This window comes from Pleurodeles waltl, chromosome 10 (assembly GCF_031143425.1).
Source record: "Pleurodeles waltl isolate 20211129_DDA chromosome 10, aPleWal1.hap1.20221129, whole genome shotgun sequence".
Classification (NCBI taxonomy): domain Eukaryota; kingdom Metazoa; phylum Chordata; class Amphibia; order Caudata; family Salamandridae; genus Pleurodeles; species Pleurodeles waltl.
This window is the reverse complement of record NC_090449.1, coordinates 57,457,185-57,601,363: the sequence shown is the minus strand read 5'-3', so window position 1 is coordinate 57,601,363 and position 144,179 is coordinate 57,457,185. Positions and strand designations below refer to the sequence as shown.

The window sequence follows — 144,179 nt, the reverse complement described above, 5'->3', positions numbered from 1 at the left end:
TTGCATATTCTCGTATTTGGGTGTTAATTTGGTACTGAGGTGCAACAAATACCCAGAGAGTATTAACGAGCGTAAAAAAAGAAAAATAATGAAGTGATACAGTCACAACTGTCCCACATCCTTTGCATTTTCTTGCCTCGTTATTTACTCAACCCTACCGCATAATTTGGCCCTCCCCTGCCGCATAATTTCAGTGGCCTTGTTCAAGATAAACGTTCTCTTTCACCTTCGCCTTGAAGGGGGCCAGGCCTCTTCCCTCGCACCTCACTTGCACCGACGCCTCTGACACCGGCCCCCCTCGCCGCCTGTTTTTTAACCGGTTCGAGAGATATGTGTGGTTAACCAGCGGGGGCGGTTCGTGTGACTCGAAAGCACCCGCTGCGCCCGGTTAACGCGCTGCAGAGAACAGGCCGCGGCCGCCGGCGTGTGTTCGTTCCCGGGTTATAATTAGCCATCGCCGCCTGGTCTAGAGAGCGAGGGGAGGAGGGGAAGAGCGCACTGAGGGCCGAGAGAATGGATGAAGGGAGAGAAGAACAGGGACATGGATATTCACAAGTCCAAAGTGCCCCTTCTCCCATTGCACCTCTCCCGCACTCACAGGGTGTTGCAGGCAGGGCCTGTTTCAAGACGCCTTCAAGCACATCTATGACTTGTGATTTTATTTCACTTGGCGGATTAAACACCATTTTACCACATTTTTCGAGTCGGAGCCTGTCCAACAGAACAATATGTGGCATCAGTCTGCAGTCACAAGTAAGGACGCACGAACTTGTAACTAGTTCATCAGAAGTAGGATTTTTTAGATTTAGGGGGATGTTAAAGGTTCTTGCCATCCCCTGTAGCTGATAAACTTCAGATCCTCACGTCACCTACATTCCCTTCTGCCGGACGTCCCGCCCAACAAGGATGTAGAACCGACATGCACCGCAGGGAATATCTTTGTCAATGTTTCTTATTCATGTTGTACAGCAGTGTGGCTGGTGCACTGCATGGCAGAAAGTTAAAATAAGGAATGGCAAAGCCAACACATCTCGCCTGTGCAAGATCTCTTGGCTTTGCCAATGTGTTTTAGCCATGTTGTACACCAGCGTGGCTGCTGTTCAGCATGGCTAAAAGTTAGGGGTGTAGAGCAGAGTGGTGTGGAGTGGCGAAGAGTGGAGTAGCGTAGAGTGAAGTGCTATGGAGTGTCGTCGAGGGGGGTGGATTAGAGTGGAATGCATAATGTGGAGGGGCGTAGTGTTGTGTAGAGGGGCAAAGAGTAGAGGGTGTAGATTATAGGGCCACAGTGTGGAGTAGAGTGTCATGGAGAAGAGTGTCACAGAGTGGGATGGCATAGACTGTAAGAGTGGGTTGGCATAGAGTGGTGTAGAGTGGAGTAGTAAAGTTGAGTGGAGTAGTGTGGAGAAGAGGTGAGTGGAATGCATTGAGTGGAGTGGCACAAAGTGAAATAACATGTCGGAGTGTACGGGGGAGTAGAGTGGGGTAGAGTGTCATAGCGTGGAGTGGCACAGAGTGGAGTACAGAGTCGTAGAGTGGTGTGGCAAGAGTGGAGTATAGTGTCAGCGTTGAGTTGCGTAGAGTTGAGTCTTGGGTCATGGAGTAGACTGGTATAGAGTGGCGTAGATTGGAGTAAAGTGTCATAGAGTGGAGTGGTGTAGAGTGGCGTAGAGTGGAGTGGAATGGTGTGGAGTAGAGAAGGGTAGCGTACAGTGGCATGGAGTAGAATATTGTGCTGTAGAATGGAGTGGTGTAGAATGAAGTAGAGTAGCATAGAGTAGAATAGAGTGGAATGGAGGGGCGTGGAGTGTTTTGGTGCAGAGTGGAGTAGAGTGTCATGGAGTGCAGTGTCGTAGAGTGGGATAGATTGGAGTGTCATAGAGTGGAGTATCATTGATAGGCCCAAAGTGAAGTGGCATAGAGTGGAGTAGAGTGAAGTAAAGTGTCGTAGAGTGGAGGGGCGTAGAGTTGAGTGTCACAGAGTGGAGTATCGTACAGTAGAGTGGAGTGGTCTAGAGTGGAGAGGAGTACAGTGGTGTAGAGTGGATTAGAGTGGCATGGCGTAGAGTGGAGAGGCATAGAGTTGTGTAGAGAGGCAGAGAGTGGAGGGGTGTAGAGTGTAGTGGCATAGAGTAGAGGAGAGTGTCATGGAGGAGAGTGTCGCAGAGTGGGGTTGCATAGACTGTCAGAGTGGCGTGGCATAGAATGGTAAAGAGTGGAGTAGTGAAGTAAAGTGAAGGAGTATGTTGTACAATGGAGCGAAGTGGCGCAGAGTGGAAAAGCGCAGAGTACAGTAGAGTGTCTTAGAGTGGAGTAGCACAGAGTGAAATAACATGTCAGATTGTAGGAGGTGTAGAGTGTCATAGCGTGGAGTGGCGTAGAGTGGAGTACAGTGTCAGGGTGGAGCGGCAAGAGTGGAGTAAAGTGTCAGGGTGGAGTGGCGTAGAGTGGAGTACAGTGTCAGGGTGGAGCGGCAAGAGTGGAGTAAAGTGTCAGAGTGGAGTGGCGTAGAGTGCAGTAGAGGTGTGGAGTCGAGTAGTGTGGCGTACAGTGGCATGTAGTAGAGTGCTGTAGAATGGAGTGCCATAGTGTGATGTAGAGTGAAGCAGAGTGGAATGTCAGACAGTGGAATGTTGTAGATTGCAGGGGTGTAGAGTGTCTTGTGCAGAGTAAAGTGTAATGGAGTGGAGTAGAGTGGAGTAGAATGTCATAGAGTAGACTAAAGCCGAGTGTAATAGAATGCAGCGTTGTAGAGTGGGATACAGTGGAATATCATACAGTGTCATACAGTGGAGTGTCGTTGAGTGGCCCAAAGTGAAGTAGGATAGAGTGGAGTAAAGTGAAGTAAAGTGTCATGGACTGGAGTGTTGTAAAGTGGAGTGTCATAGAGTGGAGGGTGTAGGGTGTCATAGAGCTGAGTGTCATAGAGTGTCAGAGTGGAGGGGCTTCGACTGGAGGGGCTTAGAGTGTCATAGATTGGAGGAGCGTAGAGTGGAGGGGCATAGAGCAGAAGGGTGAAGAGCAGAGGGGCATAGAGCAGAATGGTTAGAGTGGAGGAAAGTGTTGTAGAGTGGAGTGGTGTAGCGTAGAGTGGATTAAAGTTTCACAGAGTGAAGTAAAGTGGAGTGTCAGAGTAGAGTGGAGTAATAGAGTGGAGTAGAGTGGCCTAGATTTAAGTGACATAGAGTGGTGTAGAGTGGCTTAGAGTGTCCTAGAATCATAGAGCGGAGTGGCAAAGAGTGAAGTGGCGTAGAATAGAGTAAGGTGGCCTAATGTTAAGTGGTGTAGAGTGCCATGGAGTGGCATAGAGAGAAGTAGAGTCGAGTGAAGCAGAGTGTCATATAGTGGAGCAACCTAGAGTGGAGGAGCGTAGAGTGGAGTGTCGTAGATTGGCATAGCTTAGAGTACAATAAAGTGTCACAGTGGAGTAAAGTATTGTAGAGTGGAGTGGAGTGGAGTGTTGTAGAGTAGAATAAAGTGTTGTGGAGTGGCATAGAGGGTCGTGGAGTGGCATAGAGGTTTGTAGAGTGGAGCATCTTAGCTTGGAGTAGAGTGTCATAGAGTGTCATGCAGTGTCACTGAATGGCATAGGGTGCAGTGAGTAGAGTGTTCTATAGTGACATAGAGTAGAGTGTTAGAGTGGAGTGGCGTAGAGTTTCTTAGAGTGGACTAGAGTGTCGTAGAGTGGCAATGAGTGGAGAATGCGTGGTGTGGTAGCGTCCTGCCATTACAAATAACACATTTCCAATTGAAATGGCCATTATATTTGCAGACATACAATTTTACTGATAAGACAATATAATGGGGTCTCTATTTGGCAGAGGTATACACCATTGTCCAAGTAGGGACTACAATCCTAGTCAGGGTAAGTCACACACAATCCAAATTATCCTGTGCCCACCCTCTGGTAGCTTGACACTGAGCAGTCAGGTTTAACTTAGAAGGCAATGTGTAAAGTATTTGTGCAATAAATCATTCAGTAACACAGTGGAAACACCACAAAAATACACCACACAGTTTTAGAAAAATATGAGATATCATCAAAATTACACGCATGGGGACCGCAGAGGAGGAGATGCGTGGATAAAGGAAAGGTGTGTGTCGGATTTCCGTTGATTCTTTTCAGCGCTACAAGGACTTTGCATCGAAATTCCGGCACGCAGGCTTGAATTCTCTTTGCAATGGGGGGGGTCTTTTGACGCTCAGGGACGATGCATGGAAATCCTAGGCGTGCAGGACGAAGTCACAGGTGCTGCATCGATCCAGTGGACGACACGTCAGAGTTTCTGTTGCACGGCAGGTGCTGCATCGATTCCTCCTGCAGGAAGTCGGGCTGCGTCGTTCTGGCTTGGCGATGCATCGATCCAGTGGGCTGTGCGTCAAAGTTCAGTTCGCAATGCTGGCACTGCGTCGATCTCCTCTCGGGGAGCCAGGCTGCGTCGTTCCAGGTCGGCGATGCAGTGATTCTTCACGCTAGGCAGGCTGTGTGTCGATTTTTGCTGCACAAGGAGTTTCTTTGAAGAGGTGAAGGCTTTTTGGCCCTGAGACTTCAGGAAACAGGCGGCAAGCTCAATCCAAGCCCTTGGAGAGCACTTTCAGCAGAGCCAGAGGCTAGCAAGGCAGCTGGGCAACAGCAAGGCAGCAATCCTTCACAGCAGAGTAGTTCAGGTGAGTCCTTTGGTCAGCCAGGCAGCTTCTTGGCAGGTTACAGGATCTGGTTCAGAGTGTCTGTCCCAGGAAGTGTCCAAGTTGGTAGGGTCAGGGACCCTGTTATATACCCAGAAGTGCCTTTGAAGTGGGGGAGACTTCAAAGAGTGGTTTTGAAGTGCACATGGTCCCCTTTTAACAACTCCGTTAGGGTCCCAGTAAGTGGTTTGGCAGTCCATTGTGTGAGGGCAGGCCACTGTCCTTTGAAATGTAAGTGTCAGGCCCTTCACCCTTCCAGCCCAGGCAGACCCATTCAGTATGCAGATGTGTGCAGGTGTGACTGAGCATCCTGTGTTTGTGATTGTCTGGGTGAAAATGCACAAGGGAGCTGTCAACCAGCCCAGCCCAGACGTGGATTGGAGACAGGCTGTAAGGCAGAGAAGGATTTTAAGTGCAGAGAAAGGCTCACTTTCTAAAAGTGGCATTTCTAAAATAGTAATATAAAATCCAACCTCACCAGTCAGCAGGATTTTGTATTACCATTCTGGCCATACTAAGGCCCGTATTTATACTTTTTGACGCTAAACTGCGCTAACGCAGTTTAGCGTCAAAATTTTTTGCGCCGGCTAACACCATTCTGAAGCGCCATGCGGGCGCCGTATTTATTGAATGGCGTTAGCCGGCGCAAGCAGACCGTCGCTGCCTGGTGTGCGTGGAAAAAAAACACGTACACCAGGCAGCGCCGGCGTAGGGAAAAATGGCGTTAGGGCGTCTTAAAAATGGTGCAAGTCAGGTTGACGCAAAAAAATCGCCTCCACCCGATTTGCGCCATTTTTAACGACGCCCAGACGCCATTTACATGACTCCTGTCTTAGTAAAGACAGGAGTCATGCCCCCTTGCCCAATGGCCATGCCCAGGGGACTTCTGTCCCCTGGGCATGGTCAATGGGCATTGTGGCATGTAGGGGGGCACAAATCAGGCCCCCCTATGCAAAAAAAATATATAAAAAAAAAAAATTATACTTACCTGAACTTACCTGAATGTCCCTGGGGTGGGTCCCTCCATCCTTGGGTGTCCTCCTGGGGTGGGCAAGGGTGGCAGGGGGGGTCCCTGGGGGCATGGGAGGGCAGCTGTGGGCTCATTTTGAGCCCACAGGTCCCTTAACGCCTGCCCTGACCCAGGCGTTAAAAAGCGGCGCAAATGCGGGGTTTTTTGACCCGCCCACTCCCGGGCGTGATTTTTGCCCGGGAGTATAAATACGACGCATTTGCGTCGCAGTCATTTTTTGGACGGGAACGCCTACCTTGCATCTCATTAACGCAAGGAAGGCGTTCACGCAAAAAAATGACGCTCTTTCCTCATACTTTGGCGCTAGACGCGTCTAACGCCAAAGTATAAATATGGCGTTAGTTTTGCGTCGAAAAAAACGACGCAAATTCGGCGCAAACGGAGTATAAATATGCCCCTAAATATGACCGGTCTACCTCTTTCTGATCAGAACCCACCACTCAAACAGTATATGAAGGTAGTCCTAATGTTAGCCTATGAAAGGAGCAGGCCTCACAGCAGTGGAAAACACATTTACGAGTTTTTCACCACCAGGATATACAACACACAGGTATATGTCCTGACTTTTACCTACATACCACCCTGCCCTGTAGGTTATCCAGGGCCTACTTTAGGGGTGACATGTGTTGAAAAAGGGGAGTTTCAGGCTTGGCAAGTACTTTTAAATGCCAAGTCGAAGTGGCAGTGAAACTGCACACACTGGCCTCTGTATGGCAGGCCTGAGACATGGTTAACGGGCTACTTATGTGGGTGGCACAACCAGTGTTACAGGACCACTAGTAGCATTTAATTTACAGGCCCTGGGCACATTCAGTGCACTTTACTAGGGACTTACAAGTAAATTAAATATGCCAATTGGGTATGAACCAAAGTCACCATGTTTTAAGGGAGAGAGCATATGCACTTTACCACTGGTTAGCAGTGGTAAAGTGTGCAGAGTCCTAAATCCAGCAAAAACAGTGTCAGAAAGTGGAGGGAGGCAGGCAAAAAGTTGGGGGTGACCACCCTAAGGCTGTCAGGTCTAACATGTGTCCCCCCAGCTGAAAGTGGGGAGAGCTACTCAATCCCCTGGGAGCTCTCATTTCTAATGAGGAAGTATCTGGAGAGACCATCAGCATTGCGGTGGTCAGTCCCCGGGCGATGCTTCACCGTAAAGTCCATCCCCTTTAGGGAAATGGACCACTTCAAGAGTTTAGGATTTTCACCTCTCAAAACCATGACCCATCTGAGAGGCCTGTGGTCTGTCTGAACCCGGAAGTGAGTCTCAAACAGGTGTGGTCTCAACTTCTTCAGTGCCCAGACCACAGCAAATGCTTCTCATTCAATAGCACTCCACCTCTATTCCTGTGGTAATAGTCTTCTGCTAATAAAGACTACTGGTTGCTCTAGGCTGTCCTCATTCAGCTGTGCTAAGACCGCCCCTATGCCATGCTCTGAAGCGTCTGTCTGCCTGATGAATTCTTAGGAGTAGTCAGGTGCCTTGAGCATGGGGGCCGTGCACATGGCTTCCTTCAGGGAGTCAAAGGCTTTCTGACAAGCCTCTGTCCGATTCACCAACCTAGGTTGCTTTTTGGATGTGAGTTCTGTTAAGGGGGCCACTATGGTGCCTTAACCCTTAACAAACCCCGGGTAATATCAGGTGAGATCTAAGAAGGCTCTCACCTCTGTCTTGGTTCTAGGTGGTTGCTAGGCCTTGATTGTTTCAGTCTTGGCCTGGAGGGGCTGCACCTTGCAACCACCTACTAGGTGTCCCAAGTACACCCTGGAACCCTGCCCAATCTGGCACTTACTGGCCTTGATGGTCAGGTCTGCCTGTTGCAGGGCCTGATGCACATCCTGGAGGTGGAGCAGGTGTTCCTACCAGCTGGAACTATAGACAGCGATTTTGTCTAGATAGGCTGCGCAGAAGGCATACTTGCCAGCTAGGACCCCGTTAACCAACCTTTGGAAGGTAACGGGTGCATTTTTCAGTCCAAAGGGCATGACCCAGAATGGGTAATGACCCTAAGGAGTACAAAAAGTGGATCTCTCTTTTGCCCCTTCAGTCAAGGCGATCTGCCAGTACCCTGACGTGAGGTCAAAGGTACTAAGGAACTTGGCAGCACCTAGCCTGTCCACGAGCTCAACAGCTCAGGGGATGGGGTGGGCATCTGTCTTTCTGACAGAGTTGAGACCACGGTTGTCCACGCAGAACCTAAGCTCTGGCTTGGCACCAGAAGCAGCAGCCTTGGGTACCAACACCACTGGGCTGGACTAGGGACTGCTGGACTTCTCTATCACCCCAAGAGCCAGCATCCTGGCAACTTCCTTCTTGATGCTGGACCTCACCTCATCTGACACTCTGTAAATGTTATTCTTTAAGGGTAGACTGTCTCTTGTATCAATATCATGGACACACAAGTGAGTGAGTCCAGGGGTGAGGGAGAACAGGGAAGAGAACTGCTTCAATAACTTGTAGCAGTCTCCTCTGATCTAGGGTCAGGGAGTCAGAGAGATTGACACCATCCACTGACCCATCACCTTCTTTAGCAGAGAGGAGGTCGGGGAGAGGCTCACTCTCCTCTTCCATACCCTCATCTGTCACCAGAAGCATGCTGACTTCAAACCTCTCAAAATGAGGCTTCAGTCTGTTTTGATGGAGCACCCTTAGGGGCTTTCTAGGGGACTTGAGGTCCACCAAGTAAGTGACCTTCCCCTTCCATTCCTTGATCTCAAATGGGCCAGTCCAGCGGTCCTGGAGAGCTCTAGGCTCTACTGGCTCCATTACCCATACTTTGTCTCTATGTGAGCCTTCTGGCCATACCATTGCTTCATCATCTCTTGACTGGCCTCAAGGTTGCTTTTGGCCTGTTTCCAGAAACGTTGCACCTGGTTGCGGAGGGCCAGCATGTAACTGACCACATCCTGGGGGGGTTCGTGAGAGCTTTGTCCCACCCCTCTTTTACTATGCTTTGGGGGTCCCCTGACAGGGTATCCATAGAGAAGTTCAGAGGGGCTGAACCCCACCCCTTTCTGGGGCATCTCTCTATAAGCAAAGAGAAGGCATGGCAATAGGACGTCCCACTTACGCCTTATGGCCTCAGGTAGGCCTGGATCATGCCTTTTATGCTCTTGTTGAACCTTTCCGCAAGCCCATTGGATTGAGGATGGTAAGGGGTGGTAAACCAGTAGGTCACCCCACACGCATCCCACATGGACTTCATGTACGCAGACATGAAGTTTGTGCCTCTGTCAGACACAACTTCTTTTGGGAATCCCTCATGGGTAAATATCCCCATTAAAGCTCTGGTCACCACCGGTGGTCAGTATCCTTAGAGGGATCGTTTCTGGATATCAGGTGGCATGGTCCACCAAAACCAGGAGAAATCTGTTCCCTGTGGCAGTTTTGGGGTCCAAGGGACAAATGACATTGATGCCTACCCTTTCAAAGGGGGTGCCAATGACGGGGAGTGTTATCAGAGGGGCTTTTAGCCTTTTCCCTGTCTTCCCACTAGCCTGGCAGGTTGGGTAGAACCTACAGAAAGCATCTGAGGCTACCCGCATTCGGGGCTAATAAAAGTGGGTGACAAGTCTGTCAAAGGACTTGTCTTGCCCCAAATGTCCTGCCAGGTGTGTGTCGTGAGCCAGACCCTGTAGGAAGGCCCAGTAGCACAGGGCACCACAAGCACTCGTGCTGGCCAAGCTTCCAGTACCTTGGGCTCACTGTAAAGGAGATCATTCTCCCAATAGATATGGTGATCGCCAGAGGCTTTACCTGCTCCCTGGGCCGCGGCCTATCGCCTCAGACCCTCAAGAGTAGGGCACTCTTTCTGCGCTTTGCAGAACTCCTCCCGGTTGGCCCACCCTCAACTTGCCAGCCAGCAATCTCAGGCAGGTTACACAGGGCGGCGATGTCCTCCCCAGTTGGCTCATAGGCCTCCTCCTCTGGGACCCCGTCAACCACTGTGGGAATGTCTGGGACCAGTTTCCCACTCTCCTTTGCCTTCCTCTTTGCAGCTGTCTGGGTCATTGATCCAGGCTCCAGATGCCCTTGACTCCCTTTCAAGCAGCCATGGACCTTGTGGTCATGCAGACCCATTCAGGCAAACCTAACATCTCCAGGTGAGACCTGAGTTCTACCTCTTTCCAGGCAGTATGCTCAAGGTCTTTGTCTAACAGAAAATCTACAGGCATGGCAGGACTCAGACTTTTAGAATACCAGAGACCCTCCTTCCCCACTCAAAGAGAACGGAGCCACTGACTCTCACGATTTTCAGTGATTATGACCTGGTGGAATGTATTGGGGATGACCTGCTCTGCTGACACCAGCTGACCCCCTGACAGTATTCATACTGGCTCCTGTGTCACGCAGAGCCTCCATCCTTTGCCCATTAACAGTGACCCGCTGCCTATACTTGGAAGTATTTGCAGACATGTAGGCTTTAGGCACCATCTCCTTATCTCCCAGGGACACTAGGATTACCTCTATCTGTTCCCCAAAACTACCTGGGACTACATCCTCACCGAGCGTTACACCAGCCAACCCAGGTGCCTGCCCTACAGTTGGGGGCTGTGCCTGCATGTGACACTTGGAGTTGCCCTTGTAGTGACCAAACTTGGTGCAGTCTAAGCATTTGGGTACAAACTTCCCTTTCTTTTTATCAAAGGACCCTGGCCTCTTTTCAGAATCAGGTTGGGACTGGTTACCACCCCCCCACTGGGAATTGTTTTAGAGGCCTTTTGAGAACTCCTTATTTTTAAGTCCCCCCTTTCTTTTGGTGGGAACCGTGACCACCTTAGTGTGTGTGTCCCCCCAGATACCTTTTTGAACACTCTGGTGCTAACCCAGAGGTCCGCCTCCTCAGCAAGCTTCCTTGGATCAGGCAGATTACTGTCAACTAGGTGCTGGCACAACTCTGTAAAGCAAACACTGAGCATATGCTCTCTCAGGATCAAGTTATACAACCCCACATAATCATTTACTTTGCTGCCCCGCACCCATCCATTCAGTGCCTTACTGGAAAAATCTAAGAAATCTACCCATGTCTGTGTGGAGAGTTTGGTGCTGTCCCTGAACCTCTGATGGCACTTCTCATGTGTCAGCCCAAACTTGGCAATTAAAATGGCCTTCATGAGTGGGTATGTGTTGCGGTCCTGTGAGGAGTGTGTCCCTCCCAATGATGGAAACATGTTTCCACAGACTTGCTCCCCACTGGTCTTCGGAAACCCCATGGGCCCTTAGTGCAAATTCATATGCATCAAACCATTTATCAATGTCATCTCCCACCACATAACTTGCCATCACATCTTTGGGCATACAAACCTTCCTTTCCCCAGCAGGTCCTGCACTTATTCTGCCACCATCACTGCTGGACTCAGACTGCCTAGACTTGAGGTCCAGCTCTTTGACACTCAGGGGGTGATTCTAATTCTGGCGGGCGGTGGAGGCCGCCCGCCAGAATTCCGCCCCCATAATACCGCTCCGCGGTCAGAAGACCGCGGAGGGTATTATGAGTTTTTCCCTGGGCTGGCGGGCGGTCTCCAAAAGACCGCCCGCCAGCCCAGGGAAAAACTCCCTTCCCACGAGGATGCCGGCTCGTAATCGAGCCGGCGGAGTGGGAAGGTGCGACGGGTGCAGTAGCACCCGTCGCGTATTTCAGTGTCTGCAAGGCAGACACTGAAATACCTTGCGGGGCCCTCTTATGGGGGCCCCTGCCGTGCCCATGCCATTGGCATGGGCACGGCAGGGGCCCCCAGGGGCCCCGCGACCCCCCCTACCGCCATCCTGTTCATGGCGGCTTTCCCACCATGAACAGGATGGCGGTAGGGGGGGTCAGAATCCCCCATGGCGGCGCAGCAAGCTGCGCCGCCATGGGGGATTCTGAGGGCAGCGGTAAACCGGCGGGAGACCGCCAGTTTACCCTTTCTGACCGCGGCCAAAGCGCCGCGGTCAGAATGCCCTGCGGGGCACCGCCGGCCTGTCGGCGGTGCTCCCGCCGACCGCCGGGGTTAGAATCAGGGCCTCAGTTCATGAGCCAGAAGAAGAGTCTTCTCAGCCGAGGCCCTTTCAGCCTCAGCTTGCTTGGCTGCTCTCTCAGCTTCAGCCTGTTTAGCTTTCATTTCGGCTGCAGCCTGTTTGGCTTCTCTCTCAGCCTTCATGTTTAACCTTGCCATTTGCAGTTGAAACTCTCTCTCTTCTCTCCTTTCCTACGCGGTCAGGCCATGGCTAGAGACTCTGCTCCCTGGTTTAGCAGGGGGCACAGTTCCAGGGGTAACATCCCCCACTGCTGATGGCAAATCCTCTGAGGGGCCGTCCTCTGGCCCCTCCACCTCAACAGTCTCTCCTCGAAGGGACTAAAGTGCCTAAAGAGGCGCTACACTGGTGATGGTGAGGTCTGTAGTAGGTATGCGAAGCGGTGTTACATATCTCGGCAACTAGGTGGCAAAACCCAGCTTGATGTACTGGGATAAGGGCTTGTGTCTGATGAATTGAGAACATTTCTAAATAATTAAATGCAATTGAAGGAGTATGGACAGAAGGATTCTTTGTCATGATTTTTTTAAATGTCAAACATTTTTGTGACCACCACAGGCACGGTTTTCAAAGCTGCAGGTATTTATATAAGCACCTGGACGGTAGGAGAACAAATCTCTTGACTTTCTGATCAGGTTCCGTGTCTTGATTCCAAAAGTATCTCATAGTGGGACACATATAGAATATGGAATATACAGTTCTGTAGAAGTGTTGTTAAAGGAAATAGTTGCCACATAATTCGCCTTTCCTTGCCAAATAACTTAGTCGACGCAGTTACATATTTTGGTCTACACTGGCACAAAATCCCAGCGGCCCTAACAATTTCCTTTTGAAATTATTACTACCTTATTAAAAAAGTGTTCCGGCTACTCCGGTCAAAATGTAAGTGTAAATAAATGTAGTCTGTGTACATCCTAAAATATCTTAAAAGTTGTTATTGCCACATTAAAAATAGTAGATAGTACTTTTAAATTCCATGGCGTTTTACAATGCCAAGTTTAAAAACTCCACAAAGTGTCCCCTCTAGGCCTAAATGCAAGGCCAGTCACCATCAAGTTTCAGACCGCATTTAAGAGAAAGTTCAATGTGTCAGTGAGCCTTGTTCCACCGAATAAGTGACATACCATTGTTTTCTATTGTAGCTCCCTCTGCTATTTCCTCGTGCGCCACTCGGTGGCGCTGTTGCATTCTCTTTAGTCCCGAGGACGTGCTGTGACCTGAAAGGTCAATAAGGCTAGCACATAGCACATAAGAGTAGGCTTGGCATAATATTATCATTATGCTGATGTAATTGATGCAATTTAGATTATTGTGCGTAACAAACTTTACACTTAGGCCCGTATTTATACTCCGTTTGCGCCGAATTTGCGTCGTTTTTTTCGACGCAAATTCGGCGCAAAACTAACGCCATATTTATACTTTGGCGTTAGACGCGTCTAGCGCCAAAGTATGAAGAAAGAGCGTCATTTTTTAGCGTGAACGCCTTCCTTGCGTTAATGAGATGCAAGGAAGGCGTTCCCGTCTAAAAAAATGACGGCGACGCAAATGCGTCGTATTTATACTCCCGGGCAAAAATCACGCCCGGGAGGTGGCGGGTCAAAAAAACCCGCATTTGCACCTGAATTTAACGCCTGGGTCAGGGTAGGCGTTAAGGGACCTGTGGGCTCAGAATGAGCCCACAGGTGCCCTCCCCTGCCCCCAGGGACCCCCCCTGCCACCCCTGCCCACCCCAGGAGGACACCCAAGGATGGAGGGACCCATCCCAGTGAAATACAGGTAAGTTCAGGTAAGTATAATTTTTTTTTTTTTTGTATTTTTTTTGTGGCATAGGGGGGCCTTATTTGTGCCCCCCTACATGCCACTATGCCCAATGACCATGCCCAGGGGACACAAGTCCCCTGGGCATGGCCATTGGGCAAGGGGGCATGACTCCTGTCTTTACTAAGACAGGAGTCATGAAATGGCGTCTGGGTGTCGAAAAAATGGCGCAAATCGGGTTAAGACGATTTTTTAGCGTCAACCTGACTTGCGCCATTTTAAGACGCCCTAACGTCATTTTTTCCCCACGCCGGCGCTGCCTGGTCTACGTGGTTTTTTTCCACGCACACCAGGCAGCGCCGGTCTGATTGCGCCGTCTAACGCCATTCCATAAATACGGCGCCCGCATGGCGCTTCAGAATGGCGTTAGACGGCGCAAAATTTTTTTACGCTAAACTGCGTTAGCGCAGTTTAGCGTCAAAAAGTATAAATATGGGCCTTAATGCCCAAAATTATGCCATTACGCCACACGCTTAATGAGAATTTCGTCTGGGGAAAAATTCTAACGCGAGAAGCATAGAAACAACGCGAGCGGCCCGGGACTGGACCTTTTACGGCTCAATGTCGCCAAATTGGGGGCAGCTTCTTCTGTGATGTCACTGCAGTGAAGGGCGCTCCCATTGTGATGTCACCGCAATGAACACAGCTCCCACTATAGTGCCATTGAAGTGAAGGCAGCTCACTATGATGTCACAACACGTGGACATCTTCCTTTGTGATGGTACCTCCCGTTGGGAATTCACAGCAATGACCACAGCTCAACTGTAATGTCATTGAAGTGAGGACAGCTCACTGAGTGATGTTACAGAACTGTGGGCAGTTACCACTGTGATGTCACAGCAATGACACAGCTCCCACGACAGTGCCATTGAAGTGAGGACAGCTCACTGTGTGATGTTACAGCACTGTGGGCAGTTACCACTGTGATGTCACAGCAATGACACAGCTCCAACTGTAATGTCATTGATGTGAGGACAGCTCACTGTGTGATGCTACAGCTCCCACTGTGATGTCACTACATTGAGGGGACCTCTCATTGTGATGTCACAGCATAGAACGCCGCTCCCAGTATCGTGTCATTGAAGTGAGTACAGCTCACGCTGTTATGTCACAGTAATGAACACGGCAACCACGACAGTGCCACTAAAGCAAAGACGGCTCACTGTGTGATGTTACAGCACTGTGGGCAGTTACCACTGTGACGTGGGCAGCTCCCACTGTGATGTCACAGCAATGACACAGCTCCCACGACAGTGCCACTAAAGTGAAGACAGCTCACTGTGTGATGTTACAGCACTGTGGGCAGTTACCACTGTGATGTGGGCAGCTCCCACTGTGATGTCACAGCAATGACACAGCTCCCACGACAGTGCCACTGAAGTGAAGACAGCTCACTGTGTGATGTTACAGCACTGTGGGCAGCTCCCACTGTGATGTCACAGCAATGACACAGCTCCCACGACAGTGTCACTAAAGTGAAGACAGCTCACTGTGTGATGTTACAACACTGTGGGCAGTTACCACTGTGATGTCACTCCATTTGAGGGGACCTCACATTGGGAATTCACAGCAATGAACACAGCTCAACTGTAATGTCATTGAAGTGAGGACAGCTCACTGTGTGATGTTACAGCACTGTGGGCAGCTCCCACGGTGATGTCACAGCAGTGACACAGCGCCCACGACAATGCCATTAAAGTGAAGACAGCTCACTGTGTGATGTCACAGCAATGACACAGCTCCCACGACAGTGCCATTAAAGTGAAGACAGCTCACTGTGTGATGCCACAACTCTATGGGGAGCCTGCACTGCGACGTCACTCCTTCCTAGGCATCTCACCGGAGCTGCTGTGTGCCTATAATTTCTCCGCTCTTCGAACTGAGCCAGCAGATGAATGAACCCTGCTTTATAAGCTCAGCTGCTGTGCCAGGTGCCACTGCACTCCAGTGCCAGTCGGCACATGCATGGCTCTGTGCCACTCTGATACTGAGGGCGTTTCCCTGAGCGTCCCTTGTAAAAGTCGATGCACTGTTTGTCATCGCTACACCATATGCAGTGCCCTGTAAGCAGCATTTTAGTCAGTGCTTAATTTGTAAATGAAAACGTGCCGGTGCTCAGAGCCCTCCTTTTAAACACGCGGCTGCTATAATTAAATGAGGGAATACGGAATACTGAGGCAGCGTAATCCTGAAGCCATCTCGGGCCTCTTCAATCTATTTACAGCCGCTCCCTACCCGTTCAGATCACTCTTGCAGCTTTCTGCTTTCTCCCTTTGCGACGCTTTTCCGGTTTTCTCTTCCTTCGTCTTTCCCATGTCTCTTTTGCTCGCAGCAAATGCTTAAGGCAGAAGAATAAGCCCCGGCTCCCAAAAATAAGTGCCGGTGCTCAGCAACGGAAACAACAAGCACAAATTAAGCACTGTTTTTAGTGCTGTTTCATGTCCGTTAATGTACTGTGCACATCATTTGTGATCTTGAGCAATGCGCGGTGTAGTTGCCACCATTTTGGAACCTGAGATGTAAATTGGAAATGAAATGGTTGTTGGAGGTCGGTGAGCATGGGTGTGCAGTTGTGCAAGGATTTCTGTCGCCCTAGGCAAGATGTCCTTTTGACACACTTTGCCAGGAGAAATTGGAGCCACATGTGACGATTCTGGGCAGATCCTCCCTTCGGCATAGATGATCTGGGCCCACGCAGAGGGCACGACATTCAGAGAGGCACATGGAGCCGGCTGCATTAGGTTCACGTAGCGGTCTCCCTCCAGCTCGGGCCCAGCTTTTCATCCCGTGGTTCCCAACCTGTGGTCCGGGGACTCCTGGGGGTCCGTGAAGCCTCCTCAGGTCGTCCGCCCCTGGTTAGAAAATAAAATCATATTAACAAATTAGGTCCCTAGTATTCAGCAATAACTCAGTGGAGGGCCCCCCAGATTCCAATAAAGATTCTTTGGGGGTCCCCAGGTTCAGGTAATCATAAAGTGGGGGTCCACAGAAGTCAAAAGGTTGGGAAGCACTACTAGTCTAAACCACTTCAAATTGATTTCTCCTACAGGCCGCATGCAGCACCTGTGTTCAAGCCTCAAGCCTGTTCTTTCCAGCGGCTCCCCATCTCTTTACCACCCCTCACCCCATCATCCTGTTTCACTTATAGTAGCCAAGCTGAGGGTGATTTAGGTACCATGGGGGAGATGAAGGGATGTTTGTGTCCAGAGGCCAGTCACTGCTCTGATTTAATCCTGAGGGACCTGCTAGTGAACACGGAGAGAGCAGCAGTGATGGTGCCAAGGTTAGTTCTGCCCAGGTGATGGCTGAGCAAAGGCCTGCCCGTTTCTGGGGGCACTTTGGTGCCCACAGTTGATGTTTAATAGGTGGCTACCCAGTCCCTAGTCATAACCAAGAAGTGTTGGCCCTGTAAAGGCTGTGGGTGGTACAAGTAAATGTTTAGGTCTTGTCTACGGATTTAGCTGCAAAAGGCATAGGGGCATATTTTCAAGCCCCTTGTGTGGCATAAGCCCCGTCATAGCATCACATTTTTGCACACTAAGATGGTGCTAAGGTGACCTTTCCCCAGTGCCAGATTTACAAAGCCACTTTGCAACCCATTGTGCCACATTATGCCTTTGGCAGGCATAATGTATGCAGACGGGGGGGCGTTCCCACGCAGGGAGACACAAAAAAATAGTTCAGTGAAATTTATTAGATTTCACTGCACCATTTTTTCTGTCATTTTTAATGCCTGCTCAGATCAGGCGTTATAATGACGGGACAATTAAAGTCAATAGGCCTCCCTGTGCTTTGCTGCACAAGCATCAGCATTTTATTGACGCTAGTGCAGCAAAGCACCATAACATCGTCAAAAATTCTGATGCTGGGGGCGGAGCCATGGACGGACACGCCCTGAGAGAGCTCCGTCCCGGCCTCTGAAAATAAATCCTGATGGGAGATCCGCTGTCTCCCAGCTCGCCCCCATGTGATGCTGGAGGTGCGGCAGCGCCCCTGATGGGGCAGTAGCAGCCAGGGCGGCGGTGTAGCGGCCGCCTGATGAGGTCTGCGCCGTGGTGAGGGCAGGCCCGGACCGGAGGCACCAAGCGTTGCCCGGGAGTCGTTTTGCAGTTCTCCTGGGCAGCGGGGGTTCTGATCACCCCCTGCCTTTCTCCCCATCTACCCTGATGTCCGCGGGGCCCCCAAGGAGAGGCGGATGTATGGTGGTGCACCCGCTGGGACAGTAGCAGCAGGGGGCGGATCTGAAAAGGCCCCCCAGAGCCATCTTGCCAGCAGCCAGCTGGTGAGGCCTGATCTTCCCTGAGGGCAGAGCTGGTCTGGGGCGCCTCAGTCGGCCCGGGAGACGCCGGGTGGGCCCCCCGGACGGGGGGCTCTGATTGTCCCTCGGCTATTGTCCTCGTCTGCTCTGGCCCCCCTAGCCTGGAAAGAAGGAGGAGAGATCGACTGGGGCAGCAGGGCCTGCAGTCGCCAATGATTCGGTGAGTGCCGGGGCACGGCCCAGAGCTTCGCTGGCGAGGTCGCACAAGAAAAGGCAGAGGGGGGGGAAACAGAGGGGCCCCGGGTGACCTCCCCCCCCTCCAACCCCCACCATACAGGAGGAAGCACTGTGAGGGGGGCAGGAAGTCTGCAGTGAGGCACGGGGGAGCGAAGGTGATACTGTGCGCTGAGGTGGGGAGTGGTGGTCCCCCACCTTCCTCCTCTTCCTCCACCCCATGCCCTCAGGCCCCTGTGGTCGAGGGGCTGGAACGGTGAGGCACAGACTGGCGCCAACAGAGCGAGGCACCTTAATGGACCTGGCCCTCAGGACCCGTGATTGGATCGTGGGGGAGTGACAGACCCGAGGAGGCAACGAGAAACCAGTGACAGGTTCCAGGAGTGGAAGTGTTTTGGTGGAGGATTATGAAGTCTGCCCCCCGTCTGTTGTCTGGAAGGACTGACCTGTTGGAGGAGAGGCCTGCCTGGCAGGAAACGCTCCCCCGGTGTTTCACTGGGGGGAGCATGCCATGAAGGAACGGGCCGAGGTCCTGGCTGTCCGTGGCAGACCATCAGAGTAGGAGGTCCGAGGCTGGCGAGAGATAAGGAACCCAAGCCACCCAGATAGGGGTGTATGGACCAATATACGAAGGTGGTGACCCCTTCCCACCCCCTAGTTGCGGACCCCCCGCTGTACCTGATAACACCGCCATTCTGTCGGCTATTCAATCCTCGAGGGAGGCGCTGGAGGGATGAGTGGGAGACGTATGCTCGGAGGTGTCCCTCCTGCGTCAAGATCTCCAGAACATGGCAGAAAGGGTCACCTCGGCAGAAACGTGGATATCGGATTTGGAAGACATGTCCTGATTCTCAGTAAGGAAATTACTGAGACTAGAGTCCTCAACAAAGATATCAGGTGGCGGCTGGAGGATGCTGAAAACTGGGCCCGCAGGAACAATCTGAGATTCGTGGGTTTCCCGGAAGGAACGGAAGGGAAAAATGCGGGCTGGTTCCTGGAAACATTGCTGAAAAGTGTCTTGCAGACGAGATATTTTCGTACTGCTTCATGATTGAACGTGCCCACCAGGCGCTAAGGGCCACCCCGTCCCCCAGGGCGCCGCCAAGGCCTATGATCGCCCACTTCCTAAATTACCAGGACAGAGATATGATCCTCACGGAGGTCCTTAAAATGGGTGAGGTGCTGCACGAAAACTCTGAAATCCTCATCTTTCCCGATTACACCAGGGAGGTTCAGAGGCAGCAGCACACTTTTGACTTTGTGAAGGCTAAACTCTGCAGCCTCCAACTACAATACCTGCGCCTCTTCCCAGCGAAACTAAAAGTCATCTTCCAAGGGAAAACGCTTTTCTTTCACTCCCCAGAAGATGCATGGGAGTGGCTAGAGGAACGCCCTCAACTTTCTGAGAAAGGTGGTAATGAGTGTGATGCTATTAATTGTGTTTGACCAATGACTTTGTGTTTCACCACTGCGCATATTAGTTGCTTAATGTTCACCAGTAGCACATTATGGGGGCCAGGGTTGGCGGGAGCACCGCCAACAGGCTGGCGGTGCCCAGCAGGGCATTCTGACCGCGGCGGTTTGGCCGCGGTCAGAAGAGGAAAACCGGCGGTCTCCTGCCGGTTTTCCACTGCCCAAAAGAATCCTCCATGGCGGCGCAGCTCGCTGCGCCGCCATGGGGATTCTGACACCCCATACCGCCATCCTGTTCCTGGCGGCTCTGCCGCCAGGAACAGGATGGCGGTATGGGGTGTCGTGGGGCCCCTGGGGGCCCCTGCAGTGCCCATGCCAATGGCATGGGCACTGCAGGGGCCCCCGTAAGAGGGCCCCACAAAGAATTTCAGTGTCTGCTCAGCAGACACTGAAATTCGCGACGGGTGCAACTGCACCCGTCGCACCTTCCCACTCCGCTGGCTCCATTCGGAGCCGGCGTCCTCGTGGGAAGGTTGTTTTCCACTGGGCTGGCGGGCGGCCTTTTGGCGGTCGCCCGCCAGCCCAGTGGAAAACCCAGAATCACTGCAGCGGTCTTACGACCGCGGTGCGGTGTTCTGGCGGGGGTACTTTGGCGGGCGGCCTCCGCCGCCCGCCAAAGTAAGAATCACCCCCTATATGTTTTGTTCAGTTTAGCCGCCTATTGGCTTTGACATGGCATTAGCCATTACATTTTGTACTCTGCCTATTGGCTTTGACATGCTGTATTCAGTTTAGCTGCCTATTGGCTTTGACATGATATTAGACATTACATTCTGTATTCAGTTCAGCCGCCTATTGGCTTTGACATGGCATTAGCCATTACATTTTGTACTCTGCCTATTGGCTTTGACATGCTGTATTCAGTTTAGCTGCCTATTGGCTTTGACATGATATTAGACATTACATTCTGTATTCAGTTCAGCTGCCTATTGGCTTTGACATGATATTAGACATTACATTTTGTATTCAGCTCAGCTGCCTATTGGCTTTGACATGACATTTGATATTTAGGTTAGCTGCCTATTGCTTTTAACGTGGAGTTAGACATTGCAGTTGAGAATCCAAGCTGTATTTTTCCAAGCTATGTTTTTCCACAAGATGAACCAAGCTGTTTTCTTCACACCAGACTAGACCTGATAAGAGAGAGTACTTTTGGTGTTTTCCTTTCTGCTCAGGCTTGGGAAGAGGAGAAGTCTAGGAGATCTGGCCAGTCTCCAAAGGCTTACGTAGTTTTCCCGAGTCTGAGAGGAGGGGCCACGCTTTTGTAAGGATGACTCGGGGCTACAGTGAGTTAGATTTGAATCTGCTTGACTGCAGGCTGGAACTAGGCGCCAGTTGCCAGTCTCCCGTTTGGGTAGATAATCTCTTTCTCGCACTTGACCGGAGTCATCAACTTGCAGACCCCAGAAAGATGAAGCTGAGTTAGGCCCTGCCGCCTTGCTCAAACGGTGATGCATTTTGATTTATATGCTTTGCATTGAATATATAATCTGCTGTGTACATTGCAACTGAGAAGTACTGTGATATATTTTGTTTTCATTGCTGCAACTACTTTTACTCATTTGAACGTGTGCTTGAAGTCTATTAATTCGTCTCTCAAGAACTTGTGGGTGGGGAAGAATTAGCAACAATAAAGGTCTTCTTTGAACTCAGAAGTGCATTCCAGAGAGGTTCTGTAAGCTCTGATACGAGATAAGTAGGAAGGCAGAACAATGAGTCGAACGGTTGACCCGGGCCCTCCGGACCCACAGCGTGGCGAGATCGGTCGCGACCCAGGAGAAGGGGAAGGAGTTGGCAGAGGGGAGATAGAGACATGTTGTGGTGAGTAAGTCTATTGCCAAAGAGCGAGTGGCATCATTCGAATCGGAGGACATCAGGGCCCCGGTGATCCGGAGGAGAGGCGGAGGGGTGGACTCAGTGCAGGACATGGGAGAGATGGCCCCGAGTGAAACCGCCGGGTGGTGGTGGCCATCACCTGACTAGAAACTGAGGAGGTGGTTCTCATGGTGGAAGGGGCGGCCCGAAAGTGGAGACAATGCAGTAATGTGGGGCTGAAGGAGTAGGAGCTGAACGGGATAGCACCATCCCATGCAAGGACGAGGTGGAGCAGTAGGTAGTCTTCCTGTGTGGAGGCAACTCGTGAGTTGTAGTTTCGTGTTGAAGGGGAGGGTGGGGGGACACAGACCTCTCTACTCCTGGTGAGTGATAGCATGGAGTTTCTTACTCAAGGGGGCCCATGGGAGGTGGGGGGGGGAGGGAGGAAGCAGGTCTTGTTGGGGGTTATGTTTTGCCTATTTTTGTTGACGTCAGATACACCACAGACATGTGGGCATACTAGATACCGCCTTCGGCAGAGCTGGCAATTAGTTGTCCCGCCCACACGCTTGGAAGTAGGGGACAGGGGCCTCCCCCCCAACCCACTGAGATACCTCCTAAAGTATAATGGCTACTGAGTCAATCTGCGGGTCTTTTCTGTGCTATCATGGAATGTAAATGAACTTGGGGACTGCGTTAAATGAGGTCTGGTGTCTCAGTACATAAAGAGAATACACTTAGACGTTGTGCTTCTACAGGAGACACATCTCAAGGGCACCTGGTGTAAATTTCTTGGTAGAGAACCCTATGTTACATTGGCACATGCAGGTTACACATCTAGCTCTAGGGGGGTGGCAATTTTAATCCGTAAATCCCCGCCCTTTCATATCTCAAGACAGTGTGTGGACCCAGCTGCAAGGTACGTGGGGCAGACAGAAAGTACTGTTTCTAAGTGTATATGCCCTGCCTAGACTTCAGGCTCATGTTCTGGATAAGCTTGCAGAGATTTCATTGGCAGCAGACACCTCAACCCACTTGGTGGGAGGTGACTTCAATGACGTAATGGATATAGAGCTAGATCACTCAGGGGTGTCTGTGGGAATGGGCTCCCATACTCCATTGTACCACTTTGCGGCAACGTTGGGCCTGTAGGATCTTTGGAGACCCGTCCACCCCACGGACAGGAAATACTCCTACTTTTCGGGGGCGCATAAAGTATTTTCTAGGCTGGATTACATTTTTGCCACCGCCGGGGATGTGGAGGTGGTCCACCAGGTGGATTATCTGGCCTGGGGGTTTGTCGGACCAGTCCCCCATTGATGCTACGGATTGGGAAGTCAGAAGGGAGATCCCTAAAATGGAAGCTCGGGGCTTGGGACCTGCAAGACCCCGAGGTGGTGCATTGGATCTGTGCAGACACAGACCTATACTTCCAGGAAAATCAGGGGTCAGTTGAGTCCTCGGTGATACTCTGGGAGGCGTATAAGACAGTGATAAGGGACAGTGCGCAGAACTTGGTGGCACTGAAGAGGAAAAAGGCATCAGAAAAGCTGTAAAAATATGAGCAGCAACTTCTAGAGAAGGAAGGGACCCTGGCACAGGCTCCGGCTTCTCCCGCCCTTCACCGCCTGGAGCTAACTAGAGCAGAATATAGAGCAGTGGCAGAGTCAGAAAGCAGAGCTCGACTACACAATGCCCAGTATAGGATCTATGAAACGGGTGACAAGGCAGGGAAACTCCTGGCCTGGATGGGTAAGAAAGAAATGGAAGCCAGGTGGGTGGACGAGGTGGAGACCCGGTGGGGGGGGGGAACGCGTCTCCACGAATATAGAAATTGCGGGGGCCTTTGCTGACTACTATCAGTCTTTGTACCGGGCCCGCCAGCTGCAAGAGCCACATTACATAAGGGAATGCCTACAGAGCATTGTGGTCCCCACCTTGGACTCCGAGGACCGGGAGGCCTTAGAAGGGGATATTACCCTAGAAGAGGTCAAAAAGGCTATGGCAGGGCTGCACGCAGGGAAAGCTCTGGGCCCTAATGGGTTCCCAGCAGAGCATTTTAAAAAGCTGAATGATCTAGTAGCCACTCATGTCCTGGCGAAGTTCTTGGAAGCAAGAAGCCCGTGCACACTACCCCCAGATTTAAGGGCTGCGGGACGGTCCACGAGATGTAACCAGAGGCGTACACATAACTGGAAACATACCATCTTGCGCCGCTTGGACCACCACATATTTTTGACCCTTGATGCTGAAAAAGCATTTGATGCGATTCGCTGGCCCTTCCTGGAAGGTACGTTGGAGAGGTTTGGGGTGGGTCTCAGATACCGGGAATGGGTGCAGCTGCGCTATGGTAACCCGGTGGTGGCGGTCAGGGTGAATGGGACTCTCTCATCTGAATTTCCTATTGCACGAGGCACCAGACAAGGTTGTCCCTTGTCCCCCTTGCTACTCGCACTCACTATAGAATCCCTAGCATGCAAGATCCGTACCCACCCCCAGATATATAGGTTCAAGGCTGACAGAAGAGGGAAGGGAGGAAGAACGTATCTCCTTTTACGCAGATGATATCCTCCTTTATGTAGCAAAGCCCCTAGATTCTCTGCCACGCTCCTTCCAGATTTTCGCGGAGTACGGGAGCTATTCTGGGTACCAGATTAACTGGGATAAGTAAGTGTTATACGCACCACATGAGGACACTGTTCTCCACTCCCTTCCGGGTCAACTCAAATATTCCAGTGAGGGTTTCAAATACCTTGGCATCTTTATGACACACATGGTGGACCTATGTCATGCCCAGAATCTAGGGAGGGTGACTGAAATGTGCAAGGCTGATATGGAGCTTTGGGGGGGACCTCCCACTCACCCTGATGGGTAGAGTGGCCCTGTTTAAAATGATCCCCCTACCAAAGTTATTATATGTCCTCCAAAACATGTATTACCGGACCCCGCAAGGGTTTTTCCCTGCCCTAGAGCGGACTATGCAGGCCTTTTTATGGGAAAAGAAACACCTGCACCTTGCGCTCAAAACCCTGCAATGTAATCATTACAGAGGGGGTCTGTCCCTGCTGGACGTGGAAGCATATTATTGGGCTGCACACCTGATCAACATTAATGACTGGACGTTTGCCCCCGGTGACCACCTCACTTTTAAGCTGGAGGGATTGCAGTGGGAGAGGAGGACTTGTTTCCATTATTTATTTGGTGGTACAGGAGTGCGATGGCTACTGCCCACTCCGCAGGTGGCTCTTGGAGCCTGGGCTAGAGCAACCAAGGTGCTGGGTTTGATGCGCAGACACACCCAGATGACCCTCCTGTGGGAGGGTCGCCGGTTGTCAGAAATCGGAAAACTGAAAGGATTTGAGACGTGGGATCACATTGGAATTTCTAATTTAGGAGATGTGTTGGAAGGAGGGAATCTTATGCCCTTTGCTGCACTGAGGGATGCTTATGGGCTCAGCGAGATGCAGTTCCTCTACTACGCTCGACTGAGGCATGCTTGGAGGGCAGAGGGCCTCACTGGGATGGAAATACCAGAATATGCCCTGCTCGACGGTAGACTGTTGACTGAACAGTTAATGGTGAAAGCTGTCTCTGTTGTATAGGACAATTAATAATAAAATGCCAGACACCCTTAGTAAACTACGCCGCCGATGGGAGGCTGACTTAGGGGACATGAAAGATATTGACTTGGAAGCAGCACTGATGGTTCCCGGAGACGTTGCCTTCAGGTCAAGGTTGTGACTTGTTCAGTTTAAGATCCTTCATAGGCTCTATTATGATAGGCAGCGTCTATATACTACGGGCCGGGCGCAACACCCGAACTGTGTACGATGTCAGGGGCAGATAGGCACCTTTTTCCATACCATATGGGATTGCCCGGTACTGCAGGAATACTGGGGGAAGATTGTGGAGGAACTACAGGGGGTGGTTGCTGAGCAGCTACCGATTGACCCCCAAATATATCCTCCTGGGCATTCCCAATGATGTAGATGTGCCCAGGGCAAAACTCTTATTCTGCAATCTTGGGTTGGTGGTGGCCAAGGGCCATATGTACGAACACATTTTCCCATTGACACAGAATGGGAAAAACCCTTTGCTACATCCGGCCCTAAGAGAGTTGTGGACCGTTTGTGGAGCGCAGCGCCTGAACCCACTGTAGAGACGTGGAGGAGAGAGATGGATGGCTTCATGATGGCAGAGAAGGTAACTTATGCAAACAGAGGCTGTCTGAGAAAGTTTGAAAAGATATGGAGTTCTTGGTTGACGTATCATTCACTATCTCTGTAGGGAGGCAAAGTTGGGGGTTCCATGGGGCCTCATGGTGGTCCGTAATTTATGGCAGGAGGGGAGGGGGTGGGACTGGAAATCACGCGCAGGAGAATGGGACCTACATAAAGAAGTGTTTACGAATATGCCAGAATGTCTGTGGAGGTTTGAGGGGGAGGGAAGGATTCACGGTTGTTACGCCTTTGCTACTTTTGGTGCCAAAGTACAGTGCTGTTCTGTATGTAATTTTTTTAATCTGGTATGCACCAGTCGAACAAATGTAATAAAAAGAATAAAAAAAAACAATTCTGATGCTGTTGTGGTTATGACCGTCATGGTGAGGCCTATTGTAGCTACAGCACAACCATGGTGTTGTTAAGTGGGGAGCAAGAAAAGTGGTGCACCGGGACCAATGCACCAATTTCTCATAAATATGCCCCATACTGTCTCCAGTACAGTGAAATATATGCAACTAGGGGGTCTGTGACAGCCCATGCTTTTCAATGGATGGATCTTAAGATCCCACCTACAGACATCTTGTGTCTGTTGTCAAAGATCTATTGTATTAAAGCAGTGTTTCCCAACCTTTTGACTTCTGTGGACCCCCACTTTATCATTACTGGAAACCAGGGATCCCCACTGAATTTGTATTGGAATCCGGGGACCCCCCACTGAGTCATTACTGAAAGCTGGGGACCTAATCTGTTAATAACATTTAGTTTTCTGAGCAGTCGCGGACCCCCTGAGGAGGCTTCGCGGACCCCCAGGAGTCCCCGGACCACAGAATGGGAACCACTGCAGTAAAGTATATATTTATATTGGGCTTTGGGTCAGTCCCTTCCTTTTGATTAGACATATTTCTTGTCTGTCTCATTTCCATGCTTATTATTCAATGACGTTCCTCCCTGCTTTTTGTTTGCTCTTCCTCTTTACCATGTTTTGATAGGATGACTTGTGTCCTTCCACTGCTTACATTCAAGGAACTACTTTTTACTTTTACTGTTCCATTCGAGTACATATGTTTTCTTTCTCTTCCCCCATCCCCTGTTTGCTGTGTGCCCAGTCACATCCTAAACACCCTGCACTGTCCCCTCACCAGCTGACCCGTTGCTTCCTCCACCCAGTCCTGTCTGCAAATATCTCATTCATGCCATTGCTCCCATGCCTCCCTCTGCCTCCTGCCAGCAGCGTTGCTCCTCCTGCCACTGGGACATCCACTGCTCCACCACTCGTCCTGTGCTTTTTAAAAACTGTATAGGAGGGTCCAGCAGCTGCTGCCAGACCTCTCCTGTGACTTTTACACACCATTTGTGCACTTTTTTTATTTACCTCTTCAAGATCATCCATCATCTTAGAAAGGTAAATAAAAAATGGCTGCGATTTCATGACATGCATGTGAACGTGATGACGCAAGGGTGTGTATCAGTCATCTTGAGGTAGTTGCTGTCTTTCCATAATGCATGTGCGCATCCATGATCCATCATTGTTCTTTTCTGTACTTTTCAAATGTGCTGAGGCATTGCCAATAACTATTTTTAGGTCTTGCCTACACAGTGCATGTGCTGTGCAGTAAGACGTATTGCTTACAGTTCAGTGGGTTTACAACCCACTCACAGCATACTATTAGTTGTTTTTGTTGTCACTCATTTGCAGTCTTTCAATCGCTTAGCTCGCATCGGCTTCTCTTCTTTTCTTAGCTGCTCCCTGAAGCATGGACCAAGTACACGTGTTCGTCTCTGTTCTTCCTTGTATTTTTACAAAGCTCTTACTTTTTATTGTATAAGCCTTTCAGGTCTGTTCCTGGACAAGCAATGGGCTTTCCTACTTTTTAAAACAGGAATACGGCTTCTTATTTATGTTGCTTATGCTCTATCTGCCATCTCAATTGAGGCTTTTGTTACTTACACCCACAACTGTTCTGCTGTACGCCATTCCACTCTGGTTTATGCCACTCCACACTACTCCATTCCACACAATGCCACTGAACAGCAGTCTACACCACTCCACTGTATGCCACTCCACCTCATGCCATACCACTATGCCACACTACATGACTCTATGCAACTCTACTCTACTCCACACAATACCTCTCAATGCCTCTCTACTCTATGCCACTCCACTCTATGCCTTTCTGCATCACTCTATGCCACTCCATTCTACACTATGCCACTCTACTCTATGCCAACTGACACTATGCCACTGTACACCACTCTACTCCACCCAGTGCTACTCCAGCCTATTCTATGCCACTCCACTCTACACCACCCCAATCTATGCCACTTCACTGTACCCTACACCACTGTACTCTATGCCACTCTACTCTATACCGCTCTATGCCAATCCACATCACTCCTTCTGCTGCTCTCATTTATACACTCTACACCACGTTATGCCATTTTACTCTACTCCATTCTATACCAAGTTAAGCCACTCTATTCTATGCTACTCCTCTCCTCACAGTGCCACGGTGCAGTATTGTGCACCACTCAACTCTGTGCCACTCTATGTCACTCCATTCCACTCTATGCAACTCTATGCCACTCCACTTTACTGTAGTGCACTCTACTGTATGCCACTCTACTCAATGCCACTCCACTCTACCTCATTCTATTCCACTCTCCTCTGCGCCACGCTCCTAACTTTTAGCCACGCTGAACACCAGCCATGCCCACTAGCAGCAGCAACACTGCTCTAGACAGGACTAAAAGACATTGGCAAAGCCAATAGCTCTCATATAAGTGAGGCTTATTGGCCTTGCCAAAGCTAGTTTTTTAATCAGCCTGTAGGCCAAAAGGTGACCAATTACCTTCCCATTTCTTAAGGACTGTCCAGGCGTCCCAACACTTACCGGTTTTTGAGAGAGGACAGGATGACCGTGCACATTAATCACATAGTTGGGAAGGCTCCTGTTTCATCCAGCCCTCGTATCACACAAGAGATGCAACTTAACACCTACAGAGTCACCTGCTGTGCTCCTCCTCACCTCATATTCAAGCAGCACAGCAGGATTTGATGAGAGTTGAAGGATGTCTGCCAAGCCCCAAGCCAGGGCCAGGCTCATCAACAGTCAGGCACAGAAGCTTTGTCACAGGAATGGGTGGGCGTGTGCCGGGTGAGAGTTTCTTTAACTTTTTTTGTGTGTGTGTGTGTGTATATATTATATATATATAATACACACACACACACACACACACTCACACACTCACACACACACACATCTCGCTGAATGACTTGTCAACATTTAGACCTACTTCTATGTTTGTGTCTGTCACGGTTTTTGGTTGAGAAAATCTGGTGACTCCATATTGCAGTGATCATGGTCCGTGAGGGGTGCGATAAGGGTAGTGTGTGCATGAAACCTGGCAATAAATAGGGGAGTGTGTTTGTGTGTGTGCGTGTGCAGTGCATGCAGAATAATAAGGGGAATATATGGGCATAGGAGGAAGATACTCCTTGTCTTCAGGCAACTTCTCATCGCTTCATCTCTGTCCCCGATACTTACCTGTACCTCTCCCAATGCAGAGCTCCCTTGACGTGTTGCTCGGTTGGCGCTATATATAACAAACGGATATACTGCCTTCAGTGAGGAGAATGTGATTAACAGTGCAGAATTAGAAGAGTAGCATGTGACACCGAAGATGGAGTGGGGTACGCGACAGGGAGGAAGAGATGGTGTGCATGTGGCATGTGCATTACATAGTGGGAAATGTGTGCATGTGACTGCGTGAGTTTTGTGCATGTCGTTTTGAGAAGGAGGAATGTGTATGCGACTGAGAGGAGAGGTGTACACAAGTGACAGTGAAGTCTGTGTGTGTGACTGATGGGAGTTCTGTGCAAGTGAAAGTGGGAGAAGTGGTGTGTGCATGTGAGGGAGGTGTGTGCTTGCCACAATGACGCAGAGTGTGTGCAAGAGAAAGTATGGTGTGTGTATGTGACAGTGAAAGGAGAGGGATGTGTAATGTTGTGGGCCCTAGGCCTTCATGCAGAGGCAAGGTCAACACAGAGACATAGCTGGGGTACAAATAACTGGTACAGGAAATGTGCACCCGGCCCCTTTTTTTTGGCAGGTGCCACGTCACCCGTCATTCCTGTGTTGGACTGATGTAGGTTTTGTGTGATAGCCAGCCCTCTGGGAGTTGCTGGTAGAGACACTAGTATGTATCCAGCAGGACACTACAGGGTGTGCATATGGAAGCGAGGACTGTGCACGCAAGTGTGGAAGAAGGTATGTGCATATGTCAGTGAGAGGTGTGTGCACATGAGCGTGAGGTGTGTGCGTGTCACAATGCCGCTGTGGTGTATGATTGTGGTGATAAGCGGAAAGAGGTGGACAAGTGGCAGGGAGAGAAGTTTGTTCACGCATCAGAGAGGAAGAAGGTATAATGTGACAGGGAAAGGCCTGTTTGTGTAAAAATATAATAAAGTCTCTTGAAAATTTAAAAAGGTGTATTTCTTTGACCTGCGGAAACTTTTCTCCGTGGTACATCAGATTTTATTCTATACCTTGAAAGGCATTTATTAGTAATTATAGGCCATATTTACAGGGCCCTAGCGTCTCATTGCGGCACATTAGCGTCATTTTTTTTTACTTTAATGTGGCTCAACGAGGCAGAAATCGATGTGCCATATTTACAAAGTGTTGCAGTGCATGCATTGCGCCACTTTGCGACCCCTTGCGACACATTATGCATGCGTCAGGCATAATGTATGTAAGGGGGGCATTCTGGCATTAGGAAACCTGGAAAATGGCACAATGAAATCTAAAACATTTCATTGTGCCATTTTTGGCGTAGTTTTTAACACCTGGTCAAAGCAGGCGTTGAAAGGACGCACCCATTGAAATCAATGGGCCTCCTTGCACTTTGCTCAGCAAAATGTTGACACTATTTACCCTAACATGTACCATGGTGCGCTGTATTGTAAATATGGCACATCCATGGTGTCGTTAGGTGGGGGCTGGGGGGGAGGGGGCGGCGGCACAGGAAATTTGGTGAATCAGGGCCATAGCTTTTATACCTTAACTTAGAAACATTCATTCCCCGACTTCCTCCAAAAAGAGAAAGCCACTAGTTAAGTGAATTAAGAAGCAAGTCAGTTGCGTACCTCATATCTGGCTATATTCTCATTATACTTTGAGCAATCTTGTAGTCCATTAAATCATATGGAAGTTGTTTTTGTAGAGAGCACATCCTGAACTCACTTATGTGAAACTCACTTATGTGATAATGAAGAAAACAGAAGCTCAGTTAAATAAATATTTGCTTAGGATTAGACATTTTGGTTGTGTGTGGAAGCCGGGATTGAGCCCATTTTTTCTGGTTTACATTGTGCAGTTTTGCCACGAGATCAGGGTCTCTTTCGCTCTCAGCAAGGTGTGTGAGATCACGCCTAACACTTTTTGTGACTCTGGTTGGTTCTTCACATATTGTGAGACATGACAAGTTGTAAATAGAGTTCACTGGCATTGTGTAGTTCCCTATGAGTGAGCTCACCAAAAACGTTGTGATCTGTCTCCTTTCGTTTCCCTGGACCATCTGCAACATAAAGGAATTCAGGTCCATTTATGTGCATAGATATGCGTTGGACGTGCAATTATTTTGGTTCAGGTGAGCATGCCATGATACCAGATCCGGTGGACCTGCCTTGGACAACTCAGGAGTCTGGATCTGGTGGATGTAATCTGAATCTGGTGCAAATAGCATGATTCTGCATCCGAGAGGGATTTTGATGGTATGTCATCATTCTATAGCAGGAGAGCGTGTTGGGACACTTGGGGATACGCTATGATTGTGACATGGGGGAGGGAGGCAGCCCAGCGCCTGATCCTGGGGACAGACAATAGTTCCAAAAGTAGAGGGCGATGCTGTGACCCAGGAACTGAGGAGGACATAACATCATTTTGATGCTGGTGTAGACGTGCCATGGTGATGAAACTAGAGGACGTATATCTGCAGCTGAAGGGCGGTGGTGAGGGCATGCTGTGAAAGAGGATGAGTGAAGCGCCTTCTTTTTAAAGAATAAGGTGCATACTTACAAGAAAGTGGCTCGTTGGTCCTGATGCGCTGTTTTTCTTGCATCCCCCCTGCCCCACCTAACAACACCATGGTTGCGCCGTATCTACAATCCTCCTTAATGCCGCCTTAGAATCGAAAACAATTATGCTAGGGAACACAAGGTAGCGGTAGGGGATTTTAAATATGCTTGTAAGTTTCTGGGCTTAAAAAGGTGCTCATTAGCCCATGTCCGGCACTGAATACTAAGGCTGCATAGTCTTTCTTCCACCTCATTCCACTTAAAGCCACCCTTGGACACTCTCTGCTTCTTTACGTCTCTTGCAGGTACCATTTCATCCCTGCTTCCTCCGTTTCCACTGTTTTACCTTCTATCTCTTCCTCCTTCTTTCCCCCTTTAGTGTTTCTCGGCCTCTTGCTCTAGATCAGTGGTTCCCAACCTGTTGTCCGGAGACCACTGGGGGTCCATGAAGCTTTCTCCGGGGGGTCCGCGAGTGCTTTGAAAATTAAATATTATTAACAGATTAGGTCCCCAGCTTTCAGTAATAACTCACTGGGGGGTCCCTGGATTCCAATAATAATTCAGTGGGGATCCCCGGGTTCCAGCAATGATAAAGTGGGGGTCTACAGATGCCAAAAGGTTGGGAACCATTGCTCTAGGTCACATGCTGTTGGTGATAAATTTGTCCTGGTCCCCAAAAATGTCTGGTGAGCCCCACCTGCAACTACCAGTTCACTGTAAGCACTGGATTAGTGATTGGGAGGGAGTTTGTATTACATGATAGTGATTTAACATTCTTACACCAATGGTAGGAATTCTTGTTATATTGTTGGTTACGTGGTAGCGATTCATTATTTTATTAAGAAAAAATATAAACGCTAATTATAAAAAAAGGATACGTTTTAACCAAAAATATCAATCTGGTGAAATGGTTAAAGGGCTAACTCTCTAGTTTTGTTTGCTAGAACAATTTGAGTTGGATTTAGTGTGACTTTCTTGTGAGTCTTCGTTTATGTGAGATTTCGAATTAATGTCTCTACTTTCGAACAGGGTCTGACACATCGTGTAGTTTAACTTCACATTATAACACTTCCGGTGACGTCACGGGTTAAAATGTTATGAGAGGCCTCTTCTGCACTCCATGATTTTGGAGAATCAACTTCACTGGATGGCAAACCCTGTGTAAACATCTGGGACTAGGAACCAGGAAATTAAATGAACTGCACATTTTAAGTACAGCAAGATGAATGTGGTGTATTTTATGAAGATGACAGTTTGTGCATTTGTACCCAAGTGGTGCAGGCGTGAACATACCCGAGAACGGTTTACATGTACAAGTGGGTCGTGTGAGACATAATCATAGACGCCAACGCAGTTCTATATTTTCCAACTTGACATTTTTATTAAAACAACGCCAACAACGAACTCCGCTAGTCTGCCAGTTCACAGTACATCAGCCACACCGTGGCAACATGTCCAAAAATCCCTGTATAAACACACACGCATTCTATGCTACTAAATCCAGCTGTTGTGTGCACATAAAAGCAAGGCCTAAGTTGCAAGTTCCAAAGATGGCTTTTTTGGGTGAGGGCGTCACATTACAAATATTGCGGACAGCCATCTCTTCCGAACCTCCATTTTATACTCCTGGTCCCAAACAGTCTCTTCTAGGCACCTCGAAATGCCAAGTGAAGTCTTTGATTTTCTTTAGGAGCAAGGGCTACTGGAGAACATTTTACAAGTCTACTCACTAATGGACAGCCGCGTGCTGTCTAGTGAACCTAAGATGCTGCTGCCATCTCATCAGTTGTGACATAACTTCCCTATAGAAATGTGCATGCCCCACCACAGGAGCAGCCAACTGTGTTTTCAGCTTCTGATCAGCGTACCACTTTTTCTGGAAGAGCTTGGCACTGCTCAAAATGGCCGCCGCATGAGCGATTGACCTTAAACAAGATGGCCACCTGCTAGACAACGACTGGAAAGTCTTGTTCCTCACGCGCCTTCTGGGCTACAGTTAGAGAGACGTTTCTGTTTCTCTACAGGGAAGGGAGGACAAAAAGCATGTTTATGGTTGCCACACATATGTTTTGGAGGTGTCGATTTGCAGGTCTGCTGGCACGGTGGGGGGAGGTTGCTCCAGGGTGCTGTCCTTCTCCTTTTCGTTCTCATTCTCCCAGAGATTGATGAGTGGGGGGTACAACTCATTGAGTGGTATGGATGATGCCCGCTGCATATACTTCTTCAGTGAGTGATGGCAGCTCTTCTGCTTGAGCCGACGGCCAGTGTACAAGACGAGAAGAACCATGCTAAGGATAGCAAAGAGGGATCCCAACACAGCAGCCAAGGCCACATTGCCTGGCTGCCCAACCATCTCCACAGCGAAAGACGCATCCTTGGTTGTTACGTTCAGGCATGACCGCTGGGACTGGTGAGAGAGTGAGTCTACAGTTAGGCAAATCTCATATCTGGTCGCTGGCTGAAGGTGGGTGAGGTTGTACTCCTTGATATCCAGGGGTACCTTAGCTGTGTAGCTGATGTGCGGGTTGTGGATACGCATAGTTGCTGACGACCACTCAGGTATGACAATGGGGGCAGTGGCCTCTGGGATGGGGAAGACCTTCCATTCCACCACCACAAAATGTGACTGCACCTTCTTCGCCACCACGAGCAGAGCCACGCTTTTTGACCCTTGGGTGCCGTTGATGTGGAGGGTAGTTGTTCTTGTGTCCGACCCATCTGTATTCCACGCCACACAGGTATAAAGCCCTGAATCATCAGCATTCACACTATGGATTTCCAGGGTTCCTCCAGCCCGGACTTTAAATTTTTCTGAGTTTACCTCCGGGGATAGCTTCAGCCCTGTTGGACTCATCCAGTAGTATTCAGGTTCAGGATCACATGTGGCTCTGCAGTCTAGTGAGACCATATTACTGCTGGACACGTTGATATAGGAAGGCAGGGTGTGGGTGGAGATTATGGGCAAGCAGCCGCTCAGCATCCCTTGCTCAAGGATCTCCTTAAATTGGTGGCCATCCAGCTGGGTTGGTGAAGCACACAACGTGGACTGGGGCTCAATTAGTCGCATACTTTGGTTGTTGAGGATTCTCCAGTTGGCAGAGCAGTCGCATCGAAGCGGGTTCCCATATAGACTGATTTCGTTGAGGGCGGGCAGGGACTGGAAGATGCCCCTCTGCACAAGGCGCAGGTCATTGTTGCTGAGGAGCAGAGTCCTGAGAGAGGGAGCATCACGGAAGGCAGACCGGTCGATGAAGGAGAGCCTGGGATTGTTACAGAGCTCCAACTTGGCCAACTCTGGAAGAAGCCGGAAGGCATGGCGCTCTATGCTAACTAGTTCTTCCATGTTGTTGAGGCTTAACTCTTCCAGGTGGGGCATATCCCAGAAGTCACCTCCGGAAATTTTCTGGATCGGATTCTTGTTAAGATCCAGGAATTTTAAAAGAGGGAGGCTCTTCAGTGCCTCCTTGGGAACCTTTGAGAGACGATTGTCAAAGAAGGAGAGGCTTTCAAGATAGTCAAGTCCGACAAAGGCATCTTCCGGGATTTCTTTCAGTTCCATTCCTGCAAGGACAAGGCTATGCAGCTTCCCCAATGGCTGGAAATTCATGCTTTGTAGTTCCATAATTGGGTTTTCCCCGATCATTAGTATTTCCAGGTTGGGCAGAGACTGGAACCAGCGGCTGTCAATGGCCTGCAGTTTGTTGGCATTGAGGTGGAGCCTCAAGAGATTGGTTAAGCCGGAGAAGGCCATGGGACCGATATTGCTGATTTGGTTGTGGTTGATGTAAAGTTCCTCCAGGCTTCCGAGGTCCTTTAGGCTGTAGTCAGGCAACTCACTGACCTGGTTTTCCTCCAGGTAGAGGGTGATCAGCCGGGAGAGGTTTGACAGGCTTACGTCCCCTATGCTGGTGAAGTGGTTTTGGGACAGGTCCAACTCCGTCAGGTTGGATAGGCTCTGCAGCTCAGCAGATACCTGAGAGATTTTATTGCTCTGCAGCAGGAGTACCTGAGTGTCCATGGAAAGGTTCATAGGAATGCTGGTGAGGAGGAGATCGTTGCAATCCACAGTTTTGGCTTCATGGTAAATAGACTGGGGCGTGAACCATGGTCTTGTCTCGCATACGCACTGAGGGGGGCAGTAGCCAAAGACCCTTGAGAAGCCGGGGAGGGAGACCACCAGGATAGACAGCTGCATGAAGGACATGGCTACTTTTGTATGAGGAACACGTGCAACTAGTATCACAGGTCTTGTCTTCCGCCTGGACGGTGGGAAGTTTTCTTGATGTGAGATGGGGCGCTCGTAGGAGGTAAGATGTCACTTATTGCAAGTTTTCAGATGGTGGTGGTCTGTCAAGGAGGAAAGGCGAGGCTTCCTGTGACGGTTCAAAGGCAGGCAGACATGTCTAAATAAAAAGGAAAACAATGTGTCAGATAAATGGACTGCTTTTTTGGTACATTTCCATAAACATCTTACAAGCTCAACTTTAATATTAACAAATCACACAGTGCACACTTCAATCCAATATTGTGGGTAAATATGTAATAGTATTGTCACTCAATGTTAGTTATTTTATCGACTTCACAGCTATGGAAAGCTGAACTAATTATCATTATTTTTGAACGTGCAATTTACCAGATATAAACAAATATTAGAAGTAAGTTTTTAGTTGACTGATCCCCAGATTTACTTAGTTTCCCCACCATGCAAAACATCATTCACATTTTCTGTGCTGCATTTCATGAATGGGAAAAACAGCGCAGAGCCATTGCTACAAAAATTTAGATCATCATGTGCTGGTGTACATTCATGCTGCCTTGCACAATACACAACCTCACACCATGGCGCAGCGGCAAATGTGTGCTGTCCAGCATAGAGTTTGTTCAGGAGGCATACACTTTCAGTACACATTCCTATGGATAGACACCTGCAAAAGGGTCAGGCACATGGGATGTGTGGTGTGTTCTGCAGCACACATGCAATGCTGTTCATGGGGGGAATCAACACATTTCCCATTGTTTGTGCCGACAAGTAACACAAAGAAAAGGGAGGGCAGCAACACAAGAGATAGCAGAAGGAGTACGGGGTGGGCCAAGCAACACGAGGGGTGGGTGGGTGTCGGAGTGGGGACATGCACTACTCAAGAGCGCCTGTCCAAAAGTTAAAAAAAATAAAAATAAACACCTGCAGAAGATGAGAATATACGTTCAATGGGCCAAAATGTTACCAGGATTTTCATAGAATTTAAAATACCTTTGATGATGGACTGTAGGCAGGGGTGGGGGAGGTGGTGTGGGTGAGGGGAGGGATTTTTTGGAGCAGAAACAACATAATTCTGGTGTCAGTGACTTGGCAGCAACTTCATAGTATACCTTACTACTAAACTTCAGTTGTGTCTGGAGAGGGCGGCTGTGGTTAGAAGACCATGGGTCCTCTTTCTGGGCCCAATGTTATGATTCTCTTATGCTGGATGCAGTTTACTAAAGGTGCTCTGGACTCTGCAGTCCACTTCCACTCTTTGGAAGGCAGGGTCGCCACTGGCCTCCCACTCAGTGCTCTAAGTGAAGGACCAAAAACTGGTCCTCAAGTTAACAGAAAGATAGAGAAGCCTCAGTGCTCTAATCTGGCCAGGTGGCCTGTTTATTAGACGTCTTCAAACCCGTGTACTCGTTACAAAACCAGAAAATTACCAGAACTCTACCCACAAGCTCTTGCTTACATCACCCATGGACCCTGAATCTCATGATATGGGAAGAGGCTGTCAGTGACAACAATTTACACATTGGTGTAAACAAATCTACAAATGCAAACATTAGACGCCAATCGCCTTGACATGGCAGAATTACTTTAATATAGGGTGCACTGTGCGCTAAATGACTGTAACCACAGGGGGGGTCCCCTGATATGTGGTTCTGCATGTGCAGGGAATCTGTGCATCCCCGTAAGGTGCAAGTGAGTCTGTACAAAGGGAATCACCTGACACAAGTGAATTTGTAAAGCAGGGAACCCCTTGGTGTGAGTTTGTATCTGTAGTAATTCTCCAGGAGTAAGTGAGTTTGCAACCAGATAAAATCTCTTGGTTCATGTGAGTATGTAATCAGAGGGAACCGCTTCCTGCACGTTATTCTGTAACTGCAAGGAACCTCTTGTGCAAATTAGTGTGTAGCTCCCGTGAGAATGCTGGTGAAAGTGAGAATGCAACTACAGGGATTCTCCTGGTGGAAATAGGTCTGTAAATCCAGTTAATGCCATTGGTCTGCAACAACATGCACTCCCCGTAGTGTAAATAAGTCTGCAACTTCAGAAATGTCCTAGTGTGAGACTCTTATCTGTAGGGGGTCTCTTTGTGTAAATATGCCTGTAATTTCAGTTAATGCCCTGGTGTGAGAATCCCTTTCTGTAAATAGGTCTGAAACCTCAGTTAATGCCTTGGTGAGAGTCTGTAACTGTAGGAACCTCCTTCTGTAAATAAGTCTGAAACCTCAGTTAATGCCCCGGTGTGAGACTGTATCTGTAAGGGGGGCTGCATGTCTGTAATTTCAGTTAATGCCCTGGTGTGAGAATCCCTTTCTGTAAATAGGTCTGAAACCTCAGTTAATGCCCTGGTGCGGGTCTGTAACTGTAGGAATCCGTGCCGTGTGCAATTACTGTTTGTGAGCCTGACCTGCAGTGAAACAGCTGGTGCAAGTGAACCTCACCCTGTATTAAATGCCCTTGTGATAGCGGGCCTGTAACAGCATGCATATAACTGCAGGACACCTGATGATGTGAGCATGTGCCTGCAGAGAAGCATTGCTGAGTGAATCTGCAACCAGAATAAACCTTTAGGTAGAAGTCAGAGTTCAGTTGCACGGAATCCCCTAGGTCACGTGAGTCTGTCACTACAGAGAACCCCTCGTGCAAATGTGTCTGCAAATGCAGCCAATCACCTGGAAAAGGTGAGTCTGTCACTGGGGAACGCCAAGGTGTGAGTCTGCCACTCAAGCAATTACCCTGGAGGAAGTCAGTGGATCATGGCAGGGAACCCCCCCATTGTGTCTGTAAGTGAAGGCAACAGTGGTTGCAAGTAATTCTGCAACTCCAAGGAATTCCCTGCTGAGGCTGACTTGGTGTCTGTGTTGATGTACTGGTGTTAGTGACTCTAGCTGCAGGTTCTTTCCTGGTGTGAGTCTGAACCAACTGAGATCCCTGGTGTGAGTGAGCGAGTGTCTGCAAGGACGCTGGCCTGTAACTGCAGGCAAGTGTATCTGTAATTGCATGAAAGAGAATCTGAATTGCAGGAAAGTGAGTCTGTCAGTGCAAGAAATCCACTGATGAAGTGAGTCAGTGTCGACTGGGGATGTACTTGTGTGACAAATTTTGTTGTTGGATAAGTGGGGTGTGAGCCCTTCTCAAGTAACAGTCACAATCTTTGTTAGGGTGAACCACAAAAAGTCACTAAATGATCCTGTGCTTAACCCTGTGGTACTTGGCACACAAGCGGTCAGGCAATGTGTAAAGTATGTATGCAGCACTTAAACAGTAATGAAGTGAAAACACAAGATAAATCCCACACTAATTTAGAAACATAGAGTAAATGTTAATAATTTATTTGACACCAAACAAAACAAAAATCCAAACAGTAGAGACAGAGATATGAATTTTTAAAGTTGAAAGTGAAAAAAACGCCTAACAGATCAAAGTGCCAACTGCGGACATCTAGTTGTGCAAGACCAGTGCAAAGTTGAAAGTTTTAGCCTACTGCGATGGGTACACAAAGTGGATTGGGCCTGGTCTCCGCTCGACTTCAATCTTAAAAGAAAATCTTTCAAAAATGTCTGAGCATATAAAGTTCAGCGGGGCAAGACAGCCTGCAGTATCCAAGGCTGAGGCAGGGGAGCCGCTGGACGAAGTCTCAGTGAAGATTTCTAAGTTTGTTCGTAGGCCAAGATTGATCAAATATTCAGTGAACACAGCAAGACACTTTGCTGCGCTGTGTGAAGGATGAGGGCAAGGATGCACCATATTTAACATTATATGGCACATTCCAGTCCTCTCCAAGCACTGGCACACAACTTGCTGCCTTGCGACAACGCAGGCACCCGTACGCAGTTGTGCAGTAGTGCCTGTGTTGTAGGCAGGATTGTTTTTGTGCAAGAAGGCTCAGCTTCCTGCACAAAAACAATCCACTGATGTGTTTTCCTCCTTCTATGTGTGCTGCAGAATGCAGCACAAGTAGAAAGAAGAGAAATCAAGGAGAGATCAACTTATTTCTCCTTGTTACTTTACCCCTGTGAAGTGTTGCACTTTAACGCATTCCCAGGTCTACCACTTATGGTAAATCTAGGAATGTGCCAAAATCCATGGGCGGATGCGTGGGAACACCCACACTCCTTGGAAGGCTTCCCTGCAGCAGAGTAACTCAAGGGGACGACTTGCGCTGCCTTCCGTTACTCCAGATCTACCAAGCTCCGCTGGGCCATGCAAGGTGGCCTTGTGCTGCTTGTGAAATCTGACTTTAGTGTTGCGTTGCCCTTGTTTTTTAGCTTGCATGACTAAAGGGCAATGCAACACTATGATAAATCTGCCCCTAGGTCTCATTTTGGAAGTCTAAGATCTCCATGTGGACGCAGCTGCAAACCGTGGTCACCAGGGGTCCATGAGGCTGGACATGCTTCTGAACATGAGCCGCTGAATAGGATTTGCTGCTGTTGAGAAGATGGTAGTACCAGCTACTGCAAAGTAATCAGACATACGATGGACGTTGGGTGGATCGGTGACCAGGTAGATCCTGGTGTCCTCTCCGTTCCAAGAACATTTTCAGCCAAAAGGTGCCATAGGTACCAAGTTTGGGATTTGTGCTATCTGGGCACCTTTAGAAACACTTCCAAGGTTCCAGGCCTGAAGGAGCATCACTTGGAGAGTCAGGACTCACCCAGGATTAGTCCATGTGGCAGGTTCAAGATGGTTGGTGCCTTTTTTGACCCAGAGACTCTGATGAGGAGGTGGACCAAGCACCCCTTGGAGTCAATCTGGAACTCCTGGGTTCACGCAGATAAGCAGTCCTCTGAGAACACAAGGCAGGCTTCAGACAGCAGGGCAGCCCTGTGAAGTACACAGCCGGCCACATGCAGCACTGCAGTACTCAGCGTCCTTCTGCAGGTCCAAAATTGAACTCAAGAGTGGGTCTGCGGGTCCTAATTTTATACCTGCTGCCAGCTTCGAGGTGTAAGAATTCTTCTGCAAGTTTACCTCCAGAGACATGTCTGGAATTTCCGGTCTTCCTTCCCTCACAGGACGCCTGGAGTCACAGAAGGCTAGTATGAAGTTCTTTATGTGTGAGCTGAGGCCGAGTCTTTGAAGTGCAAGAGGGGCTGTACACAGCTCCACCTCTTGCCAGGGTGGCCCATCCTTTCAATACCCAGTCCCCCTATTCATTGGCCTTTGTGTATTCCTTTGTGTACTCCTCCCAAAGGCCAAATGCTGTCTTCAACTAGTCATGTGACCCAGAAACAGGCGCCAAATGGTAAAAACAAGAAAATGACATCCCTCTAAATGTGGCATTTCAAAATTGTCACTTAAAATCAGACTGTACCATTAAAGAGGATTTTAAATTGCAGTTCCTTAGGCACCAAACCTGACATTTTACCTGCTGTGAAACAAAAGGTATCACTTATTTAATGTAATAAGGTAACCAAATGCAATCCTCTGCAAGAGGGGGAGGCCTGAATGTAAAACTTAAATGTACATGTTCTGCTTTTTAAATACGTGTATCATGCCCTATGGGCTATTTAGGGCCTACCTTAGAGGTAACGTGTAAGTAATAAAAAGGGTTTTAGCGCTGGCAAGGTGTTATTGTGCGGAGTCGAATTGGCATTTTAAAACTGAATAAAGGCTGCAGTGACAAGGGTGAGACATGATTTAAGGGGCTACTTAAGTGGTGGCACAATCAGTGGTGCAGGCCCACTATTAGCATTTAATTTACCAGCCCTTAGTAAAGAATATACTACGTTACTACGGACTTTCTAAGTAGGTTAAATATGCCAATCAGGTGTAAGCTAATTTTAACATGTTTTAGGGACTGGGCACAAGCACTTTAGCAACGTTTAACAGTGACAAAGTGCACAGAGTCCTAAGGCCATTAAAAATCAAATTCAGCAAACCAGAAGGGAAGAAGGCAACAAGTTTGGGGGGAGACCACCCTAAGGCATGTCAAGTCTTATACCTTGTGAAAGTGAGTCTTTCATTGCATGGAATCCCCTGGGGTGAACTCACCTGTCACTGTAGGGAATCCACCGGTGGATGAGTCTATAAATGCATCCTCTCATGTGCATCTGTCATTGAAGGGAATCCCTAATTGTTAGTCCGTCACTCTAGGGAATTACCTGGTGTAAGTGGGTCTGCCATTGAAGGGAAACCCCAGTTGTGAGCCTGTCACTAGTATGGGATTCCCTGAACTGAGTCCGTCACTAAAGGGAATCCACTAGGGCAGTGGTCTTCAAACTTATTTAATTTTGTGGCCTTCCAAGCGAAAAAGTAGCCCTGGGGCCCGCCTCCAAATATTTCATAATTATTCTATTAAATTGACAATGTTTAAGTATGTCTAGGTGTATTTAAACATTGCATTTAAGTTCTGATTCTTTTTTAAAAATGCAATCAAATAATTTATGTCAAATATACTATTCTGGCCAGGTAATATTAGAAGTAAGGTTGAGGGTTTTGAAGAGTGTTTGGAGTCCCTTCTCAGATACATACTGCCCACTTGGATATAAATGACAAAACATGTTATTGATGGCCTATTTAATAGCGGTTTACTGCTGTTCGTTTTTTTCAGCTTAAAACAAAGCCCTGTTAGCAGCAAATACTTATTTTGCTAAGAGCCTAGTGCCACTCCTGGGATCACTCGAGCCCCCCCCCTAGTGGGGCCCGCTCCCCAGTTCGAAGACCCCTGCACATAAAATTGCTTGCTGAGGCCCTGGGGCCAGTGGTGTAAGGAAACTTGAGCCCCCACCCTCCTGCAAAATACATGAAGGAGTCCCCCATTCAACATCACTCAGGAGCTCCCAGGCCAGAGTACTGCTATGGGTGGAGCTCAAGGACTCCTCGCACCGCAGAGGCTGTGGGAACCTTTGTTACTCCAGTACCTGGGACCCGCCCCCTAGGACTTCTTACTAGAGGTAAACCCCTTCACGCTGTCCCGGCTCCGAGGCCACCTCCGACCGCCCCCACGCGCGGCCTCTGCGCCTCCTCAGCGCTAGCTTTTGGCCTGAGGGGGGCAGTGTGGAGCGTCCATCTCACGAACCGGGTTCAGCGCGCCTCGCGCCTGTAATCCATTTGCTCTGGTTTGATGGACGAGGCAGTTTTATAGCTCTGCGCGCCCTTCACGCTTCCTGTGGGCTTTGTGCGCTGAAAGCTACCGGCAGAGCCAGTCAAACCACGAAGCTTGGGAACAATAACGATAATGGCGTGTTTTATACAAATTGTATACAGCTGTATGCTGCTGAGACAACGTGTCACTATTACTCAGCTCTCTGCTACTCATGTTATGGCTCCCATGGGGATGAAATGCTGAACTGCCCTGCAAGAGTTCACCCCTGGCTGTGCCGTCCAGCCTACGTGTTCATTACACAGTGGCATAACAAGGGTGAGAGACACGAATGCAGCAAGATATATGCCTCTACCGCCCCCGAGGTGGGCAATAAAGAAACAGCCATAATTGGGGTGCATTGGCCCATCCACACGGTTGTGATGCATGTATGCATTATAACGCTGCTGGCACCCGCGTCGTTCAACAGGCACCTACACGTGTGATGACATATGAATGCACGTGTCGCCATATATGCGGACCTACAGAATGACGCATGGCCAGTTTACTTTTTTTTTTTATTTGCTGATCTAAGATGGCGATTGCCAAGTGGCCTGGTAAATATGAAACAGGTTTCCAGTTTCAGTAAAGCACCTTTCCCCAAATGTACAGGCTCAACATCTAATGGGAGCTGTGGACCCTGTCACAAAATGGAAAAAATTGAACTTTTTTTTTTTTTTTAAAGGACCGCAGGAGATGGGCGCGCAATGGAGGAGAACGTGGGGGAAGAACTGGGGAGTGGCCTGGATGGATTCATTCAAAATAAATCTTCTTGGAGGAGAAGGGATAACGAGGTAGAAAGCAGCACATGAGGGAGAAAGCAACACAGAATGCGGGAGGTATTTGGCGACGGGAGAAGCACAAGAAAAAGAGCAGCACACAAGGGAGAGAGCAACATGGAACACAGGGGACGAGTATTTGCAAGAGGGAAGGAGCACACGTGGGAGAAAGCTGGAAAACAAGTGCTCTCTCATGGAGTGCTTTACAAAAAAAATGTAGTTCCCTAAAAGTGAGCAGTGGAAGAATACAGGTCAACCAATAGAAAACATTGTAAAAAGGAGATGCACTGGGGAGGGGCACACCCAAAACAAGGAAATAAGAGGGGAAAAAGCCAACCAACGGCAGTAGTTGACGGGTTTCAAGTCCATAGTACGTTTTTAGGCTAGTCCACAAGAGGTCTTTCACAGCCAGGAAACTGAAGCCGTCTCTGCGGTAGGTGAAATCTAACAAGGAGGAGACTCAGTAAACAATTTCTGCGAGCTAACCTGATTATGGAGAAAGTCTCTGTCTCTGCAGCACATAAAGGGATTTTATACAGCTTATCAGGAAAGGACGGATTTGCCTACAATCAAAATCTGGTTCTCTCCGGGGTAGAAGTAGTTCAGGAATATTCCTAGACAGCGAGCAGGCAAAGGTCGCACATGTCCTAGAAATGTAAAAGGCAGTACCTGGTCCAGAGAAGCGAAGGATGGGACACTAGTATAATTTATGAGGCATCTTCTCCTGGAGCACACTTTCTCAGAGGGGTGCAGTGTCCCTCCTCACTTGCTATTGGGTGGGGTGCCTCTGGAGAATCTACAGGCAAGACTTCTGCTCTCCATGGCTGAGGCTATCCACTGTAACTTATGCTCAATGCAGCTGTGGGACTGATCCGTAACTAGTGTCGGACAGGCCTATAGGGCAATCAGGCAGTGCCTGATGGCCTGGTCTGACAGGTCAGTGTGGGGGCCGGATTTTTGGCTGTTTTTTTGGCCTGTTTTACGGCATGATGGGTCAGTTTTTATTTTTGATGTCCCTGATATTCCCACAGACACTGCCAGCAGCATGCTCAGATCCAGGCAGTTGCCCATATCCTGCAAACACTTATACAATGCGTCTTTACAACTTCAAAACGAACAATTTTCAAACACTAAGCACTTTTTTAGCTATCCAAATCACTAATGTGTGCCACTTTTATTTGGTGCCCGGTACTATTTTCTGACCCAGCCCAACCCGGTCAATGAACCAGAAATATGTGCTCACATTATGTCTCTACTGATCAACCTGAAATGGCTCCATCCCCAAGCTTGAGGCACACTCTGGTCAGCCTACGCCACGTTAGGGCACTGAAACTAAACACACTCTTCTACCTGAGGAAGAAACTTACACTATCAGCAAGTCAGTCAACAAGTAGCCATAATGATCTCTACCTTGAAATAAACAATATAGCTCCTACCTCATGATAAGGGATGATGTACTTGTCAAGATGAAGAAGGTCTCTTCTTTTGCCTCTTTTATGGCCCATCTGAAAAATCACCTGTTTCTGAGATAGTTTAATACAACCCAAATCGCATCTCCCTCTCGGCTTTTTGATTTCTGGGCTTTGTTTTCCTGAACCTCGTTGACTAATTATTTATCACAATAGTAGTTTATGATATGCTAACCATCTCTTGCACGACTACCAGAATGAATTCAGATCATGCTGAAGCACGGAGACTGCCTCCTTACATAGGGCTCCTCTGCTTCAAACATATTTCAAAAATCGCTTTCCCATAATCCAGAACTCGATGTTCAGTGTCTATCTGATGCTCAGCCCGGCCAGACAGAAATCTTGTTATTTGCCACGATCATCAAGCAAGAAATAGCACAAAATTGGTTAAATGACATGAGCATTCCCAGTTTTTTACCCCAACTTTGACTGAATGCCAAGTCGCTTGGATTCACCCTGGATACCAACCTCATTCTCAAGGAAGACATTGAGGAAAAAACAGAAAAGATCGCTAGGTAGAAGCTACCTTTTCTAAAGGAAGTGAAACCATTTCTCCCAGGAAGTGATTTCAATACTGCTGTTCAAGCCTTCATACTTTTGCATCTAGATGGTGGTACAACCCTGCTACGTGACCTCCCAGACTCCACACTGGCTCCCCTTAAGGGCATCCTAGATCCAAAGCATGTGTCATGCAGGGCCAGAAGAAATATGATCACATCACTCGTCTCCTGATGGAACTCCATTGGTTCCCCTTGCTGGTCTCCACCACCTTCACACCCAGCTGCACCATTTACAAAGCCATCATGACCATCACCCCCACTTGTCTTGCAGACAAACTCACCATCTCTGATAGGTCTCGGCACACCAGCATCCTGGACACCACCACACTGCACACTAACGGCCTCATTACTAGTTGAGGTGTTATTTATCACCCCGATAAAAAACGATACTACGGGGTGCGTTATTTATCGGGCACAATAAATAACACCAAATATGGCCTTATGGGGAATAAGATGCAGATTTTGGTGTTTAACGCACCAAAATCTGCATATGGTAAATACCATATGTTATCCCCTGTTAAATGTTGGCATGTTTTACCTGCCTAAGTTTAACTAAAGCTGGGTTATTTAAAGCATCCCCGAATTATCGAATGCGTTAAATAAAACCATACTTGTAATTCCATCCGTGCGTAAAAAGGAGGGTTGAACACAAGACAGATTTAACTGCCCAAATTGTAACCAGGCCCTAAGAAGTGAAAACATTGAATAACACGGAAGCAGGCCTTTTCCATCTATGAACCCATGATCTGGAACAACATCTCTGTTTCGGAAGTGTCCCAAGCCAGCTTTAATTTAGTAAAGAATTGAAGCCTCACCGTTTTAAAGAGCACTACATCACAATGCGGTTAACCAGCCACTAACCAGCAACCTCTCCTATCACTCCATGACTTTATGCTTGTCCTTGACTCCGCACTGCGCTCTGCTGCCTCTTGGCTAAATATGCACCAAAGAAATGCTATTTACCTACATACATACTATGAATGAACCTGTATTTGAATCCTGGTTGTCCTATTCTCTGACTAATACCTTCATCCCACCTATCCCCATTCATCTCCCCACTTGCCATACCAACTACTAAGCAAAATCTTTGTTCCTTTCCTCTCCATTAGAAATCTCTTTCACCAACATTTTTTGCAATACATAACCCCTCATTGTAATACTTATACATTGAGATCTAATTTCCCACCAAAGTCAATGTAAACAATGCACTTCATCAAAAGTGTGAAATGTCTATACTCGTAATGTTACCTATTTGAAAAAACATTTTTTATCTGCCCCATGGATGTCGATTCATCAAAATTGTAGCGGAAGTTACATCATATATCCTTGGAACTTAATGACTTCACGGAAAGTGGCCTCATATGATCTTTAACCTTAAGGATATCTCCAGGAAGTGATGCCACATGACCTTACCTGACTTGCATTTACTCATTTGCACTCATTCTCATTCACCCTTCCTCATTCTCACTCACTTGCATGCATTCATACCTCACTTGCTTTTGCACTCACTCTCACTCAGGCGCTTTCACTCATTCTTACTCTGGCTCATTCATACTTGCACTAACTCTTGCACCCTCACTCACCCTTATTCTCACGCATGATCACTCATTGTCACCCATTAACACTCATTCTCACTCACATTCATTCCAACTCTAACTCACTCGGGCACTCACTCTAATTCACTCATCCTCACTCACTGTTACATTGACTCACTTTACCTCAGTCATACTCATTTTTATTCATTCTCACTCACTCTTGCTCACTTCGTACGCTCACTATGTCTGACTCGCTAATATTCAATCTCACTCACTCACTCCCTGTCACTGACTCTCACTCACTTCCATGCTCACACATACAGACATGCTCACATTTACTCTCTCACACACAAACACACTCTTGCCCACAAGATTGCACACAACATGCATTTAAAACTTTATTTACTTACATCATCCACCACTGGAGGTCTTTTTCCCGCTCCAGGTTGTCCATCTTTTACTACACTAATAATGAATAATAAAATATTATTCACTAAGAGGGTAACTAAAATGGGAAGAAAACAAGCATGGATCACTGATGCCCATAAAAGCAAGCTTTCCATGTCTTCTTAGCACTAATTTTTGCTTCTCTGATGGCAGGGGTTGGAAAGGGAGTGCCATGGGTCGCAAAGGGCAAGCCACTGGTCACATTCTGTAAAGTGCGGGCACACCTCTTGTGCAAATATGTGTGCTCTATAAAAGAAAATCTAAATAAATACCGAGGTTATCATAATTACCCTCAAAGAATGTTCTATCTCTATGGAAGTGCGTCAGGGTGTCGGAATCCATGAGTACTGCTGTATGTTTTCCTTCTGTGTCAGGGTGTCTCTGTTCTCCTAGGACGGTCGGATTACATGGATCACTCCTTAAATAAAGTGCTCTCTCTCTGGCAGTGTGTCAGGATGTCTTAGTTCTCCTCCGAGTATTGGGATCCAAGAAAATTTTCAGCAGAATGACCTCTCTCTATGCCATTGTTTTGTGGTGGGCTAAGAATGGTGGTCTCATTCTCATAGGAGGGTTGGATTCTCTGACTCACTTCTAGAGAACATCCTTTCCCTATGGCAGTGCACCAGGAGGACACTGTTCTCCTGGGATCTTGGGAATCCCTCGATCACCACCTAGAGAGTGTCCTCTGCCTTTACTGTGGTGTGTCGGGGGCTCACTGTTCACCTGGGAAGGTCCGATTCCCAGTGGCGTAACGAAACATGAGGGCCTCCCCTACAAAGAACATGGAGGGCCCCCCTTTGGACTCACTCACAAGCTCTCAGGCCTGGGTGCCGTGCTAAGGGGGCCCTCTGGATCTTAAACCCCCCAACCCCCACTCCGTGGGGGCAGTGGGGCCTTCGTTTCACCATTGCTTATCCACTGGGTTACTTCCAAGAGAATGTCCTCTCTCTCTATGCCGGTGGGTCAAGGTTTGTTGTTCTCCTGGGATGGTGGGAGTCTCTGGACCTCTCCCTGTTGAATGTCCTCTCTCTCTATGCCGGTGGGTCAGGGTTTGTTGTTCTCCTGGGTTGGTGGGAGTCTCTGGACCTCTCCCTGTTGAATGTCCTCTCTCTCTATGCCGGTGGGTCAGGGTTTGTTGTTCTCCTGGGTTGGTGGGAGTCTCTGGACCTCTCCCTGCTGAATGTCCTCTCTCTCTATGCCGGTGGGTCAGGGTTTGTTGTTCACCTGGGATGGTGGGAGACTCTGGACCTCTCCCTGCTGAATGTCCTCTCTCTCTATGGCAGGGTGTCCAGAAGGGGTTGGATGTTTCTGTTTTCCTGGGAGGGTCAGATTCATGCGAGGGCTTCCTAGTTTCCTAGTAGAGGTCCTCCCTCTAGGGCAGTGTGGGGAACCACTCCTGTCCATAACCTGTAAAAACATAAGTACAAAAGCCAAAAAATTCCTGAATAACCTGAACCTGGTGCTGCCGAGTATCAAGGCCGCATAGTGTTGATTCTACATCATGTCTCTTTCTTCCAAAGCTCTACACTTTATATTTATAAGATTCTTGATGCTTTTTTCATCCCCGCTTTCTCCCTTTGTCATAGTTTCCTTTTTATTCTTTTCCTCGTTATTTCTCTCTTTTCTGCCTTTATCCGGCTCGCTCTGGTTCTGAGGATAAACAAGCTATGGCAAAACAATAGAACAGACCTTGTCAAGTGTGATTTTTTTAAAATTAATTTCTGCAAACATATGTGATCTGCAGAAAAACATGCTGTCAAAAATATAAAATATATAAAAGTAAAGGAGGCGCTAAGCAGCATAGGCAGACCAAGTATGGCCCGGAAGTCCCCTCCATTTCAGGCGGCCCTGCATATAAGATCAGGCGAAAAGCCATCACTCATGGTGCAAGACAGCCAATAGCTGAAGGGGGCTGACCCATTATCCCATGTTGCATGCTACGATGGGCGGAAGTAAAACGTGAATGTCAGGTGAAGAGACTCAAGGGTGAAGAGTATGCTTACCATGATTGTTTTTTTGGAAAACCTGAGGCTGGCAAGGTTGTTTTGGTCAGACCTGAAAATAAAGTCACGCATTGAAGAGGTTCAGAGGGAAACCGATGTGTACATCAGTTTGGGGCACACAAGCTTTCTGGAAATGTTCCTATTTATTGGAAAGACCAAATAGCCAGTGGTTGCCAGATGCTCTGGTACCGCCACGCTGCCTGTTGTGTTGGTGCACTAATCTACTGCCCATGACTTATTATGCATTTTTTTCCTTCTCACGCAACGATCTTGGGTACAAAACTACGAACTTGGAGCATTAGCATTAGGTCAATTCATGAGGGCTCTAACGCTCTCTTTGGCCAAACCTTGAAACGGCGTTGCTTGGGTTTTAACGGAGGAACGTCGTGACCTTGACGTCTGCCGCGCTGTTGTCTTGATCTAAGAGCGAACAGCAGCGTCTAATCAAGGGCAGGCGGCAGCAGGGCAGGCTGGGTGCCAAGTGCGAGGGCGGGGACCGCGCGTCCCCCCTCGGGCGGTGCGGCCCCCTCCGCGGCGCAATCAAGGGGGTCAGTGGAGTGTGACGAGCGAGGCTAAAGCTGAGAGGCCGGAGAAAACATGGCGGGAGAGAGGGGAGGACAGAAGGAGAAATAAAGAGCTATAGAGAGAGACCACAAGAGAGGGGGGACAGACAGACGAGAGAGTGACGGAACGAGTAGAAAGAGAGAGACAGCAAAAGGAGGAGAGGGGACGATCGAGAGAGGTCAAAGTGAGTGTGGAGGGTGAGAAGGAGACGGTGAGCGCGTGACAGACCAGGAGTGAGAAATATAGAAGGGAAATAGGGAGAGTGAGAGAAACAGGCAGAGAGAAAAGGAGGGGGAGATGGGGGAGGGGATGTAAACCAAGAGAACGGGAGAGAAAGAGGAGCGGAACGGAGAGGTACCGAGAGGGAGGCGATACAAGAAATAAAAATAGGAGGGTGAGGGAGGAAGGGAAGACATTGTGAAAGAAGAGAAAAAACGAAAGCTATAGATGGGGGTGTGAAAGAGTGAAAAAAGGGAGAGTGGAAGAGAGAAGGTGCGAGGGAGATGCAGAGAGATAGAGTTGCAGACACAGAGACTGTGTGCTGGAAAAGTGAATGGACCAGACACCTAATACTAATAAAATGAGGTTCGAGTAGCCTGTGCAGTAAAACCTCCCCTGTTAGGGTGACCACAAAAAACCGGGACAGTTCATAAAATAGAAAAAGGACTAAGATTTTACTTCAACCTAGCCCACAGAATGACAGCGCTTATCAGCACAGAATTAATCAGAGGCACTAAGAACATCATAAATAAAATGCAATTTTTAAAGCCAGTATCATACTTCCCATTTAATTTTCTTAGAACAGCTACTAACTATGAAACCAGGACATGAGCTAAATTTCCCGAGATCTGCCAGGACAGCTGGGAAAAAAAGAGCATGCTTCAACAGAGGAAAGCAAGAATGTTCCAGAGTGCAGAAGACAAAAACTGACTTAGTGCAAATACACCCGTGCAGTTTAATACAAATGCCAGACCACAGCATCCAGAAAAGGAAGTGACTGCATGTGTTGACTTTCATAGCTGTTTGTTGCAACCAGATAACATCCCTGCAGAGGTCAAACACATCCAATAGCCTCCGGTGGCACAGAGAGGAATATACTGTAAATGTTAGTGTGCCACCTTCAATGCAAATCATTCTCTTGGTTCTAAATACTGACTTGAACTATTCAATGGCTGCACACTCGCCTGCAACCTGGGAATCAAGCGAGTCAGGCCTAACTGTACCAGCCAAGCCCAACTGCAAGGAGCATGGAGGGAGGTTGTCCTGGTGTTGGGTGCACAACTCTGGAATTCACTGTACCAAGGCCTCAGAAACCTTCCTAGCCTTGAGGTGTTCAAGAAAACACTTCAACCAATGCTTAGATTTACTTTTGGGTTCTACAGGCGCCACAGACATAATTTAAGGGTGGCAGCTGTGACCCCTATTCTGCCCTTGGCTACCCCTGGCACTGCCTTTGCGACTCCCATGTCCTAAAGGTAATGAAACGCAAAAATTTAAAGAGGGCTCTCATGAGCAATGTTTACTTTTGGAAGCTTGCACTTACCACAGACTGTTTAACTAATAAATGCATTCAGGAGTAGAGAACACAAACTATAGTGAAACAAAATGTTGCCATCCTATACCTAAACAAAGCGAACATTTGTGCCCTTGGATTTCACATTTGAGATGTCCCTCAGCAAAAAGCGGTCTCCACATCTTTGGTAGGGGTGAATGGTGCATTCCGCCTTGCTGGCAGAGTTCGAGGAGTTTCCCCACTCTCTGCTCTGTTCTGCAAAAAATCAGTGGAGCAAAGTTTTTCCTCTCTTGTGACTTGCCAACGTTATGTTGGCAAACGCAAGTGAGAAAAATCGCAAGCTAGACCACCTCCCTGCGAGATTTCTCAAAGCGGGCGGTCGCGGCAGGTTGCTACCGCTCACGCTGAGAAACCTGCCGCTCGCACTCGAATAGAAAATATCCTTGAGCAGCAGAACGAAACAGCGCCCTCTGGTGCTGCGAGTTGTGCGGTTTGCACTGATTTTACAGTATGAGACAAACTCCTAGTGCTAAAAATCAGTGCGAGCAGCGGGGCTTACCGCACTCCGCCGCTCACGGAACTCTGCGGAATGCTGCAGAGTATTTTGGGACTCCGTGAACTCTGCCCAGGCCTAATTTTTTACTGTTTGTCAATATGTGAGGAGAAAAGTAAAATCAGTGCAGTAGAAACCAGAGAGAAGACAGAAGAGAATAATAGAGGAGAGGGAGAGAGTTAGTAGTGGAAGAGAAAAGACAGGAAGCAGGCAGAGTAGTGTGGGAGATCAGTGAGAGACAAAAACAGCTGTTTGTATTTTATGTATGGAGATGATAACGAGATAGTTAACAGAGGAGACTAATATAAGAGTGATAGAGTGCAACAGAAAGACTGTGATATGTGAGCGAAGTGAGAAACACACAGACTACTGCACCAGATGAGACATTGACAGTAAGAGTGACAGAATACGCTTTAGACAATTGTGAGAAAGAAGTGACAAGAAGACAGGTGGCCGAGACAGCTGAGAAACAGTGGATAAGCCAGAAAGAGAATTTGAGAGGGGGGCAGATGCGAGTGAGAGAGGTGAATAAGAGGCAGATTAGAGTGAGAGATAACTCAAAGTAAGAAGGGAGAGGCTGGTAAAAAAGAGGGGCTATAGAGAAACCAATGACAAACAGGGTAAGACAGGGGTAAGCTGTTATAAAGAGACAATAAAGTTAGAGACAGCAACAGCTGAGATATGTGGAGAGTTAAGGGAGGGTCATGTAGCCACAGGACCCCCAAAGATCCAAAAACTAGACTTGTTTAAGCCCATTACTGAGTAACTAGAAGGTTACAGCCTTGGATCCTCACAGGTGAGGAAGAGGAGGTCTGGACACGAGGTCTTCTACTTAAGAACTTTCCTTCTGTCCTTAACTGTGAGGTGGCACCCATAAAAAATCCACAGCTATGGAAGAATTTAAATAAAGAAATGGATATAAACAAATTCACACACAGATTTAGTTTTCTAAAACATCTGCAAAGTGGTAGTAGGAAGAAGGTGTTTGGTGTAATTAAAAAAGTGCTTGAAAACACAACGCGGCGCGAAAATAAGCAACAGGGGGACTGAATGCTAACAAGCATGTGCAAAAGAGATAGGGAGAGAAAAAGAGACAGGGAGGTGCTAACTGAGCTCAGTGCCAATTAACATGTATGCGATTTAGTGGCAAAAAAGAAGAAAGAGTGAAGGGTGAATGGATCAGTGTTTAATTTGAGCCGGTGGTGTCTGGTGCGGGGCACCGGCACTTAATTTTGAGGGCTGGCACTTATTTTATTGCATCAGGCATTTACTGCGAGCAAAAGTGGCATATGGGAAAGACAGAGGAAGAGAAAAACGAAAAAGTGTCACAAAGGGAGAAAGCAGAAAGCTGCAAGAGTGAGCTGAAGGGGAAGGGAGTGGCTGTAAATGGATTAAGGAGGCCAGAGATGGCTTTAGGATCACGCTGCCTCAGTATTCAGTGCTTGCACATTTAAATGCAGCAGCTGCGTGTTTCAAAGGAGAGCTTTGGGCACCAGCACGTTTTTATTTGCAAATTATGCACTGGGATGGATCTATGAAATGATGGAGGGATGAAAGAGTGACTGGATAGAATGATGAGCAAAATGTGGATGGATGAATGGATGGAACAGTCAAAGGATAGATGAGTGAATATATGCAATGAAAGGTGAAGAGAACTCTCCTTGGGAAGGTCTAGCTCACTTGCTTTGTTTGCTCAGTGCCATTAGAGATATTGTTCAGAGTGGACAGTATTTTAGTTTTAGGGCTACTCCCTTGGCTTGACTGAGCAGACAGCCAGTCTCCATTGAACAGTGTTCTTCAAAAATGTGTTATGCAGCACATCGCTTGATTAAATAAACAAGCATTAGCAAAACAATTAGGTCAGGTTTTGGCTGCCAGCATTTTGGAGCTTACAATGCCTGTTTTGTTTTGTCATGTTTTTTGCAAAACTTTATTGTTGGGGAAACTAAAAGCAAAAATGTGTTTTGGTTTCTAAAAGTAACAATTGCCATTGTAGTCCGTGACAGTGAAAGGAACTACATTGTGTGGAGATTTGCTCGTTGTGAAAGGGACAAAATGCTATGATGCACAGCAAAGTTGACCAGTGGCCGAAGTGGGCTCATCCACTGCCTGATTCTTTATATTGTAATGGGCAGAAGACAAATGTGAATGACACAATAATAGACCAATAGATGAAGAGGGCTTGCTAAAAGCCCATGTAGGTAAGTACATCATACTTATAATTTTAGCACAAACCTTTCGTAAAATCAAAAGGTCTTGGCTAACGGACAGGCCTAAAACATGTTCCAGACACTATGTTACCCTTGCCGTGTGAAGTAACCTGCTAAAATGTTTACTGAGGGACCCCGAATGGTATCGGCAGAGCTTCTTAAAAGCTTATTGGAGACCACAGAACAATCATGAGCAATGAAAAATGCCCTCACTTCGCCATCTAAACATCAAGTATCACAGCGCAAACAGCAGCATCACTAACACCTTCCATTACACACACGTTGCATGAGAACTAGTGGCGTAATGAAACTTGAGGGTCCCCCACCACTGCAAAGTACATGCAGGGGACCCCTCCCAAGCTCACTCAGGAGCTTTCAGGCAGGCAACGGTACTGTGCTGCGAGGGTTCCCTGGAGCTCAGGGGCCCTCCACACTGCGGGGACTGCTGGGGCTTTTGCTACGCCACTGATGAGAACCTCATGGGTAAGAGTGGTGCAAGCTTCCCTAACACACAAGGAATGGGTAGAGCTTGGGCAGTAGCTGTGCAAGAGTTCCCTCAAACACAAAACTGGTCCAGCAGAGAGAGCAGCAGAGACGTAGCAGTACAAGCTTTCCTTGCAGAGGAACCCAGTATAGCCTGGAAAGCAGAAAAGCAAGCCTCAGGGCGGGGCCTACTGTGGCATCCTCTAGACTCCCAACAGCACATATAGGAGAGTGTGTGGAGGCAGGACCCTGCTACAGGGCCCTTCTGTCCCTTAGCTGTGGCTGCTGCTAATCTTAAGGGGAGGCGCGGGCAGGGAGTGGGGGGCGGGGACGTGGGAAATAAAATAATAATAATAATAATTTAAAAAAAAACCTTACCTGTTCCTGCCGCCGGCGGCCGCCTCATTCCTCTCCCGATGGTGTCGGTGTCCCAGTAGTCCCTGGGACACCAACACAGGCTTCCCACGCAATTCTGGCACTGCTCTTATGCTATACTTAGCATGAGAACAGCATCAGGATTGGTCTGAGTGGCTTGGTCTGCCGCTCAGACAGTGCACTGTAGACTGTAATGTTTCTGCAACCCGGCAGTGCAACACAGCCGGGTTGGAGAAACCTAAGTGCGCATGTCAATTTGGCCAGCCTAAGACAGCTGTCCAAACTGACATGCACACTTATTGCACTCCTCTCCTCCCCCCCTCCCATGACCCAGCCCTGCCCCTCCCTGCACTCGCTGGCTGAGCCAGCAGCTGAAAATAAAACAATAGTAAAGTATTAATATTCTACCCTTGGCTGGCCATTGCTTTACATCAAACAGCTTTCATGGGGATTCCTGGAATAATTTACATATATTGCTGATGTATTGCCTATTATTGATCTAAAGAATATCTGCACTAACTTGCTCCTCTAGTATGACACATTTGGTCGAGCCTACCAATTGTGGACCAATTCTGGGCTTGCCATGAACTTACAGCGAGGTTTTAGCCGACCCATTGCTTGCCATTATCACCACTCTCTTTTGCTTGCTTTTTATTTGATGGCTTTCTTTGCCCATCTTGTGTCCCTCCCCTGGAGCACAGCCTCTTTACCATTCTCTTGATTGGATGACTTTTTTCCTCTACTTCTCACAGTTAGCGTTTTTATTTTGTTTTCAGCACTTCATGCAAGTGCATGTGTTTTCTAGCTCTCTCTCCCTTGTGTTGCCTTCCTCTTTGGATTCCTGTCCCTCCCATGATCTCTTTTGCTCTCTAACCTCTCTCCATCCTACTCAGCTTTTTTCTTTTTAACCTCCCCTTCCCTCTCATCAAATCCATCTCTGCTTACTGCTGGAGTACTGACTTGCTGCCCCCAACTCCCCTCTCTTCCTTCCAGGTGAGCCTGCAACATGCTTCGCTGGTCGGGACAGAACCACCATTAAGTAATTGCTCATGTGTACAACCAAACTGGCTCAGTGCTTTATTTGAGCTAGTGGTTTCTGGTGCTCAGCATCTGCACATAATTGTCAATCCTGACACTCTTGACAGTGTGCCGCATGGTTGCTGTTGGACCTGGCCCATGTGGTAGGTTCATTCCCTGACTTTTTGCCTCCTTCCTCCTATTTTTTTCTGACCTCTGGCTGTTCACTCTGGGACTCTGAGCACTTTACCACTGCTGATCAGTGATAAAGTGCAGGTGCTCTCCATTCTAAAGTTGGTATGATTGGAATATACCTAATTGGCATATTTATTTTACCTGTAAGTCCCTTGTAAAGTGGTATCTCTATACCCAGGGCCTGTAAATTAGATGCTTCTAGTGGGCCTGCAGCGCTGCTTGCGCCACACACTGAAGTAGCCTTTCAAACCTGTCTCAGGCCTGCTAGCGCAGGGCCTGTGTGCGCAGTTTTTTGCCACAGGGACCTGGCATCTAAATGTACTTGCCAGGCCCAGAACTCCCCTTTTACTACATGTAAGTCACCCCTAAGGTACGCCCTAGATAGCACTTTGGGCAGGGTGCTATGTATGTAGAAGGCAGGACATGTGCCAGTTTGCGTGGCCTGTCCTGGTAGTGACAAACAGCCTAACTTGGTGTCTCACTGCTGTGAGTGCTGCCTTCTCATAGGATTGCATTAGAAATGCCCTGCCTTATGTGTAGGGGTATTGTCTGATTTATGAGGGGGAGCGTAGGCATGTTTGGTATGGTTGTAATGACGATGAGAAATACTGCTTACTGGTGTAGGTGGATTTCTTATTACTATTACAGAAATGCCGCTTGTAGAAAGTGCGCATTTCTCTGTGCTTATGACTCTGGTGTTTTGCAGCTTGACTCCAATCCACATCTGGGCAGAGTGACAGCTGGGCTTTGTGCATACTTTCCAGACAGCCTGTACACAGGGAGGGTGGAGGTGTCACAGAGGTGCATCTGCATACTGAATAGTCTTCCTGGGCTGAGAGAAGGGAGAGGTGGGGCACACCTGCGTTTGTAAAGACTGTGCCCTGGCCTCACACAATAGGGTCATTTACCCCATCTGATGTTTGGAGCCTGTGCTGGAGGAGAGAGGAGATACTCCCGAACCAGTTGTAACCGGTTGGAACTTCCTCTCCCCCTTCTTTGTAAAACACACTGTAAAACTGAGTACAAGTACAGAGGAATTTTCCCCACAATTTGGAGACATTTTTTAACTTACCTGGAACTGGACACTGACTGCTGGAGGGACTCACAAGGAACCGCCATGGACTGCTGCTGCTGTGCTGACCTGTGACCTACTGGTCACTAGGAGAGACTGCCATCTGCCTGCATCCCCCTTGCGCTGGCCTTCTGGTGGGCCCTACCCTCTGTGCTCCGTCTTCTTGGACGCTTTGTCCCCAGGGGCAGGGAGCCGTGGCCTCTGACCCCTGCAACTGTACCCAGCACGAGGAGTGCTTCATCTCCTCCTAAAGCACCTGGAGAGCGCTTTGCCCTCTTGTCTGGAAATGCTTGGAACGCACTTCCCTTGTGGTGCCCAGTTGCGCTTGAGCGCGTATAGTGAGTGGTGGCCCCGGTGCTTTCAAGAGCGTCTTGCTGTGTTCAAATTCACCGCCGTGACCCACACTGGCCGGAATTCCGAGCGCGTTGGATACGCGATGTAACCTGTGCCCCCAGGGCACCATCAAATGTAACCAGAGGAGCGAGTGCGCTACTACCGTGCCCCCGGGACAAAGCACGCTGTGAGGAGCACCCCCCGGGGCGCAAGCCGGCACCTACTTTGGTGCCTGCACACTGCTGCGGCCCAGAAGCCGGCTCTACACTTGTGCACAAGGTTGGGTGCGGGCGAGTGGAATGCAGACGGCCCGGGCGGGAGAGGAGCCTCATCGGAGGCCCCTCTGGACACCCCCAGGGCTGCATGGTTAGCAGGACGTGGGAGAAAAGCGAGGGTGAGACCCCCCTCCCTCCTGGTCACTGCCTAAGGACCAGGAAGCTCTCTTCCTTCGGTCAGGGGGCCCCAGTTGTCGCTGGGCCCCCTTGTGGTTTGCTGGCAATGCCCCCCCACCTTTTGGAGAGCTGGTTGAGGCCTGGGGAAGGGCCCAGATAACACAGGCCCCAGGAGGGGCCCGATTTTAATACCCTTGTGAAGGGCAGGCGGGGTAGAAGCCTCATCAGAGGCTCCCTGTGCCGCCGGGCCCCCTATTGTTATTTTGGGGCATTGTTGTGGGCCCCCACTCGGAGGGACAGTGAAGGCCTGGGGGGGCCCAGAGATCACGGGTCCCAGGAGGGGCCTGTTATAAACCCAGAGGAGGTGTGTGTCGCCCCCTCCTCTCCCAATTACTGGAGGGCCCCCGTTTTTTTAACAGGGGAACGCCGGGAGCCCCTTGTCTTCTCCTCGTGGCACTGGAAGTGCTGTTCATCATAAACTCAGGTACTTTGTCAAAAGGTCTTATCATATTCAAATATCTCTAGTAAGGACATGATTATTGTATATGTTAACCTGAGTAGTTTTATGATGCTACATATATGTTTGCTAATGTTGCTCTTATGGGCATAACATGCTAATATGTTTTCTTGACTTGCCATGTGTGTTATAATGGTCTTGGTTCAGGCATTTATGATATTACTATGACAAATGCATTTGTGTATTAATGTGATTCCTGACTACTGCTTATGTTGCAGAATACTAAGTAACCTGTGTGTTATATGTGACTTCTGCTGGTTCTGCAGAGTAACTAATGTGTAACGTCCTGACAACTACTAAGGTAGCAGGATATTACTGATATGTGCTGTTTGGTCTAATAATTGCGTTGTTTACAATACAGTATATTTTCATATAACTTGGTGTTGTGTTTCCTATGTGGTGGGGATAGTGCATCACATGTGTTGTGCAAACGCTTTACACATTGCCTCTGGGATAGGCCTAACTGCCCGTACCAAGCTACCAAGGGGGTGAGCATGGGTTATCTTGGACGTATAACCCCCTTGCCCTGACTAGAGTGGTGGGTTCTGCCTGGCTTAGGTGCATACCCTAGCCAACCAGAAACCCCATTTCTAACAGTTGCACTGTTTGTCTAATTTAAAGATGAGCACAAAAACAGTTTTTTATTAAATCAATGTACATTAGAATGACTAATAGCTGCTGCCCAAGCTAATATTATAGCTTTTGTGGTGTGGGATACTCTGAATAGTTACACTTGTGGGAGTGTGATGGGTAGAAGTCATATTGATGCTGTGATTGGCAACCCTGACAGGGGATGCGTGGTGCACGCTGCAGTGGCCTCCTGACCAGGGTCCAGCACTTATTCTTTAACAAATTAAGCACTGCTCGTACCCAAGGCCCAGCCTGGGGAGATCCCTCACATCCACACTGACCTGCCTGCCTAGTATAACTTACTCCGAACTGTACGCAGATCTATGCATTAGGACACCTACGTGCCTAACCCACTGCTCCCTCCTTACAACTACCACACCATCTGCTTACCCTAGTGTTCAGTGTTTTTGGTAAATGGCATCATTTTCCTAGTTTCTCTCTGATCACAATTGTTTCTCTTCAGTGCACTCTGATGCGACAGCTCTGTAAAATTGACCCCAAATTTGACCTATCTTAATCTACGAATGATAACACGATCATAGAATTGCCTTTTATAAGACACTCCGACCACTACTAGTAAGGGATTTCATTGAGGATGCAGTGAGGTCGGTGGAAATTCATTCTCTGTTCAGATTTTACACCACAGCACGTGACAACAAGCAACACACAACTCGGATTACAGTGCTAGGTAGCTCTTCCGGGTGAAAGTGCACTTGGCTAATATAGATAATATGTTGCAGCCCACCACACCTATAAATTCCGCCTGTGACTAGACATGTTGTGTTGCTGGTGGATGTCTGTTGAGACAAGCTTCTTAGCAGAATTTTCCTGTAACATTTCTGCTTTGTCACCATCCCTTCTCCCTTCGCCTTTACCTTTAAGAAAGCGGACTCACTAATCCCTTATTTCTGAAACTTTAACTCCCCTATAAAGGAAGGATTCAGATATCTGTAGACAAGCAACTGTGCTTTACCTAAAAATGAACCTTACATGCACTTGCCCGAGGATTTACACCATGAAGGCTCTTCTTCATGACTCCCTGCATGTACACATCATATGGAGCAGGCTTTCCAGCTATTTCACGCCCCACCCAGGACATAGTTCATTAATAAATATGCGTTTTATCTTGCCGCGCTCTGGCATTTTCTGTACCCAAAAGAATTTAACATCAAACATAATTTTTCCTCTGTTCTTTCTGTCGCAGAAATGCTGCCATCAGTGCGTAGCTATGACAGCCAAGTCAGTTCTCTATTATTTGATATTGAAAAAAAATGTCACAGAATTCTGGACCCAACTTAGAAACAAGCGTCCACAAAGCCAATTGGCTTTACGGATGCTTTTTCTCACCAAATGGGCGCTCTGTATAGCAACCATCTTGGAATGCATTTCAAGATGGCCACCACTCATGCGCGTGGATAGGTAACCATCTTGGAATGGTTGAGAGACCATATAAACATTGGCTGCTGTGTTAGCAGCAGGCGATAGCAGACACTGAAGACAGAAGGCGAGGAGAGAAAATTGTCTCTCCTGCAACGCAAAGGTCTGATGTTGGCAGCGGAACGATACAAGTAGTCTAAGAACTACAAATAAAAACGCAAGCGAGTCCAAAATGCTCCTTTGATGGGACTGACACAAGAATAGGGCGCAAAGCCATCTAATTAGGAGAAGGTAATTGAGTTCGACAAGAAAGCCATTGAATTATGAACGACTCCTCTCTCTCTGGAAGACTACTGGTACTTAAAGGTGAGACCCCACATTCCCAGAAAAGGCACAAAGTCAGCAATAGACCACATGACTCTGGTATTTAAAGAAGTTACACCAGTAAATAAAACCTATTGGAAGTCCCAAACCAGATGCAAAGCAGATTGAAACGCCACATGCTGAAGTCACACCACCGCAAACACTCTTCTAGACAGAGTTAGCAAAACTTTATATGCACCAAACGCAGAACACATGCCTCAAAGAAGCATATTATTGTGCTATCAACATAATAGGACTATGATTTCACTCCATGCATAATACTCAACAGTATACAGTGGGCAGAATACCGCACACACCTCCAACACTGCAATGAAATGTCATGTAGTTGGATACCACCATGCCCACAACAGCATGTATCCCCAATCTCTCACCCACTACCCACTGGACAACAGGCCTCCAATAAACCTGCAAGAATTTTTTTTATTGAAAACAGTCCTTCGGTTTCACCCATCATACATCAAGAACATACAACCACAACTCATTAAAGCTGACGTTAGTAACAAAATAGAAGCACATACACAGTACTGAGAGCACATCTGCACAAGTCCAGTCATATGCTGGCCTGTGATGGAGACCTCAGAACACTTTGAACTGCACCACGGGATGACTGAATGTGCTGTGAAGCCACAACTATACAACACAGACAACTATTGGAAATATACAGTGTCAGTGGCCACTGGTGGGGGATTGTTTGAGCTCCAGCCAAACCTCTACTGCCCTGTTTCAGACACCAGACTCATCAGTAGTGGGAGCCTGGCAATGTGAACAAGCACTGGCAAAACCTATATGTCTCATTTACGTGAGACCAACTGATGTCAATTTCTTTTAGCCGTGTTTTACAGCAGCTCAGTTCCTGTGCAGCATGGCTAGTAGTTAGGGGGGGAAAGTATTATGACGCGGCCAGTGCTAACCGTAAGGGGCAGTGTTCTGTTTTCTTAGTATCAAATTATTCTTTGCCTTCACAAAAAAATAAAATTGATTATCTTATGTCCAAGCTGAAGTTTGCCATTTTGGCACTGCTTGAAGACAGCGCCAAAAAGGCCATGCACAGCACGGAGTGCAGTGCCGTTTGCATCTTTGTAGCATCTGGAAGCTTTTGGCATGACTTTGGGTGCTTTTCTGGCTTTCCCAAATGGGAAAGGATGGAGTCATTACATGCAAAGCAACCAAAACGAGGATGAGTCACAAACAAACACATCCTTAGTAAATGCTGCAACATTTCACCTTATTAAAATGTAATACATCGTTCTGTTGTGTTGTGATGCATCTTGAACAGGACTGGCTGGAGAAGTGTGATTAATGGAATGCGAAGTTTTGAAAAATCTGGAAAGAAAACGATGAGTGAGGACAGCTACAGGGCCAAAGTGAAAAAGCAAAAATGAAGGGGCATAAAAGCAACTAAAAACGAGATAGAATGGCATAGCAGAGTACAAAGGGAACATAGAAACAAACAAAACACACGTGCAAAAAGTAAGTAGCACAATCCAGTGCAAGCAGTGTGGAAGAACACTAATCAAGAAATCCATCCGTACTTGATCGTTATCGATGCTCCAGGCAAGAAAACAAAGATACACAGAAGAAGTGAAGCTGCCATGTGTAGACGTGCTCACCGACGAAAATGAAGATTGACAATGAATCCAATCAAAGGTAAATAAAATGCAGGCTAAAAGCCCTTTTTTAGAGTTTTTTATTTTTTTGAAACAATAAATCATTGCAAGCCACAGTGCATCCACGCTGCCTCTGTCGAGACCTAAAAATGAGGTCCTCAGACAGACTCAAGCCAGAGAAAACAAGGCCCTGATACAAGAGTGAACTATCCAGGCATCAAACGGGGTTATAAATACATCATCATCATTCTGCTCGGATGAAGGTGTAGCTGGATTAAGAAGTAACAGAACACATGCCAGCATAGGAGACCGGCAGACGCACATGGTCCGACTCAGAACCTTTCACAGGTAAGCAGGCCCATCAGAAGGGGAGGGTCATTATTTCCAAAGGTCTGCACTTCTTCTGGGCCCACCCTCCTGCTGCATTAAAGCAAGCCTGCTCCATTAATGGTAATGTCCGCCCCACCTACCTGAATAATAAATCTCCTTCCACCAGCCACCCAGACACCTCCACTCGGCAGGACTCCTACTCTCACATGTCCCACGCATACACAGAACCAGATCAGGAAGCCGGGCGTTCTCTTACTCTGCTCCGAAAGCATGGAATGGCCTCCCACTCAACATCAGAGGCTCCTCCTCTCTTCTTGAATTCTTCAAGAATCTGATCATCTGGCTTTTTAATTAGCAAGGCTACCATAGGCAGGGCTAAGCACAAACACCTGCTCGAGGCCCGGATACCAGTTGTGGGTGATAGTGTGTTTTACAAAAACAGACAACACAGCAAGGCATCTACCGCGGCTAGTAGCACACAAAGGCACCAGATGCTGCAAGGTTGCTGACTGGGGCTTCATCAGTGACGTAACAAAGCCCCCGCAGTCCCTGTGGTGCAGGGGGCCCAAGCTTCAGTAGACCCCCTCAGCATAGGACCTGAGCCTGAGAGATCATGATCTAAAGTCCAGAGGGGGCCCTCTCCATGTACTTTGCAGGCCCCCCCCTCCAGTTTTGTTACGCCACTGGGCCCCATAAACATTTTTTGACATGCCTGCACACAAGTGAAACAGTGCAAAAGTTGAGCCTGCTCCTGCAGATGATCAGGGGCTGAGATATATTTATATATATAGGGTGCACTACCCAGGTCTACGCTGTGACACACATTTAAGTGGGTGCGCTGGGAAAGATCTAGTCAGTGCATCCTATTCCAGATCGTGCTTTGCCCAGGGCACCTGTGAAAACGTGCCTGCCTGGAGAGCAGCGCATTAGTGAAAGGTAGACCGGCTGTTTGAGGCAGTGGATATGTCTTTCACAGTGTAGGAAGCAACGTGGTCTGCTTTCAAAAGGAAGGCCGAGAAACCCCCGCAGGCAGACAGAACACAGCTGGTCCAATGGGAGTTAGCGTTACAAACTTTCCAGAACACCCATCAAAGAGAACACTTCACATGTATCCAACACTGCATACCCTGTCAGACAACAATACACGTTTTGATGCCTTGCAACACGCAAGCCAAATGACCTAGTTAGCACATAGGCATCTCGGCTACAACACTAGCCTTGCCAAACAAACTTAGAATACATTTAACCATCAAGAAAGCATCGAATGCTTGGTTTTCGCCATACCTGACATACACCAAGAGGCAGGTGATGGAACCCGAGAAACTAGAGAAAAAAGTACTGAACCAAATAAGTGCTGGGAGGCCACATCAACAGCACAAAGCAAACAACAGAATTGTGAATCAAGTTTTGGGCTCAGTGACAAAGTCAGCACATTGGGGTCTACTCACAAAGGCATGTTGAAATATGTATAGGAGTATTCTTGTTGTAATACTCTGTTCAGTCTAAACCTCCATGGCTTTGAATTAGCCCAAAGCATCTAAAATTGGTATAAAATAGGGAAATCAATTGAATATTCACATATTATCAGCGGAAGTAGGAAGGACTGTGCCCTGTTTGCACTTTTACAAATAGGGAGTTTGACGTTTTGGGGGCAATTTACAAAGGCATGTTAGAGTGTGTAAATTAGTACTCTTGTAGTACTGGTTCCCATCCCATTGTGCATGGTCACTGGCATTTGCAATGTATTTCCAGCCCTAATAGCAAATGAAAACAAGCTCCTAAAAATATAGGTGACAATAGGGTAGTTACAGTGATGAAGAACACGGAAGTGAATTCTCGCATGTAAAGACATTTTTCACGTGAGTGAAATAAAAAGAACATGAATTAAAAAATCACTGGCACCAGAACACTAACAATATGTGAGATGATTTTTAGGTTTCACCTAGGCAGAGCATGTGCAGTCTTTTCGAGACATGCTGTGTTCAGTATAGGGGCTTAAGCCACGCCCACTTTTGCCATTCGTTCTTTGTTGTATTTTCTTAAATGCTTTACTTTTATTGGTGCATTGTGCTAAATGTCCCTCTTTTGTGCGCTAAGTTCCTGCACAGGGGCCATTGACTAACAGAACATTTTTGTTGGCCATCACACTACGTCACAATTCCTCCATCGTGTGATGGCCCCTCCTCCGGTTTTGGTTCAGTTTTCCCTTTAATCCGAGCTGCCTTGCTTTTTTCTCGCAGCAAGGCGCCATGCTTCATGTTCGATGGTATGCTTTTTTTTTTTTTTTAACTGTTGAGCCTGTTTTTCTTTTGTGTCTCTCCTTTGCGCTCATGCTTATTTTGCTTATGTCAACTGGGTTACTTTTCATTTTCAATTCATGTGTCAAGAAGAGTCCAGTTAGGAATTTACAATTTTATTAGCTCTAACTTGTTTTTGTGTGTTGCACACCTTGATCTTGTCCAGATCTAAAGGGTCATAAAAATACAACGCAACTCCTGTTCCCTGGATCCCATCCTTGACGTTCGATTTACAACCATGCAGGCGGGTCCGAATAAGCTTAAGCTCTGTGATCCCTGAAAGGTTGGAAAATCTACTGCGTGCTTGAACCCGGGGGGGCTGCGCCACACTAACCTGTTTATCCATGGTGTACTGCAGAAAAAGGCACTATGACGTGGCCATCATTGACTGCATCATATTGCTTTTTTTCTTTTAGCCATGCTGCTCAGCCACCGTTCTGCTGTACTGCATGGCAAAATCAAAAATAATAGATTGCCAAAGCCAATAGATCTCACACAGGCCAGATCTATTGGCTTTGCCAATGCTTATTCTGTTAGTGGACATTTTGTAGTTGTAGTGTGTGAGCTGACCGGCCTCTTCAGCAAACCAAGACAGTCATACTTTTCTCAGGGACCTGCCTGTCAGATTTTAAAATCCCAAATTGTACGAATTGTAAGCACATCAGTACATCTTCATGGATTTGCAATTTTTGTGTGAATTGTCCCATTAGACATATGCGTAAAGTTGGCATTATTTTGTAACCTGTAAGGCGTTGGCAATATTTTTAAGCCTTGAGATCACGGACAAAAAACATTACTAGAATGAGATTTGCAGTTGGAAGTAGGGGTTGCTGCAGAACCCCCAGAATAACCAAGCTGGAGTTCAGAAGGTAAATGAGCAGTAAAGGTCCCTTTAAATTTTCAATGTGTCTTGTCACTTTTGCTGTGGTTCAAAGCAGAGGTCAAAAGTCAGGCTGTGTCTTCTGACAAAGTGCTGCTTACTCTTTTAACATGGGAAAGGGTAGTTATTTTATTTTTAGACCACAAAGTGGGAGGATTCTGTAAGGTATGTGAACTATTGACATCCCTGCTGGGGTACAGGGAGTGAGAAAGGAAAGGATGCAGGATGTCTCTCTTTTTCTTAACACACAACAAAATGTAAATCCCAATAGATAAACTCTACTAATATTTCAAACTTTGTCAGCAGCTAGTCAAGAACAAATTAAGCTCAGTTGTTTTTTTAAATCTGAGGTGTGATGGAAACAAAGGTTTTAATATGATCAAAACAAATCAAAACACTTTACTTGGTGGTGTACAAGAGATAAATATTTGCTGACAGCCCACACATTATCTGTTGTGTGAGCCATACATAGTTTTATCAGTAAAACTGCATTCCTGTGCACACTTAGTGGTCATTTCAATGGAAATGCGCTGTGTGTAAAGGACAGTGAAGAACCACACCATGTCTGAGTAATATATGTGTTTCCAATACGCACTTCCGGCTACCTACCACACCCTACCCTGTGCTGCTGAATGGACGTGTGCCATTTGCAACACCTGCTCTTTGTGTGATGTTTGGGTTTTTGACGTTGCCTCTGACTTCGGTGATGCTACATGGATGGCAGCGCCCCCACTCGGAAAACTGTTCCAACGCCACTGTGGGCTGAAGGTAGGGGTGGATGGAAGGAGACACACAAGGAAGGAAGGAAGGGAAAGAGAGAGAGAGAGAGAGAGAGAAAGAGAGAGAAAGAGAGAGAGAGAGAGAGAGAGATTTGTTAAGATTTGTGTGAGAGAGAAGAGAATCTGCGAGAGAGATTGCGAGAGAGTAAGTGAAAGGGAGGGGGGATAAGGGGGGGCGGGACGGGTGCACAGTGGGGGACCCATGGGAGGGCAAGGAATCAGAGCAAGAACCAGTGCCCCCCGTGCTCTGATGATACCCCATTTAATGCCCTTTCTCCACACGCCGGCACCTGACCCTCGCTCTGCTTCTCAGCAGACTGTCATTTTATGTGGCTAATATTACCTCTCGGCGCTTCTCCAGGCTCGCAGCCGCGAGAGGGCGGGGAGGTGGGGGCGGGGAGGAAGCATATTATAAATGCGGAGTCGCCGGAGTCTCCTTGAAGCCGCCTCGCTGCGCTGACCCACTTCTGGAGGCAGTCATTTCTGTACTCTGACATCAGCTCACGGTGCGGTCAACCCTGAGCACCACAGTCAGCCCAGTCAATGCACCTCAGGCGTGACCATCACACACAGACCTGTCAATGCACCTCAAACCCTTACCATCACACACAGACCTGCCAATGCACCCCAACCCTGACCACCACAGTCAGCCCTGTCAATGCACCTAAGCCCTGACCACCGCAGTCAGCCCTGGCAATGCACCTCAGCCGTGACCACCACACACAGACCTGCCAATTTATTTTTATTTATTTTTATTTAATGCGTTTTTATATAGCGCGGACTTTACCCGAAGGTGTCAGAGCGCTTCACAATAGGCAAAGTAAAGATACACGAGGAGAAGAATTACAAGTGAGCCTGTTACAAAAACAAGCGTTACATTACAAGAGGCAATCGTGATAATTGTGCACGTATCAAGAGCAAAAAATAAACGAGGTAGCAAACGATACGTTATGAGAGGAAAAAGTGACGTGTGCAGGTTACAAGAGCAAATAAAGTACGAATAAAGGTAAAAAAGTTGCAATCAATGGTAGACACTCAAAACACTAAAACAATAGTTACGTTACATGAGGCAGTGGTGGCCGTTGTGCATGTATCAAAAGCAAACAAGATATAAGAGGTAGCAAATGATACGTTGAAAAGGAAAGGTGCCGTGTGCATGTTACAAACGAGTACAAGATACAGGTAGAGGTAAAATACTGCACTACATGGCAGACACTCAAAACACAAAAACACCCTGGGAAGGCACTTCTCAATGCCTCTCAACCCTGACCCTCACACACAGACCTGCCATTGCACCCCAACCCTGACCACCACACACAGACCTGCCAAATGCACCTCAGCACTGACCACCAGTCAGCCCTGTCAATGCACCTCAGCCCTGACCACCACAGTCAGCCCTGTCAAAGACCCTCAGCCCTGACCACCGCAGTCAGCCCTGGCAATGCACCTCAGCCATGACCATCACACACAGACCTGTCAATGCACCTCAAACCCTCACCATCACACACAGACCTGCCAAATGCACCTCAGCACTGACCACCACAGTCACCCCAGTCAAAGACCCTCAGCCCTGACCACCACACTCAGCTCTGTCAATGCACCTCAGCCCTGACCACCACAGTCAGCCCTGCCAAAACACCTCAGCCCTGACCACCACACTCAGCTCTGTCAATGCACCTCAGCCCCGATCACCACACACAGACCTGCCAATGCACCCAACCCTGACCACCACACGCAGCTGTCAATGCACCTCAGCCCCACCACATTCAGCCCTGACCACCACATTCAGCCCTGTCAATGCACCTCAGCCATGACCACCACACACAGACCTGCCAATGCACCTCAAACCCTGATCATCACACACAGACCTGCCAAATACACCTCAGCTCTGACCACCACCGTCATCCCTGTCAATGCACCTCAACACTGACCACCACAATCAGCCCTGTCAATGCACCTTAGTCCTGACCACCACAGTCAGCCCCGTCAATGCACCTCAGTCCTGACGACCACAGTCAGCCCTGTCAATGCACCTGAACCCTGACCTCTACATGCAGCTCTGTCAATGCACCCCAGTTCTGACCACCAGAGGCTCCGGCAATAGACCTCAGGCCTGACCACCACAGTCAGCCCTGATCACCACACTCAGCCCCGTCAATGCACCTCAGCTCTGATCACCACATTCAGCCCTGTCAATGCACCACAGTCCTGACCACCACACACAGACCTACCAATGCACATCAACCTTGACCACCACAGGCAGCCCTGATCACCACACTCAGCCCTGTCAATGCACCTCAGTCCTGACCACCACACACAGACCTACCAATGCACATCAACCCTGACCACCACAGTCAGCCCTGTCAATGCACCTGAACCCTGACCACTACATGCAGCTCTGTCAATGCACCCCAGTTCTAACCACAAGAGGCTCCGACAATACACCTCAGGCCTGACCACCACAGTCAGCCCTGATCACCACACTCAGCTCTGTCAATGCACCTCAGCCCTGATCACCACATTCAGCCCTGTCAATGCACCTCAGTCCTGACCACCACACACAGACCTACCAATGCACATCAACCTTGACCACCACAGGCAGCCCTGATCACCACACTCAGCCCTGTCAATGCAGCTCAGTCCTAACAAGCACACACGGCTCTCTCAATGCACCTCAGTCCTGACCAGCACACACAACACCACCAATGCACCTCAGTCCTGACGGCACACACAGCTCTGTCAATTCATCCCGGACTGGCCAGCAAACATTACAATGCCGATGCACCTCAATCCTGCCAGCACACGCAGCTCCGTCAGTGCCTGTCAGCCCTGAGTAGCACACGCAGCTCCGCCAGTGCACCCCAGTCTTGAGCAGCATACACTGTACTTCCAATGCACCGAGTCCTGAACAGCACACAGGGCACTGCCAATGCTTCAGGCCCCTTCATTCAGCTGTCAACAGGTCAATTTGACCAGCGCCTTCTGCTCACCAGAAACAGATCTATCAGTGCGCATCTACCCTGGTCTGCACACACAACTCCGAGTGCACCTCAGTCGTGACCGAGGCGTCTGCCCCCTCACATAACACTGTGCATGCACCTCAATCGTGACCAGAGCCCTCTGCTCCCTCACACAACACTGAGTGCACCTCAGTCGTGATCAGAGCCCTCTGCTCTCCCACAAAACACTGAGTGCACCTCAGTCGTGATCAGAGCCCTCTGCTCCCTCACACAACTCTGTGAATGCACCTCAGTCGTGACCAGAGCCCTCTGCCCCTCACATAACACTGAGTGCACCTCAATCGTGACCAGAGCCCTCTGCTCCCTCACACAACACTGAGTGCACCTCAGTCGTGACCAGAGCCCTCTGCTCCCTCACACAACACTGAGTGCACCTCAGTCATGACAGATCCTCTGCTCCCTCACACAACTCTGCCAATGCACCCCAGTCGTGGCCAGATTCCTCATGAACAGGGGTGAGGGCCTTCTCCTCCTCAAACTCAGCGGTCTCAATGTACTGCAGTCCTGACCGGTTCCTTCTTCTAACCACACACAGCTCTGTTCATGACCTGCAGCCCCTGCAGTTTCCCCAGTGCCGTGATCACAAAAGCGCTCTCCCAGGCACCTTGAGTGCACATCAGTTCTACCCTGTACTACCCTTCGGTGATGTTTTCAACCATGCTAGTGACGCTGCAGAAGCGCAGGCAGGGTGGACAGGGGTTTTAGTGTCACGCCCTCATGCCCGGCAGCCAGGCAGGCAGGGCCAGGCCTGTGGAGGATGGGGCCCAGTGTCTCTCTGGGGAGCAGGAGACGTTAATTTCCTGTTATTTGTCCCTTTTTCGATTTATTATTGTCCTCTTCTTGTTCCATGCAGATGCGGCCCCGCAGCTCTGCATCTGGCCAGCTGTTGCCACAGCAACCCCTGGACCACCGTCTCCTTAGGAATCGGAGTGGACGCTGCCCATTGGCCCACGTTTGGGGACGTGCTCTCATTGGCTCACACGGGCCTCTGGGGTGAGCCGGGTCTGTGCGTGGCCTCGCCCTGCACCTTCTGGCCCAGCTCAGGGACTGGTGGTGGGAGAGGCCACAGAGATCAGGTCCAAAGGGCGTTAGCGGCCATTAACTGATGGGTCACAATCTTGAATGTTCTCTTTGGCAACAATCTTAAATGGAGGCTACTGTTAAGTGGTAATATTGAAGAGACGTCAAGAATGCACACCCTCTTTCTGCGATTGGAGAAATGAGGTCACTGATCCAAACCTTTCTGTCCACACATTGTAGCTATAGGTGGAGGGTCTGGTGTCAAGATTGTCCACTGTCGCTGCAGTAGATGTGCTTTTCTTTCCAGCTTCGCCACCCACTCTAAATGCGTGATCTTGGGGAACCCATGGTATCTTCCGGGTCTTCGGTTGCTTTATTCCATTCGTCGGCCGTGGTATTTATATAGCGTGGACTCGACGCCCTGGGGAAACGGAGAGGTTTGCATAGCAACGCGAGCACGTGCCTCACGTGCAAGGTTACATCTGGTGCACGCAGCTCTGGGAAGGTGGTGCGACACGAGGTTGGGCAGAAGGTTGGGGTGGAAGGCAGACGCTGCCAGCCAGCAAGGTAGAATCCAAATGTCTTTTTAGATTTCTTTCTGAAGCGACGGGTTCAGAGCGGAGGATGCCAGCATGTGGCCTGACGCTTGGAACTGGGGAACCAGGTTGGAGTCTCGGCGCTGACTCAACATCCTGTGATTCTGCGCATAACTGGTGCTCATGTAAAGCACTCCAATAACTTTGTGTCGAGATCGCGGTATATAAAACCGCAAAAAAGGGCTTAATTTGTGAAAAAATAGAAATAATAAGAGTCACGTCCATGACCAAAGTCCACTTCCGCTTGTAGTGCACAGTACTGCCAACTACAGTATCAAGACAACTACTAACTATTCTGCTTCTACAAGTGTGACAATTCTGACTATTCCAGGGCCTCAATGCTATAAGGATGGTTTTTGGCTGCATGTATTAGTCATTTTTTAATGTACATTGAATTAATAAATAACCGTGTTTGTGATTGTCTCTAAATTAGAGGAATGGCACCACCATATGGCAAATTGTCATAAGTGCCGGTGTTGGCAATTAGGTGCCTAGCACTGGAAACCACCAGCTGAAATTAAGTACTGGACGGCGACATGCAATGGCCAAGCAGTACATGCAAAATGTAAACAATGCAATAAGCACACAATTCTACCCAGGCGCTGCAGTCTAGAACCACACATCCCCATTGTATGGGTTCCTGAGGAGGTTGTCATGCGTTAGTGGTCTGCAGCACAGTTTGTGTTCTTCCTCCCAGACCACCTTGTACGGTGGTGCCAGACACCTTTCTAGGTTGGTGTGTGAGAAGACCTACACAACCTATTTCTCGGCCTAGGGTATCTCAGCCCACTTACTACAGTGCCACGTATGTGGTCACTTGAAAATACACTTGTAGAGGTGAAACACATCTACATGGATTGGCTCACACTGCACCAGACAAACCAACACAGCTGGTACCTTTAATGCAGCCCTGCACCGTCTCCTCACCGTGCGGAGCACATTATGCCACTGTCCGCCTCACATAAAAACACCGGCACCCTCCATATCAAGTTACACTCAGTGCTTGAAATATTAACAGAGAGGTGCAGGTACCCCCAAACCCAGCTACTGCAAGAGGCTTCATGGACTCTATAGTCACCGCTCTAGTTGCGAGTGGTCCTTGCACACCATCTCCCAGTGTGCATCGTGGCGGCTATCAAGCTGGACTCAGCGCTAATTACACACAAAGAATAAAACAAATAAAATCCAGAGAGCGAGGAGCCAGGGCAGAACAAGGTGAAAGACAGCGCGCATGCTGCTTGGATCCAAACAAGGCAGCGAGTCAGTATATAAATGGTCCCCACTGTGTTAAACTAGTAGCAATACACTCAATGGATCTGTCCCTATACATTTTTTATGAGCACAATTTGTAGCTTGTCCTTAGAGCACTTAGACCAGAGCTTAAATCATGCTCTGTCTGTATCAGCTGCTTAGTGTACGAGCTTTAGACACACACACACACACACACACACACACGACATGACATACCTATAATAATGAGGACAGGCCACTGACCGTAATGAAGTGTGTATTTACTATTCTAACTCCACGGTAGGGAAGGTTATAAAGCGGACAGAGCTAATACAACTGCACTTTTACTTTTTTAATGCACTTGCTCAAAACTACGTAAACACACTATGGGGAACAGCCCTCCTAATGCACCGGTCTACACAAACCACACACACACACACACACACACACACACACACACTCTCTCTCCCCCTCCCAAGACTCCCCCACCCCTCAATAAGGTGGGCAGTTCTAGTGAGAGAGTGCAGGTGAGCTTCATTCTGACTTTACTGTGTTGTTCCATTTGTATAGTGCTTCATTCCACATTGTAGGGCACAGCAGCACATCATTGGCTGGATGGCACACAACACAGTGGGGAGCTTTTGGTTGGAAGGGTGTTGTGCTTGCTGAGAGCCTACGTGGTAAATGTGCAGGTGTCATGCATGAGAGACCAGAGTGGGGCTCTTATGTCTCTGCTCACATTGCTTGGTGGGGTCATGGAGGGAAGACATGGGCGACACAGAGTAAATTCTGATTTTTAATCCAATCACCATGCTGTAGACAGCACTTGGAGCACCCACAGTATGAATATAGGAGGGCTGAGAAGACAGAAAGCAAGAGAGAGAAAGCAGAGATCCACCTGACAGATATGCATCACAGCCAACCTCTATATGAGCAATACTGTAGAATTTTCAATTCTGAAAGTAAGAATGGGTGAGGACAGGACCTGCAGAGATGGACTATATTATATTATTTCAGGATACCAGCCATATAGGGCAGATCCCATCCTGTATAAGGTGCATAACATTTTTGATACTGATTGGCTTGGTTTAGGTGGGTGGATGGTGGCTTTCTGCAGCTTGGCATGTCCTGTGATAGGTCTGGTCTAGTCTAGTCTAGTAATACCAAGCTGGGCTAGAAATGTTTATTGTGATCTGTCAGAGGTTATAATTGTTAACCAGCCTGTACTGATTTCAAACCACCACGGCAAAGCTGTACCGACTAAAGCGGACAAAGGTAGAGTCCAGTTGTCCACTCTTGGGACGTGTGTTCTGTTCTGACGTCAAGTGTTGTTCTGTTTTGCTGTTGAGGGATCTGCTTGTTCTGCACCTTCATCTCCGGAAGAGCCAGGAATTGCTTTCTTCCAGAACTCAAGATGGTCTTGTATACTTTGTGTCTTGGCTGGCAAGGAGTTCCAAAGTTCTGCCACCTGTACTCAGAATGGTGATCCACCAATAACCTTTCTTTGCTGGAGAATTGGGGGTTGAGAGAAGACGCCACTCTTTGGCGCAGAGTCCTCTTCCTGGATTATCGCTGGAATGTAACTTGTCGGTACAGCAGCCTTTCTCACTGTGCTGTTCGACTGTACGTGAGAGCTCACTCTTTATGGGGGAGCTACCAGACCTTGAAAATGGTCTCCCTGCCAGTCTGAGAGGGAGGAATGCCAAGTGGGAATCATTGACGACGTTTCACGCCTCTTGTGCACGTGCAGTGGAAGGCATGACTTTTGTTTGACAATGGCAATGGGAGTCTGGAATCGTGATTCACGCTCAGCGCCCACGAGCCCTACCGGTTTGTCATGCTAATGAATGCAATTAAACATGTAAATGAGGGCTTCTGACGCCAATCAGAAAGTACTGGCATTTAAAAGAGATTTACAGAAAGCACCCACTGTACATCTGAAAAGCATGCCTGTGAGCTGCTATATGGATGGGCACACCAACATACCACCTTCTTGGGTCTTGTTAATACCTATATGACAGGGGGTCAGCGGTGAGATAATCTGTTATCTACTATTCGACAAGAGGATAGAGATGATCCATGGATCCTCATCACCACTTCAATTTTTATGGATCTTATTACTCCTGGGGTCCAAAGACAATCTGGGGGAGGTACTAAAGTGCATGAAGGGGCATTGGTGGGGCTGTGGAGCAAACTGAGGAATGCACCTTTTGCACTATGGACCCTCTTGAGAGCAGAACAAAACAACCCAAAAGATACAGCACAAATGAAAGGATGGTCGATTATAACAGTGATGTACATTCACCTAATTGCATAAATGAGATACAAGAGATGTACATTGTGATTAAAGGAGAGACACTAGGCTATGATAATATATGGAGATTGTCATGGTATGATGCTGAAGCAGGAAGAGAGAGAAAGAGAGGTTTATCCCTCTGAAATATTTATCTATATCCCAGGGTTGTGATCTTTAGTTTTCAATTTTGAGGTATGTATATATGCCTTTTACATATTGAATTACATGATACTAAAATTTACAAGATGCCACTATACGGTTGTGTCTGCCTAGTGGATGGTGAGAACATAGGTGTAGACATTGTACAACAGAAGAAAACGTAGGTGATCGGATACAGCCACAAGAATTACAAAATGCAGCAGAGACAAAAACCTAACCCCATAGCGCTCCTGTTACAGCAGTAGGTAGAAAAAGAGGACGCACAATTGACCAGGCCCTAGTCCAAACTTGTTGTGTATTTTTGTGGTTTATTGTCCTAGGCCAGAATGTGCGACACTCAGCATATCACACTTACAGAGGGACCCGCCGACCCAAGTAAGGTGAGAGGCACAAGCCCAAATAATGGTCCTCTTGCAAACTAGAGGGCCCTCTAACATTCCCACCACCAGTGACAAACGAGTGCCCCACCTTAAACATTCAATTCTGCTCCTCCCCACAAACGCCCAGCCAGCTCGCTGTTAAATGCAGTAGGGAAAGCAGGAAATTATTTGTTTTTTAGTAACTGTTACTGGGGGATGGGAGAAGACAATGTAAGGAAGTGCATGCAATGGGGTGTAGAAGTTTGGATGGTGGGCGGACGGACCAGTTTAAATTAGTGATACCTGTTGCATTTTAAAACACATCGGGTCAGTGACATTGGCCAAAACTTGATAATACTTAAATGCCATTTGAAATGGGAGACCAAAGGATTTCTACAGTGGCCAGTAAAGCCAGCAGGTATTGCCAGTGTGCATTCAGCTTAATTTTGAATGGATTTACTCTGGCTTGCTAGTGTGTCCATGTCATAGCAGTATGGCAGATCAGCTGGGCTCCTGAGGTACCCGACACGTCCATCAGTGTGGCTACTCTGCTGCTTACTGGCCGGGTTAAAAAAAAGAAATCATACACACGTAGGGCCACATTCTGAGGGCCATGTCACTCCTGATTCAACTATAAATCATGGGGAATAAATAGGAATCACCATGGGAATCATGCGCAGTAACCTGTATTCCAGGTGTAATTTCACATTTCGTAGGGAAGCCTCATGGTGAATGAAGGAATATAGTGATATTTATGCTTGGGCATCTGTAATTTTGGTACTGGGAATACTACACAGGCACTAATTACGCTCTGCAATGAGCCCATAGCTCCAATGCCCTCAAAAGAGCCATACTTATTACCATTCAGGTGCATTTTTTGCTTTTATAGCACTTCATCTCTTTCAGCTATCCCACTGCACTGCGGATGCTGGTTCATCTTTTGCTTTTAGCCTGTTTGCATCCTGTAGGTTTCTGTTTTGGGTTAATACACCAGTGAAGTTACAATGCATCATGGCCATTGTAGTTCCTCATGGGGTAATAGGTTTCCTCATATTTGGTTTCCATGTAAGTCCTTTTGCGTGACAGGAGTGACAGGTGCTGTAGGCACCAATGCGAGTCAGAACAGGTCACCAGCATCTTTGTCTAACTTTGCAAATTAATATCATCACATGCACTTCACGAGAAATCCATTTTCCCCTTAAGTGTAAATCAAGGACGCATAGAGGCAGCACCCAGGTATCTTGTGAAAATAACACCTGCCAAAATGTGTAAGTCTTTGCCGTCCTTTCTAGCTGGTGCCATGCCTTATGTTCTGTGTTGAGTTGTGTGGTATAAACACCCTTGGCAGATAAATGCCTGGCGAAGCTCTAATCTCTTGGGGCCCAATAAGAAGCTATTTATAAAGTGCTTGCAAATCATGACAAACAAGGATGTCTTCACTGGGCCAACGGGGGTTGCGTCACACGCCAAGTCCTAGCAATCGCCATGCTCACTCGTTTTGCGACATATAAAAACAAGAGACCCCCACTGGCCATCAATGCAATCAAATATTTAAGTATGTACACATAGTTTTCAATCAATGTGTAAGCACATATATATTTTATGTAGCTTATTTATGAGAAACTTCACATTGATCACATTATAATCTAGTGATGAGGTGATATAAAAAGGCACACCTTCATAACTGAAAGAAAACACATAGCGTTACTAAAAACGACAAATGCAAAGAAACTCCAAGGACATGTTAATAGCAGTGGTTAATATGAGCTGGTGGTTGCCGGTGGGCTCACTGACACTCATTTTTGGGGTCCGGCGCTTATTATTCTTCATCATACATTTAACGAGAGCAAAAGCGATAAAAACAAACAGAGCTGAAAGAAGGAGCAAAACGAAGACGGGAAACCCGTCACAAAGGGAGAAAGGAGGAAATGGCAACAGTGAGGTAAGGAGACAGGGAGTGTCTGGAAGTGGATTAAAGGGGCTGGAGGTGGATTCAAGACTATAGGTGTTGGTGGATGGGTTACTCTGCCACAAAACGGTGACGGATATCCCGTCCGTCGAAATCTAAATCCCATTCTATTCTATGGGATTTAGATTTCAGAGGACGGGATATCCGTCACCGTTGTGACGGAGTAACCCGTCCATGAGATCTAAATCAGTCCCTAAGCAGCGTTGATATTTGGAGCATCCACATTTAATAGCACTGGACGAGGGCTTCAAAGCAAAGCTTTGGGCACCGGTACTCATTATTGTACAAATTAACCACTGGACAATGCAACAACTATAAGCAGACTTTACCATGTATCAACACATCCTTTAATTTTCTTTGATTTGTTATTTTTTTAGTAATGTCATGTTTTGCAGATATGAAAGTATGTCCTTTTAAATGTAATCAGTAGATGGTTATGTAAAATAGAGGTGTGGCTGAGACGTCTTGCCCAAAGAGGTAGAGGTATGGCTAAGCGGTCTTGTCGAAAAGAGTAGAGGTGTGGTAGAGCGGTTTTGTCCGAAGGTGTAGAGGAGTGGTTTAGCAGTCTTGTCCGAAGGAGAAGAGGTGTGGTTGAGCAGTGTTACCCAAAGGAGAAGAGGTGTGGTTGAGCAGTGTTACCCAAAGGAGAAGAGGTGTGGTAAAGCAGTCTTACCCAAAGGAGAAGAGGTGTGGTAAAGCAGTCTTACCCAAAGGAGAAGGGGTGTAGTTGAGCAGTCTTACCCAAAGGAGTAGAGGTGTGGTTGAGCAGTCTTACCCAAAGGAGATGAGGTGTGGTAAAGCAGTCTTACCCAAAGGAGTAGAGGTGTGGTTGGACAGTTTTGCCTGAAGGAGTAGAGGTGTGGTTGGACAGTTTTGCCTGAAGGAGTAGAGGTGTGGTTGGACAGTTTTGCCTGAAGGAGTAGAGGTGTGGTTGAACAGTTTTGCCTGAAGGAGTAGAGGTGTGGCTGAGCGATTTTGTCCAAAGGACTAAAGGTGTGGTTGAGTGGTCTTACCTAAAAGAGTGGGGGATTGGCTGAGCAGTCTTATTCCAGAGGTGAGATGTGCCAGTGAGTTACTTCCCTACAGGAGTAGACAATTGATGAGCAGCCTCACCCAATGATTTGATTCTCTCCAGGAGTAGACCTGTTGTTCAGCAGCCTCACCCAAAGGAGTAGATGTGTGCATAAGCGGCCTCCTCCCCACAGTCCCTCCCACTAAGTCACAGTGTGGTCGAGCTTGATTGGAAATGTTGTGCAGTGTTACCATGCCTGGGGTGTATTTCTTCACTAAGCATCCTCTCTCACGGAGTAGAGTGGGCTATTGTGTCACCAGGTTGCCTCTCAGGCAGTAGCATTGTGGTGAACAGTCTTATAACTGGAGGTAATGGCTTCGTTGCATGGCCACTCTCAAGGAGCCGGCATGTTGTTAATGAGTCTTGTCCGTGGATTGTAACAATTCACTGAGTGTCTACGCTAAGGGAGAAGGTGTGTGTGGGGTGTAACACTTCCTCGAGTGGCTTCTCCTAAAGAGTAGAACAGTAGTTGTAAGTGAGACATATCATTGAGTGGCCTATCCTCAGATGCAGTGTCTTTAGGCAGTTGCATCCTGTGACTGTAATGCCTCATATAGTGGCCTCTCCTAAGGATTAGAAATGTTGTTGCTAGGAAGTAATATTACAATGGTGTAATGTGCCACTCCCGAGGAGTAGACGTAGAATTGAACGGTCTCATTTGTGAAGCGAGATGCATCACTTTTCCAAGGAGTAGGGATGCGGCTCTGCAGTTTCATCCTTGGTGTGCCATGTCTTGTTGAATGGTCTCTCTCAAAGAGTAGAGGCTTGGTTGAGGAGTCTTATCCTGGAGGGTGTCATACCTTGTTGACTGGCCTTTCTCTTGAGTAGTAGACAATATGGTTGAACGGTCTCCAATGAGTAGAGTTGCAGTTGAGCAGTCTCATCCTTGGTGCTGCTGTCGAGAGGTCTCCCTCTCTAGCAGTAGAGGTGCAGTTGAGTAGTCTCATCACCAGTGCAATGCACTGTTTAGTGTGCAAAGTCTCCCAAGGCTTATGGATGTAGTTGTGTGGACTCACCCTTCCAGTGGGATGCATTAGTCAGTGGTCCCTCTCTGGAGTAGACGTGTGCTTGAGACATGCTGATCCTGGAGATACATTGAGTGGCTCTCATAATGATTGGAAATATTGTGCAGTGTTACCATGCCTGGGGTGTATTACATCACTAAGCATCCTCCCTCAAGGAGTAGAGTGGGGGTTCGAAATATCACCCTTGAGTGCGGGTTCACAATGTCACCCTTAGGTTGAAATACTTTGTGGAGTGGCCTCACAGAAGCAGTAAAATGTGGTGTAAGGGCACTACCATCCCTGGGTTACAGCTTTAGTGGGTACAAGTGTACAAGAGTACAGTTGTAGATGAGTTAACTCTTTCAAGGGGTGTGGCTGTGGTTGAGTAGTGTCATCACTGGGGTGTAGTGCTACAGTGAGTGGACTCTCCCAAGGACTACGTGTGTGGTTGAGTGGACCCGCCCTCCCTGAGCTGTAATGCATCCCTCCTATGGAGTGCAAGTTTAATTGAGAAGGCTCGTCCGTGGGAGGTAACACTACACTGAGTGGCATCTTCCAAAGAGAGTTGGTTAACCAACCTGTCTTATGAAGTAGAAAAAGTTGTTGAGCCACTTGTACCCCACTGTGTGTGTGCAGAAGGTCACACAGCTTGTGCTCATGCTCGTCTATTCCAACTCTGCAGTCCCTGCTCCCCTATTCTGTTTCCATTCATCCAGAGTCAACTGGTTGTCGTGGTTTGTTCCTAAAGAAGTTGATGATTACTGGGCACTTTTCATTTGAGTGGATGGATGAGGGATTCACTGAGATTAAATATTAATTAACTGCCTTGAAAAGTGCCCGGCTTCCCTTGCAGGCTTTGCTGGTATTGGGGCTGTAGAAGGTGGACTTGACCCCTGTGACCTGACCTTGGGAAGAGCAGAGACTCACTGGGGTCCTCTTGTCTTCGGTCATCTCTGGTCTCCTGTAGTTCCCACTTGCTGTTTGTTTGTGCATTTTGTGGCAACAAGATCCTTGCTGTACAAGGTGCAGAGGGCATGACCTTTACGGGGGGGGGGGGGGGGCAGGCATCTAGTGCATCTGGGTGTGTGGTTAAAAACTTTGAGGACGGAACTGCTATTGTGGGGACCCCTTTTAGACCCCAAAAGAAACCCTAAGGTAGAAAGGATAGCGAGGTATTTGCAGGGAGAGGGCTGTGTCTTTCTGAAAGGGACTGAAAACGTGTGCAAGAACAGCACAGTGAGTTACACACTCGCCTCTGACATCCACAACTCACAAGCACAAAACACCTTTCGTCTTTTCGAGATTGGTAAGGAGAACCATTAGAATAGGTTAAAGTAAAAGGTAACTTCTATTATTACAGCGCTTAGAATTAGGCAATTAAGTGCTATATAAAACCAAGTTCTTATTACTAAGGGTGGAAGAGGGCGAGGGATAGGCAGAGAGCGAGACAAAGAGGGTGAAAGATTAAGGAAAGAGCGCAATGCAAGTTAACATAGAGGAAGATTGGAATGAGGGTAGTGGAGAGAGTAAGTTATAGCAACTCTTGCATAACTCATCAAGTGAAAGTTAATTCGACAGAGAGAGAGAGTGTAAGAGAGTGAGGGGAGGGAGGGAGAGAGCCGGCAGCTGACAGAAGGGCGACAGCAATGACTGAGAGGCTCATTAGAGAGCGGAGGGAGTCAGGAATGAGTCACTGTTGCAGGGAGGGACAGAAGAAACACCGTGATAAGAGCAGCGGATTGAGGCAGAGGAGGGGAGGCAATTAGGGTAAAAGAAAGGAACAGAGGGAAAGATGTATGTATGCTAATTAGGCACTTTCAGATTGGGCCAGGGAGGAGGGGAAGGGAGGGCGCGGGGAGGGGAAGAGAGAGAGGAGAGAGGAAGCTTCCTGTGCCAGAAAATCAAAACATTTTTCTGCCTCCTACCCTGAGCAAGAAGGTAAAAGCTACAAGTATCACAACACTCTCTGTCCACCAAATACGGGGTGCTTTCTCATTTAAATATTATAAGTGTATACACAAAGTGAGTGCATCTCTCCCTCCCCTGAGCCTCACACCATGCTTAAGCACAGCTACAAGGTGACCACAGTACACCTGGGGCACCCCACTGACCCCCAGACATGACCCAACAAGTCTACCTACACAAGCCAACCATTGATCTTCACACTCTACCACCCAAGCACAGCGATTACTCCTCTACCCATAAGCGCTTTGAAGACTCACGAGTGGTGCGAGGCGCTGTGCAGTGCTACAATATAATAGAACAGTTGCTTTTTCTGGGCTACTGAGGTGTTCACATAGGGGGTTGGTCTACAGAACTTACACATTTTGAAACCTGGAAGCATAAACTAAATTTACAAATTTAGAAGCTTGGATGTATAAGTAGTGTTCACTGCTTAGGTTACAATTTTTATTTTTGTTGGTACTTTGGCTTATACAAAACATGCACCAGATTCAATGATGAAACAGTCAAAAGGGGATGGGAGGAATTCTTGTAAATTAGTATAAACACTCATCGTTCTTTTTTCCACCATGCCACCTCAGTTTGGACCAAGCCATATGCAAATCAGTCTCGACCCTGCTCCAATAGGAACAGTCCAGTCCAAATTGCCATGTCAGGTCTTCCCTCAAGCAGGACACAAGCAACTCAAAACCCGTTTTTCCCTGATTAGGACTCTTTAGTCAAGTATATCTACGCTCCAGTGGCACAGTGGAGCATGAGACCCATGTCCGGGCATACCCTTGCCAATTTATGGTGGTACAACAAATGCACAAAAAATGATGGAACACCTCGTATAATAGTCTGCTTGTTAAACAACAAATGGGAGAACCAACATTCTTAAAATGATTATTCTCCCCAAGTTCACTTTTTTGTTTAACACCACCCCTTGGAATTTAAGAAGTCTTGGTTTAGGAAGATACAGGCAGATTTAACCTTGTTTGTGTGGTCATCTCAGGGGGTCCGGATTGCCTGGCAAAAACTATGTAGGAAAAAAGAAAAAGGGGGGATTGCAGCTCCAGATTTTTATAAGTATTATTTGGCTTTTCATTTGAAGAATGTGCGGGTATTGTTACGCGACAGGTCAGAATATACGGGTTTTTGGGGGGCGATGACGCAGGAACTGTTAGAGACCGGCATGCATTTTCTGTACAAGTTTGGTCATCCTAGATATTTCAAAAAGATCCGTTTGAAGATTCTTAAAGCTGCTGCTAGATTGTGGTGGTTGGTCCGACAAATTTTAGGAATCAAATATTATAGCTCCCTGGCTCCGGCCTGGGACTCTCCTGGCACCCCCACATTTTTTACTAACAAATTAGCACTCCCATTGAAGGGGGTGGAACGGTGGGGACAAATTCTGGAAAAGTCAAGGCTGGTGTCTTGGAGCAGGCTGCAGGAACTTACCGAACACAAGATTTCAAAGTTCAAGTATTATCAGTTAGCTAGCTGGGCTGCTCCCTCCAGGACGAGGGGGCTATAGAGAACGTGTGGGAGGGAAAACTATCTCAAGCTTAAGTGCCTAAAGAAATGCTGTTTGGTATCAGGCATTGCTAGATGCTTCAGAGCTAAGTCTGTCCTTGGCGTGGAAGAAATGGGGCATCACTCTACCAGTTATTGATGTGGCAAAGTTCTGGGAAACTTCTTGTTCTATCCTCTGGTTGACCACCAGATCAGCCACGTTGAAGAAAAAACATCTATTTACATTGTATAGAGCATATTGGTCTCCCCAGAAGCTATCAGTTTTGGGGAGGACAGAGAGGAGCTGTCCACGTTACGGGGAAGTCAAGGCTGACGAAATCCATATGTTTTGGAGTTGGGCGAGCCTAATGGGGTTCTGGGGTGGTGTAGAGAGCTTGACCAACCCAAGAAGTAACTTATGCTTAGTCCTGTGACCAGATGCCCTCCTCCAGAACATCTCTACTATCAAGCATTAACAACACGTCAACGCAGGTGAGGCAGCCATCACAAAAAGACCAGCAGGCACAGACAACCACATCCCCAAGCATAGCAGTTGCCCTGCAGCCAACATCCAAAATGCAATGTTTGCCAAAAAGTGAGGATCAATGCAGGTGACTGTTTTGCTAGTAGGATCAGCGTCATCTGCTGGCTCCCCACCAGCAGGGGCTCCAGGTTGCTCCTAGAAGCCACAAGGAAGGGAGAGGGGAAGCAGAATGTCTCTAGGCACAGGCATTTGAAAGGGCTCTGTTTGAAAATCACACCTTGTGGAGCACAAGGAGGCAAAGAAAGAACATTAGTCCAAATCCTGAATGCAGCGGAGCGAGAGATGGAAGCTGTGGAAGGATGCTGCCCGGTTTGGGTGGAAAGACCTGACTTCAATGTCCTGCTAGAACTGATGTGGTCTGCAGGTCCGTAAACCATACAGGCCCTGGGGCGCCGACTGCATATCTGAAGAGGGATGGTAGAGGATAAAAGTAAGACCTCTGCGTTCATGTAGACATCATATTAGGTGGGTTGGTCTGGAGAACACCTTTGAACTCTTGAAGAATTTCTAAGGGTTCTCAGAAGAAGGATGCTTCAGTTTTTGTAAAGATCCTTCATGTCACTAGTTTAATGCCATTGGATGCCATGGCAAGAGAACAGCAAAGAAGGTGGAATTGGGGGAGGGAGGAAACCTTCCATCAGAGGTGATCCTTGTACCATAGTCCTGGGTCTCCAGCTCAGACATGAGAAGCACAGTGATGCTGCTCCTCATAAGCAATGCTGCCACACTCCCTCCCACCACTGCACTGGGCCACGCCTCCACCGGTTATGCTCAGATGATCAGATGTTGCTCTAGCATATGTAGGACAGTCAGTCTGGCACTGTCTGTCTTCCAGAGTATTCTCTCTGCACCAGCTGGGAGGCATTTGCAGAGTTTCTCTATCTCCTTCAACATTTGAAGGTTACAGTCACATCCGCATTGCCCTGTCATACCGGATTAAGCAGAAAAGGAGAACCTGCGGAAGAGCCTTCCGCCTGCGGTGGAGCCAGACTTTGAAGGCAGCATCTGATCTAACTGCAGTGTATCACAACAGCACATCTGCACACCGGCTTTAGACTCTTCAACTCAATGCAAGGTCAACCAAGGTGACTCTCCAAGGCGATGCTTCCCTACTCAAGCCTCCTATCCCACACAGGTCGAGCCACCCACGTGGTAGGTTGTATGTGGCAGCCCCTCTAACCTATTTTGTGGTCCATGAAGTCATAAAAACTCCACTACATGGTGAATTTTCACACCAAGACTGTATTTGAAGGGTCACCAGCTTTGACCTTGTGGTTCTGTGTCAAGCTCTAGGAGCCGTATTCAGCTCATAGTTGAAGACAGAGGTGATCACATGTGGCCGTAAAGCTGGGATAGCTCTAGACAACATCCGATTCCCTTTTTGACGGGCAAGCCCTGCAGACCACAGGGGGCAAAAACAGAAGGCTTATCATGGACCATAGTGGACCCAAGAGTGTCTAGAGTTTTGAATATGCTTTTCTCCTGAACAAATAATGATGGTAATAGCTCTAAAAAAAGCAGACAGACACCCAAGCCTACACCCTTACTGTATGCCGAACCCCAGACAACCTTGTTTCTCAGCTGCAGAAGAGGCAGAAGGAAGGAGCTTCACTCATATAAGACTTGAAGAGGAGAAACCATATCCATTAGGGTCCCAAACCTCTGCATCACCTTCCAGCAGAACCACGGCAGGATGAGTCCACTTCCAGGAGGGGTCCTTGAAAAAGTGGTACCGTGACAACCTGTCATCTGAAAAGTTACCTCATCAGGGCATACCCGAATGTATGACCCAAACTCCAGTGGTAGAGGATACTCCTTTAAACCAACTAAAATTTAGCAATTCCCTACAGCGCAATCCTTCTGTGCAGATTAAAAATTGTATTTTATTAACAAGGTCTACCTTTGTCATCGCTAACACTTACAGTGTGTAACTCCATACTTCAATGCTGAGTAGTTTTCCACACTCCCTGACTCATTCACTCACTCGGAATTGTATTAGAGTTGAGGAGGTGATTAAACAATAGTGGGACGATGAAGGTGACATGAATGAATATAGCTCAAAATCTTTCAAAGTTTTAAGAGGGTCCATGGGCTATAAAATGCTCCTGCCAAAGGAACTCCCCATTGAAAACTGTAAGATTTGGAAAAAAAAGAGAGTGTCAAACGCTGGTCAACTCCACAAATGACTAAGCTTCCAAGAACTATGCAGTACACTTGGGAACCCAAACTACGGCTACAAAGAGAAATGTGACACATGATTGGACAGGCGCTACAGAATCTGCTAAGAATGAAAGATAAAAAACACAGGCAATAATGACCAACTAGAGGGTCATTGACCAGAGGCTGAGGATGGAGGGAGGACTGGACAGACATACCTGAAACATAGGGGCCACATGTATGAAAAAATGTGTTTGCGATGTCCTAGTTGCACATTTCTGAAATGCACAATTAGGAAATCGTAAGAATCCATGTACTAATGTGTCCCAAACACATTTAGCTATTCCCATTGGATCGCAAATGGACCTACCTCATTAATATTCATGAGGTAGGTTTAAATTTGCAACCCACTGGGAATGGCCAAATATCACAGGGATAGTGGCCTGCTGGGGTCAGCAGACCTCCATGACTGTGATTGCTTTTTAAAGAAAGTATTTTTTTTAATGCAGCACGTTTTCCCTAATGGAAAACGGAATGCATTTCAGAAAAGATACCTAAAACGTTTTCTTTTCATTTTTAAGAGTAGGCAGTGGTCTGTAAGACCGCTGCCTACTCTTAAAAAAATGTTGACACCCACATTTACAAAGGGGAAGGGGCTCCTTTGGGACCCCTTCCCATTTGCGAAATATGTTACCACCAATTTTAAATTGGTGGCAACCAGCAAATGTTTTGTGACCGCATTTCGGTTACAAAACATTCTTACATCCCACTGCGAGTCGCTGTTAGGAAGGGATGCCCTTAATACGTCCCTTCCTAATACTGAATTTCAGACCCTATTTACGATTTGGTAATAGGCTACCGAATCGCAAATAGGGCCTTTGTACATCCCAAACTGTTTTTTGCAGTCGCAAATGGCTCGATTCTGCGAATCGGACCGTTTGAACTGCTAAAAAAAAACAAAAAAAACCAACTTTCGTACATGTAGCCCATAGAGTAAGTGGGTCTGTCATAAATGTGGCCAGGCCTCATAAAAATTATATTGACCACCTCAAATGCAGACCCAAGTATGAAGAAACCATGAACGGGTAGTGTTGGTGATTCACTAGCAGGATTACAGATTTCTTCGACAAGATTTCTGGTCTTCTGGGAAAAAGCCAAAGGTGGCAGAAAAGACAAAACGTTCCCATTATTGAAAATCTGTTCTTTTCCAATAATCAGGGCTGTAATTAGCTACAACTTGTCACCATACGCGCAACCTCTCCCAGCTCTAATTTTATGTAATATTGTTAACAGTGTTCGATTGATGATAAATCCAGTAACTAATTCTATCCAATTTTATATTTCTCACTAAAAGGCAGTTACTTTCTGACAACTCCAAAGCATGTGTGCAAATCTACCAGTTGCCTCTACCAGTTGCCTGTTTATAATTCCAACGATAATCAAAAACAGCCAAACCCCTTATGCCATTTTATCCAGTATCTGATAAATTTGACAAAAAAATCTCTATAAAGGTCATCTGAGCTTAATATAATTTTTTGCTCAAATAAGCCATTTTACACAATCATTCCCTCCCACAACCACGCAGTAATGTCTTCCAACCACCAATTTATGTTCTTTTCTAGAGGAAAGTCATAGATTATATTCTGTGCGGAAGAAGAAAATAAATTGTATTTAATAACTTGTATTAAAGAGAAATCTCTGGCGTTCCCCTCACAGTAATAGAAGACCGCTTTGTGAACAAATCAGTCAACTGATAGTAGTGTCATCCCTGTAATCCAATTATCTATCTGTAGTGACTAGAAACAAAAAGATTATTTAGAACACTAGGATTTAATTGGCAGACAGGACGTAATTTGATAAAAGTTTAATATGACTAGATTGGAAGATGTTTCCCCCTTCTATCTTCCATTCTTATTTGTTCCACCCTTTGGTTTATTTACATTTTATCTTGGAAAAGAGTTTAAGAAAATATTGTCCGTCAAATTATTAGAACCAATAAATTCAATAGATGCCTCCTGAAAAACTTAGCAATTTAAGAGTTATTTTAGACAACGACACAACATCAATGCAATAGATTAACAATTGATTAAGGGAAGTAATTGAAATGCTTCTCTCGCAGCTTGTATTCCGCCCCCCCCTAGCACAGGTCGAAGACATAAAGAACAATAGGCCAGGAGTTTGGACAAAGAAGGACGATTGCAAAAGCCTCACCTATTGGGCTCAGTCTATCTTTGTTGATATAAAACATTATCGATGTCTGTCCCAGTCGCATCAGTGGCAAGATATGTTTGATACCAGTATCTGGTGAAAACTAAAGTAACCAGAAAGTAAGCCAGCTTCGAGGAAGAGAGAGATGGCCCAATGGTTTGTTTCCTGTGTGCGCCAAATCAAACGAGTGAAGCTCATGGGTTTCTTTTAGTTTGAGGATGTCCACAAAACAACAAGGAACTCTTTCAGCAGGGGGCCTGAGCAACAAATGAGTTTCCCCTTACGGGGGCCTTTTGGTGACTGATGTCACTATAGGTCTCAAAGCCCAAGCTGACACCAAACAAAGCCACCTTCTAGAAGGCTTATGGTGAGTGATGCGGGGCTGTGTAAAGAAAACAGTTTAATTCTTATAAAATGGACGGCCACATTAACAAGCATTTGCAATGCAAGGGACTCGCATTTGTCCGAGTTACAGCTATTACCAGTTGTAAACTCCCAACCGGATTTTTCTTGCTACATTGAAAGAAAAAAAACAGCGTGATTGCGCTGCTACAGTTCACTCGGAATGAAACCTATCGGCAAAAGTGCAATTATGTACGTCACCAGCAAAAGTGCAATTAACTATGTAACAGGGTCGATATTATGCAAAGTGCTCGACTTCTGCCAAGCAAGATCGCGCTGCGGAAATAGAGAAAAAGTAGTCCACAAACCTGACGGGAAACATTGAGCTTTGCATGTTTTCAGTACTTGGTCGCTGCGCTCGAGGAGGGCATGACCTATGCATGCCTTCCACTAATGAAAGCAAGCAGATTTTAACAGGCAAGCCTGGCGAACCAATGGAAGACACTGACGTGACGTGGACAGGGCTCCGAGCCCTTTTCTAACTCCTAAAGCATCTCGCAAGCGATACGCAAGCACATGTGACACAGGCTCGACCCTAAAAAGCAAACTCAATTAGTCTCAACACCTAATGGATCTGCAACACACAAATGATGGAAAATAAGAGGTGTTGAATTTCCAAAGGCCAATTAGAAATGTAATCCCTGAAGTCTCCACTCCTATATTCAACAAGAACAAATGTGTCTCAGAGCCCAGCAGTGAAAAGGGCCTTTTACAAGCGCTCAGTCCCCAGTCTCTCAAAATCAGTGACTTCATCCGGGATCAGCGGGGGCAGCCCGAACAGTGTTATCGTATGGAGAGGCATATTTGGCAATTGGGTCAACTATTAACTACCATGAAGATATTAAAATAAAGATATTAAAACGCACCAGTCTGTTCATGTAAATCTAGTGATATAGGATGGAATATACCTAAATCACTCACAAATAAATGTATACAGGGAGCTCAGATGTATAAAGACAAAATCATGGATGCAGAACGCACACCTGATTTAGGCCACTGAAGATATCATTCCAAGCTGGTGAGTCCTCCTCAACTCCCAGCTGGACTTTAGTCCATGTTCCTCAAACACACAGTTTAAATACCCTGAGCAGTGCTGCAGGAATACCTAATCCCTCAATTTTGCCCAAAAGATAACACTGGTCTGCAGAGCTGAACATAACATCTGGTTTAATAAATGCCTACATTTACCTTATACAGAATGTTGATCGTATTCATTCGCTATCACAATTTGGAATATATTGCTTATGGGACAGGGAGAATGAGTCCCTCGTCTTTTGAAAAAAATGTTTACATTGACTTTTACAACATTCGTTCTCTTTGTTGCTGACAGTATATTATTTTTGAGAAGTTGTTGTCGTCCATGTTATCATAGAACTGTATATTGGTTGTAATCTCTGATAAGACACTTTTTATGAAATAGAAACATCAGCAGAACACTTTCCAACTTATGGCACCATGAGAGACTTAAACCCCCATGTTACAAATTACTGCAATATATGCAAGGCTGTAATGTCTGACAGGAAATAAATCATAGCAAAAAAGCACTGTTGAATTGAATTTCATTGGCTTGATGGTGGGGAGAGAAAGGAGGATTTGACTTGTGACAGGTTGGGGAGTGAAGCGAGGGGGAGAGAATCCCTCAGGAGGGAATGGTTCGAGGAACCTGAGCACATCCCACTTAGAGGAGGGAGCAGGGTCAAGGCAGAGCATTAGGTACATCCGTCTGGCAGCTGAAGGGATTACCAGCTCTCAATCTAGGCTTCACCAGAACATCTCACAAGGCATGACATAACGGCGCAGGCCTCCAGGGGGCGACATTTCACCATAAGGGCCAGTACCAGTGACACAGCATCCCCTTGTCCACAGATGACATCACATGATCTGTCACCCTGCTCCAAGGAACTGAAAGAAGTGGGCAACACACAAGAAGAATAAATTGAGGGGAGCCTGGGCTGATCCAGAGCCCAGCTAGCCATAAGAGCCAAAGAACAAGCCGTCAAAAGTCCTTTCCTGTAAATCACCCAAGAGATGACTAGTCAAAAAAAATACAAGTCTGCTTAAAATTTTAAAAAATAATCTTTGAACAGGAAGGGCAGCCACACGGATAACCAAAGCAGACACCCCTTTCGCCCCACAAAACAAGCCAAGCTCACAGTGGATCCAACTCATCACAGCTATACTACTAAATCAAATGTGTCGTCAGAGAGGCCACGGTTTGAATGAGCATGTGAATAAATGGGCATGTTCGAATGCTACAAGTCATTCTTCCAGGAAGAGGAACAGGACTGACAGAGCACTGAGGTCCCCCACTCATACCTAGACAAAAATCCTGTCTGACGGAAACCAAGGTCTGATCACAAAGATGTTGTAACGGGAGCTAGTCCATGCGCTTAGTGGTAATTTGCGGTAGGCTTGCTCCACACACCTTCTATTACCGCATTACGGAGGTAGATTTGTACAGTAATAAGGAGGTGCATATTTGTTCAGTGGCTTTTTCTTGTGATAGTGATATTTTAAGTTGTGTTTTGTTCCGCAGTATTGCAACGCAGGCTTGATGTGTTGAATTCTGCTTTGAAAACTGACAAGGGAAGTTGGATTTTTTTCTTGCTAGCTTTGCGTATTTTTCACAAAAGTTACAAAAAACGGCAAAGGTGGCTGTGTTCTAGGAGACTGTACTCCATTATAAAAAATAAAAAAAACAGAACTTTCACAAAGCTTTTAATATCACACTTCCTCCTCTACTACCATTTTATATGCAAGCGTAGTTTACTAAAGCGTGGCACATGTGGAGTCAGCCATGACAATGCTGGCAAGATCACACTGGAAGGGTGGGCAAAAATGTACCCTGGCACAGAGGAAGGTCAAGCATTAAACTGCGAACCACTTGAAGGCCTATAGTTGAGAACTTGGCAAACTCTGCTTGTGTCTTTAAAAAAAAGACAAAAAACACTCTGGGGTCCCCATAAGCCTTGAAAACCCCTTCTGAGTGAAAACATCTGGCTTTCTGGTGAAACTCAGTGTGATGCCTTCTGAATAAAGAATTGGAGTGGAGGTGTACTGAATTCTTACTTGCACCTTAAAGCTTTGATGTAGAGCGGGGCCCACCAATCACGAATGGAGAGCGTGGACCACCAAATATATAAGGAGAGGCCTTTGCGGTGTAGAGCACGTGCTTCTGGCTCAAGCACGGGAACCACATCCACCTCGGTAACCCAACACAACCAAGATTGAGCTTTCAATCCCTCCTTTGGGGGTGGTGGGAATGTGGTTTAGTTCATGAAACAACCACAAGTCTCTTGTGTCTCCTGGCTGCAGACACTCTGCCGGGAACTGCACTGCCCACTCTCACGAGGAGGGTCTTTAAAGCCTCCAGCCAACCAGGACCCACCCTAAAACCAATGTTCACTTCTTCCTTCACGGGAGACCTGCACACAGAGGTCAGGCCTACCACCCCTAGTTCCTTCACCCAGGAAAAAGGATGACATTTGTCTTCGTAACAGTAACTCCACATCAGGACCACAGAAAGAATTCAGAAATAATCCCAAGTGTGCGTGATATATTGCCAGTAACCGTTTCCTCATGCAAAAAGTATAACATGCGTGCCATCCATGTATGAAAAAAAACACGCTTAAATACAATAGCACTAATAAAACTTTTTTTAATTGTTCTTCCTTCAAGAGGGAAAATATTTTTCCTGTTGTAGGAACCCCTTCTGCTACACCGCATCTATTCTCGGGGTGTCGGCTCCCCTATCCTGAAAACGCATTTACTAAAGTCGTGGACAGGAGTACACTACATCTATGAGTATGTCTATTCAGAGCAGGAACCTCCTTGTAAACGTGTGGTAGGCCCCCACAAACCCCCGCGTGAGCAGGCCTCTGCAGCCAGGTGCGCGCGCGTGGACAGTGCACCACACTGGCGGGACTTCCGAGAGCGCGGGCCCCACTAGCAAAGGGAAGCCCACACGATGACAGATTCCCAGAACCGGAGGGGATTTGCCTTTACAAACTATTTTTTGCGCACTTTGGCTTTATTCGGGTCAGGAAACAGCTTTGTGAATTTGGTGCTCGCGTTTTTGATTACAGCGTATACATTTTATATATTAAGCCATTTTTCTTTTGCATTTCTGTATTTTTACGGCGACTGAAAAACTCTCGTAGCGCCTGGAAGGCCATATGATAACTCGATATAGTACAGCTAAGCAAATCCTGAGACCAGTTTATGGGCGAAGTACTTCTTTCTTAATGTCTAGAGTTTAATAAACCGGGCTGCACAGACGGGAGTCTGCTACCGAGAATCGGTGCACTGAACAACGAGTGAGCAATGAATCAGACAGCGCTTCCTGCCAGAGTGTGCCTTCCATCGCTCAAACTGACAGGGAAATTGCACACGTCTTATCAGTACTAGAAGGATGCCTGTGTCTGGAGGAAGCTTTGTTTATTGCTTTCGCAATATTGCAAAACCCAATGTAGCATCTGCGCGAATTTAAATGGAGAACCTCTCACCGTGCAACCAAGCAGAGCAGACAACCTTAGAGCAGTCATTGGAATGTTGACAGCGAGAGGAGGAGCCAATCAGATTCCTTGAAGGGCAGTCTATAATTCTCGTATAGACGCCCAGGAGAAGCCATCGCAACAGAAAACTGACTGGGAAAGAAATGGGAAGGAAGGGGTGATGTGCTGGGAAAGGCATTAGCATTACCACCAGTGAGAAGATCAATACCCGTCTGCATTGCTCATTACCATATTTAGGGTTAATCTCACCTGATAGGCCATCCCTATGGTTCCTCACGCTTGAGAGCCAATGACTAGCATTGTGCCCAGCTCTCTAGTCAATAATGCTACTCTGATAATTTCTTGTGGAGAATTAACAGTAGATCACTTTTCATCACCGAGCAACGACTTTCATGTGGCGTTTCAGCTCACTGGTAGTTGTACTTGGTGTGAGGGTTTCTGCCACTGGGTCTAGCCTCGCCCAATCTATGTGGCTGGGGATGCCCAGCAAATTCCGTCCCGCCAATGTCTGTTTCTTATTGGTCTAGTTTGGGAGGTGGAGCAAGGAATGGGTACAGCCGCCGCCAGGCCCGCGAGTGGTGATGCGCTTGGTGAGGGGACCTGACTGTTGTGATACTTCACAGGAAGTTGACAGAGAAGTGCATTCACCTGCATTTCGCTGCATCCCTCTAGAACAGTGCTCTTCAAACTTTTTAATGCCGTGCCCCCACAGTGGTAACAAAAAACCTAAAATAATCGGGCCCCCCTTTGAATATTTCACAATTGTACTATTAAACGGACAATGTTTAAATATGCCTCAACTTATTTAAACGTTGACGTTTAGTTATGTTACTGTTTTAAAAATGCAATCAAATACATGATGCAAGCATACTATCCTGGTCAGGCAGGCCTCACTAACATCCGCTGTGTGATTACTAGAATTGAGGGTGGGGCTTTCGAAAAGTATTTGGAGTCCCTTCCCTTTGGACACACCCACCCAGTTTGGATATAAATGACGAATCATGTTAATGAAGGCTCATTACAGAACGGTTTACTGCTGCTCATTTTGTTTAGCTTAAAACAAAGCCCTGTTATTAGCATAATGCTTCTTTTGGCCAGAACCTGGCACCTCCCGGGATCATTTGAGGCCCCCCAGTTTGACAACCCCTGCTCTAGAAGTTGGTAATATGCGGTTGTAGAGTGCATCTCTTGGCCTACGCAGGAGACAGGATCCTAGACTACCCAAGCGGTCCTTGCGTGACAACTGCTGATGCCCCCGGGGATCTAGAGTATCAAGGGGTTGTGAGGCGCTGTGGTGTCACTGATGGGGACCACCGCTGTTTTGTTGGCCTACATATCTAAAACGAAGAGAGCACGTTGATGCTCAGATGACGCAACATTTGTCCTATTAACACGTTTCTCTGCAGTGACAAGTTGTTGCTTCCATGCTCTGTTATTGGGACAGCAGCAGGTTGTGTTGAGTCACTTCTGCCCTCTGCCATCTAATATCTACAATGTTGTCGTAGGAAGGGGAAGCAATGGGAGACTCCGTAACCACCAGCTTGCACAGCGTTTGCCCAGAAACCGTTGGGGTAATGGCCACGTCTCCCCTGTCCTGCGCAGCTGGCCAAACCTGCTAACCCTACATCTGACTGTCAGCCCCACAGTCCCAGCTAACACCAAATCTGAGCCCTACTCATGTGCCAAGTAGAGATCCCTCCTGTATATCACTGCTTCAACCTCTCCTGAAAACGTCATCCACCTGGCCCACCCACCCACCCACCCACCCCAAAGGATTGTACCGCCTCTTCTTCTCAGTTGTCTCACCCTCTTCCCACCTCGTGCATGTTGCGGTTTTCCACCCCCTCCCTGTATGAGGCTGTGTGGCTCTCCCTCTGACCATTGTGGGCGAGCACTTCACCCTCCCTGCGTTCACCTGGCCCTTCCGCCGGATAACCCCTGAGTCCAGATCCCCTTCCAGCTCCGCTCCAGGGCTGGCCTGGGAGGTTTGGGGTGGCTGCATCAGATCTGACCCCCTTCGACGAGGGACACTGAGTTCTAAAGTTTGATCAGAGGACGGGACCTGTGTGGCTTAGCTTTGGACTGTGCTGGTCACGCCTTCCCTCTCATCACAACTGGCCAACAAACACTGCAAAGATGTGTACGGCGACAGCCTTGGCACCAAGGGGAGAAATACCCAGGTACCTTCCAACTCCATAGAGGATTATTTGTTTTTATACCGGGATGTACACGCCACATACAACTAATACATTTAAAAAAGAAAGGAAATGAGAAATTATGAATTCACACCATTAAAAATCTGAATACACCTTTGGTAGCTTGTCTGTTAGTGCCACTGTGTTGAAATATATGTTGAGCACCACAAACCCGTTTAAAATTAAGATTTGTGAACATATCCCAGCCACCAGAAGAAGAAGTGACAATTGTCCAATAGTGGTTCACTTCCAGAGTAGCAGCCGGATGTCCCAAAGAGGTCTAATACATTTGAACAGACCATGTCGTCAGGAACTCATGGAAAGGAAATTTTAAAAAATGATGCCACATTGGATGTTGGTGGCCACTGAGACTCAGTGTAAAGGAATTTGCTGTCATCATGTGTTCATGTCATGACAGGGATCCATGTTGGAAGCCTTAAAAGGATTATTCTAGACGGAGAACTAAATGAGACACAGTATTCACTTTTTTTCCTACTAAAAAGCCATAATCCTCGCCCTCTCCCCAATTCCCCCGTTTAGAAAAATGAGTGGAAGTATTTTAAAGAATTGTGAAGACAACGACTATATTGAGTTTCTTTCTATTATATGGAAAGCTACTAAGCCACACAAGTACTAAATGTTGTGAATAATCTGCAATGATGAGGCTGTTTCACAAATGATTTACTTTTCTCGAAGGTGGTCCAATGTTATCCGCATTCAGGTGTTTTTTAACCGTATTCAGCGTTCTGGTCTGTATTTAAAAGGAAGAATACTTTTAACAATTAATTCTAATTTCACATTGAGTGTAGTATGGTGACCGAAATAGGTAATGGAAATACGTAATGATTTGCACCTAATGAGTACTAATGGCAATCAATTGATTAAAGAGTTCTCTTAATGGACTAATTGAGCTGAGACCTGAAAGTCCCTTAGAACAATGAATCTTTATTCTTAACTACTAGGAAAAAACACAACCTGCAAAATAACAGATTGAATGGAGGTGTGGACAGTAGTTAATTCAAGAAATGGGAGTTTTGAATTCAGGGGCCAGGCATCCCAAGGGAGTACTAATCCCGAAGTCACAGGAAGTACGGGAGACCAAGAAGGAATGATGGGGAAATCGGGGTAAAGGGCACGCCAGGGCCTGGCAGTGCGTCACTTCCACCTCGGTATGGGATACAGCCTCAGTGTAGAGAGCCCTTTCTGAAGACAATTGTGTGAGGAAAATGCAGTCTCAGGATTTCATCCTTCCGAGGTTCTCAACATGGCCGCCTAGCCAAATCTGTTGTGGAGGGTCTAATGCACCTTCTCACAGTAGTCTCCTCCCAAGATGGCACCGTGGCCCCGATTAAACGGTTCTGCTTCGATTTGTAAACAAAACGAGCAAGTGGAGGGGCCCAAAGATGTTCTTAGGAGCCCGCACCAAGCACTGTAGAAGACGGCGGTGGCCAAATACCAAAGACCTCTAGTCTTGAATCCACTGTATGCTAACGCACAAGGGAAAACATTTACTACTAACGTGCCAACTACTAAACTCTAATCTTGGGCTTCGGAGTAGCGTGCTACTCCGTGCAAAGCGCTTCAGCACCTGTCAGTTGCAGTAAGCGCTACATCACAATCACGCCTCTTTCTTCCACCACTTTACGCTTCCGGCCTCTTAGTCTCACGGTTCTTCTGTCTTCATCCATTAGTCCCTATTTTCCTATCTTTCTCTGCCGTCATCGCTCCTCCTCTGGTTTAAAGTCTGATGAAAGCTCGTCCTCCCGGAGCCGGCAGCCACCGCCGGTGCAACAGCTCCCCGCCCGCCTCTTCCCGCGCCGGTGCCCCCAGGACGCCGGCATCGCTTATCTCCTGGCACTCGAGCTGGGATTTACGAGCCCCCGGGCGGCGAGCTCCGATCCGCAGGAGTCATAAAAATATCAACAGAGCTCATTGGCAAAATGATATTTTACCAGCCGGCTCGATGCTGGCACTGCGTAAAAACCCAAGAACACGCAGATTTACAGACCCATCAACCAGGCCACAAAGCGGGCCCGTGACAGGACGTCCCCGCGCTATGATTACTGCCCTGGAAGGACTTGTCTCAGTCCGCATAGCGGGTTTTATGGGGTTTTAATAAACCTCGGGTGAGCGCCCCACGCGCATTAGGCACTAAAACGCCTTACTATAGCGTCTTCCCTTATAGCGCCTCTGCCGAGTTTAGCACGTCCTCGGAATGCCCCAAGCGTCACTGGGGCCCCCATGGTATAAGGAAAGCTTTCGTGCAATGTACAGGTTCCAGGAACCCAGCCTTCTCTCCTTTTAGTGTGTCTAGGGACGACCCCCCCCCCCCCCCTACATTGCATTAGTTACACATAGCTCACTGCCCCTGCCCTTAAAAGAACAAAATGAATGCCCTCTCGTCCAGAAATGGGTAGAAACATCTCCGCATTTTTACAACAAACCAACGACTAACCTAAGTATAGCGGTGTTATAAATACCCCTCTCCTGGGCCATATAAGGAGCTATAAATGTCTCTAGTTTAGCGCTGTTACAAACACTGCCCGTACATTATTGTAGCGCTAACTTGCAATCTTCCCTTTGTAGCACTGGTTATAAATGTAAATGTAACTGCGCCCCACCCCTTCTTCACGAAAACTCCAGATATGAACGCCTCAATATATATGGGAACACCCCCCCCCCCCTCCAACCCCCCAATATAACTCGGCTGTACAAGTTTCAAGCCCTAGAAATGCTGCCTTTTATTAGTGCTCGAGATGTGACTGCCCCCTGAATAGCACTGGTGACAAATATTCCTTCCCTTCGCCCCCCCCCCCCCCGTTATAACTCCAGCTGTTTATTGTCCCGAGTACAACTGATCAAAATACTTTCAAAGACCACTCACCCCCCGCACATCATTACTCCGGCTATAGGCGCACTCTGTACAGCGGATTCTAATACCCCCCTCTCCTGCCCCTCATATAGCCCCAGCTATCGGTGCCCCAGTTTAGCGCTGTAAGTAACTCCCCCTCTCCGAGCTGTGGAAGCGCTGAGTGCCGCACTGATGGTAATACGGCCCCGCCCAAGGGTAGCAATGACAGCCCCCGTGTGCCTGCTACAAAGGGAGGGAAGTGAACACGCGGGGTCTTCAAAGGCCCTGGAGGCGGGAAGCTCACTCACTCCCCAGGCCGGGGCAGAGTTCAGCACCCTGGACAGCGGAGGTGCAGCCCGCGCTGCTCGAGCTGGAAGGATGGACCCGCCTGGGGCCAGTTCACATCCACCCCCCACACTCCCTCCAGGGATACAGTCGAGCTACTACTGACCCCCTCCCAGCCGACACCCCCGTTTCTGCATGCCCCCACGCCCCAAAAATGTAGAAAGTAGAATGAGCAAAACGGCTTAAAAGTACTCCCGTGCCAGAAGGATTCAAACAGGCATTGGCAAAGTCAGCAGGCCTGGTTGCAGTTTAAATCCTGAGCAACACATTTGAAAAAGACTGCTGCAATGAAAAACAAATCACAAATATTAACTTCTGTACAAAGAGCATTTAGGAAGCAAATACTCTATTGTGTGATGATTCAGAATGTTTTTGAGAAGTAAAATAGTCCCTCAAATTCCAATGCAAGCACTCCTCAGGAGGCGGAATGATCCGCTAATCAGCCAACAGCATGAGGGGGAGAGTGAATTCCTCTGCCTGTATCCAAGGCACTCTCTTTGCACATTTTGATCTATCGGTAACAGTAAGTTTTGCAGACAGCTGCTCCATTGTCAGACCGAGAAACATCTTTCCTCACCCTACCCCATAGATTTCTAATCTAACGCGAAGCTTGAGAGCTGTAATAAAGCTCCATAGCCCGCTGCCGAGGGCCATACGGTTGTTAAAGGCCCTGAGCTCAAGTTTTAGGCTCGAGCTGCAGGCGAGGATCTACAACAACTTAAAGGGCCCGTAACAACCGGTTTAGCACGAGATAGAAGGGCTGTAAGCTATTAGAACATTCCACCCACTAAGGGTAGAATATTCTAAAATAGAAACCGAGAATCACGAGGACAAACATTGGCATCATGGAGATCCGGGACTATACGCCAGGAGCTACTCGATTGTCTTCAATGGAGCTGCCAACATTCCAAATTTCAAATATTTGGGAAAACACACTTAACCAGGTTCACACAAAGGTGGTGGTACGTGCTGCACTTGTGATGGAAAGAGGGTATACATGTACATACGCTACATGGGCGGGGCAGAAGTATAAGGGAGACTGAAACACCAGGAGCATTTCTTCTGAAGGTGGGAATGCATGTGTAGTTTTTGTGCACTTATTTCTGTTTTGTGAATCCAGCTGGAAACCAGCTCGGCACTACTTGCCACTAGGTCACTGGGGTGAAGTCCAGGAAAGTTGGGGAGTGATACAAGGTTCCTCACAATGAGAAAAGGAGTTGTGTGGATGGAACGAAAGAAGTATCTGTTGCATTTTGTGAGGAATCACACCGTGTTTTCCTCGGGTTTAATTCACAACACATCACATCAAGCCAAGCCAATAAGCTCCTCATGGTGTTAGAAGCTGAAACTTCCAGGTTCTCCTGCAGGTTGTTGGCATTTTGCGATTTCTGATGTCTGTGCATAGATAAGATCGCAAGGGATTCTCAAGAGAACATGATGCCCTGGTGAAGGGTGGCTCCAGAGGGCACTAGAAGTGGAACTAGAGAAGGCATTGCCACCTTTGATCTTAAGAGCCTGGTTAGGTGAGTCGGCCATGAGCCAGTTGAGAACCGTACCCTAGCTTCTCAAACGTTCTTCGAGACTCCTAATGACCAACGAATGATTCACTGCATTCAATGTCGCTAAGAGATACATGGACCAGGAGCCAAGAATGGCCAGAGTTAAGAACGCAGAGAGCATCAACTATTACCTGGAGCAATGCATCAAATATCAAGATCAAAAAGGCTCTCTCACCTTTTCCATCATCAAATGATCTTGCATCAAATCTCAAGATCAAAAAAAGATCCCCTCACTTTTTTCATTGTCAAATGGGAGACCAAATCTCCAACTCTAGCAAGAAAAATGGGGTCCTGGCTTTCACCAGTGTCTCTGGCACCGACCAAGTCACCACTCTTAGCCTTCGAATCAAGAAATTCTGCTAACCCTGGCTACAACATGGAAACACACATTAAAGTTGAGACCACAACCCCCCACCTACAATGCACAGGCATTGAAAGCTTTTCTGTCCTCCACCCACCGGACTTAACTTCAAAAAGTGCAGGAAACTGCCAAATAAGCCACTAAGACAACAGATACAGAAACCATCTTTGCTTATATTGTTGACATGTTAAATAAATTCATATACACAAGTTAAAAAACAAAAGTCACCAAGGACCACCTTCTTTTCTTTGCAACTAACCTGGAATCATGTCTAGACATATTTTACTCTAAACTCTTGACACAAAGTTTCGGAAATGATTCAATGTGGTCAGAGACTGAATGCGTCCACTCCTCGCAGCAAAGGTTCCATTAACATCCACAGTAATGGAACTATCACGATCAAAGCCAACAACGTGAATCTGCTGATCTTCGAAATTATATTCCAAACTCTCAAATACACAAAACTAACCACTGAGGCACACACCTACTCCAGATACTCACCAAAAACTGCATCTCCCTCTGAAATCTACCATACTCCCTACACATCACCACCAGCCAGGACAGCAACCTTGTGCACTCCCATAAGCATCTGCTTGTTCAACCAACCAGATCACCATCATACCAACAACTGGTGATGCAGCGCTTTCCTGGTGACCTCTCATCAGCAACAAACTGAGTTCTACTGCTCACATTGTGCCCTATGTGCTTCACCTCCAGTTGCCTAGTTACATCTCCCTCCTAGCTCTAACAGTGAAATTAATTAATTTGGCACATTCTGAAAGAACAGGTAAGCTGTGCCTCTTGGCCATGGTCAAGGATTTGTTTGAATGTTCTTCGTTGCCTAAAAGCAATGGCCTTAAGATAGCCCAGTGGGAAATAAATGTTATCCACCATCTTGCTTACTTAGAAGGAAACTATGCAAATGACTTCCTGGAGGAGGGGATGTGCCCTAGTCACTAGAGCTGCCAACATTGGGACCAGGTTTGAATCCCAGCTTCAACTTAACATTCAGTGATTCTGGAAAAAATCACTTAATATCCCTGTACCTTATGCCTTACTAACCTGTTGACTTTGCCAATGTTTTTTGCCGATGTTGAGCAGCAGCAAAATGCATGCCAATGCGGATGCTTCTGGAGACCACGCCATTCCCTAGAAGCGCGCCTACATGGTGATGTAGGGACCTGCACGCATCACCATGCAAATGCGTGCCTAGGAAATGATGCAGGTGGCATTTCATTTTTTATGTTTACTGATCCAAGAAAGAGGATGATGCTTGGATCAATAATAATAAAAATAATTGTAGTGGCTTCGAAGCACCTTTAGCACTGAAGTGTGGCTTGGCAGCAAATGACCGCTACCTGCCCCCCCCCCCTAAAAAAAAAAAATTTTTTATATATATAAATAATACACAATAATATAATATTTAAATAAAAATGGGCAGCGAGATGTTCATGGAGCAACAAAGAAGCGGATCGATTGGCGGGAGCGGGTTGGGTGGAGTAACAGAGTTGACTGGGATGAATGAACAAGGAGTAAAGGAGGTGTTTGAGGCTGGGCACAGAAAGACCTTTAAAAACATAATGAAAGCCAGGGATGTTGAGGAACGCAATGGACAGTGGAAGGATACAAATCAGCCTTTTAAAAGGACGGTAAAGAGGCTATGCTCCAGGGGAGGGACAAGCACAAGAAAAGACAGGAAGGAAAGCCACCAAATAATAACCAAGCAAGTAAAAGAGTCAAGAAAGCCAAACAATGGTAAGCAATGGGCGGGCTCTAAGCACAGTAAGTTCTTGGTGTACACCACAGGAGGCTTAAGCCTACAGACAGGTGTCTCATAGGCAATACCTGAAATATGTAACACAGTCAGTTCCTGTTAAGTGTTCTAATATCCTGGGGCCAAGTTTGTACCATAAACAACCTACAAAATAAACTTCTTGAGTATAGAGTCCTGCTTAGTGGTGGGCCTGTACTAAGCATGTGGTACACTGGTGGACGGGTGGGAGCAGGGCTGCCTTGCCAAGGTTCACTTCCATTGCCGCTTGCTGACAGTAACCACTGCACTGCCCCTAGGTTTGATGTTTGGGGTGCAATGGTGTGTTGGGTGTACACCAGTGTGTCCACGATGGGGTGACGTTTGTGATGCGAGATGCCATGTGCGGCTGGCAGTGACTAAACGATATGTGTGATCTCACAGGGAGGGTTCCTGTCCACAGTTTGCTGCTGTAGGCCAGTGTGGCTGTGAGGGTTGCCTCTTGTGGAGTGCGATGTTCTGTTGTGTTTGAGTAGGAGTAAGTAGGCGCTACAAGTGATCTCTAGGGCCACTTACAGTGTTACAGTGTGTGGTGTAAGCCAGTGTGGCTGTGAGGGTTGCCTCTTGTGGAGTGCGATGTTCTGTTGTGTTGGAGTAGGAGTAAGTAGGCGCTACAAGTGATCTCTAGGGCCACTTACAGTGTTACAGTGTGTGGTGTAAGCCAGTGTGGCTGTGAGGGTTGCCTCTTGTGGAGTGCGATGTTCTGTTGTGTTTGAGTAGGAGTAAGTAGGCGCTACAAGTGATCTCTAGGGCCACTTACAGTGTTACAGTGTGTGGTGTAGGCCAGTGTGGCTGTGAGGGTTGCCTCTTGTGGAGTGCGATGTTCTGTTGTGTTTGAGTAGGAGTAAGTAGGCGCTACAAGTGATCTCTGAGGCCACTTACAGTGTTACGGTGTGTGGTGTAAGCCAGTGTGGCTGTGAGGGTTGCCTCTTGTGGAGTGCGATGTTCTGTTGTGTTTGAGTAGGAGTAAGTAGGCGCTACAAGTGATCTCTAGGGCCACTTACAGTGTTACAGTGTGTGGTGTAGGCCAGTGTGGCTGTGAGGATGTCCCTTGTGGAGCTGGGTAGAATTGAGTAGGCTTGGTTTATGTTCTCACATGTGGGCTACAATGCCATAGTGGGTTTAGCATAACTCGAGAAGTGCTGTGGGTGTTATTTCTGAGGCCACCGAGGCCACACTGTGTACATTACATGCAGAGTGGAGGGCCGGCGCTATTTCGGAAGCCAGAGAGACCACACTGTGTATATTACATGTCGGGAGGCGTGGCCGGCGCTATTTCGGAAGCCAGAGAGACCACACTGTGTATATTACATGTCGGGAGGCGTGGCCGGCGCTATTTCGGAAGCCAGAGAGACCACACTGTGTATATTACATGTTGGGAGGCGTGTCCGGCGCTATGTCGGATGCCAGAGGTGCTACAGCGTGCAATGTCATGAGTTGGGTGGAATCTCACTTGCAGCTGCGCAGGATTAGGGCCGTGGTTTTAAATATTAATAACTCAGCCGCCGGCGAACAGCTGATTCTATTTTTTGTCTGTCGTCCAAATGAGCAGACTACAGTCTGTTCTCCCAGTCACTCCCAGTCTCCTTCCTGATCAGTCTGAGACTACCTCCTTCTTTCACTGTCTGCCCCTCCATCAACCCCCTCCATCACGCCCAGCCTGCCTCCCTCCATCACGCCCAGCCTGCCTCCCTCCACCGCTCCCAGCCTGCCTCCCTCCACCGCTCCCAGCCTGCCTCCCTCCACCGCTCCCAGCCTGCCTCCCTCCACCGCTCCCAACCTGCCCCCTCCACCGCTCCCAGCCTGCCCCCCACCACCACTCCCAGTCTGCCCCCCTCCACCACTCCCAGCCTGCCTCCCTCCACCACGCCCAGCCTGCCCCCCTCCACCACGCCCAGCCTGCCTCTCTCCTTCACTCCCAGCCTGCCTCTCTCCTTCACTCCCAGCCTGCCTCCCTCCTTCACTCCCAGCCTGCCTCCCTCCCTCCATCACTCCCAGCCTGCCTCTCTCCATCACTCCCAGCCTGCCTCCCTCCCTCCACCACTCCCAGCCTGCCTCTCTCCATCACCCCCAGCCTGCCTCTCTCCATCACTCCCAATCTGCCCCCCCACTCCCAGCTTGCCTCCCTACACCACTCCCAGTCTGCCCCCTCCACCACTGCCAGTCTGCCTTCCTCCACCACTTCCAGCCTGCCTTCCTCCACCATTCCCAGCCTGCCTTCCTCCACCACCATTCCCAGCCTGCCTCCCTCCACTACTACCAATCTGCCTCCCTCCATCACTGCCAGTCTGCCTCCCTCCACCACTCCCAATCTGCCTCCCTCCACCACACCCAGCCTGCCCCCCTCCACCACGCCCAAGCCTGCCTCTCTCCATCACTCCCAGCCTGTCTCTCTCCATCACTCCCAGCCTGCCTCTCTCCATCACTCCCAGCCTGCCTCCCTCCACCACTCCCAATCTGCCCCCCCACTGCCAGCCTGCCTCCCTACACCACTCCCAGTCTGCCCCCCTCCACCACGCCCAGTCTGCCTCCCTCCACCGCTCCCAGCCTGCCCCCCTCCACCGCTCCCAGCCTGCCCCCCTCCACCGCTCCCAGCCTGCCCCCCTCCACCGCTTCCAGCCTGCCCCCCTCCACCACTCCCAGCCTGCCCCCCTCCACCACTCCCAGCCTGCCCCCCTCCACCACTCCCAGCCTGCCCCCCTCCACCACTCCCAGCCTGCCCCCCTCCACCACTCCCAGCCTGCCCCCCTCCACCACTCCCAGCCTGCCCCTCTCCACCACTCCCAGCCTGCCTCCCTCCATCACTCCCAGCCTGCCCCGCCACCACCACTCCCAGTCTGCCCCGCCACCACCACTCCCAGTCTGCCCCCTTCCACCACTCCCAGCCTGCCTCCCTCCATCGCTCCCAGCCTGATTCCCTCCACCACTCCCAGCCTGCCCCCTCCATCACTCCACGTCTGCCCTCTCCATCACTCCCAGCCTGCCTCCCTCCACCACTCCCAGCCTGCCCCCTCCATCACTCCACGCCTGCCCCCCCACCACCGCTCCCAGTCTGCCCCCCCACCACCGCTCCCAGCCTGCCTCCCTCCACCGCTTCCAGCCTGCCTCCCTCCACCACTCCCAGCCTGCCTCCCTCCACCACTCCCAGCCTGCCCCCTCCATCACTCCACGTCTGCCCCCCTCCACCACTCCTAGCCTGCCCCCCCACCACCACTCCCAGTCTGCCCCCCCTCCACCACTCCCAGTCTGCCCCCCTCCACCACTCCCAGCCTGCCTCCCTCCACCACTCCCAGCCTGCCTCCCTCCACCACTCCCAGCCTGACCCCCTCCACCACTCCCAGCCTGACCCCCTCCACCACTCCCAGCCTGACCCCCTCCACCACTCCCAGCCTGCCTCCCTCCATCACTCCCAGCTTGCCCCCCTCCACCACTCCCAATCTGTCCCCCAACTCCCAGCCTGCCTCCCTACACCACTCCCAGTCTGCCCCCTCCACCACTGCCAGTCTGCCTTCCTCCACCACTTCCAGCCTGCCTTCCTCCACCATTCCCAGCCTGCCTTCCTCCACCATTCCCAGCCTGCCTCCCTCCACTACTACCAATCTGCCTTCCTCCACCGCTCCCAGCCTGCCCCCCCCACCACTCCCAGTCTGCCCCCTCCACCACTGCCAGCCTGCCTTCCTCCACCACTGCCAGCCTGCCTTCCTCCACCACTGCCAGCCTGCCTTCCTCCACCACTCCCAGCCTGCCTCCCTCCACTACTACCAATCTGCCTCCCTCCACCACTCCCATCCTGCCCCCTCCATCACTCCCAGCCTACCTCCCTCCACCACTCCCAGCCTGCCCCCCTCCATCGCTCCCAGCCTGCCCCCCTCCACCACTCCACGTCTGTCCCCCTTCACCACTTTCAGCCTGCCCCCTCCACCACTCCCAGCCTACCCCCTCCACCACTCCCAGCCTGCCCCCCTCCACTACTCCACGTCTGTCCCCCTTCACCACTTTCAGCCTGCCTCCCTCCACCTCTCCCGGCCTGCCTCCTCGCTCTATCACTTCTAGCCTGCTCCACTCCCAGTTGGGCCATCTATCACCTTCCAGTCTGCTCCTCTATCAGTCCCAGTGCGCCCTCCCTCATCACTCCTAATGTGTTCCTCCATCACTTCCAATCCGCCCCATATCATTCCCGTGGAGCCCCCATCACCTCTAATGACCTTCAAGTTCCCTCTTTGTTAGGCACAGTCTGACCTCACTTCAGTCTGATCCTGCGTCCATCACAGTCTTCGGGATGTGTCAGAACAGCCCCCTCCAATGGACCACGACTGTCTGCCCCAGCCCGACCGAATCTGCCTCATCGTCACTTCATTTCTGCCCCCCCCCCCCCCCCCCGACACTTCCAGTGTAACTGCTCCCCATGTCCGACCTAGCCTGCCCCGCTCATTCCCAGTCCTGCCCCTCCACCACTTACATTCTACCCAACCCATCCATCCATCAATCCATCACTCGCGCCTGCCCCCTCCAGCTCTTCAGTCATTGTCCCGGCCCCGCTGTCACTCCCTGTTTGATGTTCGCATCAGTCACAGCCTGGTTCCTGCTCCTGCATCCTTGTGCCCGCGTGGGATGCAGCTGACAACTCTGTGGTATGTTCACAGCACCCTCGGCTGCGGTACCCCTGCACCCTCGCTTGTGGTACCCCTGCACCTTCTCCAGCAGTACCCCCTTCACCCTCTCCAGCGGTGCCCGTGACCCCTCGGCTGTGGTACCCCTGACACTCTCCAGAGGTAACCCTGTACCCTATCCATTGATAGTCCTGCACCCTCTCCAGTGGTACCCCTGCACCCTGTGGTACCCCTGCACCCTCTCCAGTGGTACCCCTGCACCCTGTGGTACCCCTGCACCCTCTCCAGTGGTACCCCTGCACCCCCTCCAGTGGTACCCCTGCACCCTGTGGTACCCCTGCACCCTCTCCAGTGGTACCCCTGCACCCTCTCCAGTGGTACACCTGCACCCACTATACAATTCCAGCGTCTTGTTTCACAAGCATTGCTGTGACTGACAAAGGTAAGCCGGAAAGGCCTGAGATCCCAAAACAGTGATCACAGTGCGAGAGCGAAGACAGAACTGGAGACGTCCTAGAGCCCACCCCCTGAGGGACGCGGACAGACTGGATCACCCTGTGGACTGTGCGCTCTCGTGCTGTCCTGTGCGCTCAACATGGCGTTCTGTGCGCTCTCCCGTGGGGTCATGTGCGCTCTCCCATGGGGTCATGTGCGCCGTCACGGTCTCTCAGCCCTCTCCATTGGTACTCTGGTGACGTCATAGTGCTCTCTCCAGTGGCACCCTGGTGATGTCACAGTGCCCTCTCCAGTGTAGCCTTCGTGATATCACAGTGCCCTCCAGATGACCCGGTGACCTCTCCTGTGGTGCGGTATTGATGTTGCTGTGTTCTCTCCTGTGGTGCCCTCGTGATGTCACAGTGCCCTCTCCTGTGTTACCCTAGTGATGTTGTAGTGCTATGTCCCATGGTACCCTAGAGATGTCATAGTGCTCTGTCCTATGGTATCCTAGTGATGTCACAGTGTCTTGCCCTCTGATGCCCTTGTGATGTCACAGTGCCCTCTCCTGTGGTGAATTACTAATGTCACAGTGACTTCTCTAGAGGAACCCTTGCGATGTCACAGTGTCCTTTGCTGTAGTGCCCTAGTGATGTTGCAGTGCCCTCTCCAGTGGAGCCATCGTGATGTCATAGAGCCCTTTCCTATGGTGCCCACGTGACGTCATAGTGACCTCTCAGGGTCCCTTGTGATGTCACAGTGCCATTTCGTGTAGACCCTTAGTGTTGTCACGGTGCCCTCTCCTGTGATGCCCTAGTGATGTTACAGTGCCCTCTCCTTTAGTGCCCAAGTGTTGTCTCAATGCTTTCTCCCATGGTACGCCAGTGAAGTCTTAGTGCCCTCTCCCGAGGTACCCCAGTGATGCAACTTTGCCCTCCGCTGGGGTACCTTAGTGATGCTACAGTGCCCTCTAGATGTCACAGTGCCCTTGTGAAGTCACAGCTCCCTCTCCTGATGCCCTCGTGATGTCACAGTGTGGTGCCATCACCTTTGTCTGTGCCCTATCTTGTGGTGCTGACATAGTGGCACTTTACCTTCGCTCGTGGTGCCCGTATAGCGTGAGTGCACCCTCCCCGCGCCCCCCTGCGCTCTTCTGTGGTCCCACTGTGGCTCTCCTCTGGTGTGGCCAGTTGAAGGGCAGTCCATTGTGTATTCTGGGGGCAAACACATGTCTCCGCACTGCCAGGGATCAGCATTCCCTCCAGAGGGCCCAGGGCTGGCAGCAGGCCAGAGCAGTCAGGGCGTTCCCTTGGAGTGTTTTATACCAACCTTGTTGTGGGCAGGTATGTCACGGGTGGCAGGGGTGCCAGCGGGGCCAGGCTGCGGAACGACGCGCAGCCGTGCCAAAAAGGTTTTGTCTTTCCATCCTTCCATTCTCTTCCCCTCCTCCTCTCATCCCCCTCTATTATCGACTTCTGTATGCCCCCCCCTCCCCCCACTCCCCACCCTTTCTCTCGTCCCTCTGTGTTGAAAAAAAAGTCCACCCTGCCCTACATAGTGATACCAAAACCTACGGGAGTGCTGGAGCAAGTGACCACAGCATGTGAAAACACACACCGAAACAAGCACTGGCAAGCCAACAGGGCTTGGTTTGTATACCTACTGGCTTTACCAATGTCTTTTGCCGATGCCACGAAGCATCAGAAAAAGCAAAATGTATTTTGCTTATGTTGTGCAGGGGCGGGAGGGACGATGACGAGGCGCGTGATTCCGCTCTTGTGTGAATGTGTGCTGAGTTATGTGGGCAATGAAAAACGGGTGAACTGAAAATGCTGCCCACAAATATGCTTGATTAAAAAACGTGGTCATAATAACATTAAACCAAAACAAATATCTCATGTTAAAAATCTGCAGGAGGTTTAGGGAAAAGCTTTAAACATTAAAAAAAATCAGCACAGACAAAGCGTAATCAATAAAAGAAAATTAAACTGTCTCTTTAGTTAACAACAGTTTGGAATTAAACAAATATGAATCAATCTTTTTAGGGCGAATTTACTGTGAGAAACATTGCAGCTAATATTTTTTCATACCCCATGATTGACACCTAAGGTGACCAATCGCCAGAAGCTCCCTGGAGGATGGGTAGACTCCGGGCATAGGGGAGTGTGAAACACTGCTACCCTCCACGCCCCCCCCAGGCATCACTAGGAGGGGTAGAGAATATAAATATGGCTCTTCGTAGTAGCCGCATACGATTTTACCAAACTTGATTTTATGAAATTGTATCTAATGTAGTTTTTGACCCTTTTTCACCTGAGCCTTCTGATGGTACATAGTAAAAAAAAACTATTCGTAACATAATTATAGTCTGTGCTGTGAGACTGTTTGAGTAAGGAGTATATTTGCTTAAGTTCTGAAGGGTCAAAAAAGTAACAAAACATAGCGCCTATTTACTGCTATACACTGCAAAGGCCCACGAGTGCAGCGCAAAATTATGTTGTGTGATGTGGTCACAAAATAAAATAATGGAAAGAGTGTTTAAACTTTTCAAACACTCACCCCCATTCAAGGATCTGGGTTTAACCCATCATTATTTTGCTCTCCACGTCACCTCAGTTTGGACCCAGCCATATGCAAATCAGTGTTGACCCAGCTCCCCATGGGAACAGTCCAGCCCAAACTGCCAAGCCAGGTCCTTCCTGGATTGGAAACAAGCATCCTGGGATCAGTTTTGGGGGTATCACCGCCTCATCGGCCAGATTACCTTGAATCCAGTGGCACAGAGAGCAAGGGACCCACATCTGGGCATACTCTGGACACTCAGGGCGCACACAGCAACACCACAAAATAAAATGATGGATGAAGTGTTGAAACTTTTCAAACATTCACCTCCAGTCACAGACCTGGGTTTAGTCCATCGTTATTTTGTTCACCTTGTCACCCCAGTTTGGACGCAGCCATATGCACATGAGTCTTGACCCTGCTCCTCATGGGAACAGTCCAGTTCGAACTATGAGGCCAGGTCCTCCCTGGACTGTTTCCATGGGGAGCAGGGCAAAGACTGATTTGCGTTTGGCTGGATACAAACTCTGGTGATGTGGTGAGCAAAATAACAATGGATCAAACCCAGATCTGTGACTGGGGGTGAGTGTTTGAAAAGTTTCAACACTGCGCCCTTCATTTTATTTTGTGATCACTCAGGCGATCATTAGTAACTCTACGCCTGATGGAGTAAAGCGGGTTGAAACCAATGATTTCTCTTAGCTGGGCAAAGTTTTTTTTGGGTTACTCTACAGAGAACAGTATTTCTAGAATGTTCATTTAAACAAACATCACTTTAAAAAGAAGCATTGGCAAAGCCAATAGGGATACCAGTCTTTTTCTGGTCTAAAAAGAGCACATTGCCATCACAGTCCCCAACACGGAAGGAAACTACTCTGTGTGTGGATGGGATCCCTATGAAGGAACATAAGCCCCTCACAAACAGTTGGGGCTGATGTGAGCTGACCTACTGCTCCTTGCTGTCGTGGGAGGAAGAAAAACATGAGCCAGATAAATAGATGGAAAGGGCTGCTTGGAAGCCGCTATAGATTTTTTATGCACATAAGTTCTATAAAATCAAAATGTCTTGGCTAAACCCAGAACTAAAGAAGACTGCTGTACGGGGGTTGGTCTAACTTGTTCCAACAAGGAATCTGAAGTAAGTTTAAAATGCTGAAAATTATGAAAACTGTAAATTTGATTCATGCAGTGAAATAACATAACAGTGTATTCTCACAGCAAGTCTCCTACATTCTTAAAGATTTTTAATATGCCATTTCACAACATATCTATATAATAGTTGCAGAACATCCATTGCTCAGTGCTCCAACCCATTTCTCATTTTTGGTCTTGAAAATACAAGAGCATAAATAGAAAAGTGGAGCCTACCAGGTAAATCATTTGTACACAGCAGTCAGATAAGGTTTATTGACACGTCAGATAAAGCTGTCGATGTGTGTCGGTGTGTGATGATGTTTCCACTGAACGATGAATGGCATGGTCATAATCCAGAATGCGAAATTTGGGCAACTGGGTAGGATGTGGCCAAATAGTCCAAGAGGCTTGGTCAATTAATTAGGACTATGTAAAATCAAAACATTGGCTAATGAGACTGATCTCACTCCCGCAGAGGCAGCTTGACTGAAGCTGTGATGCTAATGGACAGTGCAGCGCATATGGCCCTGGAGTCAACATCCACTAATGTTGCCGGCAGGAGTCAGTTTCCCTTCTTACTGCTGAAACTGGAGCATGGCAGGTGGTGACCCTGCAGCTTTCGCCCTCACTAAGGCCCCGGCTGCAAATGTACATGTCTTGGGGCAGACGTGGAACCATGGGTAATCTAAGCCCTAAGTTTGTATGTACTTATACTGCCTGACGTTATCAACATAAAAACACATCTCTGTACAAAAGAGAGTTTTAGAGAGGGTGATGCAGAAGGAGAGGGAGTGTGAACATTAAGGATGATGGACTGAATGATCAGGGCCATGAAGAGATTGTGTGTCAGAGGTGTGGGTGTGTGTGAGAGCAGAGTGGGAAATCTTCAGACGACCAGAAGATCTTCTGCCCTACTTATCCAGTACTAAACCTTACACTCAACTCGTCCAATGAACCTCAATTGTTATCTGCTACACACTTAATTTTTAAAGAGACTAACACTTGGCTCACCCAATGCACCTCTATCAAATCTACCCACCCCCAATTGTTTTGGTACTAGGACTTATAAACATCTCATCAACACACCATCACCTCATTTTCCACCACTACTATTCTGATTTTAAGATCTATACACAGCTTATCTAACACGCCTCGACCTGCTTTTCCACTGCTATTAAACTCTTTGCAGTAAGAACCACGCTTAGGTCCTCCAATGCAAGTCAATGTGCCTCTATTCAGCACTAGAACCTACACCAAGTGCATCCAACTAACTTCCTAGTGATTGATTAGTCTCTACCATACTAGTAGTGAGACTACTTCTCCGCTTGTCCAATGCACCAAAGCCTGGTGTACCATCACTACTATTTCAGCACCGAGGCCTACACTTATATTGTCCATAACATCTCATGCTGGTCTACTACTCCTGTTATTTTGGTTGTATGACCTACAGTCACTTTGACTGATGCACCTCAAACTACTGTATTATGCTCTATAATCTTGTGCTATGGCCTATATCTAGTTAGTCAACTCAACCCGACCTGCTCCTCCACCTCTACAATTCAGGCACTAACATCTACTCTCAGCTCAAGCAATGCACCTCAACCCAATGCACCACCACTGCTACTTCAGTACTATGGGCCTGATTTAGATAGTGGCGGGGGTTTGACGGAATACAAGAAAAGAGAATGAGCTACAGCTAATGTTCACTGTTATCTACAATGTAAAACAACCAAACAATCAAGATGACTGAAATACAAAAAATGATGTTTATTACATATGTATGTACAACATCAAGAAAACACAATAATCAAAGTTAAATATATAAATATTTACATATTCACAGGGAAAGACACACACACTTATATACAGTGAATAGACAGAGACAAAGTGTTATACGAGACAAAACACAAAAGATAATGGAAACATAACATTGAAAAAAAGAACAAAAGATCCAAATTGTCCAAAATACAATAAAATACAAATTAGATATATGCTTTCTCTACGGCACTGCTTTAAGGCCTTAATACTATTCACAGTTGTGACATGTTGTAACTTAGAACCAGATCGCGTCTCCACCTAATTCATAAAGAAAAATTACTTGGACCCTAAAGTTCATAATCCATTATAACAACTGTCGGAACTAAGCCTACGCGCGTTTCGGCGGCAAACCTCCGATTTGTAAAGCCGCCTTCATCAGGGCAGTTCCTTTTTTAATGTTAGATGGCTAATGTCGCAGATATTTTAAATTCTCGTCTTTCCCATCCAAATCAGATCTGATAAACATAAAAAATAACAATAAGAAATACCATACTAATACGTTTAATCCAATTCCTTAAGATTCAGCTATCCACCTGCATGATACCTCAAACCAATTATCATCAAAAAAGATTTAAAGTGCACGAACGAAGAAATCAAGTGAAAAGATAAATAAAAAGTGATTAAAAAACCAATAAGAACCGTAAAAATTCAACACCAAAAGGTGGTGCAAAAAAATTAAAATTCAAAACACCCAATACATGCAGAGAACACCATCAGATATATGTGATTTCCCAGACTAATCTCCACAATAGATGTATTAATAATATTAAATACCAGATGACAATGTTGGTGCGTTCCCTCATAAAGAGAACACAGAAGGACTGATTCTCTAGCTTCAGCTTTTGATCACACGGGGCTCCTTATACAGGCATTCAGCCAGATTCACAGATCCATCTCTATTTCAAAGCAGAAAACCTTAAGTCAATAAAAGAAATCCATAAGTCTAATAGACCAATCTTTTCCCTATAGAAACAATAACTTATTCCTTAACATACCAAAAATAGTCCTCAAAATAACCGGATTTCTAGGGGAATCAGTACCCACAGCTTCCATCAGTCTTCCATCTATACATGAAAAGAGACGGGGTAAAAGAAAATCAAGAATATAACAAAAATAGGGTTCCCCTACCTCGAGTATTCTCTCTTATCTCTTATTCTAAGAAATTAACTGGAGTCTCTTATCCTTAATAATACAGAAAGCGGCTCAGATGTATTAGGAACATTCTTAATTAAGGTTTCACCATCCCATCTAGTTCAAGGTTGAGTGGTAAAAATCCTCAATGTATACAAGATAGTAATCGTATGCACTAAAAGACTACTCCTTTCAGGTTCAACATTAACTCAAGAACCCCTCATTCAAATGAAAAACTATAATTTTTGGAGAGGAAATACCCTACCTTCTAATGCACCGATTTCCCAATGGCACGAGAACGCCCGGTAAAAGATTGCCAAATGCGGCATTCTCCATTTTGAAGTCAGGCATTCAATTACCAATCGCGGTAAAAACCGCGAGACGACTAACGAAATCGTGCGCTTTCGTACAGAAAGAGCATCAGAAAATAGCGTCGGCCATCTTGGAATGGTCATAAATGCAACCTACTAATTAGGAAAAAGCCCGAAAATAAGACGAAAAAATAATCCGGATTGCAAAAAACATACCGTCAGAGAATAAGGTCGGCCATCTTGGAATGGTCATAAATATAGCCAACTGATTAAGAAAAAGACCCCTACTTTTGACGGAAACCTTGTCTGCCGGCTTGGCGATCTACCTGCTCGATGTAGATGTTGGCTGTTGCAAAGACTTTAACCCGCCCGAGTCCTGCAGTCTCTGCCAAGAATTCTCATCCACCGCGACAGCGCCATAGGAAATTGTGGCTGGTGGCGGGACCCCAACCACACTTACCGCTGTGCAGATTTGGGTGTGCCTTATCCCCAAGCAAAATGTGGTGGTTTGACCTCCACTTCTGAGTTGGCGAATTGGTGGGGGAGAAAGGGATGAAAACTCAATTTTTTAACCCAATAACACTTTTATTTCCAGCTGGACAACTCTGTTGCTGCTGCCACTGGACCAGGGAAAAATCTGGACACCCCTGTTACTGGATGCAAAAGTAGGGAACCCGCATTGTCTGTGTACATGAGCTCGGGACCACTGCAGACATATACATGTCACAGTATTTTTTTTTATTACTGTTACATGCATATGTCGGGGATATGAGTGGGTTAGACATGAATAGGGACACACTGGTACACAACACATATTGTACACACACACACAAATGTCATTTTGGCGTCAGTATTCAATGCCAAATGAATGCTTGCACCACAATGGCGGTACAATCACACTTGTCAACTGTGTCCAAGTGTGCACATTGCAAGGGGACCTGTACCTGTAATGTTTTGCTTTGAGTTGTTTGTGTGACTCAGTACGTCTATGTGTGTGTGTGATGCGATGGGCTGGGTGAGGTAGAGGGAGCTTGAGTGGGTGACGTGGCTATGTCAGTATGTGTGCCTCTTGCATATGGCACCATTGTGTTATGTTGCTGCGTGCAACATTCATGTGAGTGTTGTTGTGTGGTGGTCGTTGTCATGATGTGTGTAGTTGTGATGTGTGAGTGAGTTTGTGTAGTTGTGGTTGTGTCATGTGTGAATATTGCATCAATAGTGTGTGATTGTTATATCATGGGATGTACGTCTATGTGTGTTTGCGGCATGTACGTGTTGTTTTTTGGCAGAATGGCAATGGATAATGGTATGTTGTGTTGTGTGTGTGATGCAGGAGGGCACATATTACAAATGTAGAGTATGTGTGTGGGAGTGTGTAAGACTTACCTCTATTCCACAGCCATTGCCTGATGTCTATTGGGTCCAGAGATGCCCTCTCTCCGTAAGCAAACCGTCACCAGTACACGGCCTGCAGGACTGTAATATCTAAATACAGCGGGTGAACGGTCGTCGATTTGATGGTCCTCTCGGGTCCGCTGTCTGCACAGTGTGGTGGTTACACCACCAAGATCTAAATCAGGCCCTAAGACTTACACTCAGCTGCCTATTGCACTTTAATGTGATTTGACACCCTGAATACTCCTGTATAGAGAGCTACACCGAAGCAGATGCACCTCCATCCTGATGCCCATCTCCCCCTCTGTCCACTCCCGCTCGACGCCTTGAAGCATGGGTTGGGCTCTGCGCTACCGCGTCCAGTCCTGATGTGTGTGTGCGTCCTTCTCTCACCACAGCTTCCCATCACACATTCATTAGCCCCACCCCCACTCTCTCCTGTGTCAGCCCTGCTGTTGAAGCTTGGCTTCAGACAATGCTGTAGTCTGCATAAAATCATTGTGGTTTGAAAAATGCTGCCCAATCAATAAATCAATCCATACCTTCTCTAACTTCATTAATAACTTCGACCCTCTCGTATGCCTTCCCATGCAGACTGAGAGGAACCAAGGAGTTACCACAAGGAACTAGGGTGAGGAGTGGGGCTGTTGCCCATGAGTGGCAGGATGGGCCAGTTGGCATATTGAACTCACCACCCTAATGCAAACCCCAACATATACCATAGTTCGTGGATGATGGCACAACCTCTCTGCAGTGCAGCTGGTTCACGTGGAACATGAATGTCCACTTTTTACAAACTCAGCACCAGTATTCAGGTTGTGCCTCTAATTGGAAGATACGGGAATTGTCTGACAGTGTGTTATTTGCCCAGGATCACACAATGTTGGCTAGGATAGATGAGATTAGAAAGATTGTTTTCTACTTCTGTTGTTGACAAAGTAATTAGGCATGGGTGAAATTTTAATTACACTAGAATAATTGGAGTAAGTTTGGTAATTTTTGTGTCTTGAAAATTGTGTGGTTACGCCAGTTTGCATAATAACTAGTAATTTGGCAGAAAAATTCTACTGCAGGAGCACAGAAACAATGAATTTAGGGAGTGCAAGCCAAGCTGCTGCTGGTTGTGTTCGGTTGCATTTTGAGTGGTTTTCGTAGCGCAAAATGCATCCTGGGGTCGATTTTGAACAAAAGAGTGCTTTTTGTGCTAAGGAAATAGTGATATATTCTGGTTTATGCCCCTCGTATAATTGCACATAATTTCACATTATTTTGCTGTAATTTCGCATAATTACGCTACAGCAAATTACGCGTATTAGGCCCACCATTAATATCGAAATCAGAGCTACACCCTATTAGATATCACTGGTGGCTCGGAAACTGCGTGGCATCCCAGTGGCTATGGCATTGTGGTCATCCCAAACCAGGTTCAGCTGTCAGCACAGCTCAGACTTCAGGGTTACCAGCTGGGTATATAGGTTAGTACTGCCCCTTCGTATAGAAACAGCTTATATATATGGACAGGTCTTTACACTGTCGGAGAAAGAGTACACCAATAAATGAATAGATCTATATAGCTCAGCTCTGCAAACTAAATAACCTCAAGGCGCTTTCTGGCTAAATTTGGTGAAAACACAGAGAAACCCCCCACGTCTTCGGTTAAGTAAACCATGGTAAACAAGACTACAAGCCACACTCTACAAAACTCCTCAATAAACACAGACAGACGGGTGCACGACTTCATGGTTTGGGGAGCATATTTGGGGTCCTCTGCGGACAGAGGGAGGACCTAGAAACAGCAGGTGGAAACGATATTTTGAAGCGTGGTGTCCATGCAGTGGCCAACCCCGATCCCCTTGGAATAGACCGTTTAACAAGGACATCCTGTCCCCATAGCTTCGATCCGCTAACCAGGCCTTAATGTGAATATCGACTGCTGGGGGCAGTAATCAACCCACCGGTGACCGACGACCGAAGAGTACGAGGGCTTAGTGACATATTGTGTGTTTCGGGAGATTCGAGGACCGACCCTGCCCAAACCCTACTGGCACAACCAACTTGGCACAGAATGTCCCTGTCAAGCAACAGGCGAGGATACATACATTTGCAGATAAAAAAGACCATCAATTCTCCAAAATACAATAAAGAGTAACAACCACTTATCTCGAAGATGACCACTATTCAAACATAGCACAAACAGCTCCTGAATACCCTCAATGTACGGTACTAAATGACCTAAAAAAACAGAGAGCATCATGGTCCAATTCCTAATGCATTCTGGGACTTGTAGTGTTGATTCACTTGATTTGAACCAGTAAGGCGCCAGGGGCATAAATGACTGGAGAAAGCAGTGCACATGCCTGCAGCACTAAAGTGTCCTATTTATAAGAGTCGTGTGAATGGAATGCACAAGTCTAGAAGGGACACGGGGTCAGATTGAAGTTGTTTGGAAAGGGAAAGCCCGGGACTGGAAACACGGTGCCTTCCTTGGCATGGAGTCCCCTGGTGACGATAGCTATCTGGGCAGGAGGGCTATAAACAACTCACATCAAACGGAGATGAAGCCAAGACTCCGCCTTACCTCAGAGTGCGGGTGAAGCGCTCTACTCCAGAGGGGATGAAGGATGCGAGATCGCGCGCGCTGTCCTCGCGCCACCGCTCCCGGGTCAGCTTCTGATCTCTGCCGCCCCGACGCCTGCTGCTGCCTGTTATGAGGCTGTGCGGAGAAGGGAGGGGTAGTTGTCACCAGCCCCCCCTGCGGGTGACTGGCATTCTCTCCGCCAATCAGAGAGCCTGGAGTACTGAGAGCCCTCCAATGGCAGAGGTGGAGTGGGTCTTACCGGCAGGGATGATGTCATGGCGCTCTGGCCTGCAGGGATGGAGATTGCACGCTTGATAGGAATAGCCTCTGATGGTGCTCTGAGCTCAGCCCTGAGGATGAGCTCAGCCCTGGGCCCTGATGCATCCCAGCAGTGTGCTTGTGAAGGGCAATCTATCTATCTATCTATCGATCGATCGATCTATCTATCTACCTATCTATCTATCTATCTATCTATCTATCTATCTATCTATCTATCTATCTATCTATCTATCTATCTACCTATCGATCGATCTATCCATCCATCCATCTATCTATCTATCTATCTATCTACCTACCTATCTATCTATCTATCTATCTATCTATCTATCTATCTATCTATCTATCTATCTATCCATCCATCCATCCATCCATCCATCCATCCATCTATCTATCTATCTATCTATCTATCTATCTATCTATCTATCTATCTATCTATCTATCTATCTATCTACCTACCTACCTACCTACCTACCTATCTATCTATCTATCTATCTATCTATCTATCTATCTATCTATCTATCTATCTATCTATCTATCTATCCCTTCTCATAACGTTCTATTGACATCACCTATAACTTCACCACATCAATGGCATCATGGATGCCCTGGAAACTGAATAGGACTCCAAAGGACTACCTGCAACACAGCAACGTACATGGAACCTACAGAAAAGGGCATTTCCAGGACGATTGATGGTGTCAATGGTGATGTCATCAATTTGTGATGCCAGGAAGTAATGGGCAGTGCATGGGAAGTTGTGCACGCATAGCAAACAGCTTGCAAGTTACAGTGGTTTATAGGTTTGCGATGACAGCCATAATGTTCATTGAAATTCATGTTTTCAGGGAATTTGTAAGGTGTTTTTACAAAGTCGGTTAGTATGCAGTTTTAGTAGCAAACCATAACATTCTTTAATAAAAGCTTTTCCTTTGAAAGTATCTTGTTTTTTCATGCTATGCTTTACTTACTGGACATAGTACAGCGTGGACAGGTCCTATGTTCATGTACTCAGTGAGGTGCACCCGGCCACGCACATGGCCGTTCCAGTACCCACAGTAACTACAGGGCATGTCCAATGGACACAAAGCACAGGCAAGACCGGTTCACTATCCTTCTGTCCAGAAAACCTCTGGTTCATGAAGAGTGGAGATGTGCAGTGGTCGCTGCACAAATGGAATGGCCTTCAAGCACCTGGATACCCTACCGGGTGATAAGCAGCGCTTTATAAATCCTGATTGATTGATTCAGCCATTCCCTGTGTGCATTCCACCATCATGCGTCACCTTAGGCCACGACTTCCAGCCACACCAATATGGCACAGGGAAGCGGGCCAGACTGCGGCATGTGGTCACTTCTACAATCGGCAGTGACGGCTGTGTATGACCTGTAGCCAGGCTCAGTGTGCATGCCACATAGTACATGGCAGATGGTATTCCTTGAGTGCAGTGGTCAGTACTTGCAGGATACTGAGTATGCTACAGTCAAAATGGGGAGCACCCTGTCTTCCATTCCAGCATGTGTGACCCCAAGGCATCATGGTAAATGCAGTCATTAGCATTGGATTGGATACTGAGTATGCTCTTGGGTCAGGCCCTGACCACTTTCTCCCTGTCCGAAATGCCCACAGTGAACACACAGCATTAATGCACAGCTGTTGGCACTAAGCACAGTGCCTACCTGCCCTTAACCCTATTTTATTCTTACTTTTTTTTAAGGTTCACAGAATGTGACGTGTGGCTTGCCCAGCTCTGGGAGTGTTTTTGATCACTCTGAACACAGCTGGTATTCCTGGCTGATGGACATCACTGAATTAATAATAAAAAGGACATACTAGCATTTGCCACACTTCTGGGAGATGGCCTGGTACATCATGAGGTGGGGTGTCCATCCTGCCCGAAAAGGAGCCACAGTATTTCTCTCTTGGAGAGGTTTGTGAAGAAATGACCTGTTTTATTCAGGTTCCAGCCTCTCGAAATGTATTAGCAATGCCGCCATATTAAAAAATCGAATAGATTTTGAAATTTTGAATGTGATCCTTGACTCGAATGGGTGTGACCCCTGAATATTGAATCAACAATATTGATAGAACAGAATATCGAAAATAAAATATAGACCGGTAAGTATAGATTGTCTATACCATGGGTACTCACAAACTTTTTCTCGGGGGCCAAAATTGCAGTATGGTTTGCGGCCGAGGGCCGCACTGAAGTGACAGCGGGGGCAGGGCTTAGAGGGGGCGGGGCTTAGAGGGGGAACAACCACCCCACCCCCTTTTTCAAAACAATGCCCCTACCCCAGTAACACACACAGCGCGCACACATACAGCGCCATCTGCTCTCACCCCTACCCCAGTAACACACACAGCGCGCACACATACAGCGCCATCTGCTCTCACCCCTACCCCAGTAACACACACAGCGCGCACACACATAGCGCCATCTGCTCTCACCCCACCCCAGTAACACACACACACAGCGCACACACACAGCGCAATCTGCTCACACGCCTACCCCAGTAACACACACTACATTAAAAACAAATAAATAAATAACCAAAGAGCCTTACCTGACTCAAAGCACTGTAAAGATGCCACAAATCTGGAACAGCAGAGGAAGCCTGAGGGCCCCTGCTGTCCCAGCAGGTTTCCCGCTTCCTGCGGGAGATGGCATTGCTTTTACACACAGGGAGCTGCTAAACATGCAGCTCGCTGTCTGCAAAAGCAATTGTTTCCTCTTTTTCCCTGCCCACATCTCTCCAGAAGGGGAAACAGAGGAAACCTCTGCTTCCAGCGGTCGAGAGCACTTTGACAGCTCTCTCTTGCTGGAAGAAGAGTGTTTGTTCTAACTTGACGGGAGCTGTTAAAGCTCCTGCCAAGTCAGAGCAAACAGCTATGTCCCTGGGGTGGGCACCCCAGGACATAGCAGGAGCTGACCCTGGATGGTGGTGGTCCTCAGTGCCATTATTGACTCCACAAGGGGTCTGCACAGCCCTCCTCTAATCTTTAAATAGCCCTGGGGAGTTGGTGGCCCCCTGGGCCGGGGGTCCGCAACGCACTCCCTTCATTATTTAATTTCAGCCCCGTGGAGGTGGTGGTCCCTGGGGATGTGGGGGAGGCTGCGCGCCCCCTGCAATAATTTCACATTTAGGCCTTGGGAGGTGGTGGCCCACGGGGCTGTGGGGGAGGCTGTACCAGCCTCCCCCACTTCAAATTAATGTTTTGCCCCGGGGAGGTGGTAGTTCCTGGTGTGCAGGGGGGCCATGCGCCCCCTGCATATTTCTCTGTCATTGCCCAAGGGAAGTGGTGGTCCCTGGGGCTAATGCAAGCCCTAGGACTGGAGCCCTGTGTGCCCCCTCCTCTTTCAATCCCCCAATGCCCTGGCCCACATGGGGGCAAAATCAAACAAGCATTTGCAATGTAACGGGTCTCGTGTTTGCTCATGTTAGAGCTGATAGCATTGTAAACTCCTATTCCCCACTTTTCACCTATCGGCAAAAGTGCATTTATGTACATAACCCGAAAAAGTGCAATTAACTGTGTAAAGCGCTCGACTTCTGCCAAGCGAAATTGCGCTAGGAAAATAGTCCACGAGCCGGACAGAAAACAGCGAGCCTCGCATGTTTTCTGTATTTGGTCGATGCACTCGAGGAGGGCTAGCCACAGGAAAAGGCATGACGTATGCATGCCTTCGACTAATGAAAGCAAGCAGATATTAATAGGCAAGCCCACGAACCAATGAAAAACACTGACGTGACGTCGACAGGGCTCCGAGCCCTTTTCTAATACCTAAAGCGTCTCGCTGCGATACGCATGCGTGAGCGCATGCGACGCAGGCTCGACCCTAAAAAGTTGTGAGACTGCCCTTTTAAAAAAAAAAATTTGTAAAATCCGTGGATCCAGATATGCAGATTTTTCTGAGATTTAAAAAATCTATACTTTTAACTCTGGCGGGGTCCATAAGGGATGCCCTAGACCAAGGCTAGGGGCTCAAGGTGACCCTAGTCTTGCCACTTTTTCACTTTTTTTCTGGACTTGCTAAGTCCCAATATGGCTGCCAACACTTCCTAGATTAAGTGTTTACCATCAATCAGATATCTGCACAGGACAGTTGGATCCACAGAGGATCTATATTTTCCGCATCCCTAGATATCTATATTTTCAAAACTACTTAACAGATTTAAACCAAATCACAAAAAGCACTATTTCTGGACAGTCCCCACCTGGCGTCATATTTACAAACTGGTGCAAAGGGACCATTGAGCCAGGGTGTAAACCCTTGCGCCACTTTTTAAAGTGACGCTAAGCTGTTTTCAATGGGGCCCCGTTAGCATAGCTGGACTAGCGTCAACATTTTTTACACTAGTCCAGCAAAAAGTGCCGCAACTGTGTCAGAAATTCTTACGCAGCTGTGCTAACGAGTGCCATGATGCACGGTATTGTAAATACAGCGGCAACATGGTGTTGGTAGGGGGGCGCAGGGTGGTGCAAGCAAACTGGCGCATCGTGATCGATTCGCTAGTTTGTTGTACATGGTGCCGTAAGTGCCTACCAGTTGGTTGAAGCTAGAGAGTAAAATTATGCAGGGTTAGAGTGGAACAGAATATAGGCTGGGGCACCAAAGTAGCGGCCCCATTAGTGAATTAGATAGGTAAAACATGACCCCTGTTTGCAGAGTAGGGTAGTTCTGTAATGGTAAATACATTTACAGTGTTTGGGAGACTGCATGAATTTTGAGCTTGCTGCAGGGAAACCTTGCCTTAATATCAGGGAAATCAAGAGTGAAGACAGCTCAAAAGCCCATCAAACAAGCCCAGAAACAGTAAAAAAAGAATTCCATATACGGACCTGTTATGCCATCCCTTGGCACTCTGCCTGCCCAAAAGGCTCTTCCGACCCTGGCGCTACGAGAAACAATTGGACACCTGCATGCCATCATTGTGCTATTTTGTCTTTGCTGAGTATAAACATGAAGGCTTGCATTCTGGCTTGTCCAAGTCTGCATGTCTGTGCTCGTCCGCGTGTGCTTGATTTTTCTGTGTTTTGCTGCTGAGTGAGTCCACAGTATCCATACTGTGCCAAGCACACGTGCCCTGACAGGAGTGAGTCTAATTCTTGGCTCAGCCTGGGTGAGGCTTCCCTGCCAAACACAGCCTCCGGTGCTTAATTTGTAAAATGGTAAATGCTGGGGCCTAAAGTTTTGTCTGTGTCCCGAGATATTAAAAGTCGAGGTGATGAACACTAAAACAGCACACCTTGGGTCCACCTGGCGCCTCTTTCCTCCACCACCAGGCACTCCCTGCCTCTTTAGCTCACCCTTGCGGCTTCTTTTTGGTCCCAGCTTTCTACCTTTCCCGGTGGTTTTCCATCTAAACACCCCCCACCCACCCCTGGTGTTTTTTCTCTCTCTTCCTCTGGATCCAAGTCTGTAGAGGAAAAATAAGTTCGAGCCCCAAAAATCAGTGACAAGGGGCCCACCGTCTCAAATTAAGTATGCCTTCCTGTACAACCCATGTTCCACCAAATGCTACTCGCACGAGCCGCTTCAGTACCCCACTCTGCTGATGTCGGATTTCATTTCCTGGAATCCTGTGGTCTCCGCTCTGTCCATGCGGAGGGATGAGTAATTGATGGGAACCGAGGCCTCTATCGATTGAAGCCATATTCCAGTTTCTCCACTTTACTACTGTGTCTGGTAAACACACAAACACATAACCATGCGGGCAAAGACAGACACAGAAACAAACACGCGCGCACACACACACACGCAAAGACAGACACAGAAACACACTCACACACACATACCCACTCACAGACAGAAACACGCGCAAAGGCAGCCAGGCAAAAAAACACACACAAACACATACACACTCACACATACCCACGCATGCAATGACAGACACACAAAAACACGCACGCACACACGCACAAAGACAGGCACAGAAACAGGCACACACACACAAACATAGACACACTCACACATACCCACGAACGCCAAGATTGACAAACACAGAAACACACACATATCCAAGTGTGCAAAGACAGGCACAGAAACACACACAACCACGAGCGCAATGACAGACAGACACAGAAATACGCACACACACTCACCCATACCCACGCATGTAAAGATAGCCACAGAAACACAGACACACCACACATGGAAAGACAGGCACAGAAAACACACACCCACTTATACACACACATACCCACGCACGCAAAGACAAGCACATACACACGCACACACACACACACACACATACACACATACCAACATGCACAAAGACAGACAGGCACAGGAACTTACACACACACTCACACATACCCACCCACGGAAAGACAAACAAAAACACACACACACACATACCCACGCACACAGACAACCAGGCACAGAAACACACACCAATAGAAACACACACACACATGACATACCAATAATTATGAGAACCGTCCCTTGACCATAATGAAGTGTGTATTTACTATCCTAACTCCACGCGTGCTTCGATAGTAGGGCAGGTTATAAAGCGGACTGAGACAAATATAACTGCACTTTTACTTTTTTGATGCACTCACTCGATACTACCTAAACACACTATGGGCAGGGGTCCTCCTAACGCACCGGGCATCACAAGGATGGTGTTTGTCTGGAACTGACAATGTTTACCCATTCTATGAGGCCCGAAGCAGTCCTTGCAGCGTGGGCTATACATGCCCACACACACATACACACACAAACACACATTCATATACACACTCACACATACCCATGCACACGAAGACAGACAGACACAAACACACACACACACATACCCATGCATGTAAAGACAGACAGGCACAGAAGCACACACTCATAGAAACACATACATACTCAAGCACCCAACAAGAGACACAGAAACATACACACACTCTCTCTCACACACATACACACACAAACCCCGCACTCAAAGACAGATGGACACAAAACACACACCCACATCCTCATGTGCCCGCATGCGAATATGGCCCAGAATCTCCGAGGCCTCCGCCACTGCTAAAACACCCCTCTCCCACCAACACCTCCCCTACACCCTACCGGTTAAACAAAACTTTACACTGTTTTTTGTTTTAATGGGGTCGTGAAACCCCGGGCCATATTTATTAAACATAAAGCCAAAACTGTTGCATTTAGGAAAACACACATTTGGAATGTTCATGAGCAGTAACCCGCCATATTTACAGCTTTATTACAAATGTCGATAACAAGCCTTAACAGAGAAACTATACATCAGACTTCCTAGCACTATCTAAATAAATTGTTCCTGCTTATCACAGTTGAGGCCTTCGAGTGAGATCATGATGGGTCCTATTGGTGTCTTGTACTCCAGAACCTACCCTTTTCCTGTGGTGGGTCCCTCCTTAAGGGAGGATCCCATCCACCCACCTCCCCTCCCCAGGGTACAACCTGTGCAGGGGACCCGCCTGCCCACTAGGATACCTACCTCGGGCACCCCCTACACCAATCATTCCCCTCTCCCCCCAAAGGTCATTGCAAGCTTTGCACAAACTGCGTTTGTATGCATGGGTGGTTGGCCTGAAGCACCAAATGCCAGCCTTCACTCTCAATCCCCTGTGCCCCTGACAAGAAATTCCTCCAGTTTCGCAGGAGAGCGCGGGAGGCATTTGGGCGAGGCGGCAAGCAGGTGTAAAAAGACCCGTTCATGGCCTCCCTGCCCCTTTTATGGGGGTGGACACCATGCACACTGAGGGTACACCATCTGTAAGCACTTTAAGTGCATCCTTGGCCGCGACCCAGAAGTGACTAATTACCACCTGCCTTACTCTGTTGTAGCAGCACACAGTGCCACCAACCCCCAGTTGCAGCCCAGCGAGGCCCACCATATGTGCAGCACCCCCTCGGATTTGGGGAGTGTTTGTGACACATACCCAAAGACACACACACACACACATACATACCCACGCGCGCACAGACAGACAGGCACAGAAGTACACATTCATAGAAACACACATACCCGCACACGCAACAACAGACACAGAAACACACACATACTCTCTCACACACACACATACTCATGCACACAAAGACAGACAGACACAGAAAAACACACATGCACACACACACACACCCAAAGACACATACACACACACACCCTCTCTTGCCCTTTGAATATATAATTATATTTTCTTTTGTTTTCTGTGTTTAAATATGTCTGTATTTTTTGTGCAGGCTTAAGTAAAAAGAATGTCCACAGTGTGTGTAGATTGTATGCCTGTGTAGTCTATGCGTGAACGTCCGTGTGCTAGGAAAGTTCCAGGTTTAGTCATTCTGTATGCATTGTGTATATGCTGCATAATCAGCTTTTTGTATGTTTTTCTTTCGCAGCAGTAGTGAGTGTACTTTACACGTTTCATGAAAAATGTGTGAGATATTTTACACATATTTACATTTTATATGGTGTAAGTGCTGCCAAGGTGCTCTGGGTAGACTTGTATCTATCTGTGTGCTCTGTGCTGTGTGTCTGCATTTGTACTTTGTATTGATGTGTTGTGTGTGTCTCTCATGTATGAGATTTTTTTGCAAGGTAGGTTTTTCAGTATTTGTGTGTTCTTTAAGTTCCACTTGTCATAGGGGTGACGTGAGGAAAGGGTGTGGCATTTTACGCCACCCTGGATTTGCACCCAGCTGGGGTGTTCTTGACTAGATGCTGCTGCCTGCAGGCTGCAAAAAGAGGGACTGATTCCTAACCCCAGTGCTTTAAATGGGCAGCTGCTCTCCGGTACTGAGTACCTGCACGTCTTTAATTTGAAAGGGAGAGTACCTGCAATTCCCAGCACTGCTGCAATACATCTAATGGCAGAGTACCAGCACTTCTCAGGACTAAACAGGTACTCTGAATAGTGAGCATCTGCACTTCTATTTTTCCATTTAAAGCACAGCCTAACCCACCTGCCTTAAGGCCTTTCTCCTTTATTTCTGGCTCATCCATTGGTCCCAAGGCACTTCCCTGGCAGCCACTAATATTACTGGCATAAATGTTTCAACTTTCTGGTGGTGGCATTCAAATGTGACATATCTGCAGGAATGTTGGGTCATCCACAAGCATAAAAAAAACCTTTCCCTCTGACCTAGAAAAGCAAAACTTGGACACTCATTCCCCATATATGCCCCCAAAATCTAACCCTCCTGTTTGCCAAAGTCACAGTTCGTGGTGTAACACAGAATTATGTCATCAGAATGCAGCAGTGAGACTCATCCTCGACTTCCCCCAGAAGAAAGAGCATCTCTCCCCACCTCAGGGCCCTCTTGTGGCTTCCCGTCTAGCAAAGATGCCCCTTCAAGCTCCTCACTCAAAGCTACAAGGCCCATCACAACACTGGTGTAGCGTGTATCAACAACGCATCACGTTACACCGACCTACCAGAGAGCTCTGCCGACCTACCCCTGGCCGCCATCCTCCGCATCTGTTGGGAATGCCTCGGAGGCTGCTCCTTCTTCCACCTCACCACCAAGTCCTGGAACAACCTCTTCCTCCACCTGCACACTTCCCTTCCCTGGAAGACTTCAGAAGAAAGCTCAAGACATGGCTATTCAACCACTATCACCAGCCGGCCAAGGCTCGCAGTCTCTTTCTAGTGACTGGAGACCCTCCTGGGGTGACAAGCCACGCTCTACAAACACCATTGATTGAGCAGTGACGGCACATGTGAGTTCGTGAGTGCACCATGGCAGTGTCGCCTGCTATAGTTGAAGCTGGGCACCACAAATAGCAGTTTCAAATGTTTCATTAAAGTTTGCTTTGGAGCCATAACATTACCTTAACTATGTTTTTTTCTGAGATATTAATTTAATTTTTGTTTTCAAAATGTAGCTGTAGGCTTTGCTATTTCACAAAATTTAATCTTAGCACAACTTTGCTGTAACATTTTAGTTTCACCTGGATTGTTGACGTCCGACCAGGAAACGGAAGTGACCACCAGGCACTTGTAAGTCGCTTGAAGGTTCTTAAAATTCATGCATTGGGACTTTTGCCTCAAAGCCGGCTAATGTTGGGAGCCAGTGACTTAAACACCGAAAAAGTCACATCACCGCACGAGCAATGTTTCAATGCTTGATTTGGAGAGTCACAGTTTGCCATACAAACAATGCCTTGCAAGAAAATGTGGGATTCTCTGCATTCATATTATACATATAAAAAGAGATACTTTGCCAAAAAGGATATTGTGAAAAGAGCATCCGGAATTATTCAAATAACAATACTTAGAAAGATTTTTATTTTCCTATTTTCAGTGAATCAAAGTAAATTAACACACGCTATTTAACAACCAAGAGCCGCACAAAAAATATGAGAAATACCAAATGCGTATACTTGAAAGGTACACAGGAACCCGACAAATCACCAACCTTAGACACAGTCACACCAAATCTGATAAATCACCAACCTTAGACACAGTCACACCAAATCTGATAAATCACCAACAGACACAGTCACACCAAATCTGATAAATCACCAACCTTAGACACAGTCACACCAAATCTGATAAATCACCAACAGACACAGTCACACCAAATCTGATAATTCACCAACCTTAGACACAGTCACACCAAATCACACCAAATCTGATAAATCACCAACCTTAGACACAGTCACACCAAATCTGATAAATCACCAACCTTAGGCACAGTGACACCAAATCTGATAAAACAGCAACAAATAGGATCTGAGGATCACACAAGAAACTAATAAATAATCAATCTTTGACAAGCACACAAGAATCTCATTGATTACCAACATTCAACATCTGAGAGTGATTCCAGAATTGTACCTCATAAAAGTTTTCATCAGAGATTCACGGCGGCAACTGATTAATCACCAAAAGATCACACTTGAGAGTCACACAAAAATCTGACAGATCACAGGTATTTTAGATCTGATCAATCCTGCACACAGGGGACGTTTGGCTGCCCGGTGCTACATAGATAATTAGAGATTTTGTCATAGATGGATTGGGACATTGATGATGCGATTCAGGGATGTGCAGTCAAGGCGTGTGTACCAATGGTGCACGTAGAGTTGCCACCCTGAGTCACCACTGAAATTGGCCTTTAGTATAGTGGGGACATGCATTGTTGCCAGATAATGCCTGGTGTATGTGTTTGCATTGAATGTAGCAGGGTAACTGGAAGTATGCGATTGTGCTGCCGCAGGGTTTTTCCCATAATTATGGATTTCCCAGTTTGCCACATAATCCATCATCTGCTGCATAATCTGCAGATTTTAACATTTTATTTTTGCTTCAAACTCAAATGGTTCAAAACCTACTAAAAGTGCAATAACACTTATTGCTGTGCAGTGAAGGCCTTTTGCAAAAGTTGACTGGTCACCTGAGGTGCAAGCAATGGCCAGACAGTGATTAACAAATGCAAAAATGTCAAAATAATGAAGTAATCATACTTACTACAAAATTTGTTGCATTAACCGCATTATTAGTTTTTTCTTGCTGCATAAGTCAACCCTGGCACATAATTTGGCCCTCCCCAGCTGCATAATTCCAGTGGCCTTAAATATTAGATGTTACAAATACAATGCATGCCTCCACCCCATGGATTGAGCTTTACAACGTGTAGTAATACCATGCAAGGCTTTACAACGTATGCCTTAACCAAGCAATGTAGTTGTAACATCTGATATATATATATATATATATATATATATATATATATATATATATATATATATATACACTTAAAAAACAAAGGTTACAGAGAGGGTATAGTCAGGCTCAGATTTTAACCAAACCAAACCAAACCATAGAAATTCACCAGTTATAGTTAGAGTTACCTCAAGTAACTATAACTCGCACCCCGCCATGCAGTTTTTTTTGTCAAAAATGTTATTGCAAACATTACATTGATTATCGATGATGTTATCAAAGATGTCATGAGTGCCATTCTTTGTGGGATAAATGGCAGTGCATGGTGAGAGCTGGCCCTGGGTAGTGGTGGTGCCCAGGGCCAGCTGTGGCTGTACGAGGGGGACCGCATGGCCCCCTTCTAATGTGAAGATAGCCCCGGGGGTGGTGGTACCCAGGGCTAATGGGGGTCAAAAATTGACCCCCTTTCAATTGTTTTCTGTTTGCCCCGGGAGGTGGTAATCCCAGGGGTGTGGAGGACAACGGGCCGCCACATGTATCTAAATAGAATCCCCGGGTGGTGGTCCTTGGGACTTGGGGGGGTCCCATAGGGACCACCTTTCTTTTATTCAAAGATTTGCGCCGGGTGTGGTGGTCCCAGGGCAGCGGGGGCCATGCTGCCCCCGCTCCAAGTAGAGTGCTGCCCTGGGGGTTGGTGGTCCCTAGGGCATTGGGGGGGACATGCTCCCCACTAATACAATTCATGTTGCCCCCGGGGGAGAGGTCGTCCCCAGGGAGCGGGGAGGCACATGCCCCCCTGCATAAAATTAACTCAACGCCCCATGGAGGTGGTGGTCCCTGGGGCAGTGGAGGGGCCAGATGCCTCCCCACATATTAAATCAAAGTCCTGGGGAGGTGGCGGTCCCCAGGGCAGCAGGGGCCACAGCCCCCGCATACAAAAAAATAAGCCCCAGGGAGGTGGCGGTCCTTGAGGTATCGGGAGTGGACCAAGAGGCCCCCGCTTTAAAAAAAAAAAAAAGCCCACAGGACTTGCCCACCCAGGGGCATTAGGCTAACGAAGCTTGGGAGACCACACTTTTTTTAATATTTATTTTTTATGAGCGGAGTTGTGGATCCACTGCATCTCCGCTCGTAAAATAAAAAAAATGCTTTTTAGCCCTGAGGGTTCCCTCTGGGACTCCACCACCAGATCTAAGGGGCCAGGGTATTGGTACCCAGGTCCCTTTTGTTTTTTAAAAACTTTTTTCAAAGACTTGGCTGAAGCCGAGTCCCAAGATGGCTGACAAGACTTCAATAGCTTATGTTGTTGAAGTGTTATCAGCCAATCAGATCTCAGTACGAGATCGGCAGGGGTCGCGAATCGTTTGTGTCCCTAGATAAACAAATTTGTTTTCCCCTTAATTTCTCAAAAACTACTGAACAGAATTACATCAAAACAAAAAAACAGTCTTTCTTGACCAGGACCTACCTTCTTGCCAAATTTAGTGTAATTTCGTCCAGTAGTATTTGGGCTATCGCTGTTCAAATTCAAAATCCCTATTTGAAAATGAACAGGTAAAATGTGTTTTTGATCCCCCTTTTGTTCTCGCCCCCCCCACCTCCCCCCCGAACAGATGACCCAAAACTTTCCAGGCAGCAGGTGACAGGACTGGAAAACTTTTTGGGAAAGTTTTGTGAAGATTTGTCAAGCGGCGCCAAAGATATAGGCAAGTAAAAAAACACTTTTATATAAAAGTAGGTATTAACTATAATTACATAGTGGCAAGCGCCTCTAGGTTTTATATATATATATATATATATATATATATATATATATATATCACCCCCGAACCCTGAAAGCCCATTATATATATGTATATATATACACATATATATATATATATATACATACATATATATATATAAATATATATATATATATATATATATATATATATCCAAAAACAAACAGTTGCAAGCAACTTCACCACCGCACTCCAGGAGGAAATTATTTCTTTTTATTGCAGTCAGGATTAAATCACCATCCTTCACCACTGACGCGTTTCGACCTACTGGTCTTGATCAAGACCAGTAGGTCGAAACGCGTCAGTGGTGAAGGATGGTGATTTAATCCTGACTGCAATAAAAATAAATAATTTCCTCCTGGAGTGCGGTGGTGAAGTTGCTTGCAACTGTTTGTTTTTGGATTCATGAGAGGAAATGGTCCATTCCTCACACCTGCACCAACATGAAAGAGCGCGCCAGAAGCAGGACCAGTTTGTTTTCTCATATATATATATATATATATATATATATATATATATATATATATATATATATCTCATCCCCTCAACCCTATCTAACTGCTTTTACCTCTAGCAACCCTAGAACCTTAAAAAACACTTACCCCCCATTCCCTCGACCTACCCTTGAGCCCTAAAAGCCCCTTGATCCCCATAACTCTACTTTCCCCAGAACTTTAGAAAACCATTACTTCTCTTTAGCACTACCTTCCACTGAACCCTAAAAACCCCTTAGCTACCTTTACTGCTACCCACTCCCGAACCTTAAAAAACCTTTCTCTCCCTTTAACCCTACCCACCCCAGAACCCTAAGAACCACTTACCTCCTTTTATCACTACCCTCCCTAACCCTTGCCACCCTGAACCCTAATTCATCCCTCAACACTTAAATCTTTTTTTTAAAAGACATTATAAGTATGACTTTTTTTTTAGAAAAAAGGTACTTACCTGCATGGTAACGTACAGCATAGCAAAGTACAAAAAAGGTGTCTGCGTGGAACTTCCCCTGGTGGTACTTACTTGGTTAGTAAAGGCCTGTAGGGTAAAGATTGCATGGTGAAGACTGCACAGTGTCACTGCCAGTGTTGATGACGTTTTCAGAGGATGTCTTTTTATGATGTGTGCCGTGGCGTTTGGTATCCTGCACTTTGCTCCAGGCATGGTGGGTTACTTCCAGAGGAGGTTTTGGATTAAATATGAAAGTCACCTTGTATCAACACCAAGCCAAAGGCCAGGAGAACATATGAATAGGTTAGTCAAGGAATGAATTCACTTGGTGGCTCTCCACACATTCACTGGCTGCAGAACTAGCCTGCATCTCTTGTGGGAAGTGCTCCTTTTGAGTTGTTGCGGTGTTGCGGCCAGGTGATGAGGTTGTGCCCTTCCTGGGGATGGAAAGGAGAATAAGAATAAGGGTAGAGTGTGATGAAGAACAAGCAAGGGTGAAGTGGAAGCAGCAAAGGTGTAAATAATTTAGGAATCGATCAAGATCCTCTAATAAGGTGATGTTTAGTGTGCAGCTTGTCAATGGACCAATGTCAAGCCTGATGATGGAAGGTGTTATATAAGATGGCAGAGGCCTGATGACAGATGGAGCAATGTAATGAGAAATTTGTAAGTGATGAGGAGTGTATTTTATTTAACCAGTTTATAAACCACTGTGAAGTCTGCAGGTGCATGATTTACAATCTCTCATCTGATGGATCTTTTTAAGTTGACTTAGACGCAAACGGGAGTTAACAATAAGAAAGCAATTCTTGTGAAGACCATTTATCCCCACAGTAAGGAACAGGAATCAGTGACTGAAGTTAAATATCTTTATTACCATTTAATAGTCAGTCCAGCAAGTGTGCATGTCAGAGGAATATTCAAAAGATACAAGATTACGGCTGTCAAGTCGAAATATCGCAATAGGTTCAGTCGCAGCAGGATAAGATACAAAATAATTACAGCCAAAGTAATACAGAAACTGAGAATTAGAAATAGGTGTTCCATAAAGAAACTCTGATTCTCTCTCCCAAACATGAATAATTATTTCTGAAGTAATCAAATCAAAGCTCTAAATTAGAATATAAGGATGGCTTGTTAAATATAATCCCAAGGAAATTCGTCAATGCATGAAGGTGTCAGCATAGTGAAGACTCCAGTAGGCTTCCTTTAGAATAGGAATGTGTGTTTAGCATGAAGCTTCACGTTCACATTAATAAATGAAGCAGAGAGGTCTGTACCCTTCAAAAGCTAAGGAAATCTCCCTAAAGTCAGATGTGTGAACATTAATTAAACCAAGTAAAACTTTCAGCAATCTGAACTCTTTTGACCCCACCAGCAACCAATCGTTTCACTTCACGTGGTGTGCATTTGCAACATTCCCTGAATTTCCCATCCCACAGAACTTGGACAGCTACTGCAACCATGAGCATCCCTCTTTCCTGATATATGCTGAATAGGAGGCTTTTTCTCCTCATTAAGTCTTCACGTTTGTTTCCAAGATTTCTCTTCTCAGATGGTACTATCTGTAAACTAATATGAACAACAATACTCCTTTTCTCTAGCTAATACAATCATGAGAGCGCACCTGCAAAAGAAAGAACATGCTAATCAAGCAAAGTACATTTCAAAATTAAGGCCTTTAGTCAGGCTAACTTTAACTAAACATTTAATATGCATTTCGATTTTCGATACACATAACTTTGCAAAATAAATGGGGAACACGAATAAAAGAAATGCATATTACTTCTTCAAATACAACTTGGAGGGTAAATATAAAACGTGAATAATGAAAACATGTACGCATTTTCAAATGAACATTAGTTTCTCAGCAGTTACATTTCATTCATTCATTTGAATATTTGACATACGTTAATATTATTAAGACACACTAAATATAATGTCAGAAATAAATGAATACTTGTGCAATGACAACGTGTAAAGGATGGAGTATAAATTGTGCTACTCCATTCTGTCTATGGTGTAACCAGTCTGTAGCATGCTGTGGGGTCTGTGACTAAATGTGCGGGATGTCTAGTAGTCTCTCTACAAAGTATTCTGAGGTCATAGGGCAGAATATGTGCACTATAAGGTGTGAGGATTTAGGCACTTATCTAATGTCCACATACAAGAGGAGGGACTGATCTCTCACTGTTATCCCTCTCCCCAGGGCCCACACACTTTACCTGCATCTCTGATATCTCAATCTTATCTCCCCCCTCCCACCCGAGACCACACATTTTACCTGCAGCTCTTACTCTGTTTATGCTCTCTCCATTACCAATGGACCATAGGAGCACAAATGAACCCGGGGCTATCACTTTGCAGAGAATCAATGTACAATATTGCTCTGTGTTGATGATCTCATTCTGTGCTCGGCTGATGTTGAGTCATCGTTGACACCAGCTGCTGGGCATCCTTGACATTCTTGAAGATGGGACCTATATTCACGTGCATGGAGGAGCATTTCTACTGTGAGATTTTATTGCACAACATGCATTTAACCCTGCATTGCCCATTTTGCTGCAGTGTATGCCACAGCAGCAGGCAGTAGTCATTTATTTTTAAAGATCTATTTGAAGAATGCACTTCCTTCTTAAACTATACTTTTAATCATGTAAAATCAGAACCCTAGAGATTCACTTACACCTCTGCTGGAAATACCAAACACCGCAGACCGTAAGCAAAGATGTATTCATGTAGGAGGGTGTTTGTATGACATGGTCCCAGCTGGAATGGAGGAGCACAGTACAAGACTGAGAGCCTGATTTAGAGTTTGGTGAACCCGAAGGATAACCCACCTGCCTTAGTACCAAGTGCATTATATCCCAGAGCACTAGTAATAAGGCTGACTGCATGTCCGTCACATTTCTGATGGTGTAACCAGGGAGGGGAGATTCAGAGTTGCCAACTCCCAAAACATGGGATCTGGGTTCAAGTCTCGACTTTGGCTCAATATCCTATGATTCGGGGCAAATCACTTATCCTCCCTGTACCTGAAAAACAGAAATGAATGTGTCCTTGTGTAATGTAATTAAAACTGCAATAAGTACTGTAAATACATTTGGTTATGAGGATACTGCTCCAAATCCTGCCTAGATGAAGAATTGTTTCCTAGCTTTGTCCTTGTTTCCTTTCTATATGTGTACATCACCAGTCTGACAGTAGCCTGGCTTTAGTTGTGTTGAGAGGCCCTGGAGATGGTGATCTTCTCAACCAAATAGAGAGGTGTGTTGTTGGAGGTGGTTTTGTACATGATGCAGCTATTCTTCAAGGTGGTGCCACAGGCAGGGGCAGCCAGTGGAGTCCTATCAAGGAAGTGTAATGTGTTTGAAGTTCTGCAGGCTCTTGATGAGGCATGCTGTGCCATGTAGGATGTGGAGAAGGGTGCGCCAGTGTGGTTTCTGGAAGGCCTTGGATCAAGGCGTTGCCACCATTTCGAAGCAAGGGTACAAAGACTCGGACCACGTGAATTCACTTACTGGGAGGAACTGTTTAACTTTCCTAAGTAGGGAGATCTGGGACTATGCTGGCTTTGCCCTCTTAGTGAACTGTCCCTTGAGGCTGAGGTTGAGAGGTGTTCTTTACACTTAGCAACATTCTGGACATTACATAGTCTAGGCAAAATCCTGGGCACAAACTGTATTTATATAATCTGAGTTTTTGTCTGTGACTGCACAAGACAATTTGTTTATTTTAGACTTCTGTAAACAAGCCTATGTGTTAGGAATTTCAGGGACCACTAATTGAATATGAGCCTCAATCTGATATTCCCCACCTCTGTTGAAAGTTCTATGGGGAACATTTGTAGAAAGGGTCTGTGAAATTTGCATAATTTGCTTTCATATAATTGCATAAAATTCTGCAACATTTCTGAATAATTATGCATAATTACACAAAGTTAAAATTAATCATTTATCGCTATATTTTATCACAAAATGCATCCATGCATCAATTGTTGATGGAGGGACAGATTTGGTGCTAAAAATCGACCCGAAAAAAACAAGTCCTACGAACAACAGCCACTCGTGGCCTAGGTGTTCACAATGTTCTCATGCTCCCACGCTATAGTTTTGCCATGTATGGCTGGTGTAATTATGCAACTTTGCATGATAGGGTAAATTCAGGAACTTCACATAACAAGCTTAATGTGGAATTCCTGGTATTACATGAATTACATCAGTACAATTTAAATTTTGCCCAAGCCTAAACTGTATTTGAGGTATGGCAGCGTCCTTAGTCATTGGGTCATTTTATCCAGAAAATGTTGAAGACTGGTCTACCATAAAATTACATTTTCTCATGTTTGTCAATTTACGATTACATGATTAATGAATGGGAAATAATATATACTCACTCAATAATCCCTTTGTGGGCAGCCTCCTTTAGCTTGAACCATGGACTGTAACCAGTGTTTGTCATTGTCATCATCTGTGTATATGCGTAGCTTTTTGTGCTCATCGCACAAGTGCAGTACGCTGAATGCAAAGATCCTTTGCTCATTCCTAGGAAGGAAAGGCCAATGGTGCACTCAGAACTCTGGCACTACTTGGTGTAAGGCTCAGTGAAAGGCTTTGCATCTTTGGTGGAAGCACTATATAAAGGTGTTTGAGCACAATTCAGGAAACTACATTTCCCGTGAAGCCACAGAACGTGAATGGTGTTTGGAAATGGTGGCAGCCATTTTTAATGTAATATGTATTTCCTTGGGGTCTAGACAGTTCTTGCTTGGCAATCATGATGCTTTAATGCTGTCGCCAGCACCATGACACCAGAGCTTGCAAAAATCTTGGAGATTGATTTAATTTTAGAAATGTGTCTGAAATCAAAGCTGAGTACCAAGAAGTATTCTAAGTAATTTAATCATATTTTTGCAACAAACTTTAATTTTTAAAAGTACTGTTTCAGAGATATCCTTCAAGGAGTATAGACACATATTTTCAGTTGCACATTTGGATATTGTGCTACACAATATATGTGACGGATACTCATCTCCTTGAAGACTTGTTATGTTCTCAAAGCATCCATTGTATTTGAAGTAATTGCACAGGCTAGAAAATCAATTAATCGGCGTCAGGGTGAACTATAAACCTGATGAATGTTTGTTTGCTTTACAGTTTAAGAAACAGCTTCGGGTCTATTTCAGTGAGCATGTACTCTCATCAACAGAATGTAGGTTCTTTTAGCGGAGAAGGGAGTGAGTTGCTGCCACGTAATATCAATTTCTTTGATTTTTTTTTATGTTTCACTTCCAGTAAAGTCAAAATTCCACCATAATCCCAGATAGTCTGAAGCATTGAGATATTTTGAATGTGCCTCATTCATTTTAGAAATGTATATATTTTTTATTTTAGAGAAATAAGATGTTAATTATTTAAACCTTGTGTTGAGATATCCACTACATGTCAGTGCCCAGCGCGGAAGACGTCAGCGTCCTACAGAAGGACGAGTCAGAGTGGTGATATCCAGTTCCTCTATTTTCTCTCTTATCCTATCCACCTTTCTCCTGGTCTACTAATAACCAGCATATATAAAATTATAGTTGTATAACAGTGAATAACAGATGTTTTTACCAATGGGTTCCGAGTGACATCAGACAGGTACCAAGAGAAAAGCTTTAATTATATTTGATGTCACTCAGAACACTGAGGTTAATACTATCCCCGGTATCCACCATTTACCACTTATAATGTATTGCTTTATAAGGCTCTCTCAAATCATCTACAGACACTTTCACCACAGAAGCATGGTAGAGGAGTCATGGAGAGCCATAGATAAGATGGCCTGGCCTCCAAGTGATAAACAACACCTGGCCTCCTGCCAACCACATCCACCACTCTCAACAGATACCCGCCACTCCACCCATGTGATAAATAAATACCTGGGCTTCTGCCATGCATCTCCACGACCACCTGAAAATAACCCTCCTCTGCCCAAATCAAAATATAAAAAGAAATACCTGACCCCCTTCCACCCACCCTCAAAACTCTCTGTGCCCATTCACCCACTCTTTGCCCAAAGGAGCCGGCTGTGCATGACAGTGGCTCTGTGAGAGCCCCTGGCCAGCATGGGTTACTTTCTATTGTCAGCATGGTTCTACAGAGACCTGTGCTGATGGTGGAGAAGATGGTTACCATAGACACAAGGACACCATCATCCACCTGCATTTATTGTGCGTGGGAAGACCTAGCAGAGGTGGACAAAGGAAGGTACCAGCCTCCACACCACCTCTACACTATGGTCTCTTGAGACCTGGGCGAAGCAACAGAGCAAAAAGGAAATGAGAGCTTCCCATGATGATGTCAGAACAGTGGATATTCACTTTTACCAATGGAAGCAGCGTATAACATTCCTTGAATATATGGCTAAATGCGGATATGGAGAGTTCCAGAAAAGTTAATTACTGCTTTTGGATGCAGAATTCAGGTCATTTTGACAATCACTTAGGGTTTCGATTTTATTTAGCAAACTTACGGTTGTGGACTCTAACTAGCTGTGACCAGAAAAATGTGTATGGGTCAATAAGTCCTGCCCTAGTAACAATGTAAAACAGTAACCTGTCCCTAAAATCTCTCTAAAAAGGACTTTAGGCCGAAAGCCACTCAAGAAGGCCAACATCTGCTGTCTGACTTTTCAAAGACTTACCTAAATCATTTTACTCAGTTATTGAATATTTACAAAAATGTGTAAAACAACACATTACATTGACAAGCAGAGATCATTTCAAGATACAGATTCAGTGATGGTAAAGCCTAGTCTCTGACTTGAGAGGATGAAATGGGATACTCACTATATAATGTATACATTACACTAAGTTGGTGCAAAATGTAAAACAAAGTAGGAAGTGCTGTCAAAGTAAGGCAAATTTAGTAGTCTTTGAGTAAGTGCTAGAAGAAATTGCTGTATTGACCAGACAGAGGTAAAGATTTGGGTTTAAGTATATCCAGGTACCAGGACTTGATAATCTTCATCTATGAGTATCTATGTAATTCTTTCTACATTTTCCTGCATTGTTGGGTCTTGAGTCCGCTTAGTTATTCACAACGTTTTGGATGATTTTTGGTTTCAGAAAAAGGCTTAGATTTTACTAGACTCTGTTGTCCAGAGGTAGACATATCAATTCAGAGATCCAACTAAAGCGAGGTAGTTTAGGAGTAGAATTGGAGAAGGGGACGGGGACATCCGAAAATCTGCATTTGTGATGGCATTAGCCCTAACAAAGACATGGTTACAGTAGTGAACTCATTGACATTCTATAAACAAATGCACATATCCTGCTTTCAGCTTAATGTCTTTCCAACAATTGCTGTCATATTAAAGATGTTAGTGGTGGAGAATCTGGGGAGCGCAGCCTAAAACAGCAACGCTGTTTCTATACATCATAAGGAGGAAACGACTAGAGATCATACGTGACCCTGATAAAACCTCTGCAATACTCAAAAATTAATAGAGACCTCTTTTTAATGACCAATGGATTTGTTGACTGCTAGATAATGCCTGTAATATTCTCGATGGATCTTTCCAGAGGTGGCTATCTTACCGCGTGTTGTATGTTACTACTCACGCTTCTCCTACATCAAGCGATCACTACCTAAACTTCACAGTAAAGGTGCTGTGCGTTTGAGGACTTAGGGCCTGATTTGGAGTCTGGCAGACCGGGCTACTCTATCACAAATGTGACGCATATCCAGTCTGTCACATTAAAAATCCATTATATCCTATGGCAGTTGTAATACGGTGGACGGGATATCCCTCAAGTTTGTGCGGAGAAGCCTATATTTTGGTCACCTTGTAATCGCCTTATAAAATGCTGTGAGTTCTAAGGGTGGAGGGTTATGTGCAATGTGATCTGTCCACTTTTCCATGTTTTATGGATACAATATGCCTCGTCTACAAAGTGTTTTGAGTTCTAAGGATGGACAGAGTCTACAAAGTAACATGTCTATAAAATGCTATGAGCTCCAATGATACAATGTAACCAGCCTACACAGTGTCTTGGATCATAATGGTAAAATGTTACCAGCCTCTAAAGTACTGTGCGTTGTAAAGAAAGAGGGTGTGCAGTGTCACCAGTGTGGAAGTGCTGTCAGTTCTACAAACAGGAGATGCTGAACAATGTAAGCAATCCTTAAAGTGTTCTGCGCTCTAATGATAAAGGCCCTCATAACGAGTTTGGCGGGCGGCGGAGGACGCCCTCCAAACTCGTACCGCTATCAGGCCGCCTGTGTGGCCAGAACACCGCTGGCCCTATTAGGAGTTTACCACAGGGCCTTAATATTGACTCTGGCTCGTAATCGAGCCGGCACCAATGTGGCGGTACGGTGGGTGCCTCAGCACCTGTCACTCTTTCCACTGCCCATAATTCGGGTAATGGAAAGCGCGGCGGCACTGTCCAAGGGGCCCCTGCATGGCCCATGCCAAGTGCATGGGAGGTGAGGGGCCCCCCCAATGGGGCAAACGGCACTCTCTTTCATCCAGCCTTTGCATGGCCGTGCTACCGCCATGCAAAGGCTGGCGTAAATGGGACTCGTAATCCCCAGGTCAGCGCTGCAAGCAGCACTGCCCTGGTGGATTACAACCGTCGAGACCGCCAGGCTGTAGACTGGCGGTGCCGGCGGTCCGACCCTTTCGCTGTGGTAATGTCGCAGTTGAACCATTACTTTGGCGGCAGTCCGACCGTGACAGTGACCCTGGCAGTCTGGTGACCGCCAGGGTCATAATGAGGCCCAAAGTGTTACACAGAGTAACCTACCGATAAAGTGCTGCGCTTTCTCATGATAGAATGTGAGTCCTCTATACCATGCTATAAGTTCTCTTGCGAGAGGGCGCTCTAAGTGCCCCAGTCTACAAAGTGCTATGAGTTCTGATGATAGAATGTATCCAGCCATGTTACAAGCGTGGGAGCTCTACTTTGTAAAATGCAGCATTCTGAAGATAGAATATAGCCCATTAAGAAGGACTGGGAGATCTAAGGATAGAGATTTGTACAATGTAAACATTCTAGAAAGTGCTGTACTTCCAATAATGCAATGTGACCAGTCTATATAGTACTTGTGAGTTTTAAGGATGGGGTTGCCATGCACTGCATTCATTCTATACTGTACTGGAGTTCGAAGAACACAGGGCGCTGTGTAATGTGCACTGTTTATAAAGTGCTTGGGAGTTTCAAGGCTAGATGGTGCACTGCAGCCCTTCAATACCCCTCTGTGGTTCTAGGGGCACAGTGTGACGTATGGTCTACACTGTCTATAAAGTACTTGTGAGTTTCAAGTATAGGCCTTGCCATGCACTATAATCATTGTATACTATGCTGGGGTTCGAAGGTCACATAGAGCTGTATAATGTGCACTGCCCATAAAGTGCTTGTGAATTTCAAGGATAAAGTGCTCTGTACCCCTTCGATGCCCTTTTAAGCAGTGCTGTCTTTCTAAGGTCAGGGAGTAATGTGTGATGTAAGCTCTCTGTAAAGTGCTTGTGAATTTCAAGGGTAAAGTGCACTGTAACCCTTCGATGCCCTTTTTAGCACTGCTGATTTTAGAAGGGAACAGGGTGCGGTATAATGTAAGCTCTCTCTACAGTGCTTGTGAGTTTTAAGGATAGATAGTGCACTGTATCCCTTCGATGACCCTCCGTACAGCGCTACGCCTCGGGGACACAAGGCGCTGTATCATGTGCACTGTTTATAAAGTGCTTGTGATTTTCATGGATAGACACTGCACTGTAGCTCTTGGATGGCATTCAGAACAACGCTGCGCCTCGAGGACACAGGTGTGCACTGCTTATAAAGTGTTTTTGAGTTTCAAGGACACACAGTGAACTGTGCCATTGAATGACCTTCAGTGCAGCGCTGCGCCTCGAGGACACAGGGATCTGTATCATGTGCACTGTTATAAAGTGCTTGTGAGTTTCAGGAAGAGACAGTGCACTGTAATTCTTCGTTGACCTTCAGTACAGCGCTGTGCCTAGAGGACACAGGGAGCTGTATAATGTGCACTGTTTATAAAGTCCTCTGTAGCCTGTAGAGTGGTGGTCTGGACAAATGACGACACTGGGCCTAGTGACACTAAAGAGGTTTTAATACGCACTTCACTTGCTCAATAACACTTCTCTAACCCTTTTCCCGCCGCTCCCCACTATTATTTAACACTCCCGGTCGAACATTATCACAGCCTATACCAAAGGTCTCCCTGCATAGGGGAGATGCCGCTCTGAGCCCTCGACCAGGTCTGACAGTGGACTTGCCCATGACGTGGGCGAACACTACCTTCCTCCCCAACTTAATGAAAGAAAAGTAAATACGGGGCTTCTGCACACGCGCATGCATAACTATAGCAAACTGCAAACGATACACAGCAGTGTTTAATCAAAGACAAAATCGGCGTAGCGCCGGGATGGGCCCGGATTGGACCGGAGGTGGTATCTCCCGCTTCCTGACCTCCCTGACCGTGCCCTTGGTGTGTCACCAGGAGTCCCTGAGTTCTCAGCATGGGTTGGCACGTCGTCCGCTGCCAGGGAAGACTGGTGTGCCTGGGCAGGCTGCTCGGAGGCGGTCCTGCCCGTGATCAGGGGCTCAGACAACCGGGAAGTCGCAGGCAGACAATCAGCACTCTCCTGGTCATCTGAATTGAGGTTGTCCATGGAGCCATCCCTCCCGGGGCTTGTGGATGGCGAAGTAGGAAATCATTTGAAGTGGGAGACATTTCTTGTGACACTCTCACCGCCCTTTGTTGCGGTGATCATATTCCCTTTGACGGCGGTCACGGTCCACAGATCCGCCTCAAATGGCAGCCGGAACTTGCCACCAGGGTGACGGTCCTTCACTAGTACCATGTCCCCTACTTGGACTGTGACTCGACGAGCCTTTCACTTCCAGGATGCGCAGTCATTGTTGTGAGTTCTCTTTCTCATGGACTGGCTCCGGGGATTGGGTTGAGCAGCCCAGAGAGGGTGGTGGGGTATGGCATCCTTCACAGCTCTCCCAAAACATAGTTGGCTCGGGGCAAAAACCCGTCATGGCGTGAGGTGTGATTCTATATTCTCGTAGGAAAATGTAGATAGCACTCTCGACATTTTGCGACTTGGCCATGGCAATGTGGATGGTCTTGGACAATGTTTTTATGA

The 144,179-nt window shown here is 47.3% G+C and overlaps 1 protein-coding gene across 1 annotated transcript; it reads right to left on the bottom strand.

The window, feature by feature from the left end:
• Positions 1 to 32,977: 32,977 nt before the first annotated feature.
• Positions 32,978 to 118,500, bottom strand: LOC138261037 (leucine-rich repeat neuronal protein 1-like). The gene is made up of 2 exons (XM_069209655.1): positions 118,368 to 118,500; positions 32,978 to 36,026 (listed from the first exon to the last, which is right to left on the bottom strand). Exon 2 carries the CDS (start codon positions 35,825 to 35,827, stop codon positions 33,671 to 33,673), a length of 2,157 nt encoding a protein of 718 aa, XP_069065756.1. The 5' UTR covers positions 35,828 to 36,026; positions 118,368 to 118,500; the 3' UTR covers positions 32,978 to 33,670.
• Positions 118,501 to 144,179: the final 25,679 nt, after the last annotated feature.

Bases quoted from the DNA above. Each gene is read 5' to 3' on its own strand.
- LOC138261037 (XM_069209655.1), bottom strand. From the start codon at position 35,827: ATGTCCTTCATGCAGCTGTCTATCCTGGTGGTCTCCCTCCCCGGCTTC.